General features: G+C 41.5%; 10 protein-coding genes, 1 long non-coding RNA gene and 1 pseudogene across 22 annotated transcripts in view; 5 read left to right on the top strand and 7 right to left on the bottom strand.

The window, feature by feature from the left end:
* The window catches only part of LOC110005411 (NACHT, LRR and PYD domains-containing protein 3-like), an 11,107-nt gene extending 11,034 nt beyond the window's left edge, over positions 1-73 (top strand). Inside the window, exon 14 of the mRNA XM_065959163.1 lies at positions 1-73. This exon is cut by the window's left edge and continues 111 nt beyond it. Within this exon, the coding sequence (XP_065815235.1) occupies positions 1-73 (73 nt within the window).
* A 1,569-nt stretch (positions 74-1,642) lies between these two features.
* On the top strand, positions 1,643-10,623 carry LOC109992797 (ribonuclease inhibitor-like; annotated as a pseudogene).
* Positions 10,624-24,157: 13,534 nt separating this feature from the next.
* Positions 24,158-27,024, bottom strand: LOC109992799 (D(1) dopamine receptor-like). Its single transcript, XM_020645567.3, has one exon. It carries the CDS (start codon positions 26,213-26,215, stop codon positions 24,860-24,862), a length of 1,356 nt encoding a protein of 451 aa, XP_020501223.2. The 5' UTR covers positions 26,216-27,024; the 3' UTR covers positions 24,158-24,859.
* Positions 27,025-30,354: 3,330 nt separating this feature from the next.
* chrna9a (cholinergic receptor, nicotinic, alpha 9a) lies at positions 30,355-39,088 on the bottom strand. Its single transcript, XM_020645566.2, has 7 exons — positions 37,453-39,088; positions 36,856-37,001; positions 35,916-36,070; positions 35,640-35,820; positions 33,819-34,170; positions 32,996-33,591; positions 30,355-32,797 (listed from the first exon to the last, which is right to left on the bottom strand). Exons 1-7 carry the CDS (start codon positions 37,496-37,498, stop codon positions 32,627-32,629), a joined length of 1,647 nt encoding a protein of 548 aa, XP_020501222.2. The 5' UTR covers positions 37,499-39,088; the 3' UTR covers positions 30,355-32,626.
* Positions 39,089-39,783: 695 nt separating this feature from the next.
* LOC109992782 (uncharacterized) lies at positions 39,784-44,201 on the bottom strand. The gene is made up of 6 exons (XM_020645535.3): positions 43,924-44,201; positions 42,060-42,202; positions 41,243-41,304; positions 40,481-40,594; positions 40,253-40,351; positions 39,784-40,160 (listed from the first exon to the last, which is right to left on the bottom strand). The coding sequence occupies exons 1-6, from the start codon at positions 44,032-44,034 to the stop codon at positions 40,036-40,038; spliced, it is 654 nt and encodes a 217-aa protein (XP_020501191.1). The 5' UTR covers positions 44,035-44,201; the 3' UTR covers positions 39,784-40,035.
* A 3,150-nt stretch (positions 44,202-47,351) lies between these two features.
* fip1l1b (FIP1 like 1b (S. cerevisiae)) lies at positions 47,352-56,102 on the bottom strand. Of its 4 annotated transcripts, none has more exons than XM_020645528.3 (16): positions 55,832-56,102; positions 55,433-55,487; positions 53,541-53,607; positions 53,319-53,431; positions 53,141-53,205; positions 52,915-53,019; positions 52,693-52,823; positions 52,335-52,453; positions 51,366-51,419; positions 51,152-51,251; positions 50,860-51,010; positions 50,669-50,783; positions 50,359-50,414; positions 49,590-49,779; positions 49,280-49,426; positions 47,352-48,015 (listed from the first exon to the last, which is right to left on the bottom strand). In XM_020645528.3, the coding sequence occupies exons 1-16, from the start codon at positions 55,908-55,910 to the stop codon at positions 47,871-47,873; spliced, it is 1,692 nt and encodes a 563-aa protein (XP_020501184.1). In that variant the 5' UTR covers positions 55,911-56,102; the 3' UTR covers positions 47,352-47,870. The 4 variants fall into 4 exon arrangements, with proteins under 4 accessions (XP_020501184.1, XP_020501186.1, XP_020501185.1 ...); XM_020645530.3 differs by having other exon boundaries at positions 50,669-50,750; positions 55,832-56,101; XM_020645529.3 differs by having other exon boundaries at positions 47,352-48,012; positions 55,832-56,100.
* A 9,519-nt stretch (positions 56,103-65,621) lies between these two features.
* kitb (KIT proto-oncogene, receptor tyrosine kinase b) lies at positions 65,622-90,310 on the top strand. 2 transcript variants are annotated; one of them, XM_065959157.1, is made up of 21 exons: positions 65,622-65,878; positions 68,965-69,252; positions 69,482-69,766; positions 72,267-72,406; positions 73,328-73,496; positions 75,289-75,478; positions 75,562-75,677; positions 75,803-75,917; positions 77,788-77,975; positions 79,438-79,544; positions 80,218-80,344; positions 81,077-81,181; positions 81,659-81,769; positions 82,346-82,484; positions 82,598-82,665; positions 82,757-82,848; positions 84,359-84,481; positions 85,514-85,625; positions 85,848-85,947; positions 86,284-86,389; positions 87,300-90,310. In XM_065959157.1, the coding sequence occupies exons 1-21, from the start codon at positions 65,827-65,829 to the stop codon at positions 87,456-87,458; spliced, it is 2,892 nt and encodes a 963-aa protein (XP_065815229.1). In that variant the 5' UTR covers positions 65,622-65,826; the 3' UTR covers positions 87,459-90,310. The 2 variants fall into 2 exon arrangements, with proteins under 2 accessions (XP_065815229.1, XP_020501221.2); XM_020645565.3 differs by having other exon boundaries at positions 65,623-65,878; positions 87,315-90,310.
* Positions 72,738-75,277, bottom strand: LOC114920910 (uncharacterized). 3 transcript variants are annotated; one of them, XR_010666989.1, is made up of 3 exons: positions 74,812-75,277; positions 73,307-74,081; positions 72,738-72,840 (listed from the first exon to the last, which is right to left on the bottom strand). It is a non-coding gene; the product is annotated as an uncharacterized lncRNA (long non-coding RNA). The 3 variants fall into 3 exon arrangements; XR_003809206.2 differs by having other exon boundaries at positions 73,307-73,551; positions 74,812-75,266; XR_010666988.1 differs by having other exon boundaries at positions 73,307-73,491; positions 74,812-75,261.
* A 1,236-nt stretch (positions 90,311-91,546) lies between the features above and the next one.
* clockb (clock circadian regulator b) lies at positions 91,547-114,272 on the bottom strand. Of its 6 annotated transcripts, none has more exons than XM_020645544.3 (24): positions 113,942-114,272; positions 110,170-110,269; positions 109,508-109,658; positions 108,520-108,608; positions 106,470-106,529; positions 106,074-106,222; positions 104,550-104,641; positions 104,214-104,303; positions 103,140-103,260; positions 102,906-103,028; positions 102,681-102,799; positions 102,473-102,555; positions 100,623-100,729; positions 100,369-100,516; positions 100,077-100,152; positions 99,655-99,799; positions 99,387-99,487; positions 99,063-99,272; positions 98,723-98,881; positions 97,880-98,080; positions 96,546-96,739; positions 96,293-96,422; positions 95,368-95,502; positions 91,547-95,134 (listed from the first exon to the last, which is right to left on the bottom strand). In XM_020645544.3, the coding sequence occupies exons 4-24, from the start codon at positions 108,534-108,536 to the stop codon at positions 94,850-94,852; spliced, it is 2,745 nt and encodes a 914-aa protein (XP_020501200.1). In that variant the 5' UTR covers positions 108,537-108,608; positions 109,508-109,658; positions 110,170-110,269; positions 113,942-114,272; the 3' UTR covers positions 91,547-94,849. The 6 variants fall into 6 exon arrangements, with proteins under 6 accessions (XP_020501200.1, XP_020501204.1, XP_020501205.1 ...); XM_020645548.3 differs by having other exon boundaries at positions 95,368-95,499; XM_020645549.3 differs by having other exon boundaries at positions 102,915-103,028; positions 113,942-114,271.
* A 6,509-nt stretch (positions 114,273-120,781) lies between these two features.
* Positions 120,782-124,964, top strand: exoc1l (exocyst complex component 1 like). Its single transcript, XM_020645568.3, has 3 exons — positions 120,782-121,125; positions 121,324-121,502; positions 122,983-124,964. Exons 1-3 carry the CDS (start codon positions 121,005-121,007, stop codon positions 123,250-123,252), a joined length of 570 nt encoding a protein of 189 aa, XP_020501224.1. The 5' UTR covers positions 120,782-121,004; the 3' UTR covers positions 123,253-124,964.
* Positions 124,965-126,243: 1,279 nt separating this feature from the next.
* smc2 (structural maintenance of chromosomes 2) lies at positions 126,244-135,711 on the top strand. Its single transcript, XM_020645532.3, has 25 exons — positions 126,244-126,554; positions 127,452-127,601; positions 127,698-127,820; positions 127,899-127,937; positions 128,026-128,136; positions 128,241-128,285; positions 128,402-128,635; positions 129,099-129,248; positions 129,349-129,582; positions 129,701-129,860; positions 130,691-130,808; positions 131,205-131,343; positions 131,465-131,584; positions 131,682-131,886; positions 131,987-132,122; positions 132,494-132,618; positions 132,969-133,162; positions 133,261-133,404; positions 133,631-133,705; positions 133,916-134,035; positions 134,239-134,439; positions 134,551-134,667; positions 134,839-134,999; positions 135,082-135,229; positions 135,318-135,711. The coding sequence occupies exons 1-25, from the start codon at positions 126,387-126,389 to the stop codon at positions 135,501-135,503; spliced, it is 3,603 nt and encodes a 1,200-aa protein (XP_020501188.2). The 5' UTR covers positions 126,244-126,386; the 3' UTR covers positions 135,504-135,711.
* Positions 135,712-136,706: 995 nt separating this feature from the next.
* The window catches only part of ecpas (Ecm29 proteasome adaptor and scaffold), a 20,452-nt gene continuing 15,772 nt past the window's right edge, over positions 136,707-141,386 (bottom strand). The window contains exons 40-49 of the mRNA XM_020645557.3: positions 141,263-141,329; positions 140,510-140,707; positions 140,174-140,385; positions 140,045-140,088; positions 139,760-139,952; positions 139,522-139,669; positions 138,758-138,863; positions 138,567-138,655; positions 138,409-138,480; positions 136,707-137,718 (exon numbers count right to left, since the gene is read on the bottom strand). Coding sequence (XP_020501213.2) covers positions 137,579-137,718; positions 138,409-138,480; positions 138,567-138,655; positions 138,758-138,863; positions 139,522-139,669; positions 139,760-139,952; positions 140,045-140,088; positions 140,174-140,385; positions 140,510-140,707; positions 141,263-141,329 — 1,269 coding nt within the window. The 3' untranslated portion in view covers positions 136,707-137,578. The remainder of the gene's footprint in view (positions 137,719-138,408; positions 138,481-138,566; positions 138,656-138,757; positions 138,864-139,521; positions 139,670-139,759; positions 139,953-140,044; positions 140,089-140,173; positions 140,386-140,509; positions 140,708-141,262; positions 141,330-141,386) is intronic.

The following is a 141,386-nucleotide window of genomic DNA, read 5'->3' as shown; positions in this document are numbered from 1 at the left end:
TTTAGGGGTGAAGCTGTCTGCTGGACTGCAGAGTCCAAACTGCAGACTGGAGTCGCTGAGGTCAGATCACTGACTGTAATACATATATGTATATAATAGAAACTGTTAAAATAAAGTAATACACAAGCCTCCAAAACAGCGTTACTTAACAGACATACTTAAATTACACTAATATAGACAGCTCTCCCTCAATACGTCTTTATATTACTGCTCATGTATGATGAGTGACTAGCGCCATAGAGACCTTGCTTTGTGTGGTCGATATGAAGTATTGAAGAAGAAAAATGCTGTGTGAAAATCCCCACTCTGTTGTCTGTCAGCTATCTTTCGCTAACCAGCTATCCTGGGACTTCTGCTTATTGCTACCTGCCGCTAGCGTCTCCACCTGTACGTTACAAGATGATGTCAGTGCTGATGTAACTGGTCAACAGTTAACTAGATCAACTGGGAGGTGTGGTTAGCATTCAAACAGAGCTAAGAGTCATAAACAGTCTCACACAGGCCAAAGTGTCACACCAACGGATTCAAACTCTGCTTGAAGAGTTAAAAAATAAACACAAAGGAGGCAGGTGGGGCCCGTCATAGAGTTTACTCAAGAGCCGCAATCCAAAAATATCCCCTTCTTTCCTAAAAGTGTTTGAGATTAGTTATCTACTCACACTCACTCACTTATATACGCACACTAATACAAACACTTGCACGTCCTACTCCACCTCTTTCTTAGCATTGTTTGTTGTATGTTTCTGCTTTTTGACTACATTCAATAGCAGTACGCTAAAGACACTCAAATAAGGTTATCTGAAATGTACACATTGTTCTGTTATCACACTGTGTGTGTGGAGGCTTGTTGATGATGTGTATCACAACAATTATCATAAGCGAGTGCAGGCCAGCATCGGCACCAACAGCTGCAGAAATATGTTGAAACAAAGGCATAAGAAGCTTCAGGTTTAGCAGGAGCCGTCACATCTCAATCAATGCATTCAGAGGAAGGACTCTTTCTTTCCTCTCTCTCTCTCTTGTGCGTACACAAAGGCTATGATATACAGATTTACCAAAGGTCAGCAATTATACTTTGGGGAGGGGTGTATACATGGGCATGGAAACAGTAAAATATATGTTCCCTTTTTCAATTAATCTTTGGGATTTGTATTTCAAGAAGGCTCGGTCTTAAAATGGAAAATCAAAAAACAATCAGGACAGCACTCCAAAACTGTATTATAATCTTGCTTGACCATCTTTGGGGATTCAGCACCCAGTTGTTTAACGTGAAAGGGAGCTGAGCGTGTTTTTTTTCTCCCATTAAGTTTGAAAAGAGCCACAACTATTCACAAAAGAGCCACATGCGGCCCGAGAGCCACGGGTTGAGTATCAAGTTTAGATTGAGTTATGACAACAATTCTATATCCTCTCAAAGTATTCCAGATTTAGGAATCATCTTCATGCAGAGATTTCTGATTATGTGGAGAAAAGTTTAAACTCTTAATGAAGATTAAAAACAACATGCACATGAAGTATTATAATCTTGCTTGACCATCTTTGGGGATTCAGCACCCAGTTGTTTAACGTGAAAGGGAGCTGAGCGTGTTTTTTTTCTCCCATTAAGTTTGAAAAGAGCCACAACTATTCACAAAAGAGCCACATGCGGCCCGAGAGCCACGGGTTGAGTATCAAGTTTAGATTGAGTTATGACAACAATTCTATATCCTCTCAAAGTATTCCAGATTTAGGAATCATCTTCATGCAGAGATTTCTGATTATGTGGAGAAAAGTTTAAACTCTTAATGAAGATTAAAAACAACATGCACATGAAGCCCCTGGTTTCCTCTCGTTCTGTTAAGACTTTTGATTCAATCATGTCTGACTTGATAAGGCAAGGCAAGTTTATTTATAGCACATTTCAACAACAAGGCAATTCAAAGTGCTTCACAGAAGACATCAAGAGCATCATGACATGTGGAAAAAAATATATATATTTTTTTTATTAAATCTGATTTTTTTTTTTTAATAAATTGAAACAAATACATACAAATATAAAAAGAGTTAAAAGTTACAGTTCAAGTTTAAAATAATTCTAAAATTGTTTAATAAAAGGCAGCTGTAAACAGGTGAGTCTTCAACCTCGATTTAAAAGGGGTGAGAGTTTCAGCTGCAGTTTTCTTGGAGTTTGTTCCAGATATGAGGAGCATAGACATTGAACACGGCTTCCCCGTGTTTAGTTCTGACTCTCAGGACAAAAATAAATAATGTTCTAACATCACAGAGCTGGCTTGAGATCAGTACCCTTTTATTTATCTGTGCACATGAACAGCTGTATGAATGTTGTGCTAAAATTTGGAGGATTTAGATTTAGTGAATACATCAGGACAAAGTGATGTTGAGATACTCATCACAACCTGAACACATATGAGTGGATTATAAATTATTTTTCCTCATCTTTTGTTCTTTATTCAGATTGAGGGACTGCAGGTTGTCAGAGATCAGCTGTTCTTCTCTGGCCTCAGCTCTGAAGTCCAACCCCTCCCATCTCAGAGAGTTGGACCTGAGTGAGAACAAGCTGCAGGATTCAGGAGTGAAGCGGCTGCGTGATTATCTGCAGAGTCCAAACTGCAGACTGGAAACTCTGAGGTCAGATCACTGACTGAGTCATTCAATCATTCAATCCACATCTTCGATTGTTGCACATTTCAGCATTTATATATTTTCAGTATTTGTCTGAATTTAAATCTTGGGAAATTCAATTTTAAAGATTTTTTTTTCAAGTTGCTGAATAATTTATAGATTTGATCTAAAAATGTTTTTATGACTATGTTAAGTAAAGGTGAACAACATGCACATGAAGCCTCTGGTTTCCTCTGGTTCTGTTAATAACTGAAATCATGAAGACTTTTGATTCAATAATGTCTGATTTGATAAATGTACTAACATCACAGAGCTGACTGAGATCAGCAGCCAGTTATTCATCTGTGCACATGAACAGCTGTATGAATGTTGTGCTGACATTTGGAGGATTTAGATTTTATGGATACACAATCAGAAACAATACTCTAATCATTTAGAGAAAACTTAATTCATCAGGACAAAGTGATGTGTAGATACTCATCACAACTTGAACATGTGAGTGAATTATAAATGATTTTTCTCCTTCTTTTAATCTTTATTCAGATTGTGGCGCTGCAGTTTGTCAGAGATCAGCGGTTCTTCTCTGGCCTCAGCTCTGAAGTCCAACCCCTCCCATCTCAGAGAGCTGGACCTGAGTGAGAACGAGAAGCTGCAGGATTCAGGAGTGAAGTTGCTGTGTGATTATCTGCAGAGTCCAAACTGCAGACTGGAGACTCTGAGGTCAGACACCTTTTCTTTCTTTGAGTCTGTGCTACTGTTACACCTCAGGAATGATGAACACTGTGTGAATCATAACCTCAAACAAGCTGAGCACCATGACACAAGCTAACATTATCAGCAGCTCAGCTCCCAGCCCCACTGACCTCCTGAGTCCACTGAAGAGGGTCTGCTGATCACTTGTTCCTGGGCGTCATGTGTTTTTCCTGCATGCCTTCATGACTCATTAGACTGTTAGGGGGTCCTGCCTCTGATCTAAGAAAAGCTTCCTGTACAGCTCAAAAGTTTAAAGAATGTGACGTGATAACCATTAATAGTTCATGAGCCTCTCATCACCTTAAACTTCCAAACAAGCTCAATAGGAAATACACAGATACAGTGAAGAGCAGCACAAAGACATTGAGGATGCTAGAGACGACTCTGACAAACCTCCATGAACTGTCCTTTAGTAACAGATCCAATAATGACGGAACATGTGTTTGGATGTGTGTGGATTGTCTTATTTTATTGTCCTATATGCCAGACCTAACCAGTCTTAATGAGAGTCACCCTTTCAAGTGATTTGAAGTTCATATGTTTATGGATCATTCTTCCTCTTTTTCATACCGTTGATGTTTTTTTATGATCATATATCAAAATCAACTCTCTGATTTGAAACTTACTGTGAGAGAGTTTGATCTGCTTATGAAACAGACTGAAATTAATCTTGATTTCTCTTTCTGATTGGCTAAAGTCAGTGAGACCAACCACATTATAAAGTCATTTTAAAGGTCTGCCTGTTCCCACCTGGTCGGTGTCACATGAGGAGAATCACAGGACGCTGTTTGGAAAAGCCTTTTATTTACATTTTCTACAGAAGATATTCACACTGACTTGTAGTTTGTAGAGTTTAAAGAAAGCCTGATGAGTTTTTTGTTAGGGAATCCTGTACAGGACAAGACCAGTGAATAGACAAGAAGATTCACTTTGTCCACAGGGGGTGCCAAAACGGACAAGTAATGAAAGTTCCTCCCAGGAGCTTTGAGTCTTTGCATTTAAGAATGATCGGGAAGAACTAAAGTATTAATGCATCCTAATAAAGTCCTTCAATGTTGGAATGAACAGATGATGGTCACGTCAGTGTGTTCATGTGTGCAACATCACACATTCATCCATGAAGCTCACTGTCATCTACATTCACATATTCATTCTTTATTCAGATTGAGGGGCTGTAGGTTGTCAGAGAACAGCTGTTCTTCTCTGGCCCCAGCTCTGAAGTCCAACCCCTCCCATCTCAGAGAGCTGGACCTGAGTGACAACAAGCTGCAGGATTCAGGAGTGAAGCTGCTTTGTGATTATCTGCAGAGTCCAAACTGCAGACTGGAAACTCTGAGGTCAGATCATTGACTGAGTTATCAATCATTCAATCAACATCCTTGATTGTTGCACATTTCAGCATTTATGTATTTTCAGTATTTGCCTGAATTTAAATTTTGGGAAATTTAATTTTAAGGAGGTTTTTTTTTTCAAGTTGCTGAATAATTCAGAGATTTTATTTGAAAATGTTTTTATGACTATGTTAAGTAAAGGTGAACAACATGCACATGAAGCCTCTGGTTTCCTCTGGTTCTGTTAATAACTGAAATCATGATGACTTTTGATTCAATAATGTCTGATTTGATAAATGTACTAACATCACAGAGCTGACTGAGATCAGCAGCCAGTTATTCATCTGTGTACATGAACAGCTGTATGAATGTTGTGCTGACATTTGGAGGATTTCAATTTTGTGAATACACGATCAGAAATGATACTCTAATCATTTAGAGAAAACTTTATTGATCAGGACAAAGTGATGTTTAGATACTCATCACAACCTGAACACATAAGTGGATTATAAATGATTTTTCTCCTTCTTTTAATCTTTATTCAGATTGAGGGGCTGCAGGCTGTCAGAGATCAGCGGTTCTTCTCTGGCCTCAGCTCTGAACTCCAACTGCTCCCATCTCAGAAAGCTGGACCTGAACTACAACCCAAAGCTGCAGGATTCAGGAGTGAAGATGCTGTGTGATTATCTGCAGAGTCCAAACTGCAGACTGGAAACTCTGAGGTCAGACACCTTTTCTTTCTTTTAGTATTTGCTACTGTTAAATACCTCTGGAATAATTAACACTGTATGTATCTTAACCTAGGCCAATATGGCAGCGCGCATGAGTGCAGTGGCTCAGCGTTTAGCTTTAAGGTGTTTTGTCTTCTAGCACTTTATAAAGGTTTCTTTGCACCAAGAAATTGCGTTGTACTTGTACATTGACAAATAAAAATATTCTTTTCTATTCTATTCTATTCTAAAAACAAGCCGATCACCATGACACAAGCTAGAATTATCAGCAGCTCAGCTCCCAGCCTCCACTGATCTCCGATGAGTCCACTGAAGAGGGTCTGCTGATCACTTGTTCCTGGGCGTCATGTGTTTTTCCTGCATGCCTTCATGACTCATTAGACTGTTAGGGGGTCCTGCCTCTGATCTAAGAAAAGCTTCCTGCACAGCTCAAAAGTTTAAAGAATCTGTCGAAATAACCATTAATAGTTCATGAGCCTCTCATCACCTTAAACTTCCAAACATGCTCAATATGAAATACACAGATACAGTGAAGAGCAGCACAAAGACATTTAGGATGCTAGAGACGACTCTGACAAACCTCCATGAACTGTCCTTTAGTAACAGATCCAATAATGACGGAACATGTGTTTGGATGTGTGTGGATTGTCTTATTTTATTGTCCTATATGCCAGACCTAACCAGTCTTAATGAGAGTCACCCTTTCAAGTGATTTGAAGTTCATATGTTTATGGATCATTCTTCCTCTTTTTCATACCGTTGATGTTTTTTTATGATCATATATCAAAATCAACTCTCTGATTTGAAACTTACTGTGAGAGAGTTTGATCTGCTTATGAAACAGACTGAAATTAATCTTGATTTCTCTTTCTGATTGGCTAAAGTCAGTGAGACCAACCACATTATAAAGTCATTTTAAAGGTCTGCCTGTTCCCACCTGGTCGGTGTCACATGAGGAGAATCACAGGACGCTGTTTGGAAAAGCCTTTTATTTACATTTTCTACAGAAGATATTCACACTGACTTGTAGTTTGTAGAGTTTAAAGAAAGCCTGATGAGTTTTTTGTTAGGGAATCCTGTACAGGACAAGACCAGTGAATAGACAAGAAGATTCACTTTGTCCACAGGGGGTGCCAAAACGGACAAGTAATGAAAGTTCCTCCCAGGAGCTTTGAGTCTTTGCATTTAAGAATGATCAGGAAGAACTAAAGTATTAATGCATCCTAATAAAGTCCTTCAATGTTAGAATGAACAGACGATGATCATGTCAGTGTGTTCATGTGTGCAACATCACACATTCATCCATGAAGCTCACTGTCATCTACATTTACATCTTGTATTCTTTATTCAGATTGAGGGGCTGCAGGTTGTCAGAGATCAGCTGTTCTTCTCTGGCCTCAGCTCTGAAGTCCAACCCCTCCCATCTCAGAGAGCTGGACCTGAGTGAGAACGAGAAGCTGCAGGATTCAGGAGTGAAGCTGCTTTGTGATTATCTGCAGAGTCCACACTGCAGACTGGAGACTCTGAGGTCAGATCACTGACTGTGTCAGTATTCGTATATTGTCAATCCACATCCTTGATGGTTGCACATTTCAGCATTTATATATTTTTTTAGTATTTGGCTGAATTTAAATCTCGGGAATTTAATTTTAAGGAGTTTTTTTTCAAGTTGCTGAATAATTCAGAGATTTTATCTGAAAATAGTTCTATGACTATGTGAAGTGAAGTTCAACAACTTGCACATGAAACCTCTGGTTTCCTCTGGTTCTGTTAATAACTGAAATCATGATGACTTTTGATTCAATAATGTCTGATTTGATAAATGTACTAACATCACAGAGCTGAATGAGATCAGCAGCCAGTTATTCATCTGTGCACATGAACAGCTGTATGAATGTTGTGCTGGCACAGGAGGATTGAGATTGTGTGAATACACAATCTGAAATGATACTCTAATCATTTAGAGAAAACTTAATCAGGACAAAGTGATGTTGAGATACTCATCAGAACTTGAACATGTGAGTCGATTATGAATTATTATTCCACAGGGGGCGCCAAAATGGACAAGTAATGAAAGTTCATTCATTTGAGTGTTTGAATCTAAAAATGTCACGTCAGTGTGTTCATGTATGCAACATCACACATTCATGCATGAAGCTCACTGTCATCTACATTTACATCTTGTATTCTTTATCCAGATTGAGTTGCTGCAGTTTGTCAAAGATCAGCTGTTCTTCTCTGGACTCAGCTCTGAAGTCCAACTCCTCCCATCTCAGAGAGCTGGACCTGAGCAGAAACCAGCTGCAGGATTCAGGAGTGAAGCTGCTGCGTTATCTTGAGAAGACTTGATTTGACTGGAGACTTTGAGGTCAGTCTCTCTGTGTTCTTTCGTAAACCCTCCACATATCAAGTCAACAATATATATATGTGACAGGTCAATTGAGAACATTGATGTTTATTGCTTGGTTATCGGGGACCCCACAAACTAATTTTTGTTGTACTTGTCATTTTGAAATTCTTTAGTTTATAATGTTTTTGATTCATCTTCAAAGTTGCTAATGTTAATGTATTTTTCTGAACTGCAACATTATTCAAGCAGTTCATGTTGACATGTTATTAATTAAATGCGTTGCATAATCTACACCACTAGGTGGAGTCTGTGAGTGAAAAACAACCACAGACTTTGACTTATAGCACACTTGGCCAGCCAAGTTTCACAGAAAGGACAGTTTCTGCTAGAGAGATAACTGTCGGAGGTTACTGGCGGCCCTGGTAAAGGAAAAGTTTCCAAGAGCGTGTTCACATAAAAGGGGTGGAGTTAGCTTCATATAACGTATCACAATCATCACTGAGTCTGCTGTCAGCAGATCGTCATATCCAACACACTCTGAACAAACTAATTTAATAATATAAATAAGTTTAAGACAAACTTGGCAGAAAAAATAGAAACATAAAATGTAAACATTATAGTAACTACTCTGTTCACCTCTCCCTTCCGTCATCATTGCTCCATTTGACAATTAAATCTGTAAAAAAAACATTATGTCTTAAATTTAGGTCAAAGTAGCGCCCTCTACAGGCCTGGAGCTCCTCTGTTTGCTTTCTGTTGCATGTTTGTCCTGGTATTTGGGGTGTTTGGCTTTTCATCCTTTTATTTATTTGATGTACATTTACAGCTAATATTTTAATTTTGGCTTTTTCAGACAGGTTCTTTATTTGATTACACATGTCCACATAGCTGATATTTCACAACCTCTCTTTCTGCAGGACTAAGGACTGTGGATAAACATCTTGGTTACTTTTTACCAAGAAACAACCAGGAACTGATTAATGATTTAAGTCTCCCTCTCAGACAAGCTCTGGAAGACAGGATATTATAAACTTTTACAATGCCTTGAGTAAACAACCAAGCGGAAACAGAAGACTGCTATCTACGAATTGACCCCAAAGACATGAACTGTGACCGAAACCAGTCTCTGCAAAGTCATAAAAATTGACCATCTGTTGAACGACTGCTGAAGAACTGATTAAACCACAGTGTTTAATTCTGTATCAAATGAACATTTCTATCTTTCTTCATCTAGATATTTCTAATAGTCACATTGAATGTATTGTAATCATCTTTTTAAACTCAAAATCAAACATTATTACGGTCATTTCTTTTATTAAGCACCCTGCTGTTTGAGGCACAAGGTTTGTATTTATTTTGTTTCACATGCACATTGATAAGAAGTTACTTAAAAGTCGCATTTTATAGTTTTAAGTTTTAGAATGTGTTTTGGCTAGCAAAGATGCTGCATCTTGGAACCGTAATTCGATCAGGTTAACGTGTGTGTGTGTGTGTGTGTGTATATGTGTGTACATACATGTCGAGGTGTGCCTAAGGTTTAATTCATATTCACTTTTATATAACAATATTAAGTTCATCATTTTACACATAAGAAAATTTAAAGGTTTAAGTTCATATATTGTGTAGGTATACACCAGGGGTGCCCAAACCGTCGATCGCGATCGACCAGTAGATCACTGACTGATTCTCAGTCGCGAGATGTTTAGTCAATATAAAATATAATTGTAAAATAGAAACGTGATTTCAATTTCATCTCATTGCAGTGTTTCCCACACATAGACGATACCTGGGTGGGGAGCCCAAGTATACTTCCGACCTGTTTGTATTTAATTTTTCATTTATTCATGAAATTGCTGCGTGCATGAGCGAGAGAGCGGGAGAGAGAGAGCGCGCAAGGACGTGCAGGTAAAACCGGGGCGGGTAAACGTTTTACCAAAAAGTCATATATAGAAACTATGCTATGAGTATTAAGCGCATTTGATGTAGCTGCAGCTACTTTTCTCTGCTCCTCTCTGCTGTCATGACTGTGAGCATCGTGGGGCACGCTGAGACACACCAACATACAGTGCAAACGCACACACATACACACACTTGCATTGGTTCAAAAAAGGTTGGGCACCCCTGGTATACACTATAGTAATATTTTCTTTATTACTCTCTTTTAGTTCTTACAGTGTTTCCATTAAAAACGGAAAGTAAAGAACTTCAAATAAAAGTCTGAAACATCAGTTTGAGAGCCAGGCCATCTATAACAGCATGGGGAATGCTACAGTGGATCTGATAGAAATAATATCGAAATGAATGTATGGTGATGTATATATGTTTAGATTCTTATTCTTAATCTTATTGAGTAAACTAAGTTTAATTTAAACAAATGTCCTCCGGTCAGAGTGGGAGTAACCCTTGGGTGGCCCCCTCTCTTGCAGCTTTTAAAAGTTCAGACTCAGCTCAGATCTCTGCTCTTGTTTTTTTTTGTTTTTTTTCCCGCTTCTCTTTGGACTTCAGTTCGAATCACCTTAAGACTTTTAAGTTTGTGCCATAGAGAGACGAATCTCTGCTGAACTTTTTCTTCGTAAACTTTCAGCGCACATTTTTGGAATCTCAAATTCTTTCTAGCTCGAGCAATGCCCCTTTTACTTTCTTTTCCAAAGTCTCTGCTCTTCAATTTTGAACGCCAATTTCTTAATTTAGATTCACAATATATATGTATGGGAGGGGGGCGTTGGTTTTGCGGTTTAATTTGTAACAAATGTTTCATGTCATGTACGTCTTGTAACCTGCTACTGGATGCTTTGAATTTCCCTCGGGATCAATAAAGTATCTATCTATCTATTGAGATGGCCATCATGTTAATTTAAATTGGAAATCGACACATCAAAAGATTCTTTAATAGTTTTCCTGTTGGATCCACTTGGAGCTGATGATGACACAACCGCGACGGCTGAATTGCCATTCTACCTCCATCCTCGCTGCATACTCCGACCCAGCTACTGCGGCATCTGATCTGGCCCGTGGACCTCTCTGGTAGCCCTGGAAGGGACAACTTGTCGGAGACTGAAACGGGACCAGTCGGCAGAGTTCATCCGAATCACCTCACAGTAAAAGTATTGGTTCCGCAGTGGGTGTTGAGAGATCAGATTGGTCGTGTCTATTCAGAGCTCCTTTAAATCTGCCTTAAACAGAGCCAGCCATTTTTATCAACTTGGAAAGACTAAGTGGAAGGAGAGGAGGCTGGCGTTGGCTGTTCGCCGCTTCCAGAACAACCTGAGTTGTTCTGGTGGAGCGCTGCTAGGGTCCTGATGAGGGTGCGTAAATATGAACACATCACACCCATCCTTCAGACACTACACTGGCTCCCTATTTCATTCAGGATTCAATACAAAGTCACCCTTCTCACCTACCAGTGCACCCATGGTAATGCCCCCCTCTATCTCAAAGAACTCCTCACCCCACAATCCTCCACACGAAGCCTCCGCTCTGGAAACACCAACCTCCTCCATCCCCCCAGGACTAAACTCCACACCATGGGTGACCAGGCCTTCTGCTCCTCTGCTCCCAGTCTGTGGAACACTCTCCCTGAGCAGCTGAGGGCTCCACAGTCTGCTGACACTTTTAAAAGGGCCCTAAAAACCCACCTTTTTAGCAAAGCCTTCTGCTTGTGCTTTTAGTTTCGTTAGTTGCTTAGTTGATTAAATTTGTTTTTATTTCTATCTTGTTTTTCTTCCTGCAGCACTTTGAGACTTTTTTGCAAAAATGTAAAGTGCGTTAGAAATTAAATGTATTATTATTATTATTATTATTATTATTATTATTATTACTTGTCTAGCCGCTTATTAGGAACTCTTTCTAGTTTTGTCCATATTGCAGGGATTACAAAGGCCCGAACTTTGGAGCATGAAGAGAGATGCGTTGAAACTTCTGTCCCTGGAAGAATGCTGTTCGCAACTCATTTGGTGAATGCTTTGAATTGGATGTAAAAATTATTTTAGGAAAGACAGACACAGTCTTTTCCTCACAGTAACACGACAGTGCTTTTGGTTGTTGTGTTTTGATCACACAAGTCACTTTATATCATCACTGGTCACTTTAACTTGCCATCCACTACACATAATTCGTAATTGTCCTGTATTGTTTAACTATTTATATTCTCTTGTATATACATCGTATTGTTGTTTCTATCTGTATTTATCTTATCTATCCTGTGTATTTTGTATTACTTCCTTCTCTGTCTTGCTGCTGCAATGCCCGAGTTTTCACACGTGATCGCCGTGACTGTTTACATCCCCCCTCGGCAGACGCTGCTGCAGCCTGTGAACTCATCCACAGTGTAGTGTCTCAGCTACAGACATTGCATCCCCAGTCTCTTATTCTCATCTCAGGAGACTTTAACCACGCTTCCGTCTGCCACTCTCCCTACTTTCACTCATTATGTTGACTGCCATACCAGGGACAATAAAACTTTGGACTTACTGTATGCAAACACCAAGGATGCATACAGATCATCACCCCTCCCCCCCTGGGCCGCTCAGACCACAACCTGGTGAGACTGCAGCCCATTTACATACCTATGGTGAAAAAACAACCCCCCACAACCAGGTATGTAAAAAAACGCTGCAGGACTGTTTCGACACCACTGACTGGGAGGTGCTGTGCAGCCCACATGGGGAGGACATCGACGGTTTAACCCACTGTGTCACAGACTACAATTCTACAATTCTACAATTCACTTAGCAGACGCTTTTATCCAAAGCGACGTACATCAGAGAGTAAGTACAATACAAGCAAGGATCTAGAAAAAGGGAACAATGTCAGTAAGAGCAAACGATCAGCTTTGAGACCGATTGGACACACAGGTGCTGACAGGCATTGCACAGAGGCAAAGCACAACATTGACTGCAGTTCTTGAGAGCTCTAATCAGTATAGAAACCATCTTATAAGTCATCGTTATCAAACAAAAAACAGAGTTTTAAATTTGATGCGAGCAGTAACTGGGAGCCAGTGTAAGGAGATGAACAGCGGAGTGACATGTGCTCTTTTAGGAAGGTTGAAGACCAGTCATGCTGCTGCATTTAGTATCATTTGCAGAGGTTTGATAGTGCATGTAGGAAGACCTGCCAGTAGAGAGTTGCAATAATCGATGCATGATATCACAAGAGCCTGTACCAGGAGCAGGTAAGGTCTGATCTTTCTGATGTTGTACAGGGCAAATCGACATGACCGAGCAATCGGGGCTACTTTAACCTTAAAAGTTAGCTGGTCATCAATCATGACACCCAGGTTCCGGGCAGACTTTGTGTGCATGAGTTTGGTTGTTCCAAGCTGGATATTGATCTGTGGTTGCATAAAGGGACTGGCTGGGATGACAAGGAGCTCAGTCTTTGAAAGACTGAGTTGAAGGTGCCGTTCATTCATCCATTTAGAGATATCAGCAAGGCATGATGAGATTCTTGTAGAGACTGTAACATCGTCTGGCGGGAATGACAGGAAGAGCTGGGTATTGTCAGCATAGCAGTGGTATGAGAAGCCTTGAGAGCAGATTATTGAACCAAGTGAGCTTGTGTATATGGAGAAGAGAAGGGGACCAAGCACTGACCCTTGAGGTACCCCTGTGGATAAACTGTGCGCTTTGGACTCTTCTCCCTTCCACGACACTCTAAAGGATCGCCCAGAGAGGTAGGACACGAACCAGCAGAGGGCAGATCCTGGGAAGCCAAGTTCAAAGAGTGTGGATAGGAGGATTTGATGGTTGACTGTGTCAAAGGCAGCAGACAGGTCTAGCAGTAATAGAACTGAGGACTGACCCGCAGCTCTGGCAGCTTGTAGCGATTCTGTTACTGACAGTAGTGCAGTTTCAGTAGAGTGGCCCCGCTTAAAGCCTGACTGATTTGGGTCAAACAGATCGTTTCTGGACAGGAACTCAGAGACTTGCTTGAAGACTGTGCGCTGAGTATTTTTGACCAAAAGGGCAGAAGAGAAACCGGTCTGTAGTTTTCCACCTGGGCTGGGTTTAGTGTGGTTTTTTTAAGCAAAGGGGTGACCCGAGCTTGCTTGAATGTGGTGGGGAACACACCCGTTGACAGAGAGGAGTTGATGATATGCTTAAGTGCAGCATTAAGCGGAGAGGAAATGGTCTGCAGGAGGCTTGATGGTATTGGCTCCAGAGGACAGGTGGTGGGCCAAGAGTCTAGCACAAGCTTAGAGACTTCATCCTCAGTCAGAGAGGAGAATGAGTCGAGTGAGGCACTTTTGGTTGGTGCCTTTGGGCTGAGTTGGTCAGGCTCAGAAAACTGGTTACTGATGGTTGCAACCTTTTCAGTAAAATACGAGGCAAACATGTCTGGTGTGAACAGATCGGAGGGTGGAGGAGGAGGAGGTGGTTGAAGCAGTGAGTTAAAAGCAGAAAACATTTTTCTTGTATCTGTGGCATTGCATATCTTGTTCTGATAATATGTTGTCTTGGCCGTTTTCAGGCTGGAGGAGAATGAGACAAGTCTTTGCTTATAGTCATTGAGGTCAGCGGACTGTTTGGATTTTTGCCATTTTCTCTCTGCTGACCTCAGCCCTGCTCTTTGCGCTCTTATGACTTCCGTGAGCCATGGGCTAGGGTGGGTTTTGCGAGCAGGTTTGGACACCAGAGGGCAGAGCTTGTTCAGAGATGAGGCTAGTGTGGAGCAGAGTGTGTCTGTAGCCTCGTCTGTAGAGAGTGCGGTAAAGACTTTTTGGGCAGGCATGGCAGCCATTACCTCGTTAGACAGCTGAGCTGGCTTGAGCGATCACATGTTTTGGTGGTATGACACCATTTGTGGGTGTGCCTGAGGGAGTTCAGGCAAGGAGATTGTGAATTGAATAAAGAAGTGGTCTGATAGATGTAGAGGGGTGACAGTCAGGTTTGCTGTCGAGCAGTTCCGAGTCAGGATTAAATCAAGAGTGTTGCCAGCTTTGTGGGTAGGAGGAGTTGGGACCTGCGTGAGGTCAAGTGAGGATAGGAGAGCAAGGAAGTCTGTTGCCTGGGCTTTATCAGTGTGTATGTTCATGTCTCCCATTACAATCAGTGGTGTTCCATCATCAGGGATTTCTGAGAGTAGCATGTCCAGTTCCACAACAAAATCATTCAGATTACACCCTGGTGGGCGGTAAATGATAGCAATATACATTTTAATAGGAGCGGTAACCAAGATTGTGTGATATTCAAATGAGGAGTTGTTGCTCAGTGGGAAGAGTTTATTGAATTTCCAGGTATTAGAAATGAGGATACCTGTACCACCTCCACGTCCAACAGAGCGGGGTGTGTGTGAGAACACTGTGTCAACAGAAAGAGCAGCTGGTGTGACTGCATTTTTCTGGTGTCTTCAACACCATCCAGCCTGCGCTGCTCAGGGGGAAGCTAGAAAGGGCGGGAGTGGAATGTCAACTGGCTGCATGGACAACGGACTACCTCACCAACAGACCACAGTACGTGAGGCTTCAGGACTGTGAGTCTGACATGGTGGTCTGCAGTACAGGGGCCCCTCAGGGGACAGTTCTCTCCCCTTTTCTCTTCACCCTGTACACCTCGGACTTCAGTTACAACTCTGGGAGCTGCCACCTGCAGAAGTTCTCCGATGACACAGCCATCGCGGGGTGTGTCTAAGGGGAGCGAACAGGAGTACAGGCAGGTCATCATGGACTTTGTCAACTGGAGTTAGCTCAACCACCTTCAGCTCAACGCCAGCAAGACAAAGGAGATGGTGATTGACTTCCACAGGAAGTCACCCCAGACTGCACCGGTGAACATCCAGGGCTTGGACATTGAGATGGTGGAGACTTACAGATACCTGGGTGTTCACCTCAACAATAAACTGGACTGGTCACACAACACAGACGTCCTGTACAAAAAGGGCCAATGTCGACTGCACCTGCTGATGCGACTGAGGTCCTTTGGAGTGTGCAGGACTCTGCTACGGACATTCTATGACACTGTGGTGGCGTCTGCACTTTTCTATGCAGTGGTCTGCTGGAGAGGAGGGAGCACAGAGAGACAGGAAGAGACAGAACAGACTGGTCAGGAGGGCCAGTTCTGTCTTGGACTGTCCTCTGGACTCTGTAGAGGAGGTGGGTGAGAGGAGGATGTTAGTGAAGCTGACATCCATCATGGACAACCCCTCTCACCCCCTAAATGACACTGTGGGGTCCCTGAGCAGCTCCTTCAGCAGCAGACTAAGACACCCACCCTGCAAGACAGAGCGCTACCGCAGGTCTTTCATCCCATCGGCCGTCAGACTATTTAATCGGACTCTTTAACAGCATCACCACTCATAACAACAATGCTACACAGTGTGTGTGTTTTCTAATAATAAGTCTCATACCTGCACATACCTGGTATTATTCTATTATTGTATTTTTTCTGCCTTTATTTAACTGATGTACATATGTTTGATTTTTTATTTTTTTTTCAAATATATGGATGTATGACCGTAAAGGGCTTCCGAAGTATTTAATGCTTTCAATCAGACAGTTAAAAGTGATCAGGACTGCACTAACAAAAACTAACAAAACATATATCTTGTTTAGCTCTTTATTTTCTTGTTCTTATACTTTAGACATGTAATGTGGTTGCTTGTTGGTCCTTGGGAGAGGCTATATAAGGGTGACGTAATCAAGCGCTCGCTTTCTCTTACCTGTGTGCAGAACAAGGAAGTGCAGTGTGAGGCGAACTGATAACAAACATTTGCTGGCGGTAAGCGATCTATTGAACTTAAAACATAATGCTATCTACACAGTATGAAAGCACATGCAAGAACAGTGCTGAAGTAAAATGTATTCACTCTTGTAGATCGCGGATAACAACAAGTAGGGGGACAACTGGATGCTGTCGTGACGAATTGTTTTACCAGTATGCGAGTCCTTATGTTGCGCTATGAATTAACTCATCTCTGTTGGGTTTACTAATTAGGTTATGTTTCATTGTAGCTCTTAATCATCAGCGGCAGCAACAGGAGTAAACTTGCTGTTAGGTTTTGATTATTATTGTGCAAAATATATGTATCAAATTATGTGACATTGTGTTATAATTTTTCTATATATTTGTTTAGTATGGCTCATCACAACATTAAAAGCACACTGCTGGTCTGGGTGCTAAATTGAGGAATTAAAGGTATGCTATTTTGGGTTGACAGAAATGTAATAAATATGTTTTGATATTGATTTAAAGTTTTCTTTATTTCTCTAGGACTTTGAATTAACTCTAAACGGTCACTGTTCTTCCCCACTTGAATATTTACTTTTGTTTATTTTTAGAATAAGTTTTAAATTAATTAAATATTTTGAAGGGCCGTTTGCGATAGATTGTTTATGGGCGAAGGGCAATCCTTGAATTCATGGTAACGTTATATGGTGGGTAATAGCTCTGAAAGCCTTGATCCCTTTTGCGGTGTTTATTCATTTGTAGTGTTATTTATGAATTGTTTGTTGTGTGAGCATGTGAAGTTAGTGATTTTAAGGGAGTGTCGTGAAATTTATCAGTTGGATCTTGTATGTGATTAGGAGCAGCTATTTTTCCCTATGTACCTGGGTACTATTGGTATCAAGTGATTTTGAGTCATTCTTGCACACTGTCTCAGTAATGTATGTGTGTCTCGTCTAGTGAACTGCGTATAGTTCTAAAGCTACTGTGTCACCTGTATTTGGTCATTTGTATTAGGCCCTCTTGAATGTTTTATATTCCGACCATTAAGAAACAAACGATGACTGCTCTCCGTGTGTCTCTGTCTGATCTATTTATAGAGGTTATAGACAGACGCACTGATAGGTGGTCTGAAGGCTTCCTGAAGCCTCGCACTAATAATTCAGGTGCTTCACGCAGCAGCAGGAATGAGAACAGGCAACCAGCTGTGCATTTACATAGTTGGACTAACCGAATGTGCCATGTGCTGGAGATACTCCAGTCTATAGTCTTTTGATTAATAATCATGGTTTTCAAATGTTTTCCATTTTAAGTGTCCTTCACTTCAAATATTTATATATCTATTCAATCTTAAGATAAAAGGAGAAGAACATCTGAAGGTTATCTTTCGCTGTTTCCCTGTTTTTAAAAGAGTTTGGATTTTTTTACTTCGTGGAGTGCAGATCCTGAGCTCTACAGAAACCCTCTCACAGGCCATTTTCCTCTTAGATCTTGCTCAGGATAGGAAGCTCAAATACGTTTGTAATGTTGTACGTCTGTGTTCCAGGTTGAAATTACGAGATCTGACAGTCATTATACCAGAACTTTCCATTCTAAGCTTATTCAATGTTAAACATAAAATAAATAAAAAACTTCAACCAATAACTTCTGCTCGATAACAACTTATGTTAGCATTCAACCACTTCCTAGCTAACTTTATCATAAACTAGATTTCTACACCTTACCGTCCCACTGTTTCATGACAAATTGTAGGCTATATTAGCATCCAGCCACTTCCAAGCCATAATTACCATTAGCTAGGTTTTAACATTAGGTGTAATCAATTGTCTATCACCTTAAATCAAACGAACATAATCATTTGGAGAGGAGCATTGGCCGTACAAAATTAGAACAAGTTGTTAAACTAGGCAGTAAGATTACTGGGAAGCAAATGTGCATCATTTCTTACCTGACAGACCTGTACATCCTGAATTTAGCCAACAAGATTACTACGGACCCTCTGCACCCCCTTTGGTCTGAGTATGGACTCTTGACTTTAGGACGCAGATACAGAATGCCCAGGATGAGGACTACAATGGTTTTGTTTTTATAGCTGTCCTGTATATGGTTTTGTGTTTTTTATGCTCTTGGTGCAAGGCAAATTACCCTAGGGGCAACAAAGGTTCCATTCATTCATTTGAAACATGCAAAAAAAAAAACACTCACACACAAATAGACACGTCTCCTGCTCTTAGCAGTAGCCCTTCTTGCAAAAGTGCCATCAAAGCTCAGCCTTCGTCCCGTCACCAATACTACGCAATGGCATAGTATTGGTGTCCTCGTCTGTGAGTTCACATTGCTTTTCTGTGTTGCAGAAGCACAGCACAGAGGGAGCTCCACATACACACACAGTCAGACATGCACACACACAGCGCTGCGCTCCTACGCTGGTTTTTCTGATACCATCTCACCTCTGTAATGCCTTTGTTACTACCTCTGAAGATGGTACAGAGGGGGGGGGACCACTTCAACCTCCATTATGCCTCTGCGACATTCAGATTGAAGGCGAAACGTCACAAGGCTGTAAATATCGCGGCTTGAATTATTGTTATATTTGAGCTATTACTGCAATAATAATACCTCCATAGCTTTGCGAATATTATGTGACCATATTAGTTTTTTGTTCTGCAGAAACATCGACATCATTGACTTAAATCCAAACAAAAAGTCCACGCAGTAAGGACTTCAGAAACTTTTCCTGAGTGTTCTGCAACATCAGGCACATATTAAGGATTGGATAATTTATGTAAGAGTCTAGTGCTGACAGTCATGATTGTAAACTAGGACTCAATCTGACTAACTGTGTAATGTAATGCATAGAGCAGCCCCTCAGGAGTGGACCAGGATTAAAGCAGGAAACTGTGTGTGACCTGATCTGATCTACCCTAAGAGACTGAAGAGGATTATAAAGACTTTTGGACGGAAAGACTTCCCAAACTGGATCAGAGAAAAAAAACACAGTACATGTGAGGTCAAAGCAAATCCGTCATTCAATATCTTTGACGGCCAATGCACATTATTCTATTTTATTTTTTAACTGGTTATGAAACAGATTGAAATTAATACTGATGTGTCTTTATGACCTACAAATGCAAACAAGATGTTAGATAATACATTTTTAAAAAGTATATATATTTTTTTAATGCCACCAGGTTGCTGTCATACAAGGTGAGTAACAGCACAGAAACCAGATGAGCCTTTCTTGACATTCTCCAAGGAAAAGGTTCAATGTGAGTGATACATATATTCAGTATAAAGCCAGCAGGAGAACCTTTGTTTGTAATTTAAACAGTTTATAAATGATGGTTCCTCTTTGACCCTCTTACAGTATTTCAAAATGTTTATTCAATTTTGTAGTCTGTGATGCCCCAGTAGTGTCATCAGGTAATGTTTTCATTGTATTGTCATTGTGGTCAATCAATCATTATTTGTATAGCTCCAATTCATAACCAGTGTTATCTCGAGACACTTTACAAAAGAGTGTATGGGATAATATGTTGGAAGGATGAATTAATAAAATATTTGGTATATAATTAATTAATTTTTCAAAAGAATAAGGTGGAGACAAAGTAAAAAATAAAGGATTATTATTGTCTTGGAGGTGCGTCTATAACTTGTGGTCTCAATGCAGCTTATTAATTAGAGTTACACAGCACACCTGGGACCGGTGGGTTGAAGCACACACACACACACACACACACTCTGCTCTGACCTTCTCCACAGGTATACTGCATTTTGGTTTGAGAATAATAGTCTAAGTTCCCTTTGTTTTTGCTATGTTAGCATTTCACAACCTACAACCTTGCAACAACACACACACTTACGCCACTCATGCACATCACACACCACTCACTTTACTGACATCCACACCTCTTACTGTCTTACTCTTACTGTACCCATCTATACATTTGCTTCCACTTATTCGAGGTCAGGTAGCACTGGCAGCAGGCGCAGTAGATCAACCAAGACTTCCCTCTCCCCAACAACGTGTTTCTGATCCTCATGGGGGATTACGAGGCGTTCCCAGACTAGATGGGATATATGTTCCTTCCAGCGAACTCTGGGTCTGCCCTGGGTCTCCACTCAGTTGGGCGTGCCAGAAAACTTCCAAAGGGAGGCATCCAGGAGACCTCCTAATCAGATGCCCTAACCACCTCCTTCCGGCAGAGAACCATGGCCTCGGACTTAGAATTGCTAACCCTCATCCCAGCCGCTTCACACACTGCTGCAAACAGCCCCAGTGCCTGCTGGAGGTCCCAGCATGAGGAGGCCAACAAAACCACATCATCTGCAAAAAGCAGAGATGAGAATTTGAGGCCCCCCCAAACTGACCCCTTCCCCCCCCCGCCCCCCGCTCCTTGACATCCTGTCCATGAAAATCACAAACAGAACCGGTGACAAGGAGCAACTCCGACAAACGTCAACACGCACAGGGAACGTGTCTGACTTTGTGACTTTGTTACCTCCTATTGTAAACATTTAATTCAGTCTAATTTGAGTAAATAAAGACAGAACAGCAGAGATTAATCTAAGAGGGTGCAAGATAGTTGTGATTTCAAAGATTTGGTTCAGTATTTGTTCGCACCGCTAGCAGTTAACTGACCCATAGAAGAGCGGTAACAAGCTGTAATTGCTTCATCTCACACACTAAAAAGCTAAAATGGTCAATAAAAGCTGGTAGATACACTTAGCGAAAAAACACCACCATTTAGTTGTTTAAAAGCCTTGATATAACCAGTGTTTGATTAACTAGGTGAAGATAATATTAAAGATATAAGTCATTACTCAACATCTCCCAGCAAAACCAATATTAACAGCATTAAAAACTTTCTTTTGATATCATGGATATATGATAAATGCTTAAATGGCTTTCCATAATGAAACACAAACTGCACTTCTCAGGGGAATTTTGTTTGTAATTGTCACTTTTTTAAATGGGATCTTTGCATCAAAAAAATTATGCTGTCATACCTTTTCTGCAAAAGGTTCTGGGACCAAAAGCACCCTGATCTATTAGCATTTCCTTCATAAACTCGTTTCTTATTTCTCTGTTTCAGTCCCGCCCTATGGCGTGCAGGCTCTTTTAACTCTCACATACAAAGTGGGCAGGTGTGGCCCATTAAAAGTTTTCCAAGTTGAACACGATCATCCAGAGACACGCGACAATGCAGTGAGCTCCTTTCGGCTGACATGAGAATTAGAAACAGGAAGACTAAAACAAGGTCAGTGAGTCAATATTAATAGACATAATCACTTTGTCATTCCTCAGAGAGGACGGCACACACGTCTCTCTGAACCACACATCAGTCAGGCAGGATGTGATTTTTTCCCACTCAGTAACCTACATGCAACCACTGTGAATGTGAGGTACATTTTAAATCATTCATATGACCTCTGTTTTATTTATCCTCTTTGGCATGGTGACTATTCTTACATACAGTTGGAGATGCCTGCAGCTGATGGGTGTCCTATGTAGGTTACAAGCCCATTACACAGTGAACACTGCATGGCTGCACATGCTTCCCCTCGGGAATCCATTACACGGTATACGGTACCCTCTCTATGTTTTTCTCACTCCTGTTTAATCAGAAAAAACACACATACATACATGTTATCACTGGTGCCTAATGGGGATAAAACCAATGTTAATTGCATACTTTAAAGAAACAGTTTGAAATGTTTGCTAAGTGTGACTATTATTTTTTTTTTCAGGAAGGTTAAACAGAATATCTACATCAACATTATATCTTCATGGTTAATATGTAGCCTGAGCGTGTGGCCAGTTAGCTTAGCTTAGCATTAACAATGAGCTTAATGATAAACCCGGATTATACAAACACTAGTTGGGAATCTGATTTTTGTGCTTGTTATATCACCGGACTTTGGTTCTGTCACATTCTCTGATTGTTTGTGTACAGGTCACCATGGCGACTGAAACGGAGAGTACTATATTTGAGTTGGAGCTGATAAATATTGAGCAGCAGTTGATCATACTGGCTTGTAGCGTTCCTCCTTCTGCAGATTTGTTTTTAATGGCGGCGATACCGGAAATGTTGTAAATGCATAGTTTCGTCTGCCTGTTGTAAATACAATTTTTGTAAAAGTGAAAACAAGAAAAACGATGTAATCATTGAGGTTAACAAGTGCTGGTTAGTAAATTTTGGTGACTTTCAACCCTCTACAAAACCAGAATAGTCCCATAAGAGGATTTCTTTTCAGTATCTTTTTTGTGTCAATGTAACAGTAGCAATGATTCCAATTCCCCAGTTGCCATTATTTGTCAAAATTTGACACTATTTTACCAATAACTTTTGTTTTTTTATAACTTGAACACTCTTTATTACGTGTCATGTAAGCATTTCTTTTAGTACGAAGCCACAGCTAGATTTATTGTTTTTAAATGTTAATAGCTAGCATGGGAGTGTAGAATCCAGGAAAGGATTATTTTCCCCTACAGAACGCCCCACCCTCAACACAACGTGGACTGTAAGCATAGAATTATTTAGCTATTACCCACTCCTGTGTGCATCGCTGTAAGCAAGCAACCACTGGCTTTAGCTCCAATTTATATAAAAGAGAGCCACAGCAATCTTCTGACTTTACGCTAAGCAAGTTGACCACTTTACCCGAAAGGACTTTTCTTTAAACATTGTTATAACCCCAACAAAATACTTGTTAGTACCATTACGGCTTATGGCTACTTGAGCCTATAACTAATTTTCATTTAATCTCATATTTAATAAATTTAGTCTACCTTTATTATCTTTGCTGTCCCTGTTTTTGTTTTTCATGCTTCTGCTCTGTTAGCCTTTGAATTGCCCCTCAGGATTAAATACACAGCACACACTTTCTTTAACACAAACAAGAAAGTCTCATTAAACAAGAATGAACAGATGTTAAGATATGTGCAAGTTCAACAAAGAGCACTATAAGTGAGTGTGTAGGAGTGTGTGTATCATCACCCCTCTTTCCCTGCATCGACCTCACTGCACAGAAAAGAATCACAGCTTGTGTGTTTTTAAGGGTTGTCACTTTAAAAGCTTCTGTGTTCTCACAGTTCGGGGGCATCTTTCACAGGAACATCCTTCACAAATTATTCATGTTTGTTTCTTTCAGGAGAACGATGAGGGGAAACAGAGTGCACAGTGCATCCACCATGAAGCACAGCTGACGGGTGCTAATGTGAGTCGGTTACATAATCCCATTTATAGAGATCCACAGCACTCCTGACCTTCAATAGGTCCCTCCGTGGAAGGGAATAGAAGGAAGCCTAATGGCAAAACTGCACATCCTCCCCTTCTCAATCTATGATATAGATATTTGACGTATATGCTGTTAAATTATGTGAAAATCCTTGTAATATCTCTAGTTTACATTTAAAGATTTGATTGATAATACATACAACATCAGATCTAATCTAACTTCTATAAATGCATAAGCACATGCAAAGACATTTTGGTCGTGGAAGCACTTTGATCTCCCCTTGTATGAGTGTTTTTCTTTATTATGTTACTGCAGGCCTTGGTTGTAGGCAGGGAAAAGTGTGTGTAGGAATTTAAAAACAGGCGACAAAATAAACCACTGACTGTCGTCTGACACACATTTAGCTTTTTTTATTAACAGATTTCTGCAAAAATGTGCCATCCCAACTCCATTCTTGCATCAAAAGCAGCTTGGCAACAAAAGAAGAAAGACTTAACATCAATATTTAAGTCTGAATCAGCTGGCTAGAAGCCCCCCCAAGAGTCTAAAGCCATGAGGTGGTAGCTGATGGGGCAAAGAGATGACTACGTATTTGAACTGATTCAAACTTAACAATCCTACAGGGGAGTTTTGTTTACAACTGTTTCTTAACATAGCTTGACTAAATGAAACAGAAAATATTACTCTTTTGGTTTCTTTCTTATTTCATTTGACTTTTTTAAGCTATTAATGATCCTATTATGAAATGAAGAGGTAGATTTCACATTACATTTTGCAAGCCCCCCAAAAGAATTGTAGTCCATCTGGGGTTAATATCCCTGAGAACAAAGTACAGTAATTATTACAGCTTCACAATTTTACAAGTAAAAATAAATAAATAGTCTAGTGATCTGTCTTACCACCACTGATGTTCTGTAAAGGAAAAATGGCTTAATGTTTTTTTCATATGCCTGGTAAAATGGATTATGGGTATCACTTTGTTTTTATTTAAATATCTTTCTCTTAATGTAGCCTTTCGTTTGTTCACATGTTTGAAATGAGAGGTGAATCCACCTTGCTCCAGTGCTTCTATTTCTGCAGAGGCCTGTTTGAATGAGCTTTTCTTTTGCATGTTTGTAGGCCTAATGCACCTGACCCCACACACACGGGCTTGAAATAAATAGTCACTCATATCGGTATCTGCGTCAATCTGTCTTTGTCTTTACTCTCCTCAGTGTCAGTCACCTGCTCCGAGTTGGTCCCTCTGTGATAAAGCACAGTCACCATTGTGTTCCCGCTGTCATCACTCCCTCTGGCTTGCAGGGCACAGGAGACGCTCACCTTCGCGGTCAGCGGGCTCTCGTGCTTCAGCTGCCCGGCCTCGTTGCTTGCCATCGCCGTCTCCACCGCTGCGCTCATCGCTGCGCAACAGCCTCGTCCGCGGCAACGCAACAGGCGCAGGAAGGCGTCTCTGAAGTCCGCGTTCAACGCATAGATGATCGGGTTGAGGGACGAATTGCTCCAACCGATCCACACAAAGACGTCGAAGGTTTTTTCACTGACACAGTAAGGGCCTCTCTGCGCCCCCGGGGTCTCTGGTCCGGGACAGAATGGCAGCGCGCAGTTCAGAACAAAAAAGGGCAACCAGCAGCAGACAAAAACACCCATGATGATGCTCAAAGTTTTGAGGACTTTCGTCTCTTTCCTGATGGACACTCTGAGCTCCCGGTGTGTCTGACTAGAGCGCTGAGCATCTGCATGTAGACGGATATGAGACTGATACGAGTTGGCGTCTATTTCCATGCACATGTGAGGGAATTGTTCAAGTACCTCCGAGCGGCGACTCTGCGCGCGCTCCGCCGCACGCTCCAGGGAGGAAATCATCCGGATCTGCATCTGGGCTATCTGATAAATACGCGTGTATGTGACAATCATTATGGCCACGGGGATGTAGAAGCTGATGAGAGAGGAGGAGATGGCGTACGTACGACTCAGACTTGAGTCACAGCTCCCGTCAGAAGACTTACCGTGAAGCGCATCACCGAGCTCCGCCCGGTGCCAGTTGAGCTGCACAGGAACGAAGGATATAACCACGGAGACTGTCCAGGTCACCCCGATCATTACAGAGGCCACCTTCTTGTTCATATTCCTCTCGTAGCGGAACGGACTAGAGATGGCCCAGTACCGGTCCACGCTAATGACGCACAGGTTGAGGATGGAGGCCGTGGAGCACATGATGTCGCAGGCCAGCCAGGTCTTGCAGAATTCTCCAAACGGCCAGAAACCGGCAACTTCAGCCACAGCTTTCCACGGCATCACCAGCACGCCAACCAGGAGGTCCGACAGAGCCAGAGACACGATGAAGATGTTGGTAACTTTTGCGCGCAGGTGTCGGTAGCGGTAAACAGCTGCGCAAACCGTGAAGTTGCCCAAGAGCGTCCAAATGATGAGCAGCGCCAAGAGGCAGCCCGTCAAAGCTCGGTCCGCCGGTAACTTCTCCGGTCTGCCGGCTCCTAGGAGTGCCAAGCCGGTCGTGTTAATCATTTCACTGTCCTGTGCCCCGCCATATTCGAACTACACGGACAAGAAGGCGATCCATTTGAACCATAAGCAAGGAGGCGAAGAGTCACTCATGGTGTGGAGCGTGCGTGCTGCTCCATTCACACTGATCTGTGCTGCAGCTCTGAGCGGACAGCAGATTTACAGACCACATGCACCACCAGCTGGTTCACTCACTGCTGCCACAGACGCACAGAGCCGGGGGATGTTTGCATAAGAGAAGAGGAAACATGCCAGGTCACCACTTGTATTCAGTTGATATAACTCTTAATCAAGTCTTATCTCCTCCCAACTATACTGAAACTGAAGAGCTGTGCAAACAAATAATCAATAAGTTGATGAAGATCGTTGATCAGTTTCATTTCATGATAAACAGTAAAGATGAAAATTATTCCTGTTTAGGGTTTATGATGGTTTTCATAATAGATTAAACTGGGTCAAGTCATTATAAATCAGATTTTGCACCTGCTCATACCACTTTTAATTAAACATGAAAACATGACCAAGATTACAAATCCCATTTACAAGAGTGTCCTGGCCAAGACAGGCAAGCAGCATGTTAAAGAAGTTACCGACATAAAACACAGAGTAAATCCTTATACTTCATTTTCTCTGAACAGAAAAATGGCTGGAAATAACTTCTTTTAACTGACATTAATCCACAAACAGCAAGAAAATATTGCAACACATTGAAATGTGAAAAGCCTCCACCCTGAGGCTCAGTGGTCGTCTCTCAACCTGAAGGTCGGTGGTTCGATCCCCAGCTCCTGCAGCAACATGTCCGATGTGTCCTTGGGCGAGACGCTTAACCCCAAGTTGCTCCCGCTGTTTCATCGGCAGCGTGTGAATGTGTATGAAAGGGATTAGTTACTTCTGATAGACACTTAACACAGCAGCCTCTACCAATGTGTGACTGTGTAGGTGTGACCTGCGGTGTAAACGCACCTTTGGGTAGCAGGAAGACCAGAAAAGGGCTAAACAAGCCTGAGTTACCATTTATCATAATCTACTGCTCGAGTAAAATAACGGTGGCATCGAGTGATGACATTCTCTACAATATAAGATAATTTAACTTGAGCCTAAATTATTTGGCAGGTTAATTATCTTTGGATTTTGTTCATGACAAAAAAAAACCAGGGGTAAAAACAAACTCACATGCATTTCTAGGCTTTACACTAAGCGGCAACCTCTGGTGTTGAAAAATGAAGCCGATGCAAATGTGAGAAATTGTGCAGGTTGTCCAGGGTCCGCTTGAGGCTGGCTCCAGGAACCCCAGAATTTACATACACACCACACATTCAAAAAAGCCTTTTTTACAGCATAAACAAACATGTTTACAGCCTGGTGCAAAAATGATATTGCTCTGATTTGTCAATGTCCTCATAGGCACACATAGGGGGTGATTTTTATTTTTGATAACGCATCTGCATTGTTTTGCTGAACAATATGTGTTGTCCAGGTGCGTAGCTGACCTGATTGACAGGAGGGTGCGATGTTATGGTTTCTCAGGAGGCTTAAAACCCGCCTCAGCTCCAGCTCTCAGCCTGTCGTTAGGATGACTAAAAGTTCGGGTGAGACAGGATTTCCAGCATGGAGTCTGCCATCGATGGGACTCCGAAGCCCCCTGCAGTAAGAGACAGGTCGGCTTCATCCATTAATATTTACACTCTATGCTTTACAGCTACTACGAGCTAGGTTTAAGATTTCAGCAGTAAATGTAAAACTCTGTCGTAAATTTGAAATTATGTATGACCAAGGCTACGTGTGAACTTACACATAGCTGGTGGATCTCAGTCTATATGGGAAAAAAATCTACCAGGATATATTTAAAGGTAATAAAATGAGCTTCAGCATGCCCAATAATGAGTTATCCATTTATGCTGTGTTACGTATCACCACTTAAAAAACCTTCAGACAGAGCTAAGCTAGCTGTTTGCCCTCATTTCCTGTCCTTATGCTCAATTAAGCTAAGCTTGTTTTGCTGGGTTGCTAGCTGCTTAAAAATATCTGTGCAGCCATGACTGTGGTATCAATCGTCTCATGAAACATTTAGAATGAAAGCAATTAAATAAATGCTTTCCTGATATATCAAACTATTACCTTCAATTTTGATTTACAGTATAAAGTTAACAGAAGTACTGCCCAACAAAACAACACTGCAGCGTACTGTAGTGCGCTCTAAATTTAATACCCTTCCTACCCACAAGTCTCTCCCTCACACTCACACACACACATACACTCACACCACATATAAAAACACATTCTCAATAATATGGGACACCATCCTGTGGATAAACCTTTTTTTCAGGAACAGGACCAGATGGCCACGGCTAAAGTTGGACTGTCGTTGAGGAACACTGACACGACACCTGAGCAACATTTGATCTTTATTAAAGGCAACAGGGTTTTATTTGAATCCAGATTTAGATGATGAAGACAGAGACACGCAGTTCATGGCCCAGGGCGGGGAGGTGGGAGGGGGGGTGGGGAGGAGGGGGAGGAGGGGACAGTAATCAGATTATCTCTGTCGTTTTTGAGAGTTTGTGCTATTTTCGTGCATTTGCTGATTTAGGACACACTGGAATTACATCCATTTGTGGGAATGAAAATGCTTTCACATGAGCTTTAATGACATATTTTCCCCCTCTAACTCTGAGCTAATTGCTTAATCTAATAAATATGTAAAATCACAATAATTTTAGTTTTATATTCCTGAGTGATTGACAGCTAGAAGTAGAGCGGTGCACCCACATAATAATATTTCTCCACATTTTGCTTAATAACGCTTTAAACTCAGTTTGACCTATTTTCAATGTCGTTTTAACGCATTTAGAGCAATATTTGTTTTTGTCATGTAACATGTATTATAGATGATGTCACTGTTAAATCTACATTTTAAAGGTCACATATTATCCTCCTTTTCAACCAGTTTGAATAAGTCTCAGAGGTCGGCCAAAACATGTGTGTGAAGTTTCTTGTTCTAAATCCACTCTGATTCTGTATTTGATCATGTCTATAAACCCCTCTATTTCAGCCCTGCTCAGAACAGGCTGTTTCTGTGTCTGTACCTTTAAATATGTAAATGAGCTGTGTCTGACCACGCCCCCTCTCTGGAAGGTCTTGGGTGGCTCGGGCTTTCTTGCACCATGTCCTATTGTTTACGGTGAGAAGGCAGACTCAGAGGGCAGAACAAACACCTAGCTGTGGGAGTGTCACCCACCTGGGGGAGGGGCTACTGCCCTTTGTGATGTCATGAAGGGAAAATCTCCAAACGGCCTGTTTGAGCACACATTTTCTGAACAGTGGAGCAGACAGAAGACGGAGAGGATGTCATAAGGACCTGGAAAAGATGTGTCCATGCATTTATCTCCAGTACACCTAATAACTGTAATATCGTCTTTACAGGTCACCAGTAAAAAATCAGTTGACACAACGGCAGCTGAATGAGAGCCCTGCTTCTTTATTCCTCACTAAGACCAAGAAAGTGGATCACATTACTCTAGGTCTAAGGTCTTAACATTGGCTTCCTGCCACACAGAAAAAAGATTTCTTAATACTCTTGTTTGTGTGCAAAGTGCTGAATATTTCATTATGGACCCTCTGATGCAGTACAAACCATCCAGATCACTCAGGTCATCAGTGACAGGTCTGCTGTCTGTCCCCAGAGTCAGGAGAAGCAGCGATCAGTTTCTATTCTTCATGCATCTCGAGCAAACTGCCAGAAGGACTCACATGTTTACATCTGCCTTTTATTATATTATTTAAATTAATTGTCTTGATACAATATAACTATGTAAATCATAGTTTAACTTCTGTATTTCCTGTTATTATTTCTTCTTCTCTTTGATTTTTAAAGGTTTGTTTTAATGACTATTTCTCTTTTTTTAATGACTATGATTTCTTTACCCACCCTTTGCCATGATATGTTTGATGTCATGTGTTGTTACTGTACTTTAACTAAAGGTTTAACTAAACCTTGTCTTGCCTTGTTTTTTTAAGGGTTTTGGACATGGACCACGTTGTTTTGTTCATTCATTCACTCATCAGCCAGTAACTGTATTCTCTGCGATTGTAGCTTCACTGCCCTCTAGTGGCTATTTGGGGAATTGTAGTGTGTAGAGAAATTAAACCAGGCTAAGTTATTTGGCATTAACACTCACAGCCAACAAGATTACTGTGGACCCTCTGCACCCCGCTGTCTGAGTATGAATTAGGAGAACTAAAAGAGGCGTCACATCCTTTGTACCACGCAGCATTCAACTGCTCAACAAGCTCTGATCATAAAGTATGAACTTGCTATTGAAATCAGTACATGTGATCATGTGATGCTGTAATCATATATTTTTATTTTTATTTTTTTATGGTTTTGTTGTTATGTGCTGTCCTGTTTTTGTCAATTTTTGTCACTTGTATTGTGTTTTTCTGCTCTGGATGTGAGGAAAATTCCCCTAGGGGCAACAAAGGTTTCATTCATTCTGTGTTAAGGCCAAAACTGCACTTTAACAATATTGTAAAGGTTAGTGCCAAAGTCATACGTCCCCAGCCAAGCAGCCTCACTGACCTGTACAATAAACATGTTCTGCAAAATGCAAAATCCCTCCTGTCAGACAGCGCTCACCCCCTTCACTTTGAATTTCAGTTACTTCCTTCTCTGTTCAGATGTCCCTCTGTAAAAAAAAAACAATAGATACAGGCAGCCTTTTTTCCTCCAGTGCCATTCCTCTCCTTAAATCAAGTCAGAAGGGAAAATAGTTGTACAGTGAATATGCTGTTGGTACCAATGATGCCGATGCTATTGATGTGTGTTTTGTATCTGACCTTGGCGGTGTTGCTTCGGTCCATTTTTGTTGGAAACACTGTCAGCAGTTACTCTCTAATATTATTGGGGTTTTGTACGGCATGTATTAAACTGTGTTAATATGTGCACTTTTATTTCTAGTGATGAATATCAGCGACCCGTTATATTCTTGTTGACTCAGCACTTTATTCTGTGTGTAATGGAAGCTGCTAAGAGCATCAGTCAAGGATCGCTGTTTCCTCAGTGCCTCTTTCTTTTTTTTTACCTCATTAGCTTTTTTAATGTGTGTCATCTTTTGTCTTTGTCTGTCCTTTTAATGCCTTGCTGCAATGCCATGTTTGATACTGTTGGAATTATATAATTATCTAGGGAAGTGGTTCTCAACTGGTCTAACCTCAGGACCCATCAATCAGATGTATTTATTGAAAGGTTGTGCAGTTTGGACCTCAGACAGAACAAAACATTTAAAAAAACTTTAAGACAATTTTTTTTCCAAGCACAAATTTCCTATTGCTCCGCTACCCACATTTTAGGTCCCAACCCACCAGTTGAAACTACTGATCTAGGGTATAGTAGGGAATATATGAATTATTATTATTAGTTAATTTTCGTAAATATTGTTGAATATTGACTGTGATTATATCTGTATGTTACTTTAAAGATTTGTTGTTATTATGTAAGACTTGTGTAATCATGTGATCAAGAGACAGGAAGTGAAGTGTATTGTTGTAAGTTAATAAAAAAGTGACAGCCTAGCAACACAATAGTTTTACCATGGACATAGCCGACTCTTAAAATAAAATAATATAAATAAAATATTGTCATGTGGTCACTCTAGGTTAAGAAAGAAGTATGTTTAAGAAACAGAGGATTTATTAGGAAGACAGAAGATACCTACTACATTAACATTTATATAACAACATTTGTTGTGAATTGGCATTCTACAAATACTAATTTATTCCTTGACTGATTGAATTGTGTTTCATTTCTTCGCCTTACATGTTTTCCCATGATGATTAGTGAGAGGCTCACACAGGATTTGCCCTTGTCTCGATCACTCGTGAGGTTGTTTCATAAGTGTTAAAGGTTTCATTGCCGGAGCTCCGCATGTAACTGACTCTGGAAAAACAGCAGCATCTGGTCACCTGAAAAAGTAACGTATGTAATGTAATGCCTATAGGTGGATGTCTGGCTGTTAGCTCATCAATAATGCAGAGTCCATGCATGTTCGAGGCCTAGATTGCCTTACCGCTCCACCGCTCCGTTACACATGCAAGCACACCTGACGTTAACTAACCGAGAGGCTTTAATGAAGTTCTGCGTTTGTGATTAATGGATGATTCGAGCGCAATGACCTTGTCCTCGTTATGTCAAAACAGAAACCAACAAAGTACCTATAAACCACAAACACATACACACAAACACACACACACACACTTGCAACACAATGCTGACATAACAAATATAAGTTCTTCACAGTAAAAACAGTTCTGATTTCCCTGGTGTTGCATCAAAGTAAAAATTGGGATAATCAAGCGACACTGAGGTCCAGGAAGGAAGTAGGGTGATAGTGATCATAAAGATCATGAGGGGGTCTGTCAGGAGGCCTTGGCGATGATGAGGATGCTCATGAGGAAGACCATGACGAAGAAGATCCACATGAAAAACCTATCCATCACCTTGGCGACCTTCTTCCACTCTGCGGCCTTGACACAAGTCGCCCTCTGCTCGCGGAAGTAGTTGGCTATGAACTGGATGTTCTTCACCACCTGAGGAAGAGACGAGACAGGTCAACTTAAACTGTGGACAAATGTTCAATATTACAATTGGCATCAAAACGTCTGCACCAGAGAACCTCATTTGATGATTTGATAGCTCTTGACCCTCGTTTGCGATTGGGCCGTTGACACTTTACTCAAGAAGGGGTCAGATAAGAAGGGAGAAACTGTGTGTGTGTTATGATGCACCTCTTTATGTTCCACACATGGGCAGCAGCAGGGGCATGCTGGGACTTGAAGTTTCTCTGTGGAGTAGAGGAGCTGCTCTTTCAGCCCTCCGTTCAGGTGCTGGAGGTTTGGAGGACGAGGAGGGGCCTGGTAGTCCAATTCGTCCCTCCCGATGTGGTGCGTGTGCTCTCTCCTCCCCTCCCCCCTCTCCAGTCTGGAGGCATGGTTGCTGTGGTTGTTGTAGTGGTGACGGCCCTTGTTGCCGTTGGCGTTCGCCTGGCTTTTGTGACGCTTGTTGTGATGACTCACGCCATTGCCGTTGCTGTACCTGTAAGGTTCACTGTCATAACGGTAGTCGTGGAAATGGTCATCCTGGAAGCCGTCCTCATCGCCCAAGGGTTCCTCGGGGTACAGTGGGGTCTTATCACACTCTGGCGTGGTGCAGTTCTCCCCCACCTCGTAGACAAAGAATATTTTGGACATGTAGTCTATGATGAGCACCTTCGCCCAGTGAGGGACCGGCTTGGCTTCAGCGCCGCAGAAATGAATGTTCATGATGAAGATGGTGAGCGAGGTGGAGGCTGTGATCATCGTCATGGTGGCGATGTAATACTTCCCTAAAGGAGGGGACAAAGAAAAGGAGACATGCATGAAAAGAGGAAGGTAGCATACACAGCAGCACTCATTTATTGGCCTCCTCTTTCTGTGTCTCTATTGATTGAAAGTTAGGTTGAGATAGCATTTCCAATATGGCAACCTTCAAAACATATGAAAAAAACCAATGGATACTGTTACCAATATATTATTTTAATCAATTAAACTGAACACCAATAATGACTCAGACCTATATAGGGCATGCTCTCTGCAGGCGGCATGCTCTCAGCCACCAACAGCTGGAACACGGTGAGCGCCAGCAGCACCGTCACCCCGAGGGAAACCTTCTCCCCCGAGTCTGCCGGCAGGTAGAAGCCCAGCGGGGCCAGGAAGGAGATGAGGAAGCAGGGCAGCAGCAGGTTAAAGATGTAGAAGGAGGAACGACGCTTCAGGTGCAGGGTGTAGGTGATGTCAGTGTAAGGGTCGGAGCAGCAGCCGTACATCATGACGTTCCTCACTGCAGGCATGCCGTGACACTCCCACTCCACGTTCTCCACAAAGTCCGACAGGTCTCCGCTGTCCATGCCCAAACTGATGTCCACCTGTGGAGAGGACACACATGAAAACGTCAAACACAAAACAAAAACACAAAAAGAATATTTCTCAGTTGCAGCTTAAAATTCAGCTGCGAGACTGCTGATGAGGACCAGAAAGAGAGCACACATTACATCGATTTTAAAGTCTCTGCATTGGCTACCCGTTTGTTTTAGAATTGATTTTAAGATTATCTTATTGGTTTTTAAATCTCATAATGGTCTTGCTCCCACCTATTTATCCCATTTGCTTTTTACTTATGAGCCCACCAGAGCCCTCAGGTCTTCTGGAAGTGGTCTTTAAAGGCTTTATATGTGATTTTTTTTTTATCCAGCAGATGTCGCCCTTGAGCACCAGCATGAAACTAAAACAACTCGCGCTGCATTGTTGTGTTAGCATGCTAATGCTAGCGATCTTTATTATGCTCGTATCTTCACACTGCATGTAAATTTACCTGAAATGAGCGTGATCTAGAAACACAGTTAAGCAGTGAGTACAGTATGTTATTCTTCTTTTCTCTAGTCCCTCAATTAAACAACTTTTATACGCGAGGGGAGGAGTCAGCCGGCCGTCCCGACGATGTAAACAAACTGAAGATAGGACTCTGAAAACTCTGAAAGCATCACAGACAGTGGGACTCGGGTGTTACACCCATAGTAGACAGTCATGACTCACAGAGGTATTTTCAGAGGATATACTGTATTTCTGCACATTTAAGTGTGAAAAATTGCATATAAAGCCTTTATGTTGTTCCACATGTCCAAACTAAAACCTATACGGTATATCTTTTTATTACAATGGCCCCCGTTTGTGGAACAATTTACCTGGAGACCTGAGGGGAGAATACAATGTAAACATTTTAAAAGCAAACCCAAGACCTACATTTTAAGTCTAGATTTTAACTGAATCTCATTTCATCTAGTTGTATAACATTTTTCACCTGTGTTTCCTTATTTTGATCTTGAACGTGGAATCTGCAACTTTCGGTCGTTGGACATTTTGCAATTTGATGTTCCCAAAGTGAGAGCTTTGTTGGGAAAAAAAAGGTTTTGGGTTTTCTTCACCTGTTGCTTGGAATAACTAGCAGAATGCAAAAACAGTTACCCTGAATATTTTCAAACCCTTTAGTGAAGAGTCTTGAATCCAATCTTTCAGTATGCAACTGTTTTAGCTGATGGTTTGATCATATAGTTTAATGTTTGCTGTATGAGTTTCAGTGTTTTGTTCTTGGCCCTTCAAAAAGAGATATCTGATCTCAACAGGACTAACCTGGATAAAATAAAGGTTTAAAATTTAAAGTTAGCCTAATGGCATAATGGCATAAAGTTAGCCTTAAGGCATAATGGTGGACTGTCCTCGCAAGAGTGCGACTGAAGGAGGTCCGGTATTTGTGTTTGTGCTACAAATCAGAATAGAGATCAGTCCTACAAATGGCTGCACTCGGTCAGAACAGGAGGATGCGTGACATTAAACACACCTGGTTGCCGTTGTAGGTCCAGGAGCCGAAGGTGAGCTTGCAGTGCTGCCAGTCGAAGGGGAAGTAGGAAACATCCACCACACACGTGCTCTTTGTGATGGCTGGAGAGTCCCAGACGATCTCTCCGTTGTATCGCAGCTTCACATTAGTGCTGGGTGCACCTCCAGACTCCTCATCTGCTCTACACACACACACAGGGGAGGACATATTTGTGTGTGTGCTTAATCATCTTCCCACATACATTTTTTTTTTATTAAACTCTGTCTTGTTACTGACTTGTTGTAGAGGACGATGTCCGGCTTCCACACCAGGTCGCTGGGGATGTTGATCATCTCCAGATTATCATAGTCCTCCTTGTTCCACTTCAGGTAGGCATCATGCCAGACCTGCCTGATCCACAGGTATGTGGTTAGCACCTGGTTCTTCTCATCCTACACACACAGAAACACACATACATACATACAAACACATGTAAATCTAAAGAGAAAGACAAAAAGGTTCATATCGCTACTTTTTCATTACGCTCTGATATTCAGTGCTGTTGTATACTTGTCTGTTTAAAGGAACAGAAGACTGACAGCAGCATTGTTAGTTTGTAAAATGAGAGACACACATTTGTTCTGCAGCTCTTAATCAAGAGGCGAACAATGGAGAGCTCTCTATTCATTCATAGTCTCTGTGAGTACTGCACAACCATGTCAAAATCATCACATACACACACACCCCTCTAAGTCAAATACATTAGCTGCAAATTAAAAGTACAATAAACAGACCAAAGCGAATCACCGTTATTAATCTTTGTGCTATTATTCCTTTCTCCACAAGTCACACACTTGCAGTACTACTAAAGATGGAGGCCTCATCTAAGATTAGGATGCACTGGACATACCTCAAATTAAGCAAAACATGTGCATGCTTCTAGATCACATATCTGAGCTAAAGTGAGGAGTTGGTTGTTATCGACGAGCATGTTTAGCTTCAATTATGATGGAAAAAGAAAGTGGCCAAACCAAGAAAATGACCAAAACAAACTATTTCTACAGGTAGTGGGAAAGTACATGTTGATTCTCGGATGTGAGTGCCTCTTCTGGGGTACCAGTGTTTAATTCAGCCAAAGAAGCAACATGGTGCACCACCACACTTAACTCCATGGTAACATTGCACAGTCCCTGTCGATGTTTTTTTTAACGATATGTATATCGTGTTTTCTACGTACCATGTCTTTGATTTGGGACAGAGTGATCTGCAGCGACACATTGAGAGCTTTGTCTGTGTCATCCACAGGTCTCAGAGCATTGGAGTAGTCCTCCATCAGGTCATTCAGAAGTTTGCGGGCATATTGACCCTGAGCACCATGGGAAACTGAGATCAAAGGTTAAAACAGACAGATGTCAGGGGGATTGCAGTGTAAGATTTTTCAAAATGTTTCAATTTCTTTGATCCTTTTTGATACCACGCATTTTAAAACAATACAATCTCTTTTATTTCTGCGATTGATAATATCAGAACAGTGCAAGAGGTTCAAAAAACAGATTTTTAAGTAATATGAGAGAGAGGTAACAAGCAAAAAGTTACGTTTATGCCTCTGATTAACATCCAGAGAGCAGAGAAGTTGTCACTGTCTTAACTGCACAAAACATATTAAACAGTGTGTGAGAGTTTGTTGCAATTTTTAGTGATTAAAAAGAAGAAATAAAACAATATTTGGTGCCTCAGACTTCTATTTTTGTTGCCGTGGGGTCCGAATTATCGGGACAACACTATAGCGAAGACATGAGCAGAAATCAAGCAAAGCTGTGTATGCAGAACTGACCTTGCAGCAAAAGGCTGATCCAAACCATCAGCGCTGCCTTCCTCATTTTCCACCAGTCACAAGCCGACGGATGAATTATTCAGCAAACCTTAAACAGCCAGGTTCCATATCCACAGCATCACTTTATTCTGATCTCCATTCTCCTCCCAGCCAAGACGACAGAAAACTCACAAAATCTTACATCCTGTCAGAAGGCTCTGGATGCTTCCATAAGTGTGAGTCGCAGTCCTCCTCTGTTACTGTGTGTGTGTGTGTGTATGTGTGTGTGTGTGTGTGTGTTTGTGTGATCGGCGCTCTGGAACAGGACCTGGGGCTATCGCTCACACACACATACACACATTGCAACACAAAGGTACACTGTAGTATCACATAGCACACAGGTCCTTGGAGAAAGGTGATGCCTACAGCCCTATCCACTTGTGTACATGACCACAACACACACACACACACACACACAACACACACACACAACACATACACACTGATCCTTACTGCATTACACAGCTAATGACATGTGTCAGTCACACACATACAGTGACACTTCCTTACCTGTGATCAGGTCATTCTACATGAACACACACACATGTCATGACACATGCCATACACGCTGCATGGCGATGAACTTTACACAGATCCAGGATCAGGTATCACCGTGTCAATAGGAATCTATAACATCAGAGCGTTAGAGCTGCACACTGATCAGAGATCAGAGTACATTTTATCCTTTCTTTGTCTATAGGTCATTGAAGCGATCAGTGACAGGACACTGCGCACAACTAACTGACCATTCGTGACAGACTTAAAGTCAGGGTTGGTCATTCTCTTCAGATCCACTTTTTAAGATTTTGTTTGAAATTGTCTTTAGGTCCTGACAGAAATTAATAACTCATGTTCTGAAAGAGGAACAAAGAAAATCCGTCATCTGTAGCAGTTGTAAGCCTGTAAAAACTTTGACCAATGTCTGCCACGAGGTACCAATCTGATGAACCAATCAGACGCCTGCTCGTTCTCTACCCCTTGTGTGCACTAGCCAACACTCAAAGCGTGTCACAGATGACAGAGTTTATACTGTGAGTTTACATACCGCTGAATGAGATATGAGACGACATAGTTTCTACACAATGACAGTAATGAGCTGAGGTCCGCTTCTGGAGCAACGGCAATCGTGCATGTAAGTGAGGGGGCGTGGCTTTTGAGGGAATACAGAGGGGAGGGGGTGGGTGCAGACGGAGCACTGAGGGAATGCTACTTTCAAAATCATGCTAGTTTCGCGAAAACTACCAACCCTGCCTTTAAAGGTTTAAAGTGTCCTATCATGCTGGTATTCACTTTTATTTATTGGAAGACACAGACAAAAAAGTTTTCTATTTGTTGATTTTGTGGGATTAACACCAAACTTCTGTGAGCATAGGAGTACGGAAAAGTTTATTCTGCATCTCTAATGAGAACCATTTGACATTAGACCAATTGGCTCAAGATTAGCAAGGTGTTAGTTTGAAGCTTTTTCACGTTTTCACCATTTACTGACACCATTGGAAACAAAAAGGTAAAGCAGATTTTTCCTTTGTGTTTTTTTAGATTTATTTTGGGCTTTTCATGCCTTTATAATAGAGAAAGTACAGAGTTGAGAATCAGGGAGAGAGAGAGAGTGGGGATTGACAAGCAGCAAAGGAGCCACAGGCCAGATTTTGAACCAGGGCTGACTGATTTGAGGACTACAGCCTCTGTACATGGGCAGTGTGAACAAACAAACACTATAGGCCACAAGCACCCAGATGTTATTCCTTCTTAATTTTTTTTTTCCTTTATTGTGTTACGAGAGTAAGTTTAAAGGAGCAATATGTAAGATATCTACTGATTTAAATAAATCATGAAACATTACCTTCAGATATTAAGGAAACATGCTATGTTGAAGTGCTGGCTTCTCTGAAAACAACGCAGCAGCCAGTATGTCCTCCTTCTAACTTTAGATTCTGGTGCAGAACGGTCTGGATTTGTTTGGACCAGAGAAGGTATTGGACATAAAAAGCCTCTGCATGTTTCTAATAAGCTCCACGAGCAGAAATGTGCTCAAACTAGGATCAATATTGGAGATGCTTTTGAAAAATGGAGAGAGGTTAGAACACAGAAAGGTTTACAGACCCATGCAGAGCTGGATAAACACTGAAGCTTCAGAGTCCACCACATGGTGACCTGTGTGAGCATCGACTCTAGAGAGGAGGGGGCGGGGGGAGACAGCTCTCTACAATGTTTTGAATTTGGGCTGCAGTACCCATTTTAAACACTAGGTGTCAGAGTTACATATTGCTCCTTTAAAAACTGGGCAAAAACTTTTCACAAGGAATTTAATTTATTTCTGTCCATTTTCTTTGCTTTCACGTCTAAACATAACAGGAATGCCATGAAATAATGATGCTAATACAATAACTATTATGATCATTAGAAAGCTACCGGTCTGCCATTTTGGTTTGATTGATATTATTCCTGCTTCCAATGTTCTTTCTCGCCTGCATTGGGACAGAAAAAAAAAAATCTTTGTCATACTTTTACCACATGAAAAACTTCAGGGAGATCAAAACTCCATCAGTTCACAAATAAATCAAATATAGTATCAAGGAATCTTGCGAGTCGATGTCCCATCTTGGCCTCTAATAACTCGTTTAGGGCACTGAGCCCCTCTGAGGGTGCGAGGTTGACTGGGCAGATTTCTGTGTACACACAAACAGGAGACAAATGGGTCACAAAAACAGTGCTGCATGACGTTAGTAAAGAACAGAAAACTGGATATGAAAAAGGTTACCTTCTTCGGTTTCTGTCATTATGGGTGACGGCATCTTGAGACACACTGCTTGTGTCTTCAACATTTCTACAGCAGCAGACGAGACGTTGTTGCTCTTGCCTGGACATCAGGATGAGAGAAAATGTTATTAGAAATATATGACTTATTATTATTGTTATATCAAACTTTTATTAAGTTCAATAAGAGTCAGCTCCGTGTTGTAGGAATGATTAAGCGATTTGTACTCACTGAAAAGGAGAAGACTTTTGAAAGTGTCCGTGCCAGAGATGATTTCTTCATACACAGACAGACAGTCAGAGCAGTCAGTCGGCAGGTAGACTTCTTTCAGGTAGAACGGTTTCTCTGTGGTGAAGAAGACACAAACACAGAAACATGTGTGAGAGTCTGAATGCTGTTAACAGTGCTCTAAAGAGGACGTCGCACTACATGCTTTGTCCACAGTGGGCGCCAAAATCCACACAAACTGAAAGTCCCAGATAATTTTAATTCAATATTTAATGTGTGATATTGTTTCTATTTGGTGTAATATTTTAGGAGGGACAAACCCTTCATTTTTTTAACAAGCCTTATTCGTAGCATATCCACTTTCTTTATTGAATCAATAAAACTGTCTGCTGCAAAATATATTTCAAAGATGTCGTAAAATACCAACCTCCCTGTAAAAAAGGAATTTTTTAGTCCAATTTCATAGTCCCAGTTATCCAGTTTGAATGCAACCCTCTGCTAGGTTGCATTTAAAAAAATGTTATATATGTCCTACTGGGATCCAAAACATAAAATACGACAGGGGGCTGGGGGGGTAACATGTTGTTATGTGCATTACAGAAGGGCCAGCCCTGATGCTGGGGGATCGCCCCCTTTGATCCTAGCCGATGTCTTCATTCCCGTTGGATCAGTTTTGAACAGCAGAGCCCACAAGGTTAAATCCACTTCTTAAAAACAGTCGATAGTTTCCACTCCTAAGTATCGCTCTGATACATCTCTACTCACCAATTAGCATTGTGCTGTTTTCAAAAGTCACGTTGTATGTGAAACTCGAACATTCGTCGACACTGTGAAGACAAAAATGAAAGCTGTGTAACAGAGTGGAAACATATCAATCTTCTTAAACCAAATTTTAAAGGAAAAAAAGAGGATGTTTGACCAAAGTCACGATTTAAAATATAAAAATATTAACCAAAGGAAATGTGCCACGTTGAAATGCAAAGGTATTAGCTGACACAGCTCAGAGTCCCACTTCTGATGGGGCAAATAGTCAATCATGGTTCAGGATTTCGGGATGATGACTGGGGCGGCCATCAGCATTAAGTTTTGAATGAGTACTCCTTTTTATACAAAAAATGTCTTGTGTTTATGTTTGGGGATATTTAAGTCATAGATATCAAGATATCTAACTATAAACAATAAGTTCCTTCTTCAACAAGTTTACAAGAGCATCATCTAATTGCCTGTTAAAACCATAGGCTGTAAATATTAATGCATGAAGCCTGAGTGTCATCACCCATCTGTTCCTGCAGGGGGCTCCAGAGGCTACACAAAATAAACAGAACAAAGAAAAAACAACCACACCACAAAAGAACCCTTTCAGGAAAGTGGGGCGGCTGTGGCTCAGTCGGTCTTCTCTCAACCGAAAAGTTGGGGGTTCGATCCCCAGCTCCTGCAGCAACATATCCGATGTGTCTTTGGGCAAGACAGGATTTTACACTTCTGCATTAGCTTCATGTCTCAACACCGGCGTTTTGCCACTTCATTAAAACTACTTAACGGCAGAAACATGAAGCCTCGTGTGACAGTGTCGGTGATTTACATTTTCTGAGTCTGGACAAGATTCAGGACGTTGCTCTGGGAGGTTGCAGTGATGTCCAGCCAGACGCTGGTCATCAGGTGAGCCAGGGAGCGACTTCCTGGGATGTCAGAGCTCCCTCCGAAGTACAGCCACTTCCCCAACATCTGGAACACACACAAACACACGACAATGAAGAAAAAAGGCAGCGGTTATTCCTGTATTCATATGCGACTGGTGTCCATAGATCTGTAAATATATGGATGAGTGTCCAACATAAGGTTGTGCATTTATTTACAGATGGATAGAAACTACCTGTAGCCATGAGAGAAAGGCTAATTTTGTCCTTTTTCGCCATCCAGTGGTTTGGAATAAGCATTTGAAGAATGTCAAACTGATAAAGAGGATGCCTGTATATAATGTATATCTGGATTTTAGCAGAATAACTACACTCAGACTCCCAATAACCAGATAAACAAGTTATTCTTAATAATACAAACTTAATTTATCAACATCAGCAACTGGAACAAAGGAATTAGCCTGTTAGTTAGTTAGCAGCATGTTACCTATACGCTCAGGGGCGATTCTAGGGTCTGTTGGGGCCCTAGGCAAAAATTAATTGGGGGCCCCTCCAACCAGCATTCATTATTAAGTTCCTCTTTCTTTTTTTTAAACCCCAGACAGATAACTCCTCTTCATGTTCCTTCATTGTAAAATGTAGGTTTTCACAGGAATAATGCTGCAGCGCTTGGCAGGGCACTGAGAGTGAGTGCTGTCAGATGAGGCCTCCTGAGACAGGTTTACTATCGTAGCAAAATTTGCACATTTTGAGACTCTGGGTTGAAGTTTGTCAGCTGATGGGGGCCCCCTTCTCGCCTGGGGCCCCAAGCAGTTGCCCGCCTTGCCTGTTGACAAGCAACGCCTCTGCTTATGCCAGCACACTTACATACTCCAGTGTTGAAAATTGAAGCCGATGCGAAAGTGCGAAATCCTGCAGTTTGACGAGGGTCCGCTTGAGGCTGGCAGCAGGAGAACTTGTTGAAAAGGAGTTTAATATGTGACCATTAAATCTTTGGATCTCTTGGTCTCAGCTCGAGTTGTTGGGTTCTTGTGATGGTTTGGTTAAATATGTTGGTTTGGTACTTTGGTAAATGGACTTGAGCTTGTGAAGTATTTGTCTGATCTTCTGACTACTTAAAGCGCCACCAACGATCCAGCGGGAGCAGCTTTGGGTAAAGTGTCTTGCCCAAAGACACATCAGATATGTTTCTACAGGAGCTGAGGATCGAACCCGCGACTGTCCGGTTGAGAGACGACCTACTGAGCCACAGCCGCCCCACTTTCCTGAAGGGGTTCTTTTGCGGTGTGGTTGTTTTTTCTTTGTTCTGTTTATTTTGTGTAGTCTACATTCCTGCTGTTGTTTATTTTCTTCTGTGTTTGGCTTCTTTTGCTTTTGTTCTTTTTTATGCTCTTTTGCTGAATTTCAAAGCACTTTGTAAACGTGTGTTTTTAATGGTGCTGTATAAACAAAGTTATTATTAATATTTCACAGCTTCAGTTCATTGCCCGTAGTTTGGTAAGCCGTCTTATGCAACAGAAGACAAACAACTACTGGACTCATTACATCACAAAACCTGCCGCAGCTTTTACTATTTTTTTGTCCTACTTTTGTTTTTTGGTTGTTTTTTTCCCTTATCAAAGCGTCTTTGATTTTCTAGAAAAGCCATAAATAAAACCACTTTATTATTATTATTATCATTATTATTATTATTATTATTTCAAAGGCAAAAGACAGAGAAGTAACAGACTTCAAAATACAAGAAAACAAGATGTATCTTTGCACCTGGATGAAAAAGATGGGAGATGCAAAAAGCAGACATGAACTTACTTCTTCATTGCTGATAGTTATGGGTTTAACCAGACTGTCACAGCTGGTCTGAGGAGCGGAGCGTCCCAATGAGAGAAGACTCAGGAACACAACAGCAGTGCACGTCTTCATCCTGTAGATGGCTCTGATCTTCTTTTTCTACTGATTCTTCCTTCAGTGCCTCTTCTTCAAACCTCAAGTCTGCCTTCAACACTTTGATGCTTTGATTTTGTTCTGCCTCTTCACCGCCCTTCCACACGCTTTAAATCAACCTCTGTGTCCTCTGCTCTGTGAGCTGATGTCAGTAAAGCAAACAGTGCAAAGAGGACAGACTTTGAACTGTTGGAGGAATTTATGAAATCTTTAGCTGATCACATACAACCGAGAGCTCAGAGGCTCTTATGTGCATTCAGTAAATGCATACTTTTTCCTGTTAATCTCTCTCTTTTTATTTTTACTCTGGCTGAAGAGATTATTTGTGTTTTTTATTGATCTTACTGGTTGAGATCTCCATCTCCTATCTGCCCCGTTTTGGTAGATTTTAAATAGTTGACCTTCTCTCTAATGCTTTGTTCCTTATAACAGCTCTTTTATAATCTGTGTTTCATGATGGATGCCAATCCTGCTGGCTTCAAACAAATCTACCTACAGGTACAAACAAAGTAACCTGAACAGTAAATTAAAAGTTAAGCACTGCTGTGGTGCCCTTGAGCAGAGGGCCGTTGGTGACTCTTTAAAGGGGACATATTATGAAAAATCCACTTCTACAGTGTTTTTGTTTATTTGGGTAACCTGAGTGTCTACTGACTCCCAAAATGTGAAATAAACCCATCCAGTCCTTTGTTTGTGGTCTGCATAAGTCTTACAACACAGAGAAAAATGTTCTGTTTCAAATGTGCTCTCCAGTGGGATTCTGGTAAAAAAAAAATAAAACCCTCCCCTAATATCTCCACACATGGACTCCACCCCCAGACTAAAACAAAACTTTAGCACAGGTTGGCCATTTTTATTCTCTCTACAGAGGTGTGATGTCTACGGGGAAAACTCAGCGGGGGCGGGTCATTTCTTTTAAAGAGACACACACACCAAAACGGAGCGTTCTGAGAGAGCTGGTTTATACAGGGTCACAAACCTCCTCTGGTGCTTGATTCATGTTATATTTTGACCAAAGCTCAGCACAGATGTTTCATTTAGACCACAGGGGGACTGGTAGAAAGGTGGAGAAGGGGGAGAATACGTCCACTTTAACACTTTCTGGATAGTTTATACAAAGGTCTTCTGTGTGTCTTTTCTGTTTGGATTTTATCCATGACAACATTTACATTTGATGTTACTTTTAGCAGCAATTTTTTCTTTCTTGCTGCTCCGGGGGGCTTAGTTTTTCTTAGTTAGATAAAAGTCCAGGGAGCTTCAAGAACCACAGGTTTAGAGCATATATTCACATTATTTAGCTCGGATCCTTTGAGAGAATTTTGGATTGTGTTAATTTTGGCGCCCCCCTGTGGACAACGTTGTAAATGTTTAAATAAGGGATTAGAATCCTAAGAATATTTGTCATAATGCTCTCTACTAATCTTTTCTTGACTGTAAAGGAGAGGTGTTCGTATGAAGTTTCAGCTTCCCTCACTCTCCTGTACGAGTTTTTGTTACTTTAAAATCACGTGTATGTGCGTGTGTGAAAACGACAGTGTGGCTGTGTGAGTCCTTTATGTGAATCAGATCTTTTTAACATTTGCAATAATTATTGTGCAAAGAAAGAAGTATTGAAGATATTTAAGATACTTCTGCAAACTAAAAAATGGTTAGAGGTAATTCTGAATAAACTATCATTTTAAATACTTACAAACAACAGGTAAACAGACTACTTTCAGTGAAGTCACAGCTCTGCCTAGTCCCAGCTTCCCCCCCCCCCCCACAGATAATACCAGCCGCCATGCTCGGCTAGTTGTTTATCCCTCGAGAGATAATTGAGATAATGTGATGATAAAAAGATGAGTACTCAAATCAGCTGATGTTGTGTGTAGACGATAATAAGATCTTTAAAGCACTCACAGCCTCGTTTATACAATCAACGTCTTTCAATGTGTTTTGGTGAAGACATGTTACTGGACTGTTAAAAACTGTGTTGTTTTTTGTCTGACAAGGTTTCCCAAAAATAAAATAAAAACGTTTTGAGTTTTTGTTGTGTTGATTTGGCGCCACCTTGTGGACAAAGCGACACCTCTTATCTGTTTCCTGAGCCTCTCCTTTACATGTGTCGATTTTGTTTTTTTAATCAAAGTCTTGTCTTGTTCTTTTTAAAAGTCAAATGTGCAACTCACAATTAATCTTAAGAGTGAAAAACGTTTTAAGTCACGATTTCTGCACTCTGCTGTCAATCACCCGGTCTGACATCGACTCGGTCGCCAAGGTAACAGAAGATACTATAAAGAAATATTTAATCTTCTTCGTCTAGAGAAGTCTGGTTCGCTTTAGAAGCTCATATAAAGTTATCAAGGTTAATTTCAGTTTGTTTCAGAACCGGTGAAAAACTCCTCACAGGAATTTTAAATTAATTAATTACAATGTGATAAAATCAAGTCCTCTTCTCCCTCATCCCAAACACATAATCTAAGTGTTACTGCTGGACAGAAAACATCTACTTCCCTGATAAGCCAGTCTCAGCTTGTGTGCAATGAGGCTCTTAAGTTCTTTACAAGCACATCTTAAAATCAGATCAATCAGGCAGGAGTGTGAGATTAGTGAGAAAACAGACTTCAATTGTCAAATCTAGCACCTCCATTATTAAGCAATACATTTTGCGAACCTTGAAAGGGAATTGGGTAGACCAAATACAGATCAAAAATATGAAGGGCGCACTCTAAATGTTTAAATCAACATCTCCTTATGCTCTGCAGCGAGGGTGTGTTGAATTTCTGTCACACCTCGTTCCACTTAATGAGACACTGACTTGGTGAGCACCTGACGAGCTTTCGCAAGCTCCTTGAATTGTTTTGCGCCATGAGTGGCATAATGTCTCCGAACAGCGGGGTGAAGTGGAGGCTGATGCAGAGCATGCTTTCACATAGACGTCAAAGTTTTAATTACAAATCAGGGTGGTTACAATAAATGTTTATTTCTAAACTCTTCCGATTAAAACACAAGTAATTTATTTGTTATCTTCACCGAGTGTTGTAGAACTCAAAACGAGTCTGAAGGTCTCGTCTCGGAATCAAACATTTTTTCACTCAGTCTTGCCTCAGTCTCAAACCGGGCGGACTCCGGATATTAAATCAAGATAGTCAAGACCACCACTGACAGGCTATTTCTCCTCACTGTGAGTAGGAGGAAAACTTCTCAGTGGACATTCTGAACTCTTTCTGGAGAGACTAATTTCTGTGAAAGATAAACGAGAGGACATTCAATAAATGCTTCTCAAATATTCATCCCAATAAAAGACAAAACAGATCTTATCAAAAGTGTTTTTTTTTAATTGAACTTAAACTGAGAGCTCTCTTACGTCTTCTTACAGGACAAGAACAAAAGGACAAACAAATGACAGGAAGAGATCTAAATCTGCTGATCGCCTCGACTGAAGAGGGAGAAATCTCTCTGAGCGGGACGTAATGGTTGCAGCTGTGAGAGGAGGGGTCGAGGGGAGAGGATAAAGACTGACCGATGCCCTGTCACATGTCAGCCAGTGATGGAGAGACGAGAGTAAAGAGGACAAACTCAGCCTTCCTTCACCACCTCCTCTTCTCCTCCTCTCTCCCGCCCTCCGTCTGCAGTGATGGTGAGGATGAACGACAGCAGGGTGGAGTATTGAGATGGATTGACAGGGGAGTGACAAGAAGTATCGATCACTCTGCGACACTCTGGTTTTGTTGGTCACTTTCCTTCATCTTCATCTTGGTGGGAGACTTGGGGGCGGGGGCAGACACACACACACACACACACAGAGGGGAGGAGAAACCAAAGGGGGGTGAGCACTACTCCATGGCCTCCTGGTTCTCTTGGTCTGCGCTGATTTCCTCGCTGGCCTCTTTGCCCTCCTTGCTCCTTTTGCTCTTCTTGTGTTTGTGTCTCCTGTGGCTGTCGCCCTCCTCGCTGTCATGCCTCCTCCTGCTACTGCTGCTAATGGAAACATGAAGGATGAGCGTGTGGAAAGGGGAAAGGGAGGTGAGGAGGGGGGGAGAATATAAGGAGGGTAAAGGTCAGGAAGGGAAGATGAAAAGGAAAGGAGAGAGGGTGGATGACAAATGGGTGACAGAGAGAAAAGGTGACGTTAATAAAGAAGGGACAAAAGAACGGCAACAGCAATTTTCACACACGCACTCCTGAGAATATCCAGGAAAATTTCAAGATAGCCTTTGCATGAAATCTTTCTTGAGTTGTGATTCACACTCTCACAGCGTGAAGTTTTCCCCGTCAGGCGGAAGGGAGGAGGTGGGGGGGGGTCTCAGGAGGCATGAAATGAAAAAAGAAGCTGCAGAAATCTGACTGTCACAGTGTCATTGACAGAGTGGGAAAAAAAACACATGCGCTAGAACAATACATTCACAACGGTGGCAGGTGTCATGCAGGTTTCATGATTTAAACATCATCTGCTCACCCTGACTTCACATGGTCATTTTATTTTATACCAATGCTGATTTGATTTATTCACAGGATGAGTGAGTGAGTAGTAGTGTGTATTAATGTGGTAGAGGGTGGTGGGTGGGATGCGAGGGACGAGATTTGTGTAACATGAATGAATGGGACATTAATGCACATGTTTCTATATTTATTTAATGATAAATATATATATTTTGTTTTATTTTATGTGATTTCTCTGTTGTGTCTTGAGTTATAAATGTAAATATCTCATGTGATCCTGATTTCACTCTTGAAAAGTGTAAATTAAGTTAAATGTTACGGTATTATTTCGGTTGATAAAAACTTGTAAGTTTGACTGATGGAACGCATGAAATTAATTAAAATAATTATATTAAAAATATATATAAAAAAATTAAAATGACGGATTACTGAAGAAAACACTGGCCAGCCAAAAATAAATAAAAAGAGAGCACGAAGAGTGCACCAGTTGCACACTGGTTACCACATCAAATTGTGATAAAATGATATTGATTATATTTTAGACCCAGTATCATGACACATATTTCATTGTTTCATCCCTAAACAAACGGTTAGCCACGGTTAGCAGACAACCCTGCTTAACACTTCCTTCAGTATCACAACACCTGTGATCAACGTAAACACTAAACAGTGGTTATGCTTGTTATTTAAGATTATATTAATGCAACCATTAAAGCTCTTAACATGCTGCCTCAGCTCTACGATAATAAAACAGTCACATGGTGCAGGAGGGGCGAAGTGATTGGACGATGCGTTTGTGTACCTGCGGGAGGACTTGTGGCGCCCCTCTTCTTTCTCTCGGTGCCGCCTCTCTCTGTGTCTGTCCTCTTTCTCCCGGCTGGCCCGGTCCCGATGTCTCTCTCCGTAAGCTCGCTCCTGGTACTCGCGGTAACGATATCGCTCCTCCTCGCTGTAACAGTTAAAGAAAAGAAGCTTTCGTTGATTTGGATGTCGCAGTGAGTGAACAAAGAGCATCATAATTCTCCGATCAAACCTTTGAGAACCCATCAAATAATCACAGATCCAGCTAAAGGGTACTGACTGACGGATGTAATGTGTGTATCCTCCCTCACCTGGTGTAGCCCATGGCTGACGGGCTGTGCTCCCTCTCTCTCTCCCGCTCATGTGTCCTCTCTCGTGGCCTCTCTCTTTCCTTTTCTCTCTTGTTGTCGTCTCGTCTGTAGTAGTTTTCCCAGGGTTTTGAGTTGTCCATCATGGGCGGCCAGGGAGGAGGACCTCCAGTCATGGGCGGAGGGTATCCACCTGAACGGGTAAAGAAGAAGGAAGCATTACACTTGGTGTAAGTTTGTAAGGTTGTCCAACGCACGACCCCTTTTCTGAGTGGAAACCCGACAGCCACTAAACCGTTCACACTCGACAAAAGCGACAGGTCAACACTCAGGTTTAAAATATGTGAGATTCTAAAGCAAATAGTTGATGTTTAAAGGAAGAATGTGCAACATGTTACACATAAATAATTAAAAAATGTTAATGTGTCTCTGAGTCATGACTGTCTACAGTGAGTGAGAAGCTTGAGGCCCTCCAGCTGTGTTGTTGTCAGAGCCGTGTTTACATCATGTTTTATCATAGTCCAGGTTCAAGTCCGACCTGTGGCTCCTTTACCACATGTCATTCCCTGCTCTCTCCTGATTTCCTACTCTATCCACTGTCCTATCAACAAAGGCAAAAAGCCCAAAAATAAATCTAAAAAGAACCCAATTTAAGTCACTATTTTATCCCTCTATCACAACATTCAAATCTAATCAATGGACTGAAAACATGTTCTGACGTTTGTTGTGCTGCTAAGGTAAAAAAAACAGATTAGGTTGTAAATGTTTGTACCTTGAGGGAACGGGTAGGGAGGGACTGAGCGTCCGTCATAACCTCCAGGGTGGCCACTGAGGAAAAAGAACAAAGGAAGCATGTTTTAGAGAGAGAGAGAGAGAGAGAGAGAGAGAGAGAGAGAGAATTTGTGCACTAGGGAATGACATCATGAAATCAATATGTGCCCCCTTGCTTCTTTCATCATTGTCATCATGAACTACAAATTAAACACAGCATCTGCTTAAATGTTACTTTGATTTGTGTGGACGCTCTAAAGCTGCCAGACATCGTACGGTCTGCCGTGTGCAGGTGTGGACGTGTGCGTTACCTGTCCATAGTGGGGATCATCGCGGGAGGGGGCCCACTAGGTGGAGGAGGAAAACCAGGAGGTGGGACAGTAATGGGCAACCCTGCACGAGAGGAAAGACATGGAACAGTAAATACTGTTTGATTTATAACGGCTGCTTCTGATCAAATAAAACAACAGACAAAGAAGAAGTATGATGAGGATAAACTCACTGGGTGGGGGGATGAGGGGCGGCGCAGTGCTGACGTTGGGTGGCGGTGGGAGGAAAGGAGGCGGGGGTATGTTTGGAGGGAGGGGTCCGGGAGGGAAGAAGGTGGGTATCTTAGCTGGAGCCGGCTCAGAGTCTGATTGTTCTGAGATCACCTGCAACGGACGGGAGAGAGGTTGACAACATGTTCAGTTCACGACTTTCACAATGTGTTTTTTTTTTTTTTTTTTTTTGGAGATGGCTCATATTGCGATGACGATCAAATATGCGATTCATTGCCCCGCCCTAATGTGTACCTGGATGTTGTTGCCCTCTAGGTTGTGTCTGCGGCGCCCTTCAACCCGGCTGATGGTGGCCGTCTGTCCTCCGATCACGTCGATCGTACCGCTCGTCTTCCTGGAAATAAAATATAAAAAACAAAGATCAAGGCGCTGAGCATCATCTGACACAAAAGACACTTTCACACACACGCCGTACAAGGCGATAGGAGACAAGGCCACGCCCACTTACGTATAATAGGACATGTCCTGGATAGGCGGGCCAGGCCACTGAGGGGGGGAGATCCTACCATTTGGAAACAAAGGACAGAGGTTAACCCGACACACACAAACACTTACAGCTCATTGGATGGTGAAGGGGGACACCTGTAGATCTGGAAACCACCAGGTGTTTGAAGACATTTACTCCATTAAAACTATCACACTACGCAGAGCAGCTTCTTAACATTTAGACGTTTATAAGATTTACTCTTATCATCGATCTGACACATTTCAGACATATTTCCATCCACATGTAGCACAACATTTTTAAAAGTTAATTTTCCACAAAATCTGCAAAATAAAATGTGACTTAACGTGTGTTTTGATTTCATAAGGGTCATGAATCATCAAGAGTTGGACACATCAACATAAACAGACTTATTAGAAGCAAACATTTAGACAACTCTGTCTCTGAAGCCTGAACTAAGATTGTCAAATCGTTACTTTGATTCTTCGACCACATTAGGTGTTGTAGTCAAGACCACACTGAGCGAGACCAAGACAAGTACGAAGCATGAAGGTATCGAGACCGAGTCCAAGACCATAAATATTCCTGAAAAGTCAACATTTAGACTGCAACACCAGGAAGGTTGCAGCCGTAACCGTGGAGTAAAAATCTAATTCTGAAAGAATTTTCATTATTTGTTTTTTGTCCTTCTGATCAGAGTACTGAAGTGGAGAAGTAGCCAGTCAGTGGTGGTCTTGACCGGTCTTGATTGGGATTGTACGGTACCCAATTTTGGGAGGCTAGGACTTCAAATGTTGTTAATGAGATATCAAAACGGGTATCCTCTCATTTGATTTTTATGGGAATGGTATCAAAGTTGAAAAACCTGACGTTGTGACAACCCTTCTTTGTACATGTAACTTATAATAGAAGCTTCTCCTGTGTTGTGTAACAAAATGTTTAAAGAAGTGAAGATGAGAGCAGAGGGGTTACCTGGTGACCTGACTGACAGAAGACTTGTACATGTTGACAGGAGATGTAAAGTCTGGCTTGGAGGTGTGAACAGGTAAAATGGACATGTCCTTCTCATTGCCTGTCCTACCCTGCTGAACCTTAAAAAAGAAGAAGAAGAAGAAACATGTTAATGCAATTCATGTAAAAAAAAATCTGACTTTCACGATGTATTTATTGCGCAAGCTCATGTCACGATAACGATAAAGTCGAGATAAACTGCGCAGCTTTAATTAAAGACAGAAACTTGATCCAGCCAACTGATGAGAGAAAGATGATTATGAAGAGATTTGGTTCAACATGTGAAGCAGTGACAGACGTAAGCACAGTGGCTTCTTACTGTGATCTTGCTCGTCACTGAGCCGAGAGTGGAGACCTCCAGGCCCATGCGCAGCCTCTTCTGTTTCTCACAGTAAGCCTTCCACGTGTCCTCATTGAAGCCGTAGTTAAAGTAATCAGACAGATCCGCTCCTAGAAACACAAACACAGACATTCTTTTTAAATACTGCACATTCCTAAAATAAAACACATTAAGTTTTATAAGCTGCACACACAGACGGACCTGGCTTCCTCCAGGGTTTCTCCTCAAACGACTCCATGTCGGCCTCCAGCACTGGAACGCCGTTAATGTTTCCAGGGGCGTCCAGATCCACTCCCTTCAGCTTGGCTGCAATTGAAGATGAACACGTTACGGTTTGTGATCTCTTCATGGCAGTCTTTGGTTAATTACCAGTGTTCAAGGTGTTTTTATCCGACTAGTACAAAAAGAAGACGCTGTTTTTAATCACCTTGTCCATACGGTCTTGAGCCTGTCGTCTTTATGTTGAGATTGACGGGTGGCGCTCCGTACGTTCTGAAAGAGAAAACAAAAACTTAAAAACACATGGTCTACTAACCTAAAGCGGTCACATACATAACAAATATGACACCCAATCCAAGAAGGACCATCAGTTATACTGAACGTACGTGTATTGTGGCGCTCCAGTTTTTATGTCTCCGATGGTGACACGGACGTCATCGTCGTCATCATCACTGTCGCTGTCACTGTCCACATCCTCACCTGCTGCTTCCCCTGTGGCCTGACACACGCACGGAGGGAAAACACAACATGTGTTAGATGTTCTTGAAGGGAGAGGTTACATCCATTTAAGAGGAATGTAGGTGATCATGAGCATGCATTATATTTACCTCGGAGGCAACGCCGTTTCCTGTAGCGTGCTCAGTGGCATCTTCTGTTGACGCATCGGCGGGTGCACTGCAGATAAAGAAGCATCAGAGATAGATTACAAGATGTTTTTGGGGTTTAAAAATCCATCCAGTCATTCACAGGGATGACATATAGACAGTCAACCAGCCATACTCACACTCACTCCTACGGGCGATTTAGAGTCACTAACGAGAGTGACAAATTAAAATAAATTATAAATGGTAAGAACAATGACACGTGTAGACAATGTGTCCAATTGTTTAAAGGTGCTCTTTGCTTTAAATGTTTTCTCTGAACTTGTAAAAATCCGCATTTAGCTTTTTTTTGGCTCCAAAAATATTGGAATAATTAACAATAATTGCTGCTGCGAGACTTGTAGCACAGGACATTAAGATGGGAAGGAAGTACTTCACCCCACACCTCACAGACTAAATGGACAGTTGACCACCTCACAGTGCAATACAAGTGTGCAATATTAACCTTAAAAAAACAAAAAAAGTGCAATTATATAATGTGAAAAATATGGGCAATAACCTCATGTAGAAAGTTAGAGACAAGAAAACATATTTATATTTTAATTTCATTGTACAGTGTTCCCCTTTGTTATTTTTTGTATTATATCTTTGCTTTAATACACCTTTACCTCTGCACCTTTAAGAAAAAGCTAAAGACCCAGCTCTTTCATGAATACCTACTAACTTAATGATGATGGTCTCCATATTATTGATGATGATGATGGTAATGACGATGGTTTTTGTTTGATAACGACGACTTATAAGATGGTTTCTATACTGATTAGAGCTCTCAAGAACTGCCCTCAATGTTGTGCTTTGCCTCTGGTCACTTCCTGTCAGCACCTGTGTGTCCAATCAGACTCAAAGCTGATCGTTTGCTCTTACTGACATTGTTCTCTTTTTTCTAGATCCTTGCTTGTGTTGTTCTTACTCTCTGATGTACGTCGCTTTGGATAACAGCGTCTGCTAAGTGAATTGTAGAATACAATGTATAACTTCTGTACAGATTATTTTAATTCACTTAGCTGTTACTACAACTTATTTATTTTTTTATTTTATTTGTACTCTTTTTTTCTTATAATGATATTCTTTTTTTATATATAATTTTTTACTTTTTTGTAGAAGCTGACTCAGGGAGAAACACACAAGAATTCAAATGTACCTGTACAGTCCTGTACCTGTGCAAATGGCAATAAACATCTATTTATTTAATATTTCTGCAATATTTTACACTTCATACTGTGCAATATTTATTTAATATTTCTGCAATATTTTACATTTCATACTGTGCAATACTTATTTAATATTTCTGCAATATTTTACATTTCATACTGTGCAATACTTATTTAATATTTCTGCAATATTTTACATTTCATACTGTGCAATACTTATTTAATATTTCTGCAATATTTTACATTTCATACTGTGCAATATTTATTTTATATTTCTGCAATATTTATTTTATATTTCTGCAATATTTTACATTTCACACTGTGCAATATTTATTTTATATTTCTGCAATATTCTACATTTCACACTGTGCAATATTTATTTTATATTTCTGCAACATTCTACATTTCATACTGTGCAATATTTATTTTATATTTCTGCAATATTTATTTTATATTTCTGCAATATTTTACATTTCACACTGTGCAATACTTATTTAATATTTCTGCAATATTTTACATTTCACACTGTGCAATATTTATTTAATATTTCTGCAATATTTTACGTTTCATCACTCAAGATGAACACTCACACCTGCCCCCTTCACAGGTAAACAGGTGTCTCCTGACTTTTCCAAATCAGTAAACACACACAAATGTTTCTACACGTGTAAAATCAAAGTCACATACTCGCTTGCAGCGTTTGGTTTGACCTCCTCATCTTCATCTTTGCTCTCAGACTCATCTGAAACATGCAAAACAAGTCACTTAAACAGGGGCAAACTCAACCACAGCTCCATGCTCAACCTCTTCAAACACACACACCTACTGAGAGGCTGTTTAATCACAGTCAGCACTATTTAAACACATCACAAAGGTAGTTTAAATCATGTTATTGTCGCGTCACAGCTGCGAAAGGCCGACTATAGCAAACCTTTAGCTTAGCTTCAGAGCTAACTGTAACATTATCTGTAAAGCAGGCGGTGTTGTTGTTTTGGTTTGCTGTTTATTCACACAGAAAACACACTAATAGGTGTTTAATTCACGCTTTAGGAGTTGTGTTTGCGGAAAGCCCCCTCTTTTTGTTACCTCCATACAACCATTCCTCCTCCTCATCACCGGCGCTAGCATCCGCGGTGCCTGTTTTGTCCGCTTCTTCTGCAGACATGTTTTCAGCTGCACACGAATAAAGAGACAACAAACAGTTCAGCTGAGCCTCCGAGCGCAGATTCACACGCACTGTTTCACCTTCTCCCTTCAACGGGGGAGCCGCACTTTGATAAAACAACCACAAAATACTGCATCCATGGATTTATCCCGAGCCTCTGCGAGTCTGCGTAAAACCCGGAAGAGGTTGTGAATGTCCCGCTTAGGTCGAAGGGATGGGGCAGAGAAATCACAGCGCCCCCTGGCGGAGGAGGAGGAGGAGGAGGAGGAGGAGGCACACTGCGTTTATTTTATTTATTTTCTTTATTGGACAAAATTCCGATAGGGAATTCAACAGTTTGCATACGAAACTGTTTGCATTTAAAACAATATATATATACTTCAGATACAGCAGATTATACAGAGACCCTGAAAGTCCCAAAAAGTTACAAAATATATATAAATAAATATAAATAAATAGTGCACACAAGTTAATTAGACTGTGCGCAAAGGATATACATTTGTGTGCACAGGTTAGATAATTACTAAAACAAAACAAGATAATTATGCCGTGCTCATAAGTAAATATCTGGTGCGTACAATATAATAAATAGTGAGTGCTGTCAGATGGGGCCCCCTTAGGAAGGTTTCCTACTGTCATTGCAAAATTTGCACATAATGGGCCGCTGCTGTGGTTTAAAGTTTGTGAGCCCTCAGGGGCCCCCTACTGGTCTGGCGCCCCAACCAGTTGCCTGCCTTGCCTGTTGACAGGCAGCACCTCTGTTCCTATAGAACTTAGTCGCCTGAACAGACAAAGGTATTTGTTGCAGACGTTTCAGCCAAACTTGGACTCGCACTCAAGTGCATCTGTGTGCGAGTCCTTCCCTGCAGCACCTAAAGAACTCTAACCATAGTGTCAGTAATCTAGAAGCAGTCGTTTTACATTTTTACCCTTTCTTGTGGGGCAAAGACTTGGATAAATTATGCTACGTTGGCCTGCATGCGCTGGGTGCAGATGCCTTAAAAATGCTTCCGTCCCACCATCAGACACAATTCATGAAAGGCTGCTTTGTTGTGGCTGATGTTGCTCTTTTCTTCCTGTGTGCAGGGGCTGGCAACGAGGACAGGGAATGGTGGAGGGAGCTCGATGTGGTCCGATGTTCCACATGGGACGAGGATTACTAGATTATTGGGGCCTACACCTTGGAGCTGTAAAAATGAGGGCACACACCTGTACCATGTTCCTCAAAAGGAAAAAGGACTTTCACAAGGTATTCTGACCTAATCCCTCCAAAACATATTAGCAGTCATCCTCATATGACGCATTGTTTTTAGACTCCTGACCATTTGGACCCCCCGGGCCTTTGCCTGCTGATCCAGGAGACCATAACCTTCTCAAACTGTTAAAATGAACACCATGGCCAGTCAGTATATGAAGCATAAAAACACAGCTGCCTTCATCAAAATGTGGAGCCCATTTCTTAAATATGAAAATATCTAGGTGTCTGCCAGGTGTTGTTTGAAATATGTGAAATGTTAGGACCCAACTATCGTGATTTTTGTAGTGATGCTGTGTTAAATGAATCAAAGGAATGCCCTATATTTGATAAATCTGCCTGTTCTGCTTTCTTTTGTGCTCTTTATTTTTTTGAAGATGCTGAGCTCTTCTCTTAAATTAAAAATGTAATAGATAGATTATTTAGAAAATGCATTACATAGCCAAAAGCATGCAATCATCCGCTCTCCTGGAGGTTTGTTCAAAGACGTTTTGACTAGTCGAGCCCACTTTATTTATAAAGTTTGTGATGTGTTCTTGCTCACAGAGATGCACTCTGCGTCCCTCCATATGTTTATGAAATCAAGCAGCAGCTGGCAGGCTCATTATAAGCTTGATTGCCACTGGGGTTCTTGTTAATGCAGCGAGGGTTGTTAATGCATTTATGGCCATTGACCAGTTAAGTGGAGGCCACTTACGTTTTTTTTTGTCAGTAAGCGATGAAGGAGATCTGTGGAATCTCTCACTCTTGTCTTTCCACCACCACTTAAGCCATTATCACTTCCTTATTCAGTGGTGATTATACAGAGGCGGGACGACATTCACACAAAATGTGGAAATGAAAGGAATAAGCATGTACACCCATAAACAAGGATTCATGGATATTTACATTAGCATGCATGACATGAACACAAACATTGATTCATGTTCCCCTCAATGTGAGAACAGCACAGGGATTCATATCACAAGTAACCACTGTATCACACCGTGTGCAGACTTGTGTGAGGATCTTTGTGTGTTTATAGCACACTCACACACAAACAAGGAAACACACACACACACACAGGGAGGCAGTAGAGAGAGGAGGATGCCAATGGTCTCTCAGTTAAACTGATCATGGAAATTGCATTTATCTCGTTCAGTCTGCCTCTCCCAGCCTTGTCTCTTTTACGATCTGCTATTCCTCACACAGCCGCCTTTGTGATCAACGTTTCTCCCCTTTCCTTATTTAATGCTTTCTAAGATCATCTTATCTTTTAAGAACAACAAAACACCCTTTAAAAGTCCATTTTCTGGGGTTCCTTATACCAGAAATAGGTAGTTCTGGGCGAGTATAATAATTCAGACAGCATAAAGGTTGATCCAGGCTGAGCTATAGGTTGAATTTCAACAAATTTCTTGCTCCATTTATGTTAACAAAAAATACCTTAAAAGGAAAATGTGCAACTTTGTGATCCAGTAGATGTCGCCCTTGAGCACCAGCATGACACCAAAACAATTCTGTTATTCTGAAGCCTCGGCCAACCCCTCTTCACTCGCATTCACACAAAGGAGTTATCAATCAGAACGCACCATATTTAAGCACCGTTACCTGCAAGCGGCGGACAAAATTATCCTTCGCTCGAGCTGCAATCACCTGTGTCCTGCGTTGCTGTGTTAGCATGCTGATGTTAGCGCTTTTTAGTTAGCGCGTAGCTTCATATCGCACATAAATTGACACAGAATGACCAGACACTTATGTGACATCCAAATAATCAGTGAGTATGTTCTTCTTCTCCTCTCTAGTTCTTGACTAAAACAGCTTTTATACACAAGGCCGTGCCATCCATGTAAACACGGCTCTGACAACAACACAGCCAGCAGGACTCGAGCTTCTCACTCACTGTAGACAGTCATGACTCAGAGACACATTTACACAGGATAGACTTGATTTATGATTTATTTATGTGTAAAATGTTGCACATTCTGCCTTTAATACGATTTAAAAATATTCAAACTTATTGGACTGCCTTGAAAATCGATTGTCTAAGCCATTGGTCCCTCACTTTTTATCTTTGGAACTGAGAAAAGATTTCAATTATTTTGTCAGTTTTCGATATTAACCTTGCTCGATTGCAAATTTCTTCTGCACACGTCGCAAAAACTAAAGCAGCTTAGCACAACATATATCTGCAAAAATGATACATCCTGAAGGTTAAAGAGTTCAGTTGTTGTTGCAGCTGTGAAGTACAGTACAGCGATTAAAGGCCGTGGTGTTGGTGAGAACTGCACGAGCACCGAGCTATAAGAAAAGAAAAAGAGGAGGCAGATCTCAGAACAGCTTCATGTGTTGTTCCTCTGGTTTCCCCTCAGGCTCTGAACCGCTCTGGCATAATTCTCTGATTCTCTTCACTCCCTTTTCCCATGACTTTTCCTGCTATTCTTCTTTCCTCTTTTTAGTCTTTGACCCCTCTGCTCACAATCCCTTTGCACCATGTTGTGTCTTTATTTCCCTCTCCTCTTCGCCCTCCCATCCTGACATTTTTGTCTCCTTGCCTCCTCCTCCTTCCCTGCGTCCATCCTTCTCTCCTTACGCTGGATTACGGCGGCTTACAGCGCAGTCGATACTAATCAGGTTTATCTAGACAGAGGGCGATCATTGGGCTATCAGTAATTACACACGGTGATATAAGCTTACTAAGATATGTGGCCTGGCACATTTTCAAACATATGGTTGCTTTAACATTGTGATGCCATATTAGACAGCTTAGCCGTGTCGTTTCTATCCTTTTGTTTTGCAGCACAAAGATCCATCTGTTGTGGAAAATAGATGCATGTTTGTTCCCTGGTAATTCTGCAGAATAGGAGTTAATTGTTTAACAATGTGATTAGAGAAGCTGCATTTTTCTTCTGGTAAGCAATTTAGACTTCAGATTAGTAGAACTGATTGAGCTCTGAGTGGTTTTGTATTCAAAGTTTTCTGAAAATAACTATTTTAAAAGCAGATATATGTGTCCGCCTTTCTGATAATACAATAAGCAAACGTTTGGCAATTTGGAAAATACACTCATTAACTTCCTTATACCAAAGAGGAGATTGTTAACAGTCTTGTTTGAAGGTAGCAGCCTGATAGTCAAGCTAAGCCCAACGTCTGAAAAACAGGTGAGAGAAAAGTTGTGACGCTATCTTTAAGTGCAGCATAATACAACCAAAGCTTACAAATAAACCTTCTTCTGCTTTCATTTTTTGAAAAAGCTCCAGTGTAAAATTTGACAGGTTAGAGTTTTCCTTTGGGTTACTTCATTGACTATTTCTTGGCTCGGAGCTGTTGCCAGGCAACCACTTCCACAGGTCTGAAGAAGAAATAGTCCTGATATATATCCCCCTCCAAAAGAAATATTTTTTTGTTTCTTTCTTTCTTTGACATCTGAGGCTTTGTGTAGATTATAAAAATTTGACATGATGAAATGATCTGAAATGCAACAAACACGACTGGATTCAATCAGGGTTTGACCATCCAGCAACCTCCAGCTTTAAAATAAAGCCACTGCAGAAGTGCAAAAAAAACTGCAGTTCCTCAAATGTCCACTTGAGGCAGTCTTGGGAAACCCAGGAAGTTACACTAACACTAATGCTAAAGGCTTTATATGTGATTCTTCACACTTAAATATAATAGAAATCAAGTATATCCTCTGAAAATAACTCTGTGAGTCATGACTGTCTACAATGGGTGTAACACCCGAGTCCCACTGTCTGTGATGCTTTCAGAGTTTTCAGAGTCCTATCTTCAGTTTGTTTACATCGCCCGGACGGCCGGCTGACTCCTCCCCTCGTGTATAAAAGTTGTTTAATTGAGGGACTAGAGAAAAGAAGAATAACATACTGTACTCACTGCTTAACTGTGTTTCTAGATCACGCTCATTTCAGGTAAATTTACATGCAGTGTGAAGATACCAGCATAATAAAGATCGCTAGCATTAGCATGCTAACACAACAATGCAGCGCGAGTTGTTTTTGTTTCATGCTGGTGCTCAAGGGCGACATCTGCTGGATCAAAAAATCACATATAAAGCCTTTAAATAAGCTTCACTTTGAGAGCAAAATTAAACATGTTTATAGACTATACAAAAGATTCATTTGTCCTGAATGGTGAATTTCTTTAATCCTGTACGGGGATAGCGTTTTTAGGGAGATGGCTGGGTTGACTGCAGGTGGGTGTGTTGTAGCTGTTTGCCAGGCTGCTTAATGCCCACCTTATCTTTAACCCCTCTCCTGTTACCCAATAGGATTGGGGATAGGATTTCCAAAATGGGGTTTGGCTTCCAAAGGCCTCATGAGAACAACTAAGTCAGCGTCTATACGTCCATGTTTCATACAGTCTATGGGTGACATCAGATTGAAACTTGGGCCTTACTTTGATTGCTAACTTTATATTATTATTATTTTATGACATTGGACCCACCTCTTAGTCCGACTCTTCAATGGGTCTTAATTGATGTGTGAAACACCACAATCAAACCGTGGATGGACACTTAACAACCACACAGAGTGGATCAGAAAACCCTCCTCTGCACTGACACTGTGAGATAGGAGAGACGATGGACCCAGATGTATCAGGTTTATAATGTCCACTCAGCAGACAGAGAACAGTGTTGGATTGCGCTCAGCTCTCGGCCAATCATTGGAAGGAAAAACAATGAGTGTGTGTCCAAATTGTGTGTGTGTGTGTGTGTGTGTGTGTGTGTGTTTTCTGTCAGAGTTGTGTGGATTTTTTTTTTTTTGCAAACAGGCAGAGAAGGTGTATTCATTTGGGCCCGCTGCCTGAGGGTGTGAGATAGCTCCATTTGTAGGTGATTGAGTTAGGGGGTGTGTGTGCGTATATGTGTGTGCGTCACAGACAGAGGAGAGAGAGAGATAGAGAGAGAGAGAGAGAGAGAGAGAGAGAGAGAGAAAGGGGAGAAAGGGGAAGGTGAAATAGATTGAGAGAGAGAGAGAGAGAAGGAGGAATGATTTTCATTACGTAATCTAATCTAAGTGGCTATTTTTCTTGTATAAATCCTCTGTTGCCCTCTGTGAGGCCGCTGTCCTCATCTGTCTAAAAGCACTGAGTGAGTCACACACACACACACACACACACACACACACACACACACACAAAGTCATAGTGAGTCAGCCAAGATCTGCTATAGACGCTCACCTCAATAATGAATAATGTAACAGGCAAAGGCATATAAACTACTCAAATGACACGAGGACTCGGTGGACAGTAAAGACATATGGATGATCCTGATGATCGCACACACACAAAAACACACTCAGTGACATCCTCACAGAGCGTGTGGGCAGCTGGACGATGGGTAAGTGAACAGTCGGATTACAACTTGACACCTTGAGGTGAGGATGTCTTTTGTATGTACAAAGAATAATCAACACAGGGAACACAGGGTGGACAGAGAAAAGTTACAATTTGAGTCCAATGTGAAACGAGCTCAATCAAATCATGAGATGGAAAGATTGATGCTTCTCTTAAGTCTGTTAGCTTAGCATGAAGTCTGGATAGAGGGGGGGACAGCTATCTCAGCTCTGTTTGAATAAGATACATAATTTACAGACCAGTTTGATTTACTCAGGCTACATGTCCTGCAGGGGTCCTAAATCAGCTGCAAAATCAGACTCGAAAGTCATCCCACTTCTTAAGTGAGAAACAAAAAAACATTTTGTGTTGCAAATATTCAAAAACCCCTTTGACTTATCACTGTCTGCAAGGAAGTGTTGATATTTCCCAAGCACATGGTTTGTTTGTCACTGTCCTCTCCCTCCCCGCAGGCTTTTAGTATCCCGCGCCCTCCCATAACCCACTCCTGAATGTGTGAATACCACAGATTAATCTGTAACAACCCTTTTAAAACCCACCACTGCAAAACAGTCTATTTTGCACAATTTAAGATGAACTCATGGGCTGTATCACAACATGAACTGAGAACAGAATATACATCCAATGTGATCTTTGGTTTCCACTTGCACAGACAACTGGAAGAAAGACTGTCTCTGTGGATGTGTTTTTGTTGAATAAATTAAAGAATCACTGTGCATAATTTTCTGTTTCTTTTCTTGTTTGTTTAGCCTAATTTTGCCATCATGCGCTGTACAATAAATAAATAAATAACTCTGAGCATTAAAGGAGCTGAGAGCGCAGAACTGAGGTTAAAAATAAATCACGTGTAAGAAAAAAAACACACAAAGGTACCGGTGTTTTCTTTCATATTCCTAAATCTGGGATTATACAAAAATGAACTTTTCAGACCTCTTTATAAAACTTGGGCTATGAGGGCTGTATTATGTGAGGAATACATTTGATGATGATTTTCTTTTAAGCTACTTTTTTCAAATGAGTTGTTCTGAACAGGTTCAAGTGTTTTTAAGGACTGATGGCACAAATATGATTACTGGAGTGCAGGCAGGGGCATGATGTCCAGAGGGTTGGCATTGCATCTTGGAGAAGAGAAGAAAAAGTCTATCAAAAAATGTGCGAGACAACTCCTGTACTGTCTAGCAAAAATCACTTTTTGGGCAACGATAGCTACCAAAAGGTTGCCCATTCATTTATTTTTGACAAGTTAAAAAGTGAACACTTGTATGTTATTATTTGGACTTACATTGTGTTTTGAGTCATTAAGGAATTAGAGAATAAAAAAAAATATTTTTTGCACTGGCAGCACTCACAACCTCAATTTCAGAGCGCTTCTGTTGCCTAGTTATAAAAGTTGGGTCAAGGAACTTCTGCTTCCTTCTTTAGTGACTTTTGCTTCCTTCTTTAGTGACTTTCGCTACTTTCGCTTCCTTCTTTAGTGACTTTCGCTTCCTTCTTTAGTGACTTTCGCTTCCTTCTTTAGTGACTTTCGCTTCCTTCTTTGGCACTTTCGCTTCCTTCTTTGGTGACCATAAGGTAATTTGCTTCATATCTTTAATATTTGCGTTTACTTAAGGAAACAAAAAAACAATGTAAATTGTGAATTGTATCCTGGCATCAGCAGCAGCTCTGGACATGGATGAGTCTGACATTGTTGTTGACAAAGCTAATGTTGGAAGCCCTGCCCCGTCTTGGGGGAGAAAAGACATCTACCAGCGTGGCTGTATTACAAATTTGAAATATTTTCAACTAAATGTGCTGCAAGCATGGCGCCAGTTGGCCTAGTGGTTGGGTCACATGCTCTTTATGTCAGCACTGTGGTCCTCGAGGCAGATGACCCAGGTACGCCCCCGACCCTCAGCCCCTTTCTCGCATCTTATACCCCATTCTCTCTTCCCAGTTGCCTACTCAGTCCACTGTCCTATTTGCATTAAACCCCCCCTTCCCAAAAAAAAGAAGAGTGCTGTGATCACAGCAACAAAAAACAACTAAAGCGAGGTCTGAACTGTGTTTTGTGTAGAAAACAATCACTACCAGCTCAAAAAAATTGGCATAAATGGTCACAGGTCCTTAAGCTAAGTAGATTTTGTATTTTGTCACTCTGTTGTGCTACTTACCCCAATAAACATCTCACAGGGGGCCCCTCTTACATCACCATTATGGTCTAAATAAACGTAAATAATCGTGACTTTGATTTACAAACTTACGTTTTCCCAGGAATATTTTCACGCAGCACAACGACTCTGTCACATGGGATCCTCTTAGAGAGGTTTCCCAAAATCATTGCAGAATTTGCCTTTTTTGAGCCACTGCTATCGGTTTAAAGTTTGTGAGCCCTCGGGGGCCCCTTACCGGCCGGGGGCCACAAGCAATTGCCTGCCTTGCCTGTTGACAAGCAGCGCCTCTGCACAGAAATATAACATGTGTTTTATGTGTTCAACTTTTAATGGATGTTAATGATTAGTGGAGATGGTAAATGTGTGCACACACAAATGCCATCCCAAAATAAGTCTGGGCCACGGTCCAGACAAAAGCCTGGACACACCCCTGGGGTGCAGATAGCATGAGGGGGTTAACAGTGTCTGGTCTTGTTTTGATTGGTAAATTAAGTTGATTAAATCTGGGAAAAGTGAGACATCTTCAACAATCACGTTGATTAGAGCTGGGAAATATGAGACTGGTAAAATGCATCACAGGCTGAATGGGGTTTCTGCAGGGGAAACTCCTGCCAACTGAAATCTGTTATCATCACAGCAGGTCCGAGACCAAGAAGTGTGAGAAAAGACCGTCACAAGAAAATAACTGTATTGTTAGTCAGACATCCAGATTAAAAAGAACAACCACTCCTTTATCATCCAATATTTTCATTACTGTTGATTTGTCTTTATTTTTTTTTAAGGCTGAGGCAAAAAAAAGAAAAAATAAGGAAGGAGATGGTTTGGGCAGAGCTGTGTGTGTGTTTTTTGTTTCCCGGTAGTAACCGACTCATCACCTTGGCCAGCCTCCAGCCAATGCGGGACAGAAAGGAGTGGCAGAGATCCAGCGCTGCACTGTGTCTTTAAGCTCCAGTGAAATGTAGCGAGGAGAGTTGCATCCTACAGGATCATTGTGTTTGTGCACTCATTACGGCGGAGGGACCTGCGCTGTGTGTTAATATAAAGAAGGGGATACGGTGTATTTGTTGTTGTTTGTTTGTTTTTTTAAACCACAGGATGGTTATTTTCGCTCTCGAAACGCATGGAGTAGAGTAAAAGGCTTGAAAACCGCCCAAACATGAGATGCCTCTGGGATGCCTTTACCTTATATTTTATACTGCTGCCAACAGGTAAGAAACACACCTTACAGAAGTCACTGAAATATTGCTTGAATATTTTGGATCGTGATTTTGACTACTTTAGACCTTTATTACGCTTCTACCCCAAATTGTTTTACAAATGTTCATATTCCTTGAGACATGCTGTTTATTGAAAATATATAATGATGTGATTGTAGCCTACTTTACGCATTAATAAAACTGTGTTTTTTGGGGGTTTTTTTACAACTAAATTAATAATTCCATCCATACATTTTCTAGCATTTGCGCAAAAGTCTGTCCTCTAAGTTGGCTATTCCGCCTAGAAAAACACATCTTATGTTTATTCGTGTCACTGTGGTGTTTTTTTTGCACTTTATATAGACTTATTTGGGTGTGGAAAAAGCCGACAAATGCAGCGTGTGTTACTGCGCATGCTTGTTTTTATTGCGTGTTTTGTTACTAACGGGCGTACAGTTGTGGCCCCAACAGTGTAGGTGTTGTTTGTACGTGTGCGTGACGTTTTAGATAATGTGGTGTTTAACGGTGCAGTCCAATAACCTGTCAGGTTAATTTGCATAACTGTCTGTCGAGGTAAAAGAGGTGTTTGGCTGACTTTCCTGGAAGGCAACAGGTGTGTGTGTGTGTGTGTGTGTGTGTGTGTTTGTGTGTTGAGGACCATTAATAATTTAACCCATAAAGGGGACTATAGTTGTGTGCGCCCAAGCTCGGCAGCAGAAGCTACACACATCTTTTTCACAGCCACACACACACACACACCCAGCAGCACCTTGACATCTGAACTGCTCTGACATGCTGTGCGATGAAAGCTTTGTGTTTAGTCATACAACAGCCTCAGGTTCCTGCAGTGGAACCGTTTGCTTACTCAAATAACACAAACAGCAACTCCAGTAGCACAAATCCAAAAAGATAGCAAGCGGCCATAAAACATACTAAACAGTAACACAATCAGATATTTGTATTTTCGAAATGGGAGCTTATTTGCATCCTCATGTCTCTCCCACTGGGCCTTCTCAGTCCTGACAAGCCTAAAGGCACAACAGTCACATGAAAATCTTGTTCTTTAAATGGACCTTATCATGTGGAAATCTGCAAGAAAAAAAAAAAAAAAAAAAAAGCACAAAGAAAGAAAGATAACTTAGAGGGGGGATGGCAGTTAAACGGTTGACAGTTAAGGAAAAATGTTGGTTTAGTTTATGCATCTTAAGGCAATGGATTTAGGGGCCTTAATGTATGATTACTCAGCGGGTAGACTGCACATAATTATTGATTGTTCAATTGAGCCATAGTGGTCTGATAGCACTTTGTCTTAAGGGGCTCAGTGCCAATCATAACATCCTATTTAACCATCACATAGGGGACCATTTTCAATCCTATACTCTACCCTATAGAGCTGCAATAATAAGTAGACCACAGATAAATAATTGACAGCTATTTTGATCAGGCAAAAAAGTTGTTTTTCATTTAAGAAAAAAAACTTGTTTTTAACCAGTTTTAAGGATGTTTCTTTGTCCTAACTCTTAACATAAGCTTTATTAACTTTTGGGGGAAAAAATGGCATGATTTTTTTGCTGTTTTTCCTCTACCTTGTAGGCGTACGATTAGTGGGTATAACTATCTGAAGACTAATGAAATGATCTTTAATGGGAGCTCTTATCCTCTGCTTTTGGCTCTTTGTGTATTGACATGCCTACTAGTATCATGTGGTGTATTCACACATGCACAAAAACTCCTGAAAGTTCCCAGAAATTTCCGAGGTGAGCTGCATCATGTAAACACAAAAAGCAGAATTTGTCATCCCAACTTTTCCACTTACGTATTTGACTTGTGTCCGTAGATCCATAAATATACAGATAATGCCTCCTGGTGTCCAACGTAACATCCTAATTCAATCAGGAGAGAAAAATGAATAAAGACAGTTATTTATTACAAATGATAACATGGAAATGTGACTTGACATAAAGACTTTGGCCAGGGACTCTATGGGTTGGTTGATGTGTTTGGAGAATGAATGAACAATTCTGAGCGTCTCCCCATGGAGTCCACACACTGGTGGTGGTGGTGGAGGTGAAGCTGATGACTTGTTGATACCGGATGGGTGAAGAATTGATGGATGATGAAGGGTGCACAAAACATCAGCATGAAGGAACTAGAAAGAAGAGAAAGAATCATTTTTAAAAGAGGAGCAGAACGATGATAGGCTGACAATGAGGGAGGAACGCCATGCCATTGGTTAGATGAGTACCGAGACCGCTGATTATCCAATGACAGCCCCAGAAAATGACAGCGAAAATAGTGAGCGTGTGTGAGAGGGAAAAATGAGAGATAGACAAATATAATGCCTTCCTGACTGAATTTATGCTAGCTTCATTAAAATGTACGCTTGAGGTTGCGGCGAGCTGATTGAAATATAGGAAATATTCAGGAAAATTCACTTTGTATCACACAATCTTTGTTACATCCTTTTCTTCAGGCCAGAATATAATTTTCTACTTTATGTGAGTGTTCTTTTCCACTCTCCAATCTCTGGTTGCTTTATTTGCCATCCTGGATTTCCACAGCATTGTTTTATGACATGTCTTATGACACCAGGATTGGGCTGTCCTGAAACTTTCAGGGGTGTGTGTCTGAACAGAGATCTTTTTATGGGTTGGTTTTTGAAACAACTGTGATATGTATTGTGCATAAAAAACACAAATGCTGAAACTTGTAAAAGCCCTTATTGCTGGTTTTGAGACACATGGATTTGCCTTCACGGGTACTCCGATGGAAATTAAGATTCTGTGGCATGTAAACCAGATTTTAAAAACCTCTTATCACTGATCATATTAATGATCAGATGTCTTATTCGTCATGTTAACACTTGAATAAATTAAGATCAAAAACCAGGAAAACGTTTTTATTGCAGATGGTCATCTAAAGCCCTTCTATTCTATGTTTGTGGAGCTTTTAATTCATTTAGAAGTTACTGGAAGCAGCAGGGTTTTTTTCTCCCATCTGGGCTTGAATTTTACCCAAACTCAACTCTCCACAGACGACAAAAAATAAGCGTCCAGATCCAGCATACGTCGAACATACTGCATGTCCTCTGTTTGCAGGGTGGTGCGAGCCAGTCATCTCCCCCAGCGGGCCTCATGTAGTAGTTCCCAAGAAGGGGAGGCTGGAGCTGCGTTGCCATGACAACGCCACGACGTCTGGCATCCCGTCGAGCATCCCGTCGAGCCTGAGGTGGCAGCGAGATAGGGCTCGCAGGCTGGAGGGGGAGGCGGAGGAGGGCGGGGTTGCTTACGTCAGGATGTCATCGGTGCAGGTCTTCCACATGGGTCGCTACGTGTGCATCAACAACAGCACGCTTGAACATAGCTCCATCTATGTTTATGTGAAAGGTGAGTTTGAGGTGCAGAGAGGGCATGTGGTCGTACATGTGATCAATCCAAATGTACATCCATTTCTATTTCTATTACTAATAAGAAAACCAAGCACACAAAATAAATTAAATTAAGTTACAACTCGCTCTTTAAAGAATCTTTTTAACTATGTGATGCACTTTGAATTGCGTTATGTATGAATGGTGCTCTATAAATAACCTTGCCTTGCCTTGCTTCATCCATGCAGACCCCCAGAGTGCATTCCAGCGCACCATGGTGAACAACATCCTGGTGCGCGTGGGTGAGAACTGCACCATTCCCTGTCTCGTCACCGACCCTGAGGTCAACCACCTGACTTTGGACACCTGCGACGGACGGCCTTTGCCCTCTGGCATGACTTACCATAGCAACCTCCAAAAAGGCGTCATCATCAGCAATGTGAGGAAGGAGTATGAGGGCTGTTACATCTGTGTGGGACAACTCGCTGGAGTCAAAGTGATGTCAAGCAAATACACTATGGATGTGCGACTTGGTAAGTGAAAGATTTTTAATGCTTTTTATATCAACGGTTAAGGTGTAGCAAAACCACATTTGTAATGTAGGTCACAAACAAGCGGAAACGTCTTGTTTTTTTGGATGTGTAAAAATCTGCAGCTGCCTGAGTGTCCACCTAAGGCAGGTGCAGGTTCACACTGTACATGAGATGATTTGTCGTATTACTCAACTGTTTTGATTTTATTTAGCCTAAAGCTCATTCACACATTTGCATAATTAGAGGTGCGGCTGAGTTTACATAGAGATGGGCGCTTTGTAGTTGTTTGCCAGGAGGCTGAAGCTCTACCTCTTTGCCTGTTGATAGATTAAGGTCTAAACCAACAACCATTGTTGGGCTTCATAACTCCCCTTCAGAAAACCAATGGGTGACCTGAAAGAGTCTTTGTTTTATAAGGTCAATGGTGAGAATTGATTAAAAAATAAAAGATGAGTTAGAGTGAAAGCTTTATGTGCAGCAGTTGATAAAAAGCCACCAAAAGGGAAACTTATGGTTCCTCTTTTAAAGTGTAAAATGTCTGCCTGAAGAGATTGGGATTTAGCATTTGCTAATGGCCATAAGGAAGTCTACCAGTGAAGCAAACAACACAAAACAAAGCTAGCTCTGTCTACAAGTATAGTCTGTATGTTTATCAGTGTATTATCACTAAACCAATACACAAATGGGCGGAGGCTCAATTAGCCCGTTTTTCTTCACAATGGGATTTAATCAACTCCAAAATGCCTTTAGGAGCTCCAACCAGAGGTACCAAAACATGTGGTATGTTAAAGGCACAAAGTGGTGTTGAAAAACGAAGCCAATGTGAAAGTGGAATAAACTTTGAGGGTCCACTTGAGGCTGGCTGTAAAAGCCCAGGATGTCCCATTAGCACGCATGTTAAAACGCCCAAAACATATTAACACCCTGGAACGAATTCTGTATCTTTAGCTTTTTCTTCTTTGGTACGGGGGTCCTACTTCTCTGTAGCTCATCGATTTCGGTTTCATAAAACCTTAAGAGTTATTCCCAGATTTACACAGTCAGGTGGTTTGTTGAGTAAACGGGCAGGTGGACGTCTTGTAGCTGTTTGCCAGGACGCTTAAGGCCCGCCTCAGCTCCACCTCTTTGCCCTTCAGAATCCAATGGATGACGTCTCTGAGTCTGTGTCCATGCTCTATACAGACCATGGGTATAATGGTAGGCTGCTAGCTTATATTGATATAAAATGATATCTTCTATTGTTATTATACACAGATGGTTAGCGTGAAATAACAACGATTTTGGCCATCTTGGTTGTTTACAAAAAAGTTTATGATGCTTGAATTGGCCGACCTACAAACTTGTAGATACAACTGGTCCCACTTCTTTCAATATGCTAATTATCTTTAAGCACGCCAGGAAACAACAGAGTTGATGTTAATTTCCTTCGACAAAGTTAAATGAAAAACACACTTCAGACGAGTTCATCTAACTGTTGTCTCCCACAGACTGAGAGACATTAACATTGCTGTTCCCTGAACTGCTATGGCTACAAATCGACTTCAGAGACCATAATGCATTCTGGCTAGGTGCTCAGGGTCACTGCAATGAACAATCCTCCTTGAACTATCCATCCTGTAGATGTGTTCTGGGAAAAGCAGTTAAGCCCAAAAGTTTTCTTCTCATCTATATAAATAGTAAATGTGCCCTTCAAGCATTTTGACTTTGCGTCAGTGGAAACTGATCTTATTTCTGTTTGTCCCTGCGATGCATCAGCATTTTTCAGTCTGGGTCTGCAGTGGAAAGGAGACTAAACAGAGACGAGCCAAGACAGGCTGGGGGTTGTAATGTCCTTCTCACTGATGGAGAGAGGGAGTGAGGAAAAAGAGACGTGAAGGAGGGCCGGGGGATTAGAGTCCCATAGCTGAACAAAGCTTTTGTAACGGTGCATGAAGGCAGCGCTTAAGGGTAAATAGAATTACCACAGTCTTGGTCAAACACAACCGCTGAATTGACGTCAGCAGGCTGTTCATGTTGGAAGTTATTCATCCGGGTTTATGTGTCTGCAAGTGTCGCATATGCAAATACTGCACCTTGGCGATTTGCCATGTGAGTATAGACGTGCATTACTGTGTTTTTGTCCTTTAATGAACTGCTGTGAATCAATAAGAGGAGTCAATTGCGTCAAAAGTCATTTTATTTATCGACTCAGATGTCTAATATTTTAAAAATATTTTAAATAATTGTTTCGGCAAAAACATCCTCGTTTCACTAATTCGGACTGATGGATGATTTACTGTTGAAGGCCTTCTCATACAATAGAATAATTTCAGACTCATTAATGTCATGCTACTCAGAGCAAACGGTGCAAAGATCATGAACTAAGTGACCTAAAAGTCCTTGTGACTCCAGTTCAAGAGGAAATGCTTTGGGAGTAAATAGAACAAGGCTTTTGTCAGTGAGCTTATGTAAGTAAGATGACCACATTGATCACGTCTGATAATGTTGCCTCCTGATCCAGTGCCAGAGGTGACTCCGCTGGTGACTCTGTCCCAGAAAGACAGCGTCATCCTGAAGAAAGGAGAGCAGTTTGGGATTACCTGCAGCTCCACAAACATAAACCTGGAGTTCAGCCTCAAGTGGGATTTCCCTTCGGCAGCGGTGAGCTTGATGCATGTATTTCTGCCGGAACTGTTTGCCAACATGTAAGACTAATTGCAATCCTGGCTGTTTGGAAAAGAGCCAGGATTGCAATCAGACAATATTAGAAAACAAAAGTACCATCAAAAATACAAATAACAGCCAAATATTAAAATTTATTAGGGCTTCATCTACAACAGTTAACAGAGAAGTTATCATTAAAAAAAAAAGATTTAGTGGTTTAAAGATGTGAAGAAGAGTTAAAATTATGCAATCAAATACACAATAACGCCTTTGCTTTATATGATGCTATGTTGTGAGGTTTTATTAGTGTTCAATCAGGAGAGATAAGTGAATTAGGACAATTATTTATTACAATGGATAACATGGAAATGTGACGTCACAGAAAGATTTTGAGCTTGGATTCTATGGGTTGGTTGATGTTGTGATGTCAACTAAAGGCAGAGAAAGAATCATATTTAAAAGGGGGGCAGAATGATGATGAGCTTAATTTTATAAAATGGAAAAAATAGCATAACTGTGATTGGATTGAATGGAAACTCTACAACAACAACAACAACAACAATAATAGTTCACAGAAAAATCTACTGAACGGTGTACTTATAATAAATATTGATTGAATATAGTTGGGGGAGGGGAGGTTAGCATTACACACAAATAAAAATATAACAGACACAGGAATAAAACAATACTTCTAACTACAATATATGAATATGAAATATAAACAATGAGAAATATAAAGCTCCACTTTGAAATATGAATGACAATGAGAATTATGAACAAGATTATGAAATACAAACAGAAATATAAACGTCAAGAAATATGTGCAACCAAAATACATTTAAACAAGAAGAAAATATAAAAACACTAAGAAATTGGATTAAATAAATATCTGATCACCTTTGCTTCTTTTCCCCGCAGCATCCTAATGTATCAAACGCCTCACACATGCTGCCTGGTTCCCGTGGTTATCAACGTGCCACCTCACTCTTCATCCCAGCCGTCAACCAATCAGACTCTGGAACTTACCGCTGCCATGCCCACAACGAGAGAGGCTCCAGCTCCACGGAACTGCAGCTGGAAGTCTGCGGTGAGCGTTTATGACCGGTTTTAATGGGTCATTGGCGTGTACAGGGGATTTTTTTCTGTTCAAACAAGTCAAACATTAAGATTGAAAACAAACTGGTTGACTGAACGCTTTGTCAGACATGAAGTTGACTGACCAGTGTTGAGAAGTGATCTTTGGTTGTAACGTCACATGAAAGGCAAAGCCAGTTAGGTTTCTTAGTTTATAATAGTAGTACTCGAACTCAGGAGACCACTTTTTGAAGGTCTCGTCTCAGAATTGAAATTTATTTTACTCGGTCTCACACAGGGTGGACTCCGGATTTTAAATCAAGACCGGTCATGACCACCACTGATTGGCAATTTTTTCACATAATTTCTGTGATTAGAAGGAAAACACCTCTTGGTAAAAGAATAAATAATTTAAATTAATTTTATTTAGTTTTTGTTGATGGATTTTCTGTGATACTTATGGTCTTGATCTTTTCTCTGTCTCGTCCTGCCTTGGTCTTGGTCTTGACTTGGTCTCGATCCCTAAATGTCTCTGTCTCAGAGCACTCTGGTACTCGGGTATGTCTTGGTCTCGGTTAGTGTGGTCTTCACTACAACACTAGTTTACAGTACATTGACAGTCATTAATAAAACACCTGCATTTTCTTTGTCTGACACTTGCTGAGTGATGTAAATATTTATATATCCACAATCTCTTGCCTCTCCTTTTTACACTTTAGTTTCATATTAAATTTACACTATTAATATCAGCAGAAATTACTCAGGAAAACCGCGATGAGGGCGCATCATCTCAAGAATCTATTTTAATCTTTGCTCCTAATATTCTGCAAAGTCAGTTTAATACTACTAGATTTACAACAAAAACATAGTTAATAAAAGTGATCGGCTATCTGACCTAATTAAATCATGCATCGTAGTTTAAGTCTTTATTTTTTTAAGTTGTACAGTGTGTAGTCATCTCATTAGAAATAATTAAAGTGAATAAAGAATGTATTTTACACAACGTCCCTCTTCTTCTGTGCAGCATCAGTGATGTTTTTTACCACATTATTTTACAGGAATTCATCATCACTTCTCATATTAATCTGACTGAAGCAGACAGATGGTGATTGTTGCTCCATATAATGTGCAAGCGCACACAGTCTGAAGTAGAAAGCCGCCATAGTTAACAGAGAAAGCGCAATACCAACTTTGTGCTACCCGATATCTCAAACTGCAATTTAAGGCTTTGTCCAGCCATCTTAGTTAAAGAACGCCTCTTTGTGTAACCCGTTACACAAACAATTTTTTTTTAAATAAAATATCAAAACTTCAAATGAAACACTCACTTTCATACAACAATGTCCATTCATACTGAAAAAATCCTTTAAAAATAGGAGGAAAACAAAACCACAAGGTCAAGGAAAAATCCAGAAAGACAGGTGAAGAGGGCACGGTAAGACGTAATGAACTGACACAGACGGGAAGGAACACAGTGATTAAATACACACTAGGTAATCAACAGACGCAGGTGAGATTAATGACACAGGTGACGACAATCAGGGTGGGGCACTAAATCACATAAATGTGAAAACACACAAAGGCAGGAAGCAAAACTAGACATGAAAAACCAGGGGCAAAAACTACAAAATAAAACAGGAAATACAGTAAATTATCAAAAAAAATGGGAATACAACATTTAAAAAACACAGAAGGAATACAGGAAACTCTAAAAATTCAACTTATAGCATAACTCAGCAACATGTGAAATAAATAAAATACAAATAAGGAACAAATCATGACAGTGTCTTTCTGATGTCCTCCAGAGCTGGGCTTCATCACCATGTTAGGATCCCAGAGTCCGGTCCAGGCTGACGTCAAAGAGGGCGAGAGCCTGAGCCTCAGAGTAGAGTTCGATGCCTATCCAGCTCCGAGTTCTCTGTCCTGGTCGTACAACGACAAGAAGCTGCTCAACACTACAGAGCATGTCATCACCATCCACCGCCGCAAATACAGGTACAGGGAGTTCAAAATACTTCACCTGCAGGTACACATACAGTACATGTGCACACAGAGGATTTGCATGTTTGTTTTATCAGATACATCAGCGAGCTCAGACTCGTGAGGGTCCTCGGCTCGGAGGGCGGGATCTACAAGTTCTTAGCCAATCACAAGGACGCGTCCGTGGAACATTCATTCCACGTTTATGTCAACAGTAAGTAGCTCTCACAGCTGTCTCACATTACTCAAGGTCATACAAACAAACTTGAGTATCTATGCATTTCAAGTGTTCATTATGTATCTCTATTTTCTATGAATCTTCTCACTTTTTTCCAAAAGGTAAGCCAGTTATCGTTGCCCAGGAAGGTCCTGTTGATGGACAGGTGCGGTGCATTGCTGCAGGATACCCCGTCCCTAAAATCAGTTGGTTCTTCTGTGAGCTGCCCCACACAAGGTATCCCTAACATATAAATCACAATACTTTTACTGGTGGTTTCCACAGGAGCCGTGTGCACAGCATTCCTTCCCTGCTTTGCTTTTGCCCTGTCCAATGGATAGGGCTCCATTTCTGAAGTGTAAGCACCGCCATGAGGTTCACAAGATCACAGGAGAACTACAAAATCACACAGGGAATAAAGACAACAGGTTAATTTGTCTTTCAGAGGTAGATTTTTTTGATCATTAGGTGCCTGTTTTGACGTAATGGTTAAAAATTGACGGGACATACCATCAGGAGATTGCGTTTTATTTTGAAATTGAGCAGATGCTCTATGCATTCCCTTGTCTGACGTCCTATTCGGGTTGATTTGCTCTGTTCTGCTTGACGCGTGCTTGGAGCGGTGGCGCTGGCGGACCGCTGTGCTTGCGATGGAAACATGAGCATTGACTAAAAAGGGCACGATCAGCTCTGGTGTGCTGAAGGAACGTGCTGCACACTAATCCTTTGGAAACTGCCAGTCAGAGTGTTTAATTAATTGGTTTCCTTAATGTGATTGAAAAGACTAGTAAAAAGATGATTTCCATTTCCGCCACCTGCACTCTTTCTTCGCTTCCTTCATTTATTGGAAGACTGGTAAACCGTCTATTTTCACAAATGACATGTTAAACTAATTATCACAAACTTGGGATTCTTTGGCGCATATTAAAAAGCTGTTACTGAACAGCAGCGTGTTCTTCTCACAATAATCTCAGACATGACTCATCCTCTGTTGTTTCGTCTGGCAGTTCCTCGGAGAGCGGGAGATGCTCGTGGGAGCTGAAACAAAAGTTTGTTAAAAGGATTATATCATCTTATAGTCTCATTAGCATTCAGACTAATAAGCCAGCTGGCAGTTTTGACTCTTGGTCAAGGAATAATAAGCCTTTTATGAGTTTGGTTGAAAAGGCGTCTGGCTTTTATGATGAGAACAAGTTATTTATCAAAAATAATAACTGATTATTAAATCAACAAAGGGAAGGGCTGTGGTTGACAATGATGTCATAAAGCATTTTTATTATCTCAAAGTAATGGGATATTTAATTTTCATTCTGGTAATAGTAGCTTTAGTTTATTTACACAAACGTCTTAGGATCTAGGGGAGTTCGGGTAGATTTTTTTCTAGTATCGGTTTGTTACGATACCAGAATTTTAAATTTAGATACCATACTAGTAAAAATAAAACAAATAAAGAAATCTGTTTCAAAACCACGACAACAAAAAATAGAAGTTCTAGGCACCCAATATTGGGTTGTGTCTTGTTTTGAATTTAGTCCTGCACACTGTCTAATTTGTACAAATAGACTGGCGACATTTCTCTGTCAAATCTCTGAGGATTTGGGAATCAGCTGACATGTGAATTTGAATGGCGCTTCACTGCTCTCTCTCTCTCTCTCTCTCTCTCACAGCAACTTAATGATTAAAGATCTGTAGATCTACGTAAAATATTTAAGAAAAGCAATCGGAAAAACTTCTGAGGAATTCTAGAGACAGAGTGACAGAATTTAAACAACAGAATCTTAAGTACTTAAGGAATGTAGTGAGAAAGATTATCTGTCAGATAAAATGACGTTGGAAGAAAACTGAAGTTGGCTGAAGTGCAGAAATGCAGAGATGAAAAAACCGAATTATTCCAATTTGAGGAAACACAGAAAAATATATGAGACGATATCTAAGTAAGCAAAAGTTTTGTAAAATGTGTTTTATCATAAACATGTTGTACCAGTCAAAAAAGTCTCTCCTGTGATTTCTTAATCATTACATTGAATTGTAAACACTAGGGATTGCTCTCGTTGTAGAAGTTACAGAGGATAATGTGACTGCTGGCTGCTTTGTAACCCTTCAACAGGTGCTCACATCTGCCCAATGCCACCCACTGGGAGACTACGGAGGTGATCACTGTGACAGAGTCCGCCTTTGGTAGGAGCGAGGTGGAGAGCCGACTGAACGTGAGCAAGGAGCACGCACACTACCACACCCTGGAGTGTGTGGCGAGGACGGAAGGGGAAGAGGCCTACACCCTGTTCTCCATCAGTGGTATGACAAATGTTGTCTCATATGTACAAAGATGATATATTAGTACACACTTATGGTACACTTACACACACACACACCCACACACAAACATAGACTCTGTTTCTGCAAAGGCCAGGTGCGTGATATCTGGGTGCAGATTGAATGAGATTAGTGAATGCTGACTGTGCAGGCTGGGATTATATGGTGTAGCTCAACTAATCCTCTTCAACACAAACAATAGTGCTGCAGCTGTCTACTAGAGGCAAGATAAAGCAAGTTTATTTATAAAGCACATTTTTATCAACAATGCAATTGCTTCACACAAGACTTACAAGCCCCAGGGAAAAGGGAAAAGAAATGCCAGAAAGGACGCTTAAGAATCATTAAAACTTTAATTAATCAAAGAGAAGATCAACTAAAAACAGCAAAGGGAGTTTGTTGAAGATAAGTGGGTCGGATAGATTTTTTTATTGAGACCTTTAAAGACGTTAGAGAGCTTTTCCAGGTGCTGCGTATTATTAGTAGTGCTTCTGATACTCAGCCAGTGGGAATAACAGATGCCCTGACATCTACCTAGGTCCAGTGTTAGTGCAAGTATAACTGAGGTCAACAGTTTGCAGCTGTATTATTTTTGCAGCAATTAAACTACAATTAAACAATTAAACAATGTTGCAATGTGTTTCTCAAAATATGAAAGGAAATAGAAATAAACTAGACCAATTTCAAAGTAACAAATCAAATAGAAAAATCCCTTAAAAATAAAATCTAGTCCTTTAATGTTGGACTTGGGATCGAAGGAGTTCAATTAGCTATTTTGAAACCTACTACCCGTGTAGTGTTACTGATGGTTTCTTATCTGGTTTTCAAAGATTTGAGCGAGCCAGATGTCCTCTGTGGCAGATCCTAAAGTTGGCCAATCGCCAGATCTCTTCCATGACCAGAGTCTCTCTGGGCTCTTCTCTCGTCATCACTGAATCCTCCAGATTTTATTGTTGGGCAAAAATGCCAAAATCAAAAACCAAGCGAGGTTTCAACAGTAAAAGACTTGAAAATTGCCCCTGTCATTCACAGTTGGGATTCTTTCAAAAGATTAGCTTGTTAGCTTGGAATACAGAGATCACCACCCTTTAAGGACAATTTTATAGCATTTTATGCTTTAAAGTAGCATGTAGCGTCCTTTATACTCTCAATTTGTGCGCCACCCTCTTGGGATAATGTAGCTGTTAAACAGAAGAGGTCCCAGGTTGGAGCCTTGGGGAACTCCACATGTAATTTTTGTGTGTTCAGATGTAAAGTTACCGATAGACATTAAGTAGTCTCCAACCTTAAGATGCAAACCAGTTCAGCACTGTACCAGAATGTGTGTAAAGGAAGAGGGTGTGATAGTGTGTGAGCATGTGTGTGTTTTTCTACCAATAAAATGTTGTTTTACTTATTACAAATGTTCAACATATTTTCTGATCACTCGTGTGTTTCTTCTCAGAGCGCCTCGTCCCTCACAAGCTTTTCACTCCTCTTCTCAACTGCTTGGTGGCCACTGGCATCGGTCTCAGCCTCATTCTGGTGGTGCTGCTCTATAAATACATGAAGGTAATGTTGTAAAGATATTGCAAAATCATTACTTCAAAGGAGAAACATAATTTAATCAGAGTAAAAGTATGATCATAAATCTCTCATAAAGCCCATAAATCAATGGCCATCGAAGCCATAAATTACTTCATAGAACACTTTACGTTCATTCACATCCATTTGATATGTAATCTTACAGAAAAATAAGCATTCGTTTTTGGCAAAAGACCCACTCTTATTTACTGACTCATGCCTCCATCTTGATTTTGGTTAAAGTTAGAAACATCGTTTTGAGATCAGACTAGTTTTGTTGTAAGGAGATTCATCATAGAAAAGTGTCAGTAAGCCTTTTTTAATCCATATGAATGTGTCCTAATGAATTTGAAATAATCAATCATCCATTCAGAGTGCACACATGCTGCAGTTAAAGGCTTTTTTGACACTCCGATCGTGCATCAGGCCATTATCGTGCCCCCACGGTGTGCAGCCTTTGTTGCACTCAGATGAGTCAGCCTCGCAGTGGGATCATCAGGGGAAAGTCTAGACTGACAACTTAAGTGCATCGAGTGATCTAAAATGTTGTGGAGGAGTGATGAGAACACACGTTTGATACACAATTATGTACTCACACATAAACAATATAAGGTAAGATGATCTAACATCTCTCTGTATGAATTCCTCCAAACCTGAACAGAAACCAAAGTTCCAAATCCAGTGGAAGGTGATTGACAGTATCCATGGCAACAACTACATATATATTGACCCCACCCAGCTGCCGTATGACTCCAAATGGGAGTTCCCTCGACAGAAGCTTCGCTTTGGTATGAGAGCTTTAACGTGTTTGTTTTAGGTTTATTCTGTGTAAGAGAAATCCAGTCTGTAAACATGCAAACATGTTGGGTTTCATTTATAGTCCCTTCAAACTATTTTCTTTTCTTTTGCTTCTATGATGTTAGGCCTTGATGTTGTACGTGCAAACTATGAAACTAGAATGTTTCATTAAATTAAGTATAAACCATTTTTAAGCTACAAGCAGCTTGTTGAACACATCCCAAATGCTTGATTTAAACACAAGTCCCACCTCTGACAAGGCACAATAGCCAATCATAGTTCAGGATTTTAGTAGGGGCACTGGGATGGCCAATTAAACTTCTAGAGTGGCCCTGGCCTACCCCTGGCCCCGCCCCTGGTTTTGATACCATGGCAAAAAATATAGAATTCCTAGGCTCTCAATATTGGGTCATTTCTTGTTAAGAAATACCAAAAATTGTAAACTCCCGTCTAAATTATTCACTGGAAACGGTTTGCTCCTTTTTTCTTTCACCAGTGGAAGGTGTTGTTTAACTTCTATTTTTATTTGATTTTTTTTCTTCTTTATTAATCCCTAAGGGAAATAGCTTGGGTACTTTGGATGCCTTCAATCATTTAAAGATGGATATTGTATCCTTTTAAAAATACATGGTACTGGATTCACATACAGTAATGATCGGATGTCATTTAGTTAGTTTGTTAATTTAACTTTTCAAGTGATGTGTGTGTGTGTGTCCCTAAAGGTAAAGTCCTGGGCTCTGGGGCTTTCGGAAAGGTAGTGAGGGCCACAGCATACGGACTCTGCTCTGCAGATACTGTAACGACCGTCGCTGTTAAGATGCTCAAACGTAAGTGTGTGTGTTGCCCTGTTTATCATCTCACTCTCACTTCCTGTAGCAGTTTTTTTTTATCCTATAAAGCTAAATAAATGTGTCATTGCCTTTGTTTTTCAAGGGTAAACGCTCCACTGGGGGTTTAGGGATTCATTCCCTCACTTTTACAGTTCCAGTTTAATGAATTCTCTTAAGACCACTTAGCTGTGTCCTCTTGCTGTCTCACTTAAACTCAGCATGGAAGAATATTTGAGTCGAGTTGCAAGTGATTTGCAGAGCTTGTATCATGTCATGTTTATTTTGGATAAATTGGTTGAATTATTGTCTTTAGAGCACTCATATGGACAAATCATTATTTATCTAAGTGGACAAATAACTGTTATAGTGCTCTGTATATCAGGGAGTGATTTCAGACACAGTCCGTCTCTGCTTGTCTAGGCAATATATGAGACTGTGTAAGAGTTTATAAATGTCCTGATGATGTCATCCTAGCCAACGCTCATGCTACGGAGAAGGAAGCGCTGATGTCAGAGCTGAAGGTGCTCAGTTACCTCGGAAACCACGTCAACATCGTTAACCTGCTGGGGGCCTGCACCGTCGGAGGTGAGACCAAACTGAATTCATTACACATGAAGACGAGGTTTGATTAGGTCTGGACACTGTAAGCCTCTTGCACCCGGCACATGTTTATTACATATTCATTGACTGACTCGTGTGTTACAGTGATTGTATGTAGAGATCCTGCACACGGGTTGATGTGCTGACTTACTCAAAAATCAAAATCAGATATTGGACAGTGAGTACGTGATGCAGTTTGACTGGTCACAAATCTTCTGTGCATTGGATCAATATTCTCTACCTGTCTAGCCCTCAGTATTGATTATAATGCAGCATTTGAATTAAGTTTCCACACAAGTATGCATGAGTCGGTAATTAAGGAAAAGGCTCTCAGGACTAAAGATTTTTCTTGTTGGTGTTCGGCATGAAAATGTCCCAATTGAGTTTTTTTTTTTTTCCCCCAGTATGTTAAAATACAAAACAAATGACATACACAATCTTCCCTGGCCTCCATTGTTAGAGCTTTGTGTCTCTGTTTCTCTCTCATTGTAATTTGCTGTCATGTGCTTTGAAAAACCACTGAAAAGGATGGTTTTCTTTTACATGTCTGCATCCTGCCAGGCCCAATTTTGGTGATCACCGAGTACTGTTGCTATGGAGACCTCCTCAACTTCCTGCGCAGAAAGAGAGAGTCCTTCCTTAACTCCCAGGTTGGCGATGGTTACTATCGCAACGTCTCGAACCAAGCTGAGCCTCCGAGGTACGTCTGAATGTGTGTTTGATCAAATACCGATTGCCAATGCGAAAATGGTTGACAGCATTTGATGGTTTTGTGTGGTTTTTTTTTTTGTGTGGGTGTGTGTGACCATGCAGCAGAGATATGACTGGCACAGGATATATGACCATGCGTCCCTCTGAGAAAGAAAGGTGCTCCCAGTCAGGTAGAAAGTCTAACTGTACATTCCTTATCTTCAATTTTAGCAACCCACTAACAGCCTTCCATGCTGGAGTGACTTTTTGATCTTTACCTAGATGACAAAGACGAGCTCTCTCTGGACGCCGAAGACCTCCTCAGCTTCTCCTACCAGGTGGCCAAAGGGATGGAGTACATCACTTCCAAGAACGTAAGGCGTTCACAGGCTGTGTGCTTTATTTATAGAGTAGTTACAGCAGAGATTTAATGGAGCTGCTGCTAGTTTATAAATCATAGCATGGCTCAGGGCCAACATGTGCATGGGTTGCTGTCTGCTAATAGTTCCTCTAAGATCAGAACTTAACAGGTTGACGCTGCATTTACATTTCGATCCTTTAATGTGACACCAATAAATTCAGCTTTCTTGTGTTTTTTTTAGCTGGTTAGGAAAGCGAGTGAAATGAATACCAATGCCTCTTTGATTGATTGATTGATTGATAGACTGCAGAAGGGGAGGTGTTAGAGTGAGTAACAACACTCAATAAAGCCGTTTTCACATATAGTATGCACTCCTGAAAATATCTAGCTCCTCACAGCGGGAGACTATGCCTGTCAGGCGTGTTGACGTGCACAGAGATCGTAGTGGTTGCGTGCAGACACTCTATGCACCGTGCAGCAATCACAGTGTATAAACGTCACTCCCCCTCCTATTGGCTCGAGGTGAATTCTCCGTGTAATATCCTGCTGCGTTTACTCACGCGGAGCTGATGTGAGCATGCATGGAGTAGAGTAGAGTTTAGTGTTGGTCGCCATCTCTGAGCCCTTTGTCCCATTAAAAATGTAATTTGAATGCATCAGCAAATGCACTGATATTAAACTGTGGAGTAGCTGCGCTGTTGTGCATCCTGTATGTGTGTGGAAAAAGCTCAGTGGACGTCAGTTATGAACTTAATTATGCCGATCTTTTTAACACAAGCTCTAAAAAGCAGGAACACGCTGCGTCACAGATTTCAGACTTTAGACCTGGTTTTAATTTGTCTAAAGTGCAGTTGATTTCTGCTTCCTCAAGACAGAAACGCGCCACCTTTGAGCCTGACCACACCCCATTTTACGACAAACTCACGCCATGGCTCAAACAGGGGTGCAAGTTCATTTCAAAGATAACTGCTCAGGTAGAAAACAGGAGAGAGACACCTCAGCTGTCAGCCAAGACAAGAAACTTTGCTCCAGACGTATATTAGGGCTCTTAAGCTCTGATATTTGTAGTTTAAAATTTTAATTTACACTCCCTGTTTTCTTGGCTCAGCCTCTTCTTCTGCACTTTGGTCGCTTTAATTCGATTAGGCCACTTTAATGCATTAATGTCTAGACTGTTACTGCCCTGAAACACGACTAAAACGTTTGTTACTCATCTTCTTTCGTATATTCGTATAAGTCAAATGGAATTTCTCTAATTTCCCTTGCTAAATATGAAGTGATACTCCTTTGATGTATTGTGTAAATCATCTCTAATTGGCCTTTTTGTGTTTGGTTTGTAACAACACTCGCCTCACATCGTTTGAATGTGTATGCGGTGAGTCCGACGCACGCTGGAGAAACTGGATACGATGTCAGGGCTTATTTCTGTGTGTGTGTGTGTGTGTGTGTGTGTGTGCGTGTGTGTGTATGTGTGTGTGTGTGTGTGTGTGTGTGTGTGTGTGTGCGTGTGTGTGTATGTGCAGTGTATCCACAGGGATCTTGCAGCCAGAAACATCCTGCTGACTCACGGCAGGGTGGCTAAGATCTGTGACTTTGGGTTGGCACGAGATATCACCACGGACGCCAGCTATGTGCTCCGAGGCAATGTGAGTCACTCATTCTTGATCCTGTTTTCCCTTTATTTATTCTCTTTCTTTAATAAATCTTCTTAATGAACCTGAATGGTTTAATGTACACAGTAATTAGATGTTAAAGCTGTAGGGATGCAGATAAATAAATTATTATTATATTTATCAAACATGGGGAAAAAATGAAAATAGTGAAAAAAAAAGTCTGAAAAAATCAGACTGACGTTATCTAATTGTGTCCTTTTTCCAATCTTAAACAGAAAGGTAAAAATAAAACATGTTGACATTAATTTAAAGGCTGGGTTGGTAATTTTCCTCCAGCTATACTTTTTAAGATTTTGGTTGTAATTGTCTTTAGGTCCTGACAGAAATTAATAACTCATGTTCTCTGAAAAAGGAACAAAGAAAATCCGTCATCTGTATCAGTTTGTAAGCCTGTAAAAACTCTACCTCTTGCGTGCATTAGCCCACACTCAAAGCGCGTCACCGATGACAGAGTTTATTCTGAGTTTGTCGTTGGCTGTTGTGAGTAGTAAAATAGTCTAATAGTTTTTTTTTTTACATGTATTATGATAAAGTTTAGAGTTTACATGCCGCTGAATGAGACGACGTAGTTTCTACACAATGCAAGCGATGAGCTGAGCTCCGCTTCTGGAGTATTGGCACTCGTGCATGTAAGTGAGGAGGCGTGGCTTTTGAGGGAGCAGAGAGGGGAGGTGGTGGGTGCAGACGAAGCACTGAAGGGAATGCTACTTTCAAAATCATGCCAGTTTTCGACAATTACCAACCCTGCCTTTAAGAAAAGAAAGTAAAATAAATCCTCATAATTTAGTCCTCTGGAGTGATTTACTGTAACTTCTCATTTACACAGACGGAAGGAAAGAACTAAATGTTCCTGCTCACTGTCTCAGCTGTCAAAAAGGGTTTCTTGTGAATGCTCTATAATGGAAAAACTCAATCTTTTTAAGGGATTTGTTTTATTTTAAGTAATGAAACTAAAAGGAACACGGTCCATACTGCTGTTGTGATCGCTGCTCTCCCCTCCTGCAGGCTCGTCTGCCCGTCAAGTGGATGTCTCCTGAGAGTATTTTCGACTGCATCTACACCTACGAGAGCGACGTTTGGTCCTACGGCATCCTGCTCTGGGAAATCTTCTCCCTGGGTAACGTTTCCAGTTGTTTCATAATCACTAAGCTTTTAATATCATCCGTTTAAAACCCGGGGCCTGTATAAGCGGCTCTGATTATGCTAAGCAACAACACAACTTTGTGGACTGAAATATACTGTGAGATAAGAAACGCATCTCCAGAAATCACCATCTGAGTTTATAATTATAAAGACACAATGGGGTATAAAGTGTGAAAACTGTACGTGTGTGTTGCAGGTAATAGTCCGTACCCGGGGATGCAGGTGTGCTCTGCATTTTACAGGATGATTCAGGAGGGCCACAGGATGAACAGGCCTGACTTTGCTCCTGTGGAAATGTAAGTGTGTGTTCTTAATTTGTTTTCCTAATGAGGGCTGCAACATTCGACGATCCTTTGTCAGCGTCACAATATCTGCAGACTCCATGAATTGATTTAAAAGCTTTATCTATACAGCCCTAATTCTCCCGGCTGCAATATAATTGAAAAAATCAAATCCATTTACCATTTGAGAATATTAATTACTTCAATGTCTCAATACACAAACAGATGCTGTCAAAATAACGGAGATATTCACACACACTTCTTCCATTATTTTGTTTACTGGCTGTGTATCCATACTCCGTGGTAAGCCTTCACATTCCCCCATGTTGAAACTAAATCTGACCTCTGCAGGTACGATATGATGTTGTCCTGCTGGAACCACGATCCTCTGAAGAGGCCGTCCTTCAGGAAACTGGTGGAGAGGACGGAGCTGCTGCTGTCGGAAAATACTAAAAATGTAAGTATGAACAATGAAATGATGGACGTCTTTGACCATTTTTTTTCTAGAGATTGTTTTTTGACATTTTTCTCTTCATTAGATAATAAAAGTTAAGGTGCAGATTAGAATGAAAACAAATGAATCCAGAGAAGAGTTATTCTATGATAGGAGTTTTAGGCCCCTATGATGTCTCACATCACGTTTAATATTTACAAGACTAAAGAATCGTAACGCGGAGCATGTTAGAAAGACTTGGAGCATCCGGTTCATAAGACAAAGGGTATTTATAAGAGAGGAAGGCTCTAACAAAAGACCCTGTCAATCCATAAAGACCAACAGATCATCTGTTCATTCAAAGCCGTGTCTTCTTGTGATTCACTGAATTTTAAACAGGAGACAGGAACAGTTCAAATGTGATTGTTGTATTTTATTATAATTAAGTCACTTGTATTCATCTTGCGACCCTTAGATTTATCCCAGGCTAGTGTTGTAGTCAAGACCAGAGTGCTCCGAGACCGAGACAAGACCAAGACATTTAGGGATCGAGGCAGAGTCAAGACCAAGACCAAGACCAAGGCAGGGCAAGACTGAGACAAGACCAAGACCATACACAACCCCCAAAAAGAAATCATCATCTTGTGTTCATTGGGTGTGTCACTCACTTAGGCCGTCAGTCTGTGGTGGTCTTGACCGGACTGTGTGTCATACTTACTCAGTTTCATAACCTTGCATAGTCACCGCTTTCATAAATACAAAGGCCAAAGACAGAAGATGTTCAACCCTTTTAGAGACATTTGGGAACATTTATTTGCTCACAAACTTCTCTGCTAAAGACTTAATTATGCAAAGTTTCCCAAAATGCTCACTTTCATATCATAAGCCTCACTCATACTACTCGGAGAACTGGGGTTATCTAAATAACCTAAAGTTTTGTTGTCCTCAGGTGTACCTGAGACTGAGCAACAACACTGGTCAAGCAGAGCAGCAGAGGGCGCCATCACGGAGGCTGAGCTCAGTCTGCAGCACGACAGCACCCACCCAGCCTTTACTGCAGAACACTGTTGACGTCTTCCAAGACTATGTCTGATCCACACACACACACACACACACAAACACACACACACACACACACACACACACACACACACACAAACACACACGTATACAAACATAAACACTACAATGAAACACAACTTCCCCTACCTCCCTGATCATTCACTCCTCGCACCGCGCAAAGTTCAAGAGCCAGGCCCACCCTGGAATCAAACTAACAACACATTCAGTCTAACTAACCTTCAGATGCACAAACACACACACACACACACAAGATGCACACAGATACTGTAAATAAAGGACCCTGCACTGGGCTCTCAGTATTGGCCTCTATCTAATCTCCCCGATGGCGTATTGATCTCTGTGGTTGGCATTTCAGGTGCACGTCTATATACAGCAGACTCCGGCACTAACATCAGATCTAACTGCACCCATCAGCAGCAGCGCGAGGAGTTCTGGCTCACATTCAGCCTTAGATTACATCTTCAAATGCTTTGGGGAAAACACAGAATACAAGGACGAGAACCTGACCTTGGGATAAGGATTAGATAAAGAGAGTTGGTGTTGTGATGAGTGCACTGCAACTGTTTTTTTTATTGTTGTTTGTTTATTTGTCAGATTTGTTTTCCTTTGAAAGGTTTTCTTGGTTGGGAAAAACACTTATGTGAATTTTATGTCTAGATTTAAATGAGAAGCTGGAGACCACCTACACAGTCTGTGCATTAAGTATGGAGCCAGAGCCATTAGCTTTCAGCCTAGCTAAGCATAAAGAGTGGAAACAGTTAGGTTGTATCTGTCAATCTTTCAAATGCTGCTTGACTGGTGACCTGATTTGAACCCAACTGGTCCCCATTTAAAAATTCACATAGAGTACATACTTAAGGTGGGAAAAGTTGGAGCTCATGAGGTTAAATGTATGTTGGAGTAATCCCAGGTTAAGTCTGCAGAGGGCGCTAAACAGCTTGTTCTGCAAATCATGCGATAGTTTCTCGATATGAAACCAAGAGTGTCATGAAACGGCGTCAAGCCTCTGCAGGTGGAGCTGTTGAAACCTCTTACAAAATTTGTCCTCTTCCAGCACTGGATAGCAGCCCTCCTCTGGCAGCCCTGCAGCGTTCTGTCTGCTCTGCGGGAAGGTTTACAGAGAGCTGGCCAATCAGAAGAGAGTGGGCCTTAAAGAGACAGCAGCTTAAACGAACCGTTTCAGGCAGAGTTTGAAATTTTGTTTTTTTACACGTTCATATAAAATATAGATCAGGAGTTTTTTGAGCCGCAAATCCTGCAAAGCTGCTCTAAAGGTTTCACAGACTGACAACATGAAAGGTGAACATGTGTATAAAATGGGATCTTTAACTGGATAAAGTGTGCATCCACTGATATGGGGCACTGTCAGTCAAAAAACAACATTGCAGCCCATTCCAAAAAACCCCACATTGCCGATTGGATCAAAAGCCAATGTGGAAATCTGAAACCCAAACAAGTCCAAAAAAAATGAAGGAAATGAAACGAGGCCTAACTGCTCTGAAAAAGCGTCTCCCTTGAGTAGTCAATTCAGTGACAGCTGGCCCTGTCCATGGTGCTGAATTGGCAGAGAACGGCTCCAATTTCAAAAACATGCAACAAAGTCTCTCACTCTGAGCACTTGTGAAGACCCCTAATCAGCATCATGCAGAGAAAAAGTCCAGAACATTTTGGCAGTTCCTGGTAAAACAACAGTTTTATAGTAAAAAGCTAAGCTAACTGGTGATGGCTGTACTTTCTATTCAATGTTACAGACACTAGAGCAGTATCACTCTTCTCATGTAACCCTTGGCATGAAAGCAAAAACAGTGTATCTCCCCAACACATCAGACTGTCACCTTTACACCTTATTCAAGTCACAAGACAAACACATGTCGAGGAGGAGCAGCACCCTCAAAGCTGGTTTTTAAAAGGCCTTGAAAATAGAAAAGTCATAATACTCCTGATTAGAGCCCGACCGATATCGACCAGCCGATAATATCAGCCGATATTAGCATATCCAGTGACTATTGGTATCGGCTAATTCTATGCACAGATATGCACCGATATAACTAGATTAATTCCCGAGCAGTTCTCTGTCACCAGTGGAGGGCGCTATATGGATTATAACAAGCATGATCACTCTCCTGAGTATTAAGCGGTGATGCACGTCCATGCTCAGTTACTTTCCAGTTCAGTGACCATCTTGTCTATCTTTTCCTCAAATGTATTTGGGTTGCATCTGCATTTTAGGGATCAACGCAATAAATGTGTATATCTACATTTTGATCTTTCTCTACAGATTGAAAATAGATTTAAGAAAGATATCGGCCGATATATCGGTATCAGATTTTTTTCCCCCTCCCCAATATCGATATCAGTATCGGGCCCCAAAAATCCTGAATCGGTCGGGCCCTACTCCTGATGTCTGGTCAAAATGAGCCCGATAAAAGGTGGCATGCAGACGATTACTCCTTATGAAAACTAAAGCCATATGTTGGGGAAGTGCTGATTCACACCTGTATCTAGTAGCTTTGAATACTGTGACTTACAAAGACCGACTGGTGTATTGTGGATGTTTGTTTTATTTAGGATTAGCTTTGTTTTAGTTTATTTCGTAAAGCCAGGACGGCCAGGTGTTTATGGTGGATTGTGTTGATCTTTCTACTTGATTTATGTCGAACCTGTATGCAATGTAAATACAATAGAGATGTGCCTTTAGATTTTTTCATAATACTGAATATCATTTGGTTTGTGACATGGTTAATGCTTAGAGGGCAGCCAGCAGAGAGCTTGTGTTTGCTGGTTTTGAGGATCATGAAGTTTTGATACTGTTGGATTGACTTGTTGTAATAATAAAGAAAGTACCTGTGATGGTAAAACCGACTGGAGTGTGTCCTTTGTCGCTCATTTTTCAGCTCATCAATTCCTTTTATGTAGACTAGACCGCCCCAAATCACAACACAATCTATATAATGAGACATTACATTCATATCCGTCATGAGTAAGCACTTGGAGAACGACGGAGAGAAACTGTCTTTGAACAGGAAGAAACCTTGAGGAGATCGAGAGTCATTGGAAGACAGCACTTTGCAGCGACTGGATTGGCTGAGACTGGGGTGTAGAGAGGAAGACAAAGAATTAGATGATATAGACACAAACCTAGAGGATAAAGGAGACTTAAAATAATGCCAATGATAAACGTAGAAATATGAAATACAATAAGAATTATAGCAATAGCAGCTGTATACGAGGGAGTATTAGGGCCACATTAAGGGGATTTTACAATTCTTCAATTCACTTAGCAGACGCTTTTATCCAAAGTACGTACATCAGAGAGTAAGTACAACACAAGCAAGAATCTAGAGAGGAGGAAACAACATCAGTAAGTGCAAACAAACAGCTTTGAGTTCGATCGAACACACAGGTGCTGACAGGCACTGCACAGAGCCTTCACAACAGGGTCCTAAGACGTAATAACTAGACTCTTCTCCTGTCGCCCCCCCTGATGGAATAAACTTCCAAACTCCATTCAATCTGCAGAGTCCCTCTGCACCTTTAAGAAAAAGCTAAAGACCCAGCTCTTTATGAATACCTACGATCTTAATGATGATGATGATGATGATGATTTTGTTTGATAACGATGATTTGAAGATGGTTTCTATACTGATTAGAGCTCTCAAGAACTGCTGTTCATGTTTGACTTTGCCTCTGGTCACTTCCTGTCAGCACCTGTGTGTCCAATCGGACTCAAAGCTGATCGTTTGCACTTACTGACATCGTTTCCTCTTTTCTAGATCATTTCTCGTGTCGTTCTTACTCTCTGATGAGCGTCCCTTTGGATAAAAGCGTCTGCTAAATGAAATGTAGAATTGTAGTATTTTTATGCATGATAATGATCTCAGCACTTCGGCATGTCCACAGCAGCAGGCGAGCGGCATCAACGATCCTCAGGAACCTACAAGACGATGAAGCTTGAAATATTGCAGAAATATAAAAACTAACTAACAGGCATTAACGCAGACAAAAGGAGTTGATGAGCACCGCCATCTCTAGAGCCACACTTCATCAAATTCTAACAATAAACAACAACAACAAAAAACAAGATGCAGCAGCCATGTGTCACGTATAATATTTGCAACTGTTTTTATTTTCAAATTGACCAAGAGGGGAGAAGGGGCAGGGCGGAGGTTATAATATAATAATAGCAAACATTTGTCTTCAAAATATTGATTATTATTACGTTTGACGTTTTGGGGGGAGGGGGGGGGGGTAGATAAAGGAGCACAGTTCAAGAGCAGAAGGGATATACATACATACAGTACAGGTAAGCATAGCACCATTTTACACTGAATACTGGTGTTCTTCGCTTTGTGTGTGTGTACAGTATTATACTAGGACTAGAACTCTTTAGAACCCAAATTGTGTAGTGGAAAGGTGATCTGTGTATCTCTATGGAGGGGCGGGGGGGGAAGGAGAAGGGGGCCTCGCTGTCCTGTCTATCGTGACCAATTCCAAATACCCTATACACCTTTCATCACCTTTCAACTCTTTTTTTTTTTTTTTTCCAACCCTTTGTTGACAGTGGATCGTTGCAAGATCGAGAAACAGAAAGTTCGTTATGGTGAAACATTCAGAAGTTCTGTTACAATGCCGAGCCTGCGAAATGTGATTGTATTTCAGATTCTTATAAATGGACTATTGACATGATTTTGTTTTCATACCCCTTTGTTTTCCTTCATCATAAAGCCTGTTAAAAAGGTTTTTTTTTCCCCCCAAGAATCAACAGTTACAACATCCATTAGTCTCTTTAAAACACCTTTACATTCTTTGGGCTGGGTATCAGTGACTCAAACTAAAACATCTCATAATGAACCCCTTCAGAGTGATGCCTTCAACACAAACTCGTGAAGAGGATCTGAGTATGCGATGTGATGAGGTGGAGGCCACGCTCAAATAGTAAGCCCCTCTACTTTAAAACACATATTTCTATTCCTTACTGCTTAGTCGGACACACAGCCGGTCTACTTTATGAACTGTTCTCTGAGGGTTTGTGATAAGGTGTGCAGTCTGTCATTGTAAAACAATAACACTGCCCATATTCTCTATAACCAGTCAGGTGACCAACGCTCTGCATTGCCTGACATGGACTCTCTCTTTTTTTTTTCCAGTCACACTTCTTGTTTCCATATGAAAATATACTGGGTTACAGTGACGGTTAACATGCATACAAACGCTTTCTCTCACACACAAACATGTATTCAAGTTGAGCTGTCCCACACACACAGGGCCTGCAGAATACTGAGCCCAACTGGAGAGGAAGTTTCTTGAATATTACAATTATTTCTTTATACTGCAACGCAAGAACTGATTGGCTATCGCCAGGGGAAACCAATAATGACCCCCGAGTGATACAAGAAGTCGGAGACGCTATATCCACACACACACACATACACACATGCGCCCTTACACACACACACGCTCACACTCAGTCTTTACTATACTCTGAGACAGGACAAACACATTCTAAAAGCTCCTTTGCCAAGCATGACACTTCCTCCAATCCAAGGCTTTTCTGTTTGATATGGCTTTCATCTGTAGTAGAGGGGCTGAACCCGTTTCCATTTTCAAACGGACCCGGACGCAGCCCCGGTTTTAACTGCTGTACGAGAACTGAGAGATGGAGGGGTGGTGGGGGACTGAACTGCATGAGGGTTTCTGAGGCGGAGGAATAGTAAGGAGGATGAAACGCCGATGCTGCAGAGATAAGCGAGGCAGTAGAAATGCTGGTACATGACGTCTTCAAAATCGTGGTGATTTCTCCATAACAGCTATACTGTTACTGAGGAGACTTCTCCCTCCACACTCTCTTGATAAGGAAACAACAAGAAAAAGCTTTTCTTTTTTTTTCCTTTTTTAGAAACTGGGTCAAATTCGATTAAATCAACACACCACCCCTTTGCGTCACGTTTTCCTCCGGTCTCTGCAGCATCACCGTTTAATCCTTCCTGGTCTGGTTCCAGACTGAGGCAGAAGCGAATAACTTTCCCACATTCCTGAGAATACAAGTACCATCCAGCAACTTCAAACCCTTACTAAGTCATTTATTATAAGACACAAGGGGCAACAAGCACGCACACACACACACGCACGCACGCACGCACGCACACACACACACACAGTCACTCACATCAACCACGGACACTCATGCACGCAAAGATTGTATTCCCAAAAACACACACTAGCTCACAGAATCACACCACAGATTACAAACAACTAGGTCTTGACAGTGATTTACTGTACACAACCACATCAAGTGCTAAAGTTTCAGGAGGTTGAGGATATACTGTTTGTTACGTATAGGGCTCTCTGACTGTTTTAAAAAATAATCCCTACTATATACACACGCATGGACTTTTATACGGGGTAATATCTTGTTGGAAAATATATCGACGCCTTTGAATAGTTTGCTCAAAATAATAAGAAAAACAAAACAAAAAAACTGCCAATGTTATTGGCACTTGGAATCACTTAAACCCGTTACACGTCCAGTGATCGTCCCGTGAATGGTTCAGTTAAACTGTAATGTAGATTTTTCTTGCCAAACAATAAAATGTTTTCTTACAAAGTTTAAAAAGAGCCATTTCTGTCTCAGAGACAGTCCTCTTTGTCCTCTTTGTTTAAAAACACAACTTCCACAAAAAAAAAAAAAAAACCCAAGCCCAACCTTTTTTTTTTTTTAAAACAAACCGACAGAACTTTAAAGCCTTACTCTGGACTTCTTTTTTTTTTTAAGAGAAGAGAGGGGGCAGGGCGGGGCGGGAGGGGGGGGGAGGGGTTTCTGAGAGAGCACGTCACTGCTCCGTCTTTGACCAGAAAACACTTGAACAAAGTAAAAATTCAATTTTTCAAAAGCGACTAATAAAAGCTTACACAGTTATTCTTTCCATGCAATCATATAAAATACTACATTTCTGTTTCCTGTTAGGCTATATTGGATATTTACACGTTTGTTGTTGTTGTTTTTTTTTTATCATACAGTAAATCTGTACAAGTTCAGTCCTCTTTGACACACCTAAAAAAAAAAAAAAAAAAAAAGTCTGCCGTTACCGTGGCAATAAGTGTGTTCTTCCCTTACAGTCCCGCCTCTGGTGAGGGAAAAAGGGGGGTTTTTTATCCATCCTGTTGCCATGGTGACAATCCTTGGTGAGTTCCTTACAGACTCACAGGCTTTCCTCTTTCCTATGATTCACTTCTTTTCAGATGAAGGAAGGGAGGGCAGCGATTTTTTCGGGGGGGAAAAGGGAACGTTTGTTTCCAGCCACAAGACCAGAAAAAAAACAAAAAAAAAACACATATGCAGCAATCTGTTAAAAGAGTTTCAGTTCCCCCGTGTCTCTACTTCCAGAAATCTTCCTCCAGGCTTTACTGCGGTTGGCTGCTGACACTGTCAGTCCTGTGCGACGACGGGGCTTTCTGCTGTTTCTGGGGCTGTGGTTTCAGCTGCTGCTGGTGCCTCTGGTGGTGAGATTGTTGCCGCTGCTGCTGCTGCTGCTGTTGCTGTTGTTGTTGTTGTTGTTGTTGTTGCTGCTGCTGCTGCTGTGGTTGCTGTTGATGGGTCGCCTGGGTGAAGGTCCCCTGTTGCTGGAGTGGGAAAGCTGCCTGCAGAATCAGCTGGGTAGACTGGTTACTATGGAGGAGACGAGTGCCCTGACAAAAAAACCAGTGACAGATCATTACAATATGAAGTCTTTCTTTTTATTCTTTATGGTAATAAAAAACAATCTTCTTACACACCAACATTAAAATGCATAAACATTTTAATCTCCTGATAATGACCTGCATGATAGAGACTCTTACAGACAAAAAAAGAAAGAGTATCTTGGTATTTGTTTATTAGGATGTCCATTTAAATAAATTACTCTGCCGCCCTCTACTGGTACCTGTAGGAATTGCTGCTGTTGCTGCTGCCCCTGCTGGCCGCTCTGTGCCACTACAGTTGTTTGGTTTTGGTTGTCGGGCTGGCCTTGTTGAGGTTGAGCTGGTTGCAGAGTCAGGGTCTGTGTCTGTCCTCCCTGCTGAAGAGACACAGGAGTTAACAGAGAGCAGCACAGGGAGACACTGACAAATGAACTGGAGAAGACATCATGTTTTCTTGGGGGGGGGGGGGGGGGGGAGGAGTGTTCAGAGAGAGAACTCTATTATTAGCACCACTTCTTCATCTCGTTTTAATCCTTCTAAATGAACACACTGGAGATGAAAATAACTTTTAAGATCATTTTGACTGTTTTACCACCAACTGTTCTTCAGGGCACACTCACACTAAGCCCAGTTGTCCCACACCGTCCCCCCTCCCCATTCCCCCCGCTGGCCTGCACTCACACTGCTCCAGGACTAACCGGGCCAGAGCATGAGGACCTCTTGTACATAACACCGTAATACAACACATGCATGGCTTTATGTGCTACATTGAAATGACAAAGCGTTCAAAACTAAACAACGATCAGCTGCTTTCAGACCTCAGAAGATTTTGCTTTTAACAGGTTTATGTGAACTTCAGTTCATTGCAAGTTCAGGTCAAAATACAAAAACAAGATTTTTCAAAACCACATCTATAAAAGGAGAGTTTTACTGAAGCTAAGAAGCCAACTCTCCCCTTTAATGGGCTGCTTTTTATTCCGTTTTATTTCACACTCACACACCACAACAACAACAACAACACTGTGTCAGCACTGACCAGCTGGGCTCTTCACACATGGTCGCTCGGCTGGACTCTTACTATAGTGGTGCTTTTATTCTGATCTTGCATACGGTGCCATTAACGGTGCCATTAACTGTGCCATGACTTAACACTGCATCGCCCTTTACCTGTTGTCCTCCAAAGGGGTTGTACGCAGTGACCACCTGTCCCATAAACATGGAGGTGGGTACCATGACTGCTCCACATGCCATTGGAGCCGTCACAAGCTTGGTGACCAGCTGCTGCCCTGCCGGGAACCTGAGGCGCATGCAATGAAGAAAAAAGGGGAAATACAGAATAATATAAAAAGCAGTGAATACAGATCAAGTCTGGCATAAGATAAGGAGTTATATCCCACAGGCTGGGCTGTCATCCTCCTACCGTATCTGTCGGTCCTGTGTGAAGGTGGCCACAGCGGTGCCCGGCTGCGTGTTGCTCTGTGGCAGGCTGGTGCTGATCTGCAGCACGTTGGGCTGCCCTGGCTGTGAAATCATCATGGTGTTGTACAGAGGAGCAGATACAGAGCCCTGGGTTTGGGGCTGAGGCTGCTGGGTTTGCTGGGGCTGACGCTGGGCCTGGAGAGAAGCAACGTGGGAAAGCAGGGTGGCCCCATTAAAGAAGTTCCTTAGAACCGATGAAATGACATTTTTTGATAATCGATGTTTTCTTCAGTTTGCACTCTACGTTTTCTACAAACATCACCAGCCCATGACAAATTCATTTTCTTTGCATTTGCCAGGTATAAATCTCAGACTGTATACAACATGGACGTACTCTCACTGATGTCAAACACTGATTTCTGAAGAGGCATTTTAAAGCTGATTGTTGGCAGTTGAATTTGGGAAATGATAAACTTTTCGATCAGTCTAGCAACAGGTAACGGGCCTCAAGCCTCCTGGAAAACAGCTACAACGCACCCACCTGTCAGTCAAGTCAGAAGCAACTCTAATTATGTTTATTTATTCAAAATTATCATCTTTAATTGAATCAAAGGGAATGTGTTGTAAATTCACCTCAGTACAGTTTTTACCAGGCTGTAACCGTGTTTATTTCTTGCTGTAAAAATGGACATTTTAATAACGGTCTTAATGGGGATCCCTTGACTTTTGCAGCCAGCCTCAAGTGGACACTCAAGGAACTGCAGCTTTTGTTTGTTTATTTTGCATTGCCTTTAATGTTACAGGTTGCAGCTCAATGTTTACACAAAAGAGGTGAACTTGGAAGTTAAACAGCTTATGACTTGGAAAAGGCCTTTGAAGTAGTGTTACATTATGTTTTATGACTTGTGGAAATGCAAACATATTGTGAAACGTCTTGCATCTGTGGCTGTTTTGAGTGGATTTTTATTTTCATAAGACTACCTCAGACGGGTCGACGTTTCTTAACTGCGCAGTACAGAGGCTGTCTTTGCAGAATGTGTGATGGTTTGTGTGTTAACAGCTCTACTCTGTCACTGTTCTCAGGGAAATCTGTCACATGATAACACACTAACAAGCTGCCCTGCGGCTCTTGTTCTTATCTCCTTTGGATGTAAACATTACCACATCAAAGAACAGCGTTGTGTTTGTGTCCAACAGAGTCAAAAGTTTACACTACACGGGCGGACGCAGGATATCGATGAGATAACACTGTTTGACCTTTCACCCTTATTAACCTACAGATACATATAAATAAAACACTTCAGGCGTGGCTCTGATCTGTGGAGTGTGTCCCACCTGTGTGAGGGTGTTGGTCTGCTGCTGGAGGTTCTGCTGAGGGGGCGGGGCCTGCTGCTGGATGGTGAGCTGCTGAGTTCCTGAATGGACGGGGTTAATTGTTGTTTGCTGGACTTGATTGGTCAGAGTCGTCGTCTGTTGGACCTGCCCCACCTGCGGGAGCTGCACGTTCATCGCTCCGCCTTGCTGCTGCAGCAACATCTGCCAAGAAGGAAACGTCAGGACACAGCGGTTAGCAGGAACTCATCTTTGTTTTTCTATTTTATCTTAATATGTTATGATTTACTGAAGCTGTTTTCACAGAGAACTCTCCAGATAATATCCTGCTGTGCGGAAATAACACTAGGGGGCCGGCAGGAGAGTCTGAGTGAAAAATGTGGCTGTTTGCGTTCACACAGGAGTTTTCTGCAAGTGTGAAAGCCCTTCAAGGAGTAAGATCTCTTTACACATTCAGGTGGTGCCGTTTTCTCCGAATAGAACAAAAAAGAATATATTATGCATGACTCCTGTGCTGATCTAGGTCAGGCAAAGCCAGGTTGAACACAAAGAAGAGATCAAAGCACTAAAAAAAAATAACGAGGGGTTGCATACTTTTCAATTCAAATAAGATATGTTGAATATCCTGAATGCCACTGCTACACTTCACTGCTTTACAATGAAGTTAAAAAGGTTAGTATGCCATAAATCCATAAGTAAGAAAACCTCTTTCAGAAAACTAACAAACCCCTCTTGTTTATTTTATGACACCATTAGCGCTATTTAGCTTTATAAAGGTAGGATTAAGTTACACTCAGTACCCAGAGACTGAAAACGACGAGAGAAAAAAACGGGTCTGCGTCATACCTGTATGCCCGTTCCCTGCACTTTCTGCAGCTGATCCTGGATGTGTCTCAGCTCCTCCTGCTGACGCTGGATGTTGGCCTGGATCAGTCTCGTCCTCTGCTCCAGCTGGTCCTTCAGATGCTGCATGGCGTTCACCTGGGCAGAGAACTCCATCACCGGCTGTGGGTGGAGAGAGAGAGAGAGAGAGAGAGAGAGAGATAGAACGGGTCAGTTAGTGTAATGACTGTGTGTGCATGCAGAGTGCAGACGGGATGTGCGTGACATCCCAACCTAAATACATTAATATAATATTTATAACATATTTAAATTAAAAACCCTGTGGGGATAGAATCATTCTCACCTGTACGTTTGTCTGTAGCTGCTGTGGTTGTTGCTGTTGTTGTTGTTGCTGCTGCTGCTGTTGTTGTTGTTGTTGTTGTTGCTGTTGTTGCTGCTGCTGCTGCTGCTGCTGCTGCTGTTGTTGTTGTTGTTGTTGTTGTTGCTGCTGTTGTTGTTGTTGAGTGATCATACTTGGAGTTACACTCTGCCCTGTGGTCTGAGAGCTCATAGACTGAAAACAAAGAAATTATTGAGAGAATTAAAGCGTGCAAGTTAATGAATTTCTGTACCACATTCTCATCTGAAGAAACACAACGTCCATGATTACAACGAGTGGAGTCCTCACCTGGCTGCTGATGGATGAGCGGCGCTGCGAGATCTCCATGGTGGAGGCCAGGGACTGGCGTGGGGGCGTGGCCGTGTCCATGTGTAGCCTGGAGGCCGTTGCTGCACACAAGAGTCATTGATGATTAAGAATCACAGTCAGGCCATGCTCATGATGTCATACCTTCTTTTCTGCAGAGCTTCATCATCCCTTTTGTTTTTTTTTTAATTGTTATAACTCATTTTGTACATGAACAACGTGCAGCGTGTAAGTATGTGCGGGTCCTTACACGTGCAAGTGTTGTCAGAGATGTGCGATGAGGACTTGTGGGAACTCCGCGATGAGGTCGATGGTGTGCGGCTGCGGTCGAATCTCTCCAGAGCCTCTTTGAGGCTTGACGTGTTCAACTGTGACTCGGAGCCAGAGTCCTGACTCTGAAAAAAACAAACAGAGGAAAAAAATCAACACATGACAGGCCAAAAAGAGTCATTTACTGTCCGAATGTTTCATCTTATCTTGATGTAATCAGTGACCGAAAAGGATTCCAACATCAGAGAACAGTCACAGTGTCAGAGATTTGTTGAGCTGTGTGTTAAAGTTAATGGATAACAAAAAGAACAACAACTTTCTACTTCCTGTTGGAGGAGTCAGTCCACATTAGAGACTGATTTTTGCAAAAAAAAAAAAAAAAAGGCAAACATTTTTTCTCACCTTATCTGCAGTAACTTCTGGGTTTGCTTCCTCAATACCCAGCTCTCTGCGCTGCTCTGCCCTCACCTCTGCATAGCTGCGTGGACGACAACAAAGGGAGGTGAAGAAGCAACAAGATGGTGCATAGGAGAGAGCTACATTTCAAAATGCTGTGTACCAGAATACCAGAAGCTTTTCTTTTTATTATAATGGATTCTTAGCATCGGTTTTCTAACGTGTAATGAAAAATAAAAATAAGCCGGACAGTGTACCATCAGGAAACAGGTGCAGAGAAAAAAGTGAGCTAGCATACCTGACTACTGTGTGCGTGCAGACGATGAACTCAGGCCGAGAGTTCCACTGGTGGTAGGTGATGTAGTAGTGCGTTTGGAGCCAAATCCACTGTTGACCTTTAGTCAGGAAACGGTAGTAGCAAGACTTCCCTTTACCGTACTGCATCACTGAACAGGCAAGAGGCAAGAGCGGAGAAGTTACAAACAACAAGTAGACGAAAATGTATCCAAAAAAATAAAACTCTTAAAGTGAAAGTGTGAAAAACTCCCTCACAGTGCTCATGACACTTGGCTAGTGTCTCCAGGTCGTCCACGTGGTAATAGTCGTACCCTGATGTTCCCAGAACTTCGAAAGGCAGGTATCCTATGATTGGAGGAGCTCTGCAAGGGAGAAAACATAAACATCCAGGTGAATCAAAATGTTTATATAGCCAATAAATGTCAGTTATTTCAATGTGATGGTCGATGAATACTGAATGAATCTCATATGACGGGTTGTCTCGCTTTAACTTCCAGTGAGTATAAAGACAGGAGAACCACTTCTGCAGCGGTGCCTGGATTGAAAAGTGGCTGATGGTATGCGGCTAAAGGGCAGCGGCATTTGCCCATCACTCGACTGGTGTGTGGATCTTTACAGTGGTGTGCCACGCGTCTAGCACCACCTATGTTCCAAATGTGAATGAACACCACTGATCTTGGATTGTACATGTACCTGTTCTGCAGTAGATTTTTCAAAAATCTTTTGGTTACCATCAGTGATGACAGAAGAGTAAAAAAAAAAAAAAAAAGGAACTCCGTAGCCGTATCTGTGCCGATGTAACCACAGAGCTCAATTCTGAGTTGCCGTTTCTGATAGGACCTCAGAAACGCCCCCATGAAGTCGCAATTCCGACTTGGAAACTCAAGAGGACGTTCAGTAGCCTGAGCTAAAATCCAACATGGCTGCTACATGCTGTAACTATGGTGATAAGAAGCAACGTCGTCCTTTTTGGTTTTTTTTAATCTAATTAAATCAATCACACCGATAGTATCGTGCATGTTCTATCTGTGGACTATCACGCAGTGTGTCGTTATCGCCTAGTCTTAACTAACAAAACAAAGGCACTCCTGGAGGCGTCCCATTTGTTGCCAACTCGTAACAGGAATGCGGTTATCTTGCGTGCGACGTCATGCTCAGCTCCGAGACACGAGGTCGCATCATGGAACGCAACATTAGCCGAGCCTCTGTGGCCGGTCAGAAAGAACCTGATCCCACTTTGCATCATAGAAACGTCTGCCTTATGAAAACCGTTTGAAAGGCTTTTTTTTATCAACAGAGCTTTGATCATTTAAATCGGCACACTTACTGCAGTAAAGATCACTATTTGTTCACTATTTTGTTTCCTTTCACTTCCTCTTTTTTCCTACTGCACCTCCTTTAGGACGCTTACTGGTTTCTCACTCTCTCCTCTCCCCATTGATTGGTTGCCGTTTGCACTCTGTCACTAATTAATTAGATTGAATTCACCTGCCCGCTCCTGATTTAAGCCTGCACTCCCTTACACTCATGTTTTCATCCTCACATGAGGTGACAGTTCAGCAATAGTAAGTTACTATTTAGTCCATTTGAATTTGTCCTAAGCACTTTATTTATCTTTATTTCCTTTCAGAAAGTAATGTGATTTGACTTGTTCATTGTACTAATAGTATTTTATTTTGTCTTTCAGCATGGATGATTCAGTCCCATGTGTGTCTTCTGTTACCCTTATGATTCACCTGACTTGAAAGAAATAAACCTGTTACATAAAAATCAAGTCTTGTTGGATTCCTGCATCCTGACCCGATGCCCCCATGGTGATAGCACCTCAAATCTGAACCCTTCTTAACACTCATGATTGGCTCAGACATTGTGCTGCATGTTTTGATTGCACCTGATATTTTCCGTTTCCCTGTAATTTCATTCAAGCGGTAGAGAACGGCACATGCTGCTGGTATTAGATGACGCATGTCGGTGAGATATGCGGCTGTCCCTCTAATGGCATGCCATCGGCCTCTTTTTCTACGACCTCGCCAACACTCTCCTCCACATCTGCGAGTTGCCTGGCAACATGAGAAGCCATGAAAGAGCTCAACGTGTGTTTGTACCTGTGGTCTAAAAAGAGGAACTTCCATTCCAGACTGTGCCTAGACGTGAACTCTTCATTGGGCTCCTCCACTGTACACATCTCCTGTGAAGGTAAGGGGGGAGGGGGGAGGGGGAGGGGGGGGGAGACACACAGATGACGAAAGTCTGACTAATGTACGACTCAAGTGTGATTTAATTTGCATAATGTGGGTGTGTTTGTCAGGGTACCTTGATAAACTGAGGTTTGGCCAGGCGTACAGTGGCTACAAAGCACACCTGGTCATCGAACGCAGGCTGAAGTGATCTCTGCAACACCCCCGCTAGACCGTTCCTCGTCATGTTGGGGACTGCACAACAAAGAACAGAGCAGGGTTTGGTTGAACACACCGGCTTGTCACACTGAATAAGAAATGGATGATTAATTTAGTGAAGAATTCAAATAAATAATAATACCTGACGTACCGTTGTTGAGAGACTTAAAGTTGCCAATGAACTTGACATATTCATAGACCGGGGGCTCTTTGGGGTCAATGGCCCCTCGCAGCATATGGCAGCAGAACTCCATGTGGTTCTTAGCTGGAGAAACCAGAACGATAAACGATACACTTAGACACACACACACAAGGTGAATTTTCAGGGGTCATCGTGCATCAAGTACAGTGTAGTATAACTCGGGGTGTTACTGACTCTTCATGTAATCCGTGCTAAGGCTCTCAGGGTCAGTGGGGTGTGTCGACAGAGCCTTGTAGACCTCGGAGTGTTCCCCGACAGGCAGGAAGTTTAAAAGGTTCTGGTCCACTAAGTCCATCTGTGGAGCACACACACACACACAAATCAGTTCACTTGTCCAAAACCCTTTTTTGTCTTGCACACACACACTAATCATGGTTGAAGTCTGTGTTTTCACTGTGCTCAACAAACACTTGTTATCATCAGTAGTAGTGTTGTCACAATGGCAGATTTTAAAACTCGTCGCCCCAAGAGTAAAACGAACATTTTAACAAAACTTACTGACTAGATATAGTCTGCTTTAGAACGGAAATTCACTCTTCTGACTTCTTCATGATTAAATATCACAAATCTGCATGTAGTGTATTTGTTCAAAATCGTTGGGATATTTAAAACATCAAAAGCTGATGCATTAAGACCTCTGTCAACCAAATACACACAGCTGTATTTCTAGCACCATCTTGAGATGTCTCAACAGGTTTCAGATTACATGATTAATATAATAAATGGACTTGAGCTTGTATATTTATTTTCTAGTCTTCTGACAACTCGAAGCGCTTTTTACACCGCAGGTCACACCTACACATTCACACACTGATGGTAGAGGCTGCTTTGTAGTGAGACCATCAGAAGTTAATAATCCCATTCATACACCGCCATTGCAGCAGCTGGAGCAATTTGGGTTAAGTGTCAAACCCTCGACCTTCCAGTTGAAGGACAGACTCTACCAACTGAGCCACAGCAGCAACACTACAGGTCTGTTGGGCAACCAGAGAATAAATCTTCAGAGGCAAATAAGACTGTGAACAAACACATCTGGACTGATCTAAACAGATCTCAACATGGGTAAAGAAAATAAATCCATGACATGGAGTCAGGGGTTCGATCAGTACAACCTTCACCTTCTGCCAAAAGAAAAACTAAAATAACCCGATGATGTGATTGCAAACACAACTGAAGTGAGTTGGACTGCCTGACGGGAGGGACATCTTAGTCCATAACCAATAATAGAAAGAACAAAATGTTTCTTACCGGTAAGTGTTCTAGTAAAGAGGTGACACTCTCGGAGATGTAGAGGATGTTCCCGTCAGTCATTATTGCTATAAAGAACCCATCCAGAGCCTGGTGAGGAAGGGAAGATAAAGACAACTAAATTGTGCGTCCACACAGCTATTAAAGTAAATTACTATAATCAGTCAGCTTTAGAACAAACATCAGATGAAAATGGTACAGAAGCATTTTCATTCCTCTTTGAATACAAAGGGTTGAATTTGAAACAAACTCGTTCCTGGTCGTGAGCAGGCGTTAACGTAACGGAGTCAATACATCTAAAAACAGAATAAAAGGTACACATATGATATTTCTGACCTCCAGCATGAGCTGGGTAAACTCCTCATTGCTAAGAAATGGAGGCTTCCAGTCCTGCCTGATTTCACTGGACTCCGACTGGGCTGCGATCTCTGCAGGAGGGGGAAAGGAAAAAGCTAATGTTACTTTTCAGAAGCAACAGGACAACACAGAGTCAGCATGGAGAGACAACAATGAGGGAACACAGGACGACAAGGTAGAGAAACTGTCTGCATGGTTACAAGGCTCAGTGAGAAAACAAGGCAGTTAAACAGATCGCCTAACACAGTCCACCGGGGAAGTGTCAGCTGATACAGAGCGTCCATGCATGGCAGTGATAAGAACTAGGATTAAAAAAAACAAACATTTGAGCCGCCGAAGAGAATCCCAGTGTTCAACAAGGATTAGTGGATATAGAGCAGCTAAATCTCAGAATACAAGTAAAGCAATATTATTCATTCTGATAAGGGCTGTCGAATGATTTGATATTTCCATTTCAAATTTTAAAAATGTTTTTTGCCATGGGGGGAATTCAAAGTCTCATCGAGCAGTAGCATGAAGAAATAATGAGCAGCAAAGACAATCTTGGGAGATTTTAAATCGATTCATAACTTCTAAAAATCGATTTCTCTTTTGGGCTAATCAGTCACTCCCTGCTAAGTGCTAATGCTACCTCTTTAACTCAGTAGAATGCCAAATAGAGCAGCAAGAAATTCAGCCAGTCAAGAGATGACTGGAGTAGATCCTGAAGTATGTACTCATTCAAAAATAGATTTTGAATCATGAATCCAGAATCGATTTGAATCAAAAATAGATTCTGAATCGAATGGTGACCCCGAAAGTCGAAATTGAATGGTGAGACACCCAAAGGTTCCCATCCCTATTCTCAGCAGTAAAGAACAGCTGTTGTAGTGAATACTGTGCAGGACGTGGTCGTTATCCAAAATCAATGTACATCACGACAGGTTCTGTATTGTGGCCTCTGTATCCTGATACGTATCGCAGTGGTTCTCAACTCATCTAGCCTCAGGACCCACCACCCAAATTTCTGATATTTTTCAAACAATCACATTTATTTGCTGAATAATTGTGCAGTTTGGATCTCAGCAAGAAACTGAACAAAGCAAATGTGTTTAAAAGACGCTTCACGTCTTCTTTTTTTTTCCAGGCACACATTCGCGACCCACTGAAAATGGCTCCGCGACCCACCTGTTGAGAACCACTGAGGTATCGTATTGTGGGGTTGTGGGAAATACCAAATACCCCCGATCTATGAATATGAGGTAGTTGGCATGAGTTTTATCTGACTGCATCAAAATGGTTAGAAAGCATGGCCACAATATCCCGACATTCATCCGATGTACTCATGATGGGGAGGAAAGCACTTTCCTTACTTGTTGTTCATACTCAGACGTATGCATGCTCATGAATTGCGATCACAATGAAGAATAAATGTGCAGACATTGTAGAGTGGATGATGCACGCTGTGAGGTATTAGAACCGGGAGTGAGGAGAAGAAAGTAAAAAAAGAAAAAAAGGCTCCACCTTTGTGTTTACACAGGAAGTCGATGCTTTTCTGCAGGATGGTGGACTTATCCATCTTCCTGGTGTTGCCAGGCAACATGGTGCCGAGTTCCTTGATGAGGACATTGAACTGGTCTCTCCGTTTCTTCTCAGACTTGTTTCGGGACACACTGAAATGAAAACCAGCGGTCGTGGATCGTATTTTTAAAATGTGGCACAGTCGTACTCGAGAGGAGATTGTTTTGGTTAAATAACAGCGTAAACATTTGTGTCATTTGACCCTCAACATGCTTATTTAGACTCTGTGGCTGTTTATGTTTTTTTAAATTGTTCAGGCATGAGTCACCATCTCCAAAAAACAATGTGAGACAAACACCAAGCGCAGCGCCAGCTCATTCCTCGGTACATGCTGCTTACCGTTTTGCTTTGTCCTTTTCATCTTCTTCCATCAACCCATCAAAGATACTACAATCATCCCTACAGGAGGAGAGAGAAGAAATATTTAAACTCTCTCCCGGGCTTATTGCGCTCTCCTGTGTGCGTGTGTGTGTGTGTGTGTGTGTGTGGCGGCTTTGAAAGCAGATATGTTTTTTTGTTAATAATAGAATGACGGACGCTGGCTAATGAGAGGATTCCTACATGCCAGGAGCACGTTTATTTTTGGGTCACACAAAAGAGGAAGAGAGGAAGAGAGAGAGGAAGAGAGGGGAGGAATGTGCTTTGCTTGCCAAGAAGGTTACCAGTGCATTTGTGTAACAGGGCGTGATCTTGCCAGCGTTACCCAGTAATATAGGTCAATACAAATGCTTTGGTTTTCCCCGATGGATGACATCTGGAAGAGGGATTTTTTGGGGGGGAAGGTATTTCATATCAAAAGACGCAGAAAAAAAAATGTCTTGTCTAAAGATTTTGGTTGAGTGTGTCATGCTATTTGATATCAACCATTATTTATTACAATCATCACATTGAGGTTAAACAATTCAAAACAATTATAATCAAATCATATTTCTAATTATAATAAAATCAAAATAATATCATTATCATTATAAAACACTAATGGGACATTATAAAGGAGCATTTGTTCCATTAGCACAATAATAACTGGATTTAATAAGCGTTAACAAATCAACACGAGAACAAACTGAACATGTTTCAGACTTGTGTTGAGGAATGAAGAAAAAGGTGGTCACTTTAAAACTTGTACAATGGCTGTAATTTTAATAATTAATATAATGGAGAAGTGTCAAAGCATTAAAAAAACCCTTCAGATCATCAGTCATATTTGTAACATAATCAACAGAATGTGACAGAGAGAGAGAGATGTTTGAGTTTTTGAAAATTCATTATTCAGATAAAAATGAATTACATTCCCAAAGTTTTTGAAATACTTTCACAGACTACAATATCACTAAAAAAAACGATTTACATTAAAACATCTGTATATGATTCAGACGAGGAAGTACACCTTCATAATCCGGCTTTTTTTTTTTTTTTACATCCCAACTCTTCCATTTTACGATTATAATTCAGAGAGAGAGGCAGCAAGATATCTCCAACACCTGGCAGGTGTACCTGACAGCGCACACTGCTTTATTTATGTACTTTGATGAATATTTGATTTATCTGTGCATATATTGAGAGAGAGAGAGAGAGAGGTCTAAATTGCACAAATACGTTGACAGCTGACATTGTATTTGTGCAATTTAGAGCGAGTAGTAACTAAAATAAGACATTTTCCATTACTGGGTGACTTTGTGTTTGTAAGCTGGAAGTCTAAGTATGCAATTTATTTATTTTTATATATATATATATATATATATATATATATATCTCTCTCTCGAGAAAACATACCACATACATATACCCCCAGCTTACATACACAAATATCAGACGTAATTATGACACAAGACGAGCTTTATTTGGGCGCTTCACATTACCCCTGCCTAAATCTAATACTTTAAAGAGAACCGTCATGTATAGTGAGATGATGAACTGGAATAAACTGTCGCTACATTTAACCCAGATCTCTAACAAGAGGAGTTTTAAAAAGAGATGAAGGAACGCAGTTATTAAAAAAGAAGCTTGGTCTTCATGTTGTATACGTATGTGATGAATGATGTTTTATTGACTAATGTAGAAAAAGTTTTCATACTCATGACATTATGGATTGTATGAATTAATTGTATTTTATTTTCTTCACTAATGTTATGAATTTGATTATTCATGTTTTTTGCTGTCTTGTTTGAATGGACTCCAGGAAGAGTAGTTGTTACCACGGCGACAACTAATGAGGAAGCAATGTAAATAAATAAATAAGTTGTGTATTTTTGCTGCGGCGGTATCTCTACAGATATCAATATTTGTAAAAGTCTGGCACCATGACTACCTAAACGCCTCGTTCACATGCAGGTCATTGAAGATACATTGTGACACATTGAGGGCGTATACATATTTGTGTACAGCTTACCCGATGCTTGATGTCATGGTGGCTGCTGATCAGGGCTGTGGCTGCAGTGATTTGCTCTTTAGGCGTGAGGTAGGCATTTGGAAGACCACCTGAGGAGACAGAAAAAAACAAAAAACAAGCGCTGTACTTAGTTGGCTGAAGCTCGAGTGAATGTTCCCGCACTCGGCAAGCTGAAGCAGGAGTCTAAAATCAGAGCTCCTGTTTTATCTGTTGTACTGCAAAGTAATGATAGATTTAATGCTTAAATACTTCAATGTGCAATCATTACCTTAAAGGGGACATAATATGAAAAATCCACTTGTACAGTGTTTTTGAACATACATCTGGGTAACCTGAGTGTCTACTGACCCACAAAATGTGAAATAAACCCATCCAGTCCTTTATTTGTGGTCTGCATAAGTCTTACAACACAGAGAAAAATGCTCTGTTTCAAATGTGCTCTCCTTGTGATGTCACAGTGGGATTCTGGTTAAAAAAATAAAATAATCCCCTCCCCTCCCCTGGTATCTCCACACATGGACTCCACCCCCAGCCTAGAACAAAACTTTAGCGCAGGTCCACCATTTTTATTCTCTCTACAGAGGAGTGATGTCTACGGGGAAAACTCAGGGGGGGTCTCATTGCATTTAAAGAGACACACACACCAAAACGGAGCGTTCTGAGAGAGCTGGTTTATACAGGGTCACAAACCTCCTCTGGTGCTTGATTCATGTTATATTTTGACCAAAGCATAGCACAGATGTTTCATTTAGACCACAGGGGGACTGTTTGAAAAGGTGGAGAAGGGGGATAAAATGTCCTCTTTAAAGTAAATTCTCAGTCGTAGATCAATATGTCCCAACATGTGTTAGAGAAGAGAGTATGTCTAAATATGGTTGTTGTTGTTTTCTGTCAAAAAGAAGGGTATGCAAACACTCAACATAAAATCATTTGTATAATAAAAGTGCATCACGATACAATATGTGTAAATGTGTTAAAGTCTTCGTACCCCAATGCAGCCAATGCACTCGGTCAGTCTTTTTAGGGGTTGTAGACCGGGTTCTGGGCCAAAGCTGACTCTCTGGTCACAACTGGTGTCGGGGTCATTGGGGTCATGAGAGGGAGCCAGACCACGGGAACGACATCGTGGTCAACCAAACCTAATTAGTAAATCAGAGGGAGAAAGGATGGGGTCAAAGGGGTCAAGAGGTTAATTTACGGTCAGCAGTTAAACATCTCAAACTGCCGCAGGGACGCAGGACAAGAAAAAACACTCGATGCACTGAGTCCAAATGCAACTGAAAACAAAAAGAACATTGTGGTTTTTTTTATCAGCTAAGAAGTCCGATACAAATGGAAAGAAAATTATTTTTTTAATGTGAGATGCAGCAAACCAACCGATGAGGATTTTACTGTAATTCATCATATTTTAGATCAGACCCTGCAGCAGATAATACGGGAGTGAGGACAACAAAAAGCTCCCTCAGTAAACATTAATCCAGATAGTAGAAAGTTCCTGGATCCTCTTACTAGGAATAACCAGTACAGCGAGGAAAACCTGAACTTAACTGATATTAATGCTTACATTAATGTAAGCTGAGAAATACTTCAGAGCAGATTGACCCAGTTATGCAACAAAAAAAACAAACAAAAAAAACGCTTTCAACTTACTTTCTGGAATGTCTCGTTTCAGGCAAATTAACTATCCCCCTTCTTAGAGCCAACCCTTCCAGGCACGGTGAAATCCTCACGTGAGAGAGCCACACCTCACCTGCAATACAAATAACCCAGGTGTCACTCACCCAGAGGCATATACCATTATGGGCCCGTGTTCACTATTCAATGTGCATGCAAATGGGCACAAGCCAACAGGGAATGGAAATACATTGGGTTTCTGCAAGCCTAAAAACAGGAAGTAAGGGTGAAGCGAAACTCATAAAGCCTGTTTGACTTGTTGAATCAATAAATTGTTGGAACATTAATATCTCTCGAGGAGCATTAGTCACAATTTCCTAGAGCTCAGACTATGACGAAAGGCGGATCTTACAAACAGTCCAATAAAACCATCAAATTTAAATGTACAATGATGTAAAAACGCAAACACAGGCAGAATATCAGCGCAGTGGGGAAACCTGAACCAATGAATGTCTTTGATTTTGCTCGGAAAGACGACCACGGCAATTAACCAACCAACAAAAAAAAATCATTCCAGCTCAATTTCTGCCATCATTTGATCAGAAAATCGTTTTCAAGATAAAATAAGATCTACTTTATTGATCCCTGCAGGGGGAAATTTCGGTTTTCTCAGTTAATCATTTAGTAACAATGAAAATGACCCTTTGCACAGCTCCAAACAAGGTATTCTCCAAAGATATTATTTGCCAGACTCACAGCCTTAAACCTAAATTAAATTAGGTTGTAATTGAAATGAGATGACAAGGAGACAATGTGCATCTTGTTTATAAAAATGATTCTGGTGCCGTAAAAATTAAAATCAAAGCCAATCAAACTTTGAGGCTCAGTCCCCTTTTCTAGCCTGGTGCTGCTGAATGTTTTGACAGATAAAGGCATGTCTGCTTTAGAGCCTCATATGTATTATTGTAGAAGTAGTTTGTTGATGAAAAATAAGGAGAAAAAGCAGCATGACATAAAATTAAAGATGAACAACAACATCTGTCAGAGAAAGAGGGAATAAAGCTGGTGTGTGTGTGTGTGTGTGTGTGTGTGTGTGTGCAGGTTCACTGAAACAGCTTTAAATACTGTCGTACAAAACAAGATCAATCTCCTCATGTTATACATAGTTTAATATTCTTTCTGGTGTCATAGTCATCCCAATCTTTACTTTGCTTGAGTTTTGTTTGAAAATAATTAAAGGCCCGTCTCGTGTTGACACAGTTGTCGTTACATAGACTTATGTCAATAAAAGCCCGGGCTATAAATAGAAGTTTTACGGTACCTATATGCATCTTTATTTGTGCAACATGGAGAACTGGATCTCACTGTTAAGATCCCATATTTGATAAGAAGATCCAACAACCTATACACCTGTAACCTATGACTCCCATATGTGATTGTTTTTGCTTTACGACATGATGACAGTAAACAGGAAGGTCAGGGCTCGGCACGGGGGAAAACTATGGAAAGAGTTGTCATCGTCTTTGCAGTGATTCTTTATCCTGCTACAATCTTAAATATTCTTCTCCTATGTATTAATTTGAATATCTTATTGCTCTTGTCGTATTTTCTTTTTTATATATATTTTTTATTATTCTTATCGGTGTGCATTAGTCTCTCAATGATTTTATAAACTACTTTTTCATCAATAACTTTTCTGTACTCTTGTAAAGGACTTTGAACTGCAATTTAATTTGTCTGAAAGGTGCTGTATAAATAACTGTATAAATAAAGATTGATTGATAAAGGGAGATCACCGACAAACAGAGCTCATTATGGTGAAAGGCGCTCTTACAAACAGTCCAAAAAAAAACCCCAACAATATACAATTCAACATGATATGAAACACATCTAAGCAGATTATCATCAGAGTTGGGAAGCTTGAACAGATTGCCGTCCTCTATTTTGCAAGAAAAGATGACAACAAATCATTCCAGCTCAAATGCCCTTGACAATTGGATCAAATATATGTTTTCTCAATTAACACAAATTCAATTTAAAACGCCACCTTGCACAACTCCAAGGTGTTGTCTAAAGATATATTTGGGTCAGATCCACAGCTCAGTAAACCTGGATTATGTACGAGAATCACAGAAGAAGAAAAATCCTTATAATTGAAATATTACAAGGAGACAACGTGCATCTTGATTATTTAATTGATTTCAGTAAATGTATGAATCTTTGAGTGTGAAGGGAATTTGTTAAGATTCATCAAACGTGAATCAAAACGTGTCCCTGTGAATGTGATTATTTTGATTTACGGCATGGCGGTAAACAGGAAGGTCAGAGTTGCTGCGTTGGATGAACTAAGAATGAAAAGGACCTCGTTTTTTCTGGTCTCCCATTTTGGGAAACGACGGCCTGACCCACAGTCATCAGAGGCGCTGCAGGGCAACAGGCAACTGCTTGAGGCCCCCAGACCAACAAGGGGCCCCCCCCCCCCCACAAGTGCTTACAAACTTAAACCAAAGCAGTGGCCCAAAATATGCAAATTTTGCAATGACAGTATAAAACCTCCCTTTGGGGGGGGGGGGAGGGGGGCCTTCATCTGACAGCACACACCCCCTTCTGCCCTGCTATGTGTTACATGCATTATTACAGTGAAACCCAAAGTTTGTCACCGAAGAAAAATGAAAGAATTAGCTCTCTACAGGCGACAAAGAAGAAGAGGACACTAGCAGACATACAGGTGATGCTGGTTGGAGGGGTCCCCAATTAATATTTTGCCCAGGGCCCCCCCCCCCCCCCACAACAGACTCTAGAATCGCCACTGCCTGACCTACAGTCATGTATTCCTGGTGGAGCCTGAGCTCCTTCATCGAGCTATTCCCTGCTAACTGTACAACACCACCCAATGATAAACACCGACATTAACAAAGGTCCAGAGTAGGACGCGTAATGCAGCAGCCTCAAACAGCCATTACGCACGGTGAGGGGGTTTATTTTGCCTTTTTAGTGCCACAGGTGTTCGTTATACAACCAAAAGAGAGCAACCCATTTAACGTTAGCCAACCTAGCATGCTAACTAAGCTTGCTACCGAGAATCGACCGTCCCGACTCAAAAGAGATTTCCTCCCACAAATTGCGGACTGACACACTTTCTTTTTTTTTTTTTTTTTCTCCCGGTGCGTAAAAACAATTTACGCGTTTTGCGGAATAATGAATAAAAAACAAGCAACACAGGAGGAATTAAAAACCCCCCTCTGTGTGTCATGACAAGCTGGCGCCGAGCCTCGAAGCTGTCACGCAACAAACTGACATTGAAGACACAAAATAATCTCAGAAAAATCATTTACCGTGGGGCTCCTCAAAACACCGCGAGACAACCGAGCACAAACATCCGCGCAGGGGGGGCGCGCGGAGGGGGGGGGGGAAGTAAGATCCTCGCGAATGCCGACAAAAAAAAAAAAAACACACATATTATGTAGGTGATGGCGGAGAAATGTCCAAAAGCAGCGATGGTGGAAACATTTTCGCGGCAGATGTATGTACACACACGCACACGCACAAGGCACGCAGAGGGGAGCGTACGCGCACTCGCTCGCCCACTCGTACACACACACACACTTACACACACACACACACACACACTGGCTGCTCTGAATGTGGGTCACTGGGCCTTGCTCTCCCTCAAGCGTGCGGAAACAGTCCCGAAGCCTCCCTCTGCAGTCCGACTGCTTCCGCACGCAAAGAGAGAGAGGAATGAGAAAACAACAACCACATTAAAGGCCACCCTTCAGAAAAACGCGTAAAAATGGGGGTTCCTTACCTTCCCGAGTAATCGACAGCAACCTCCGTGTTTTGCTTACTTGAACGTTGCATCGACATCGAGGCGGTGGGGGCCGGGGAGGACTCCGGGGTTGGGGAGAAAAACAGGAGGCCTACTTCATATTACGACGTACAGTCATGCGCAATGGAGACAGTAGGGCGCACTATTTTGCAAGTACAGTAGCAGAGCAGAAACAGGAGGGGATCGCTGAGTTGTCTTCAGAGTGGGAAATGACTCCGCGTGTTTTTCTGGCTTTTTCCAGCCAGACTACTTCCTAACTCAGAGACATCCAGTTGTTGTTGTTTTTTTGTTTTTTTTAACTTTAATGGGTTTTTTTGGTTTTTTTTAAAGGAACAAGGCAGCGTTTCTGAACACGAATGCATTTAAAGCGAAAAGGACGGAAACGGATTTTTTTTTTTTTTTGTAACTCGCCGTGTATGTGATAATAATGTTGTGTAAATATACGTTCAAATCTATTTATAGACACGACCACCTTCGCTGTAGCGGTTCCAGGACAACATGGTGTACGTTACTGGTGTATTCGCTGTGAATGTGACATTGGACGGTGGCCAGGACGGTGCAGAGCATGTCAGGATGGGGATGGCCCTGCCTGATGGCAAAGGGTTTCCCCCTTTATCGACATCCAATCAGAAGCGCCACAGACCATGACGTGGTACCTATAGTGTGACGAGGCTCCCCCGTTAATATGTTATTGTGCATTTAAGATAAGAAACCTTTTTTTTTATTTAATGAGGCATTATGTTGAATGAGAAGTTTTTTTTATTGACAATACAAAATATACTGTTTACTTTACATTAAATAAAACAACAACACATATTCATACGTGAATAAAATAAGAAGAAATTAACTTACGGCATACTTGCATCAATGTAAATGTGCATACACATAGATTTTATTATTTGAAAAAAAAACTAAAAAACAATAGATACAAAAAAAACAGTAACAAAAGGTCTTTATATGTATGATATATTCATGTTTCCATAAAAGCTCAAAGTCTTCCTTTTCCAGGTTTTTTTTTTTGTTGAAAACCTGAGAATAGTTTTTCAAAGTAGGAAAATAATAAAAGGTCAAAATAAATGTGTCATCAGTTGTGTTTTTCTAAATTCAGTTTCTCTAAGGGTCTGAAACTTGGTCTTGAAACAGCTCAAAGGTCAGGGGGGGGGGAGGGGAAGGATTCATTTTTCCAAAATAACAGAATGCATCTCTTAGCAAGCTGGCCTATCAGAATCAGCTTTATTGGCCAAGTGTGCTCTCTCTCTCTCTCTCTCTCACACTCACACACACACACACACACACACACACAGGGAATTTGACTTGGGTGAATTGTGCTGCGTTCAGGTGCTGCTCGGGTGCTCCAAGTTTCTGAGTTGGGAAGTCGTTCTTCTGACTTCAGTGTGTTCACAAGATTTCAGTTCGGAAAGTCTAAAAGTTTTAACGACAGCAAAAAACAGTGTTGATGTTCCGGTCACGCCCCGCCTATAGGTCTAACAACAAACCACACATTGACCCATTAAAAGACACTAAACACCTTAACAAAAGTCAAAACAAAGGGATTTATTACTATAACTTAAACTTAATGATAACACAGATCAAATTAGAAAGTAACTTATAGACAACAGACAATCCCTGAATGAGACGCACAGAAAGTCCCAACTCTAAAAGGCCTCCTCAAAATGCCTTTCTTTCTGCAGCCAGAGCTGGCCTTTTAAGCACTGAGGCCAGGTGTACCTTGTTGTGCAATTAGTAGCTTCACCTGGGCTGTAGGACAGAAAGGGAGAAGGGACAAACAGTACAGGGAAACACACAGCCGTAACACTACAAAGAAGATCAGTGAAATGTAAATGTTACAAAGTGATATTTGAGAAAAAAAATTGATGTGCAATATGTGAATTTATAAAAACAGTATCTTATGATTGACAAAACATATTCTGCCCCTCGTGTGATGACGATTCTGATGTCAGATCGGCAAGTCGGGCTCCTAATTATTTTCTGAGTGTGCGTTGATCCCTCAAATGAACTTATTAAACACTTGTGGAAAAGATATGAATTAAAGACAAGATGGTCAACTGGAAAGTAACGACGCATGAACGTACATCGCTGCTTGACACTCTGAAGAGTGAGAATCATAGGTGAGAATACTTGTTGTAATCCTTATAACACACTCTGCTGATGACAGCCAGAAAGACAACTGCTAGTTTAATACAATTATACTTAAAGGGAATCATATTTGACTGGTGAATAAATCTAGTAATATCAGCTCATGTCTGCGATAAAATTAGCCGATACTGAAAGTCACTGTGTATGCTGATATTGGCTGATAGATTATCATTCAGCCGATTAATCTGCCGGGCTTTAGTCTGCAGTTTGTTTAAGATCTAACTGAATATTGGGCTCATCATTCCGTAAATAAAAACGAGATTAAATGAAGTTATATTTTCAAAGCTTATTTCTAGAGTTCTAGAAACTTTCAGCAAATCAAAGAGCCAAAAGCGATGCATAAATGTTCCTTCTTTTACTTTACATCTCGGACAGTTTGCCTTAAGTATCTTAAGAAATGTGATGCGTCTTCAAAAGAGTTCAATAGTCTTTACTTTTAAAAATAGCTTTCTTAATTTTGTCATTTGTTTCTGAGTTTCTTTGTCGACACACCCTTCATTGAATTCAACTCTTACTCTGAACTTTCCTTCGTCATCCTCTGCCACATTACTGCCCGTCTATAAACCTGATTGTGTGTGTCACCAGATCGACTCATTATGTGTCATATCCTGTAAAAACTGCTGCATTGTGTTGTTGAATCAACACTGAATCACTGCAGTGCTGCTGTGACTGGGGCAGAGGTCACTGATCTGATAAACTCCCTGAACTGAGAGCACGAGACACGGCTGTCATCACCTCTGAACTTTATCTTCTTATAAGTCTTACCTGACCAACACTTTGGAGACAGAATGAACATTGCAGACTTAAATCTTTTTTTGTAACACCAGTGCAAACATTTTGAAATCATTCAATCAGTGAGTCAATTTTCATGTGTGTAGTGCCAGATTTATAGCAAATGTTATCTCAAGACCCTTTACAGGACGAGCAGGTTGACAATACCCCTTTGGACCAGCAGCAACTTACTTTAGTTTTTTTTTTTTTTTTTTTTTTTTTTTAAATGAAGCCAATGCAGAAGTGATAAAAAAAACTGAAGTTCATCAAGTGTCAGCTTGATGCCGGCTCCTTGTGCCCCGCATTAATACCCTTTTCAAAAATGAGCCTGGTTCAAAAAACAATATAGGGCTGGTTAATAATTGACCTCATGGGCACACACTTTTTTTTTTACAATGCATCCCTTTTGATTTTATAAATCATTGATGCATCGTTAGGGGCAAGGCTCACAATGAGGTTTAGCCGCTTTGATGATGAGCCTCCAGAGCCCCCTGCAGGAACAGATGGGTGACGTCACTCAGGCTCCGTCCTTTAATATTTACAGTCTATGCTTGAGACCCAACATTAATCCATCATGAGCACACACTTGGCAACATTTAGCAAAGTAACAGTGGCAAAGAGTACTTCCTTTTAACAGGTTGAAACCGCATGTTGAACAGCCATCTGATACGACTGTGTACGGTTTGCAAAAAGAGAAGGAAAGAGAGGAACAAACCTGCCCAATAATGCTGGTCAACGTATGAGCAGGAACAGCAACTTAATAAAGATAGACTTATCTCTAATATTTATGACCCTTAAAGTCCACAGGTCTTATGTTAGCATGTCAAATAATGATGATGAAAATGGAGGTTGGACTGATAATGTCAGTTTTAGCAGATGGAGTCCAGACGCTCTAAGATAAACATTTGCATTAAAACAGTGATAAGAATAATGATGATGAGGATGGTAATAATAATGATAAAGGTAAGACTGATATTAATAGTTGTAGCACGCTGGAGTCAGGCCCACAGAATTGAAATGATCTACAGGGAGAAAGAAAGAGAGACAGGAGCTCAGTGTGTCTGAACCCCCTGCAGTCTAAGCCTATAGCAGGATAACTCAGGGCTGGTCCAAGTCTGAGTCAGCACTCACTATAAGCTTTATCAAAAAAAGGAAGAGCTTTAAGTCTACTCTTAAGTGTGGAGAGGTTGTCTGCTGTCTGACCCGGACCAGTAGATGGTTCCTAAAAGGGGGGGAAGTCTCTACCTCCCATACTACTTTTAAGCCTGTTTCAAACATTCAATCCTGAACATTTCAGGACAGGCTGTCCCTGATATCTTCCTGAGTTGAATATTCTCATATTTTCGTCCGTGTTACAACATGATGACTTGTGTATGAAGCTACGATAGAGACGCTAATGAAGGGCAGATATGATCTCTTATTATTTCTGGTCAGTACACGAGCTGAAGCATTTTGGTGCAAATATAATATTTCCATGAAATTTGCACATTTTTAAGTCAAGAATCTGTATTCCTTATACAAATAGTAGAGTTGCGACGATTTGGAAAAGTAGGACTAATACAGATGTTTGAAGTAGCATCTTATCCGATTGTGAGGTTTGATTTCTTTTGGTGTAAGACTCCCACAATGCCGACATTTTCTCTCATGTTTGATGAAAACAAGTCAGAGTTTGTTCAACAGACGACGTCATCTGCCCAATTAAAAAACCTCTTCTATGAATCAGCACTTAGGTGTACTAGAAGCCAGCATTACATCGATTTGGCACAACAAATAAACATCGGCTGCTGACATCGGTTCATGCCACAGTATTTGCAGATGTGCCGATCAACAGGGTGGATATTGGCCGATTCATTATACCTCTGTACCATCTCAGGATTCTTCTTCTGCTTCTTCCTTCTTCTCTGTGAACTCAAGTTGCCCCCTCAACGCTCTTCTTCCTCTCTGTCATCATTTTCATTTCTTCTCTGCCTCCCTCGGATTAATCGTTATCTGCTTTTTAAGGATTTTCTCACGCTTTCCCCCTATCTATTATTTTCTCTCCTTTCACATCTTTCTTCTCCTCAGCAGCCCGTCCTGCATAATCAGTGTCTTTCATTCTGTAATTCATCAAAACATATAAAGCTTTTTAAATATTCACCTTCCATTTTCTTCAAATCTTATTTTCTTTTCATATCGTCCTTTTCACATTATTTTATTTTCCAAAAGGTATTCCTCTGCATCCTTCATGTCAGCCTTTTTTTTGTTACTTGATAACAATTCAAAAGTCATTTTAAATTCCTGAAAGCCTTTTCTTCTCCACCTTTTTCCAGCTGCTCTTTCTTTTTTTTACCCTCCTTTCCTCCTGCTTGCAACGTGAGCACATCTGACTTTACTCCTCAACTTTATTCACCTCCTCTTTAATCATGTTAAGCATTGTTCCAAACCCCTCCCGTCCCGTCTTTAATCAGTATTATAAGAGATATATATATATATATTTATATAGCTTGTTGATTGTTAAAGCTAGACTGTGTGTTTCCACAAACAGCAAAGCTCACTCTGTATATTTTCCAACACATACAGATATATACGCTTTGATGTGTCATGAAAATGGACAATGATTGCAGCCAATATTCAGAGCCTTCGATAACCTATGACAGAAATACTGCAAAACTCTGATTGTGCTATGCTACCTGTGTACTTCCTGCATTGTTCTTTTTAGTGTCTTAAATGAGCCTCATCAAGTGACAATAACTGGAACTTTTGAGGTCTTTAAACGACACACCGTTGCCAGTTATTGTCCCATGATGCAGACTCCTCTCATTGCACACAGCGAACACACTGGGGTTAAAGTTTATGATAAGTAAGTTCAAAAAACCCTTCATGTGTTATTCATGATATTCAACACTTGTATCTTTCCTTACCTCGCTGCTTCCTGCCCATCCGCTCAGCTTTCCATCTCAGAGCCAAAGAGCCTTTCAAGAGAACACCCACAGAAACCATCAACAACAACAACAATAAAGCACTTAGCAGCGGAGCGACCCATCTTTGTTTTTCACAAGCGTGACAAATCCAATCCAATGGAGCCACACTCTCTCCTGACATCAAATCAAATTAAACCTTCGCCCTGGTTTGATTTACAGAGACGTCCCTCCCATGCTGCTCTGACGCCATTATCCTCAAGTTGAACTCAGAAAACACACTTGTAAAGTGTAATATTGTGTTCTCTCAGCTTATTGAAGTACACCTACAAAAATTGTCCTGTGGAGCTGTGATGACTAAAGAAGTATAGCATCATTTAGGCACTTGTAAAATTCCTCCATTTTAAGTGCTTCACCCTGCTTGTACCTGTTCCCAGAGATTGAATTATTACAGGGTAATGGAAACCATGCAGAGTGCTGTGGGACATCCTTTTCCCACACAACAACCGTTTAATCACAGACAACGATTGGGCGCCGGGCCACATTAGATATATCAACATCTAGATGTGAGCGAGAAGGAGACAGAAAGACAGCGGAGAGCAGGAAAGAGACGTTCAATGTGTGCAATACAGGAAAAAATAAATCACAGAACAACAACGGTACAGTACACATGCAGCACAGGAGTGTGTCAACTCTTTGGGTTAGATACACTCAACTGAAGTAAATACCACGAGTGAGATCCATATTAGCAGGAAACCTGAGCATCTGGGTAATGGATCTTAATTGAAGCAATAAAAAGAGTGAAATGATGAAGAGATTGGCCTTTGATTGCTCCCTTTCTGCTAAATCCCTCCAGGGTGGGTTGGTATGTAGGCAGTACTTTAATGAAACATGAACATTGATCAACAAACCTGATTGTTGCAGAGTGAAGTGTGTGTTTGTGAGTGTGTGTGTGTGTGTGTTTATGAGCTCATTTCACACACACACACACACACAACCACATACTTTAAACGCGGTCAGACCAGCAGCTCCCTCCCGACCACTGCCAGGTTTCAGCCTTCTGTGTCACAACCCGCTTCATCGTTTTCTCGCTTGGACTTTTCGTCTCTCGCCGCTCATCTTGTTGTCTTTTCGCCTTCACTTTCTCATCTTAAGGGCTTTTTCCTTTACCACCCCTCCTATCAAGTCTTGATTCTTGTGTTCCTCCGTCTCCAGTGATGTCGTCTCTTCTGAAGGAGGAGATGCAGAGAGTTTTATTCCGACCTTCGAAACAGAGACTGGTTGAGTTTATTGAGATTGAGGAGCCATTGGACGGAAGACATTTTCTCTGCGTCTCAGGTGAACATCTGTCGTTGATCAGATATTTGTTCTGTAGTTCATTTCATGAATATAAAGATGGTTCCAGGGGGTCTATCGAGATATTTTAGTCTCCCTGTTTTGTGTGTAATTTTCCTTTGAAGGTCATAGAGATGCTATATGTTAAAGCTCTATTGTTCTACGTTTGTTCACAAGTTCCTTTTTTTCCCCCCCGTGCAGCCGCTAAGGGCAAAGTGGTGCAGTTGAGCATAGTGCGATGTCAGATATCTCAGGCGCCCCTGAAGTCTGGCTCCAAGAAGTCCAGCACCAAACGCTCCAGCATACAGGAGTGCTACCGGAGGACGGAGGTCTGGTCCCTGCAAGACCTGACTCTAGTGGACGGACGAGATGCCGATGTGGTAACTCATCACACTTATTCAAGTGTTTTCATTGATTTGTGCATCTTTTTCTTAGCCCACTTGGACTTGAATAATTAAATCATGAAAACAAATTTGGAATGACTTTTGAAATTTTGTCACAATCACACTTTTACTCTTTATGATTTGGAATCATTTGAAACTATTTTATTTATTCCAAACTCAAATTTCCCATTTCACACTTTCACTGCTTACACCGATGACTTTACTGTGTGGATATCAGTTATCAGTTTTCTGTAATTGGAATCAAAATTTAGGGCGGTGAGAGGGGTTCTCTGTGATCAGGGTGGCTCTCCTGATCACAGAGCGGTCATACAGTTCAGAGAGGGTAGGTTGGGATAAAACGATTATTTTTGCTGGCTTGATGAACTATACGGGAGAGGTTTTGTTTTGTGTTTGGTGGTGAGGGAGTTGTACCAGGATGAGGATACTAAAAGTGAGGATACATTTATCCTGTTTTAATGTAGAAAGTTGTGTTTTACAAAGAAGTATTAATGTCACAGTCTTTATTGCTTTATCTTTGACTAACAGGTCAAACAGTGGTTTTCATTTCTAATTCAATTTAATTCATGGCATCCAATCCAATCCAACTTTATTTCTTAAGCACTTTAAAACAACCACAGTTGACCAAAGTGCTGTGAGATTAACATTTATACAGATTTCCAATATTTGATTTCATGAATCTCACTTTTATTCCCTTTTTGTCATATTTGGAGTCATTATTAGGGTTGTCTCCCACAATTTTAGACTTCTATACCAGACTAGCAAAAATACAAACAGTGTCAATACCTGATTCGATAGCATGGCCACAATGTTTTAAAGGAGGTGTGCACATGTCCAACTATCTCACGAAGTAGATGCGTATAGGACATTAAAACTATCACATTGAAAAGAAAAAATCATGCACACTAATTTATTACGTTTCAGTCCCTCTGAACCTTTGTCAAGTGCGGCCACACAGGGTACCATGGCAACAGAAACTGAAGTCTAGACACCTCAATATTGGGGATATTCTAGTTTTTAATTTCCAGAAATTGCAAGCAAACTCCTACACACTGTCGACTGCAGATTGCACAAATACATTTGCCAACGTCTCTGTGTCAGCTTCTCTGCATTCTGTCTGTAAGAGATATAAATGTAACTTTAATGACGCCAAAAGGGCACCGATCTTTGAATTTGAAGGGACTACTGCTGCTCTCTCTCCAGCTCTCGACAGCTTTGGGTTTAAAAATGCCTGAAGATTTGTAGTTTTTTTAAGGCTTCGGTACCTTTGGATACTATCCATCATTTAAAAAGAAGAGACTGTATCATTTAAGACACCTGGTATCGAATCTAAATGTATTGACAATTTGGACAACCTTACATTGTAGTGAATCAATGTGTCAGCTCTGATTTTAAAAAGGATGTATTGCATTTAAAAAAAAAAAAGTAATTCTATGTCGTTGTGTTTCTTTTGCTCCAGGATGACCCCTGCTTCCTGCTGCACTTTGACAAGGTGCGCACAGTGACGGCCACCAGCTGCTCAGCCAAATACGCTTTTGTGCGAGCCCTGGTGGTGCTCAGCGACCAGCACTGTCAGAGGTCACTGAACCTGACGAACTTTGACTGGGCCTACATCAAGCCCACCTCCTTTTACTCCAACAGAGGAGACTGTGTGGTTTTATCACAGATATGCTTCTATGCATTCAATCTTGTATGTCTGTCCATGTGTCCCGTGCCCCTGGATGCATAATCAAACCACACAATGATAGTTTGTGTTTTTGTGTGTGTGTGCCAAGTGAGGTATGTGTGTGAACAAAAAAAAGTAATGCATAAAACTTGGTGGTTGGTGGATTCTAAATCACATTAAAGGAGTTTTGGATGATGAGTTATTCAGTTAAATGTCTTTTACATGAATATTCTGCTGTTCTAAATTTAAACAACTTGCTATTCGTAACTCTCTAACCTTCTTTTGTGATCTTTTCATGAGAGTATCCTTTTCTTTTGGGCTAAAGAGAACAAATCAAATTACGTTTTTTTGAAGGCCAACCCAGAAGTAGCATTGCCATGGGGTCTATGGAGAATTAGCCAATGAGATTTATTGGATCATTGTAGAAAATAAGCTCTGAGGCAAACACACGTTTCTGATGAGTAGGTGTTTTGTTCAGCAGGATCATCTTCACAAATGAACACCATTTTTATTTTTGAGGCGTTAATGCAGAAGAGAAACGCTAACGTTATGCAACAGCAAACTACACCACGGTCGGATGATTTTGGCGTCACTAGCGTTATGCTTCAGACGATCTCCGATATGCTAATCAGCGGTTTTGACAAGCTAGCGAAACCGTAGCTTAATACATTGTTTATTAACCTAATATGTGCCTATATATTGATAAATCTAGAAGAGTTTTCATGACTGAGGCTGGAAGGTGGACTAGTGAGAGAGTTCCCGGCGTTTGTGTCTGGCGTGATGATGTTTAATGTCCCCAACAACCACTGTAGTCACATTTAGCCACTTGTTAGCAAGTGCCTTTTTTAGGACGCGTAAAAACTTCAACATTCACAAGTGGGGGTATTACCTAACGTAGTTTATGTGGTCTAACAAAACGCAAACACCTCTTGAGCTTGTGTTAACCACAGACCTTATTTCAGGTGTCTAAACACAAACCCATTAAAAAATCCCCATTGACTTTGAGAGGATAGACCCCATGGCGCTAAAATGCTAACTTACTTCCAGGTTTTAGGACTCGTTCCCTTGGCGCCCTATTGACCAATTTGGAGTACTTAAAGGGATTTACATTGTTCTAAAATACACTAAACAATTATATAACAATGAACAAAGAGTTAACTCTGACTCAGCAACTCAAGTGCAGTTTGCTGTCAGTGTGTGTTTGACTTGTTTATTTGTAGTCCACGTCTTGTATAGCTGCATTTTATGTCCTAGACGCTAGCTATGAAGTAATGTCGGTCTTTAATACACAAAATCCATCAGTAATCTCAGTATTTATTCAATGTCCTGGACATGACCAGAAAGAACAAACTGTATGTGTCCAGAGCTATGTATGCCTCAAGTTTTTCTTTAGTGTAGTAGACAATGGGTTTCTCCACAAGGTGTTCATAGATGTACCGCCACTGTAACTATAGTAACTTAGTTGGATCCTTGACCCACTGACTCGACAGTGAGAGCGGGTCAGGACACCTCACCCCATTGCTAAAGGTTAGCGTGTCACTGTAAGACAACTTGTCTTCCACTGTCAAACAATAAATATAATTGTTGAAGGCGTCCAGATGGTCCATAACGTTCTGATGTGAACTGACCGCCAACTACCACTAGCTAGCTTTCTGCCACCAGTTGGGCTCTGTGCGAAAAACACGTCATCGCCGTGTACGAACGTAAAAATGCTCTATTGTTGAAATCAATGTGAATTTTAAATCTGAAATAAATAAAACAACTACAAGTTTCATGCTTTCGTCTGTCTGTTTTTAGCTTTCTTCAAAGTTAAGTCGTCATGCTTGTCTGTCCTTTAAGATCACTGAGCGTGGTCCTAACTGAACAACTTATTCAGGCATTCAGTTAGCCAAAAAATATCCATGAAAACAATGAATCATTCAGAGTTGGAGTCGGTAGTAATGTGTGTTGCAGCTTGTAAACACAACATTCAAATTGGACCCCTGTAACCATGTAAATCTGCTGTCAAGAGGGACATTTAATATGGGGTGCGAATGTGACTCCTGGGTCTTTTAGAGCAGTGGTTCTGAACCGGTGCTACGGGACCCAAAAGTGGTTCATGGAGCCGTTTTCAGTGAGCCGCGAACAGGTGACTGGAAAGAAAAATACCAAAAAGACTATTAAGACATGCTGGTTTTGTTCCTACTCTTCATACCGTCACATGTTTCGTACCATCTGAAGTACAAACTGCACTATTTTTCATTCAATAAATCGGATTGGTTGAAGAAAATTTCAGAAAATTGGGTCACGATTTTCATGAAGGAGTTGGTGTTGGGTCCTCAAAGGCTAGACCAGATGATTTAGAGCCTGCTTCAGGAGGACACTCGAGGAACTGCATTTTTTTTGCACTTCCACATTAACTTCATTTTTTAACACCGGAAGTTTAAGCCTGGTCATGATTTAGTAGCATTACTTTTGTACAAGTCTGTTTTCATTTGTTTATGAAAATGCTACAGACTCTAACTTTATTTATTTTCATATCTAGTATAAGTTAAACTGAACTACTTGTCCCTTTTTATGGTACTTGATCCCACGTTTGATGTTTTCTTTCTTATGGAGTTTTACGGTTTAAATCTAAGTAACCTGTCTCGACAAAGTAATTCTGTTGTTTTTAATGGTGTGTACATTTCTCACATAACTTAGCTTTCATTAACTTACATGATTAAACCTTGAAAAAACTACATAAAGCCTCTTATCATAACAATAATTGATTATTTGAATGATTTATTTGTATCCTTCCTGTATTTTCCACTTGTAGTTTGGCGCTCCGTCTACAGATGGCGCCAAAATACTGACCTACTTTTAGTAGTCCTAGATTATGCCTGTCGAAACTAAATCATCTTTCATATACATTTATTATATAGTGGCGTTGTTTTAATTCTGCCTTTAAATATCATATGATTTTAGACTGATTCACTGTTGTTCACGCGTAATTCGTGGGATTCGCTTTAAGATACGATACTTTTCTCCTCACAGACGGGACAGACCTGCGGGGTCCTTCGTGTCTGCCGCCAAAATTCAAGTGAGAGGAAAAGAAGAAGCAGTCGTCGGTTGTAAACACGGGGCTGTTATCCTGGCGTTTCGTGACTTTTTTTTGATTTTTAACACCACATTATAAGCCTCCGGACCCCCGCGGAGAGAGAGAGGACGGACTGAACATGCACATTAAGTCTGTTATTGTTGATGGGTTCAAATCCTACGCGCAGAGGACGGAGATCAACGGATTTGACCCGCTTTTCAACGCCATCACGGGACTGAACGGCAGCGGAAAGTCCAATATTTTAGACTCCATATGTTTCCTTTTGGGCATTTCTAATCTCTCCCACGTAAGTACATTATCAGCCATGACTTAAATAAGCTTTATGATATTAGAGTCGTACTTGTTGACCTACTTTTAATACTGAATAACGAGCAGGGGCGTCTGCAGGTCTGCTGTTAACTGGGGTGGCTTCTGCAGGGTGGTGTGCACAAATAAACAAACAAATAAATAAATAGCATGTGTCATGAATAATTTATCAACTTTAAAAAGTGTTTACCTACTCATAAACACCATGCATGACAAAAGTCACAATTTAAAGTACTTAAATAATATTGAAACTCAATTAAATGTTCTAAATGTCTAGCAATGAATCATTTCTGCTGCCAATGTTTCACTTTTCAAATATCTTAAAAAAGAAAAAGTAAAATACGGGTGACATTCAGCGAACTGTCTAAATTGCAAAGATAAACTTTTATTGATCCCTTTTATTGAATTTAGCTCAAGAAAACAGGAAACATATTTACATCCGTTAAATAAAGGGAGAGAAAATACAATAATAGAATAATACAAGGTATGTACACTTCCACTTGTGGAAAGAGTTATTGTTATTAAAACTAAAAACACACATGTGAGTGGTGATGCTGTTAAACAGTCTGATTAAACAGTCTGATTAAACAGTCTGACTACAGATGGGATGACCTGCGGTAGCGCTCTGTCTTGCAGGGTGGGTGTCGTTTCCAAAACACGTTTATTGGAAATGTTTTTGTCCTTCATCAGACAGAAGGTAGTGCCGATACGTTGCAGCGCTGCAGGTTGAGTATCGCAGCCATGCATTTGTTTTGGTAGTCGTACTAGTAGCTTTTCTTTTCCTTAACCAGCGATTTTACGGTATGTTACATCTTCATTCTCAGTTACCCAAAAGGTTAGATCTTGAATCGTTTCTCTGTTTAATTCTTCCTGATAGGTGCGAGCGTCCAACCTCCAGGACTTGGTTTACAAAAATGGACAGGGTGGCATCACCAAGGCCACCGTGTCCATCACCTTCGACAACGCCAACAAGAGCCAGAGTCCCCTGGGGTTTGAAACCCACGACGAGATCACCGTCACCAGACAGGTTTGCAGAAAAGAAAAGTCCCTGCAGTGTTTTTACGATGTTATATTTGGGTGCACTGCCAAAATTTAAATAAAATGATTTTGTACTTTGTTAAAGGTGGTCATTGGCGGCAGGAACAAGTACCTCATTAACGGAGTCAATGCTAACAACACCAGGGTGCAGGACTTGTTCTGCTCTGTCGGCCTCAACGTCAACAACCCACATTTTCTCATCATGCAGGTGAGTCTCCTCTCTTATGTTTGGTGTTGTTGTTTTTTTTACAGTATTAATATTTAAGTGATGTTTCTAATATTTCAGGGGAGGATCACCAAAGTGCTGAACATGAAGCCCCCAGAGGTAAGAAACACATGTTCTCTGTAGTCCCACCCACCATCAGCACTTTAATACATTCTGGGTCTTTTAATGAGGTACCGTGTTCTTCCAGATCCTCGCCATGATTGAGGAGGCAGCAGGGACCAGGATGTATGAGTGTAAAAAGATCAGCGCTCAGAAAACCATCGAGAAGAAGGAGGCGAAGCTGAAGGAGATTCAGACGGTATGTTCTGACAGCACCCTCATTTTAAACATTTTGTTTATTCTGCATTTTAAAAAAAAGCAACAAATGTTGAATTTTCAACTTTTGTTTGTTTACTTTTTAAGATTTTGGATGAGGAAATCACTCCAACCATGCAGAAACTGCAAGAGGTAGGTGCACTGCACAATGCAAAATGACACATTTCCTGTTTGCTGTAGTGTAATGACAGGGATGAAACATTTTTTTGTCCTTTGTTTTGTTTTTTTGAACCTTCCCTCCTCCTCAGGAAAGATCATCATATTTGGAGTACCAGAAGCTGATGCGTGAGATCCAGCACTTGTCCCGGCTCTATGTGGCCTGGCTGTTTGTGTGTGCAGAGGAAACCAAGCTGAAGTCGGCCGACAACCTGAAGGGGCTGCAGGACAACATCACAAAGATGCAGGCGTGCATGGCTGAGAACGAGAGCAAAGTCAAGGAGCTCTCAGCCCAGATTCAGGAGCTGCAAAAGAAAAAAGACCAGGTACACTGTGAACCTTCAGCACATTCAACATGTTTCTCTTTGAAAAGGTTTTTAGGCTGCAGTTTGAGAATTATTTGAGGATCTTTTTTCGTCATTCTTTTTGCCTCATTCTTAGATCACTCCCTGGTTAATCTAGTTTTTCCTGTCAAATTCAAAAGACATGGCAGGATGAATGTGAAACTTTATTTAGTAGAGATGCGCTGATTGTGAAAACAAGGGCCTGTACCAATGTTTAGAATAACAATTTAGCTGATAGCTGATAACACAGACCCTTTGTTCACAATTCTTCATGTGTGTTTTTTCAAATAAGTTATAAGAGTTGATGTATTTAATGGTCCAATGTGTAAGATATTTACTGAATTCAATCATAAATTGACTTTACTATATCATCAGACATTAAGGAAATATGCCAGTGAACCTTAATGTGTTTATTGGTCTTTGATGTTGTTCTGTTTCTCCGTAGGAGGTGAACGGGGTTTTGAAATCCCTGGAGGAGGCTCTCGCTGATGTGCAGAGAGTGGACGCTAAAGCTCAGAGTGCGCTCGATCTGAAAAAGCAGAATGTCAAAGATGAAACCAAGAAGAGACAGGAGCTTGTGAAGAGTATGGAGGAGGTAACAGAACAATATGTTCACTACTACTGTGAGTCTTTGACACGGGGAATCTTTCTGTTGAAATTCTCGATCTAAACGTGCGGTTTTCTTTCATCCGCAGGACAAGAAAATGCTTGTGGTGAAAGAAAAGGAGGTTTCTAAGTCGACGGAGCAGCTTCAGGCTCTTCAGGAGGAGGGGCAGAAAGACAGCGCAGCTCTGGAAGCAGCTGAGCAGCATTTCAGAGCTGTGTCCGCCGGTCTCTCTACCAATGAGGACGGAGAGGAGGCCACGCTGGCTGGACAGATGATGACCTGCAAGAACGACATGAGCAAGGCAGACACCGAGGCCAAGCAGGTGAGGACACTTTAACATACCTCAGATGTGTTTTAATGCTACTTTTTAAAGGACGACAATTTTGAATTGAACACGAGTTTTAGTCTTTCCCCTCTCCTCCGTCCTCTTTTCTCTCCAGGCCCAGATGACCCTGAAGCATGCGCAGGCAGAGCTCAAGACCAAACAGGCTGAGGTGAAGAAGATGGACGGTGGCTACAAGAAAGACCAGGACGCCCTGCAGGCTGTCAGGAGCAGCAGGGAGAAACTCCAGGCTGAACTAGCTAAACTCAACTATGAAGGTATTGTACATTAGTGCTGTAGTCAAGACCACACTAACCGAGACCAAGACATACCAGGTACCAGACCTTAGTGCTCCAAGACCGAGACTAGACCAAGATATTTAGGGATTGAGACAGAGACAAGACCAAGACCATAAATATACCTGAAAAATCATCATCTTGTGAGCAGGGGGCGTGTCCTTAACACCAGGAAGTCAAAAATCAAAATGTTTTAAGAGGCGTTTTCCTTTTAATCTCAGTAATGACATCAGTAAAAAATACAAATAAAAAGCCTTTCAGTTGTGGTCTTGAATGATCTAGATTGAAAACCTGGAGTCCGCCCGGCCTGAGACCGAGACAAGGCGGAGTGAAAATTATTTCGATTCCTAGACGAGACCTTCAAAAACTGTATTCGATCCAACGAAGGCAACTTCTTTTCTGTCAGGTTTTTATCCAAACATCAAACCTAGCTTAAGACAGTACAAAAACATAACAACCCAAATGCATGACACTAAAATTCAGCGATGAATCCCAATTGAAAAAATAAAAATAGCCGTTTGATAGCCCCAGTTTAAGCGTAGATTCAAGACTGAACAATGAGAATCCATACACAAATATAAGACATCAGTAAGAGAAGTTTCCAGGAGAGAAGATTATAAGTTCCTGTACTCTTCTGTTGGATGTAGGTGAGGAGGTAGGAAGGAAGCAGACCTAAAAAAAAGAACAACTCTGTTTCAGTCTGCGTATGGGCAATGATCAGTGAAGGCTAATTTAAAAAAAGACAGATTATATGCAGTATGCTCTCACAGCAGCATGTGAAGGTGTCTCCTCGTGTCTCTGTCTCAATGCAGATGGGAAGGAGGAGAGTCTGCTGGAGAAGAGAAGGCATCTGTCCAGAGAGGCCTCTAAACTCAAAGAGACCTACGAGAGGCTCATGTCTCGCTTCCCCAACCTGCGCTTCGACTACAAGTAAGAATTTATCCGATGTCTTTACCCTGTACTGAGTGTTGTATGAATGTTGGATCAGATTTCACTTCTGGGTGTTTTAATGCTGGACCTAGAAGGGATTCTTTGGCTCTTGCAGCCAGCCTCGCCCTCTTGTGGACACTTGAGGAACTCCAGTCTTCTTGCACTTCTGTTCTGACTTCATTTTATTATTATTTGCTGCTTGGTGTTTTTTAATTACTACAGATATTTAAACATATTCTCAGGGTTAAGTTTGGCTGCATCTACACTGGGAATTTATGTGCTGGGAATAAAATCTAGATTTAGTCACAGCATCTGTTTTATGCTTGATGCTGACTCACTGAGTTTCAGCAACACTTGCACATTATTTTTAATGCGTTTCCTTTTTTTGTCTTAAAGGGACCCCGAGCGAGGATGGGACCGCAGCAAAGTGAAGGGTCTGCTAGCGAACCTGATCACAGTCCGTGACCTCTCCTACTCGACCGGGCTGGAGGTCGTTGCAGGGGGGCGGCTCTATAACATTGTCGTTGACACAGAGGTGGGTGTGAACTTTAGTGCACTGATGTGATGCTCTAAGTTCATCTTCAGACTTCTTGGTCAATCTAAGAAGAGGAGTCATTTCTGTGTTGTTGTTGTTTTTTTTTTTTTGCTGTTGCCAGGTGACCGGTAAAAAGCTGCTGGAGAAGGGAGAGCTGCAGCGCAGGTACACCATCATCCCGCTGAACAAGATCTCTGCCAAGACACTCAATGACAGAGTGGTCAGCGCTGCCAAGGGCCTGGTGAGGGATCTGAATGCTGATTGGTTTGGAAAAATAAAAAACACAACAATCCCAACTCTCTCTGACTCCTCTGTCTGTTCTCTCTCTCTGCTGTCAGGTCGGGGAGAACAACGTCCACACGGCTCTGTCCCTGGTGGGCTACGAGTCTGACCTGCGCAAGGCCATGGAGTACGTCTTCGGCTCCACGCTGGTGTGCGACACCCTGGACAACGCCAAGAGGGTGGCTTTTGATAGGCAGGTGATGACCAAGACTGTCACTCTTGGAGGGGACATCTTTGATCCTCAGGGAACTCTGAGCGGAGGTGAGAACAAGCGGAATCGAGCACTCGATACGTCGACGTCAATGAATGATCTGAAGTTTGTAACAACCCAAGTTTCTAAATTTGCTTTTACCTCGTCCAGGTGCTCGCTCTCAGTCGGCATCCGTTCTGTCCAGCCTGCAGGAGCTGAAGGAGGTTCGGGACAACTTGAATGAGAGTGAAGCCCAGCTGCAGGAAATTGAACGACAACTGTCCAGCCTGAAGGGAATCGCCGAGAAGTACGAGACATTACACACACACACATATGATTACAGCATGCATTGTATCTACTCTAATTGGAGCTTGACAATGAATTTAGCCAAGATAACAATTAGTGAAAATTAATTTTGGACAGAAATGACTCTCTACTTTTTTTTATACCTCGGAATAAATGATGAGAAATTGCATCACAGGAATACCAAACCATAAATATGGACATTTTAAAAAGTGTTGCCTCTCCATAGTTTGTCCACTAGAGGGAGCTGTTATTTTTATACTGCAAAGTGTCCTACTCAGTCCTGTCATCAGGCGTCTCCTCACTGCCAGGAAAGCAGCTCTCACATTGTCCTGCTGTTGTTTCTCCTCACCTCACCTCGTGTTCTCCCTCCAGGTACCGTCAGCTGAAGCAGCAGCATGAACTGAAGGTGGAGGAGGAGCAGATCCTGCAGGCCAAAGTGCAGCAGAGCTCCTTCCACCAGCAGCAGGAGGAGCTGGAGAGGCTGCGCAAGGCTATCGGTCAGAATGCACAAACATGCTCAAAGACACTACTTAATGAATAACCCTCCTTACACATACTGTATGTGCAGCAGGGATGTGATTGGTGGAGGGGTAAACGGATCCCAGAGCAGGGAGAGGCACATATCAGAATCTTAACTGCACAAATATACAACCTACAGTTTCTGTGTGTTATAGCAGCTGCATCCTGAGTTACATAAGTTTGATAAATATCAGGAAATATTTGATTTCATTAAGTCTGTAATTCCAGATGAATCTTGAATGATCTCATCCCTCGTACAGACAAAGAAAATGAAAGTCTAAGTAATGAATAAGTCTGATGCTGACATATTCTTGGTTGTCTTTTTCAGAGGAGAGCGAGGAGACGTTGCGCGTCACCAAGGAGGTGCAGAAACGGGCCGAAGAGAAGTACAAGGTGCTGGAGAACAAGATGAAGAACGCCGAGGCGGAGCGGGAGAAGGAGCTGAAAGCCGCCCAGCAGAAGCTCAACGCCGCCAAGGCCAAAGCCGACGCCTTCAACAAGAAGCTGAAGCAGAAGCAGCAGGTACGGCGACGCAGTTATTATATCTAACCTGTTCAGAGTTTTTTTTCTTCTCTGTTTCTCTGTGGAGCTGATGACTTGACCTCGGGTGTGTTTATCAGGAGTCTGAGGCCGTGGCCCTGGAGCTGGAGGAGCTGCGGAGGGAGCAGGCGGGTTACGAGCAGCAGATTCAGGCTGTGGACGAAGCAACGAAGGCAATCCAGGAGCAGATCGACAGCATGGCCTGCACTGTAGCACAGAACAAGGTGTGTATATCATTTTATACACACAGACAGTTTAAGCTCTCACAGATTTAAGGAGATGACTCGGGTCGTTAAATTATTTCAAGTTGTCTGGTGAATTATGTATTTTTCATCACAGCTCAGAAAAATCCATTCTTATTATGACAGTCATCTGAATTTCTGTCATCGTTTGCCCTCCCCCCCCCCTCCCTCTCTCTCTCTCTCTCTCTCTCTCTCTCTCTCTGTGCAGGAGGACGTGCGTAACGCCCAGGAGGAGCTCACCAAACAGAAGGAAGTGATCATGGCTCAGGACAAAGAGCTCAAGGTGAGTACACAGTAGTAGTAGTAGGATTACAAATCGAGTCCAGGTGACATCGCTGTCTCTCTCTCTCCTCTGCTCTCTTTCTGTCACAGACACTATGTGTTTATAAAAAGCTGTAATGATGACCCCTGTAGTGAAACGGCGCTATGTAAAGGTCCTTTGACGCACGCCAGCTTTTGGTTGAAAATCCGTTGTTGTTTTTTTAAAACGTAGGGAAAGAGCTCAGAGGCCAATAAAATCAGAGAGCAGAACAACGAAGTCCAGCTGAAGATCAAAGAGCTTGAACACAACATCAGTAAACACCGCAAGGACTCCCAGGACGCTGCGGACAAGGTACACACACACACACACACACACACACACACACACACACACACACACACACACACACACACACACACACACACACACACACACACTAAGTTTGCTTCCTCTCATCAGGAGTCTAGGTCCATCTAAATCTCATCTATAAAGATAAGCATCCTGTAAAATAAAACTTTTTATGAACCTCCTTCGTTCTTGTTTCTTCCCCTCAGGTGTCCCGGATGCTGGAGGAACATGACTGGATCCCCTCGGAGCGCCAGTTCTTCGGCCAGCCCAACACCTCCTACGACTTCAAGACCAACAACCCCCGAGAGGCCGGTCAGCGTCTGAAGAAGCTGGAGGAGACGACCGCCAAGCTGGAGAGGAACGTCAACAAGAGAGCCATGAACATGCTGAACGAGGCCGAGGAGAGGGTGAGGGCAGAGACGCAGACTAAAAGACCCCCCCCCCCCCCCTTCCACTCGACTAAAACGACAGCCGTCTCACACAACTGTTGTGTCCCCTTTTTCTTTTTCTTTTTAAAGTACAATGACCTGATGAAGAAGAAGAGGATCGTGGAGAATGACAAAGCCAAAATCTTGCAGACCATCGAGGAGCTGGACCAGAAGAAGAACGAGGCTCTGAACTTGGCCTGGCAGAAGGTGATCTCTCTTTTAAACTATCACAACGCTTCAGTCCCTCTGAACCTTTACAAAGGGAAGGGATGTTCCAGATTTTAAAGCGTGACCAGAATCCTGGATATGCATGAAAACACATTGTACTGTGCTTCCTGTAGTTTTATCCTTCATGTAACACTTCGCTCGTCTTGGCAGGTAAACAAAGACTTTGGCTCTATTTTCTCCACTCTGCTGCCCGGAGCCACGGCCAAACTGGCTCCTCCGCAGGGCCGTGGGGTCTTGGATGGCCTCGAGTTTAAGGTGGCCTTGGGCAACACCTGGAAGGAGAACCTTACTGAGCTCAGCGGGGGTCAAAGGTGAGCAGGTGTACTTGTGCGGTCATTCAGGATTATAGTTTAGAGATGTAGAGGTGTTGAGTCCCCTCTTTGTGTTTTTCAGATCCCTGGTGGCCTTGTCTCTCATCCTGGCCATGCTGCTGTTCAAACCGGCTCCCATCTACATCTTAGACGAGGTGGACGCCGCCCTGGATCTCTCACACACACAGAACATCGGACAGATGCTGCGCACACATTTTAGACACTCCCAGGTATGTTGAGTCACAGGCACACGTTCTAATGAGATGGTCGTATTTTATAAATTCAGTTACCTGAACACTCTTCATTTCTCTCCTGCAGTTTGTGGTGGTGTCTCTAAAAGACGGCATGTTCACCAACGCCAACGTCCTCTTCAAGACCAAGTTTGTCGACGGCATGTCCACAGTGTCCCGGACGACGCTCAGCCAGAGCGACACCAACGTTCCCCAGAGAGGCCAGGACAAGGCTCGTCTAAAAGACAAGAGACACAAGCAGCTCATCAGCTAATTTTTGTACTTCTTTTAAAATCCTATCACTGGGTTTCTTCACTTGGTGGATTTTAGACAGTTTATCTGTACATTTCCTGTCTTTTCTGAACTTTCCTTTTTTAATCTTTTGACTCTTCTTTCATGCTCTCATTCTGTTTCTAATGATCGGTGTAATGTGCAGCTGATGTGTTTATATATTTTAGTAAATAAAGCAGGTCAAGTATAAACGTCTGACTCCTTGTTTTCATCGCTTTATATCTTGTACCTGCAGGACAAACTGGATGAAGCTTATCCCACATAAGTAGAAGTTAACGATGTACACTGTCTGTAGGAGGTGCTGACCTTTTAAAGACACTGAGGGAGGATATGGTAACGTTAGGTAATGGCTCCGGCTACATGGTAAAACTTATCGTTTAAAGATTTCAGCAACAATGAAAACTTCCAAATAATTCCAGATTAAATTTTCTGAAGACAAAGTAAATGTCTGACACATATCAGGAAATTGCCAATAAGTGTCTTAATAATTTTAATATCCAGTTAAAAAAATCCTGGCTTATAATGTTTTTTATCCACAAAAAACAAGCAGCAAAACTTTAAAGTGTCCTCTGAAAAAAATCATCAAGTCTAAAATGTCTGAAGAAAGTTCTGACATTCACAAAAAATGACAAAGTTTCCCAAAAAAGTCTCCAGTGAAAATCCCCTGAAGAATTCACAAAACTCTCAAACAATTTATGATGAACATTTGAGAATTTTACATATTGTGCATTTAACAAAAACGTCTGGAAGATTCTGGATGAAAATAGTTTTATTTTCTAAATCCTGAAAAAGTTTGAAGAAACTTTTGGACAATTTTGCAAAAAATGAAGAAAAATACTCAATAAAATATCCAACTAAACTTTGCTAAAGATATCAACTTTTCTAAAACAGAATTCTGATGAAAGTTCCCAACTGTTTTAATAATGTCGAAAAATTTCAGTTGTTTCAAGCTTTCAGTCACCAAACCCTGCAAACCAGACAGTCCAGGATATTTAAAAAAGACAATTTGGTTGTTTAAAAATAAGAGTAACAAAAAGCTCTTAAAACAAACAAAACGGGGCCCTGGGCAGTCTGGGTCATGTGACCTGTGGCTCCCCACTCTCTCTGATTTCTCTCTCCACTGTCCTGTCTTTAAAATAAAAGCATAAGATCTCACATTTTTGTTAAGAAAAAAAGAAGTCACTCGTTTAAATTGGCAATGTAGTTTTTTATTGTATCAGGAACATAATTCAAACAACAGCATCACTTCTGATCTAAACAGCAGGTTTTTATTATTTCATTCTTTCTCAACAAACATGGCCGTCGTTTCTGCTCGCTCGTCCTGCAGGAGACAGGAGATCTAAAACTCTTTAACATGACACACACACACACACACAGCGGGGTCCATCACTGCCTCACTTCCTTCTCTACGACTCGGCGACGGCGGGGACCCTGGATAGTGCAACTTCACCTCAGAGTCGACTCGTCAAACATGTGCATGTTGTGACATTTAATAAGTAGGCAAACCCACAACAGTAGTAAAAGTCCCCGTCTTCAGGGTTATAGGTATACAGCATCCACAAACCCAACACATTGGTTTATATAGCATTTATTAATCTTATCTTACCGTCCACTTAAATGAACCAAATACATCTTGACACATTACAATTAATGCCTTGCCCTTCACCACTTACGCTGCGAGATCAGACTCGGAGCAAGTCGTGTTATCGTCGTCGTCTTTTTTCTCTGAGTTTAAAGTCAAGCTCCTTTCGACCACGCGTGTGAATCAGTCTGACAAGAGTGATGTCAGCGTCGGTGCTCACAGGTTACATGGATAAGTACTGAAATTAATGAGAGGGGTTGGTGTGATTACGAGAGAATCACTGCTTGAAGAAGGTCACACAGAGGAGCGTGTTAGGTGTTTGGATTTCACTGATGAAGAAAAACAAAAAAAAGAAAGAAAGAAGTAGATGCTCTAACTTGTTGTACTTTGTGGTTGTGACTGCATTAATTTGGCTTTCTCGATGAGATGTGTGTTTTTGTATGTTTTTGTGTGTGTGTGTGTGTGTGTGTGTGAGCTCAGGGTTGGCTCTGGATGTGTCTGCGTAGCTCCTGGGCCTTGTCCCTCAGGTCGGGCCTGCTGTCGGACTGCAGCGTCGACAGGGAGCGCTGCAGCTGCTCCCGGCTCTTCACGGACACACAGTCCCACTGTGCGCTCTCTGTTCACGTCACACAAGCAGAAGAAAATATTTATGATCTGAATTCAGACTGCAGTACCCATTTTAAAAAGAGGACATATTATCCACCTTCTCCACCTCTTCAAACAGTCCCCTGTGGTCTAAATGAAACATCTGTGCTGTGCTTTGGTCAAAATATAACATGAATCAAGCACCAGAGGAGGTTTGTGACCCTGTATAAACCAGCTCTCTCAGAACGCTCCGTTTTGGTGTGTGTGTCTCTTTAAATGTAATGACCCCCCCCCTGAGTTTTCCCTGTAGACATCACTCCTCTGTAGAGAGAATAAAATTGGCGGACCTGCGCAAAAGTTTTGTTTTAGGCTGGAGGTGGAGTCCATGGATGGAGATATCAGGGGACGGGAGGGGATTTTTTTTTTTTTACCAGAATCCCACTGTGACATCACAAATTTGAAACGGAGCATTTTTCTCTGTGTTGTAAGACTTATGCAGACCACAAATAAAGGACTGGATGGGTTTATTTCACATTTTGTGGGTCAGTAGACACTCAGGTTACCCAGATGTATGTTCAAAAACACTGTACAAGTGGATTTTCTAAAAAATATGTCCCCTTTAAAAACAAGGTGTCAGAATTACATATTGCTCCTTTAATCCCTTTTAAGCCCCTCCTTCTCTTTAATTCCCATTCAGACTAAACATCTATGAAAGACTTACCTCCCGTTCTCTTCACAATCAGATCCACAACCGACAAGGCCTCTGTCCTCACCGACGAGTAACTTTTGTTTTCTAGACACAAAAAAAACTAAAATGTAAATATAATGCAGGTGAGTGACACTGTCATTCACAGAACCCTGAAACTGAGCGGCCTTTACCTAAAGGAAATGTGAGAGCGCCACAGGTGTCAGTCAGGATCTGCGACAAAGCATCGCAGTCTTTATTTCCTTTCTCGAGCAGCAACAACCTACAAGGGGAAAAAGTGTTTAAATGAAGGCACCATTATGTGTTCATTTAAAGGAGAACTACCATGAAATAAAGGTGACGTAATGATTGAACAGGTCCTCACCCCTGGAAGTACGCCTTCATGGATTGAAGAACACCGAGTTGGACTTTCCAGGTGCTCAGTTTCAGCTTGTCGCACATCAGACCGCACACCTCCACCTGGAAACGAGCTGCAGACGGACACACACACACACACAGAGAGGTCAGAATCTTTCTTTGTAAGGGTCACATCTCAGCTCCCCAGCAGCCCAGGACACCGACCTGAGCGCGGTTCTGCAACAACGCTCGAGTCTCTAAAATGACTTCAAGTCTTTACAACAGAGACTTTTAAACTTCACTTCAGGTAAAATGTAGATCACGTTTCAGTCACTCTCAGGAAATGACGGACAAGACGTTTTTTAGGGCACTGGCCATCTGTACCGTGCTGTACTCAAGCACGATTTCCCCCCCCCTCCTGAAAATATCTAGATCATTTCAGGAGGACTGCCACTGAAATTCTCCTGACCTGGGGAGCGGGGGCGGGGGGGTCTCCTGAGGTAAGACGGGACGGCTCCAGGTAAGGGAAGTATTGAATGTCTGAGACACTCTGTAACTTGGTAAAATGTGAATACCATCCAGGATGTTTACTTGTAATCTTAAAGAATGTGCTGTGTGTCAAACATTAACAGCTTGTACAAAGTGCTGTGTGTGTGTGTGTGTGTGTGTGTGTGTGTGTGTGTGTGTGTGTGTGTGTGTGTGTGTGTGTGTGTGTGTGTGTGTGTGTGTGTGTGTGTGTGCACGCGTGCGCGCGCGTGCGTGCGTGCGTGCGTGCGTGCGTGCGTGCCTTACCCTGAGTCTGTGGGTTTCTAGGCCAGGCTTTCCCCAGACTCTCAAAAGCACAGAGCAGAGCTTCTGTCTGCAGCTCTTTCTCCTTCACATCTGTATCGTCGTCGTCGTCGCGTGACCTGCTCGATGCGGCGCCGGTCTTCGGGCAGCTCTGAAACAGGAAGAAGAAGGAGGATTGAGTGAAGCTTCACGTCTCAAACTGTGGCGTCTTCGTTACAACAGAGCAGAGTGTCGTTGAAACCTTCTTGATCAGAGGGAAGAGGATCTCGGCCATGTCGCTGAAGCGGTCCTCCTGGCTGCTTTGAAGCACGTCTCCTGCACAGCGCAGAGCCGCCATCTTGTAAACGAGACTCTCCTTGCGGCACTCCTTCAACACGACCTCCAACACCTCGGAGATGGTGGGCTGGCCTGAGCACGGCTTCTTCAGCTCGCCGCTGAGAGACAACAGAGAATCACGGGGTTCAAATAACAGATGAACTCAAGATAAAGAAAAAAATCCAAAGATAAGTTCTTGAAGGAGGCTCACCTGCATTTGGAGACGACAGAACCGATGGCTTTCAAAAGCTCTTCCTGAACAACGACAAAATAAAAACATGAAATCAGAATCATCTCGATTAGATTTCTTTTTGTGTCTTTATCTTTACTCCGATGTTACCTTTCCTGCCCATGTGCGCCCAGACAGTCCCTGGATTAATGCCGTTAGCACCATGCCAAGGTGTGGGGCCACCAATGAGCCTGTCTGTTCCTTGGCAACGGTTGCCATGGCAGCTGCACCCTGAGCCTTCATCTTCCAGGACTGGGACTGCAGAGCCTTCTGCGTGATGGCGATCAGCTCCGTCATGTAGAGTCTGATGCCTCCGAAGCTTCCTGCAGCCCAAAGAGAGTTTGAAGACTTTTTTTTTTTTTTTTTTTTTAAATGGACCGGACTGAATAGTGACGGAGAGTAAACAAAAACATGAAGAATGACTCTTCTGATGGAGGTATTCCTCACCTGGGACGTTCTCCTGCCACACCTCGGCCCACAGCGTGGCGTCGTGGCTCTCGCCTTTCTCCTCCTCAGGGCCGGGAGCTTGATGCATACCCAGGAAGGCCAGCGGCAGGGCCACTCCCGCGTGGCCCTTCAGCACGTCGGGGCTGTAGTGGCTGATGGCGTGCACGGTCAACACACATGACGACTTGTAAACGGGCTCTGGTAGAGAGAGAGAGAACAGAGGGTAGACAAAGTGAATGTTTAATAAACTGCATGTAAGAAAATAAACTTATTTAATACAGACACACAATGCTTTAAGATTTGACTTCTCCTCTTCAGGCTTAAAAAAAAATATTTATAAATGTAGGGATTTAATCTAAAGGGGGTCATTCTTGTGCAATCAAGGACACTCGACTGAAGAGAGAAGTCGAGCAGAATCTGTGACACCTTTGAAAGCGCTTTGTTTGAACTCACTTTAAAGGCAGAATGTGCAACATTTTACATTAAGCCTGTGTTTTGTTTATTATTTTTGGATTAATTGTTGGGCTTTTAATGCCGTTAATGAAGAGACAGGACAGTGGATAGAGGAGAGAGAGAGAGTGGGGAATACAGCCTCTGTACATGGGGCAAGCAAACTAACCGCTTGGCCACCGGCGCCCCCCAACCCTTGTTTTGTTTTTTTTGACAATGGTGCTGCTGTTCTGTATCCAGACCTTTTTGTTTCAGACTTAATTCAATCAAAATGTAGAAAAATAGATGCCTCTGTTGTCTTACCTTCTTTCTCCAAGTACCAGCTGTTGAGCTTCAGTAGGAGTTTCTCCACGCTGCTGTCTTTCGCCGTCTGATGGGAAAAAAAAACAAGCAAATTAAAAAACAATCTCCTGCTCACTCAGTCCTT

This window comes from Labrus bergylta, chromosome 1 (assembly GCF_963930695.1).
Source record: "Labrus bergylta chromosome 1, fLabBer1.1, whole genome shotgun sequence".
In the NCBI taxonomy this organism is placed as follows: Eukaryota; Metazoa; Chordata; class Actinopteri; order Labriformes; family Labridae; genus Labrus; species Labrus bergylta.
Note: the sequence above shows the minus strand (reverse complement) of the source record. Positions and strands in the feature narration are given on the sequence as shown.

Excerpts from the sequence above, each read along its gene's own strand:
- fip1l1b (XM_020645528.3), bottom strand. The coding sequence starts at position 55,910 with ATGTCTGCAGAAGAAGCGGACAAAACAGGCACCGCGGATGCTAGCGCC. Across the intron at positions 52,824-52,914 it reads GAAACCCTGGAGGAAGCCAG|GAGCGGATCTGTCTGATTAC; the intron begins GTCCGTCTGTGT and ends TTGTGTTTCTAG. Across the intron at positions 52,454-52,692 it reads CAGTGACGAGCAAGATCACA|GTTCAGCAGGGTAGGACAGG; the intron begins GTAAGAAGCCAC and ends TTCTTTTTTAAG.
- clockb (XM_020645544.3), bottom strand. Across the intron at positions 99,800-100,076 it reads CAGAAGTTACTGCAGATAAG|AGTCAGGACTCTGGCTCCGA; the intron begins GTGAGAAAAAAT and ends TGTTTTTTTCAG. Across the intron at positions 95,135-95,367 it reads AACAGCAGCAATTCCTACAG|GGCACTCGTCTCCTCCATAG; the intron begins GTACCAGTAGAG and ends TTTTTTTGTCAG.
- kitb (XM_065959157.1), top strand. The coding sequence starts at position 65,827 with ATGAGATGCCTCTGGGATGCCTTTACCTTATATTTTATACTGCTGCCA. Across the intron at positions 65,879-68,964 it reads TTTTATACTGCTGCCAACAG|GGTGGTGCGAGCCAGTCATC; the intron begins GTAAGAAACACA and ends CTCTGTTTGCAG. Across the intron at positions 75,918-77,787 it reads TGTGAGCTGCCCCACACAAG|GTGCTCACATCTGCCCAATG; the intron begins GTATCCCTAACA and ends ACCCTTCAACAG.
- LOC109992799 (XM_020645567.3), bottom strand. The coding sequence starts at position 26,215 with ATGATTAACACGACCGGCTTGGCACTCCTAGGAGCCGGCAGACCGGAG.
- exoc1l (XM_020645568.3), top strand. The coding sequence starts at position 121,005 with ATGTCGTCTCTTCTGAAGGAGGAGATGCAGAGAGTTTTATTCCGACCT. Across the intron at positions 121,126-121,323 it reads ACATTTTCTCTGCGTCTCAG|CCGCTAAGGGCAAAGTGGTG; the intron begins GTGAACATCTGT and ends CCCCCCGTGCAG. Across the intron at positions 121,503-122,982 it reads ACGGACGAGATGCCGATGTG|GATGACCCCTGCTTCCTGCT; the intron begins GTAACTCATCAC and ends CTTTTGCTCCAG.
- LOC109992782 (XM_020645535.3), bottom strand. The coding sequence starts at position 44,034 with ATGAAGACGTGCACTGCTGTTGTGTTCCTGAGTCTTCTCTCATTGGGA. Across the intron at positions 42,203-43,923 it reads TAACTATCAGCAATGAAGAA|ATGTTGGGGAAGTGGCTGTA; the intron begins GTAAGTTCATGT and ends TGTGTGTTCCAG. Across the intron at positions 40,595-41,242 it reads AAACAGCACAATGCTAATTG|AGAAACCGTTCTACCTGAAA; the intron begins GTGAGTAGAGAT and ends TCTTCACCACAG.
- chrna9a (XM_020645566.2), bottom strand. The coding sequence starts at position 37,498 with ATGAGGAAGGCAGCGCTGATGGTTTGGATCAGCCTTTTGCTGCAAG. Across the intron at positions 35,821-35,915 it reads GACATCGTCCTCTACAACAA|AGCAGATGAGGAGTCTGGAG; the intron begins GTCAGTAACAAG and ends GTGTGTGTGTAG. Across the intron at positions 32,798-32,995 it reads CATGTGTGGAACATAAAGAG|GTGGTGAAGAACATCCAGTT; the intron begins GTGCATCATAAC and ends TCTCTTCCTCAG.
- smc2 (XM_020645532.3), top strand. The coding sequence starts at position 126,387 with ATGCACATTAAGTCTGTTATTGTTGATGGGTTCAAATCCTACGCGCAG. Across the intron at positions 129,249-129,348 it reads TTGTGAAGAGTATGGAGGAG|GACAAGAAAATGCTTGTGGT; the intron begins GTAACAGAACAA and ends TTTCATCCGCAG. Across the intron at positions 133,405-133,630 it reads GCACTGTAGCACAGAACAAG|GAGGACGTGCGTAACGCCCA; the intron begins GTGTGTATATCA and ends CTCTCTGTGCAG.